General features: G+C 38.7%; 11 protein-coding genes and 1 pseudogene across 19 annotated transcripts; 4 read left to right on the top strand and 8 right to left on the bottom strand.

Annotated features, from left to right (window-relative positions):
* Nucleotides 1-5865: 5865 nt before the first annotated feature.
* LOC116264128 (pre-mRNA-processing factor 39-1) lies at nt 5866-22988 on the bottom strand. 4 transcript variants are annotated; one of them, XM_050080536.1, is made up of 14 exons: nt 22967-22988; nt 22364-22606; nt 21678-21778; nt 19455-19684; nt 19135-19302; nt 17656-18007; nt 17429-17572; nt 16982-17134; nt 16785-16901; nt 9311-9391; nt 8368-8517; nt 6674-8032; nt 6467-6538; nt 5866-6171 (listed from the first exon to the last, which is right to left on the bottom strand). In XM_050080536.1, exons 2-14 carry the CDS (start codon nt 22401-22403, stop codon nt 6088-6090), a joined length of 3051 nt encoding a protein of 1016 aa, XP_049936493.1. In that variant the 5' UTR covers nt 22404-22606; nt 22967-22988; the 3' UTR covers nt 5866-6087. The 4 variants fall into 4 exon arrangements, with proteins under 4 accessions (XP_049936493.1, XP_049936492.1, XP_049936494.1 ...); XM_050080535.1 differs by lacking the exon at nt 22967-22988 and adding an exon at nt 22690-22784; XM_050080537.1 differs by lacking the exon at nt 22967-22988 and having other exon boundaries at nt 22443-22682.
* A 2205-nt stretch (nt 22989-25193) lies between these two features.
* Nucleotides 25194-34758, top strand: LOC116264138 (glutamate--glyoxylate aminotransferase 2). Of its 4 annotated transcripts, XM_050080493.1 has the most exons (16): nt 25194-25455; nt 25606-25734; nt 25816-25947; nt 26568-26685; nt 27832-27897; nt 28291-28408; nt 28528-28609; nt 29366-29453; nt 30047-30205; nt 32038-32211; nt 32298-32429; nt 32667-32732; nt 32967-33031; nt 33578-33669; nt 33743-33899; nt 34426-34758. In XM_050080493.1, the coding sequence occupies exons 4-16, from the start codon at nt 26569-26571 to the stop codon at nt 34553-34555; spliced, it is 1446 nt and encodes a 481-aa protein (XP_049936450.1). In that variant the 5' UTR covers nt 25194-25455; nt 25606-25734; nt 25816-25947; nt 26568; the 3' UTR covers nt 34556-34758. The 4 variants fall into 4 exon arrangements, with proteins under 4 accessions (XP_049936450.1, XP_031500023.1, XP_031500024.1 ...); XM_031644163.2 differs by lacking the exon at nt 25816-25947 and having other exon boundaries at nt 25196-25455; XM_031644164.2 differs by lacking the exon at nt 25816-25947 and having other exon boundaries at nt 25196-25509.
* A 539-nt stretch (nt 34759-35297) lies between these two features.
* LOC116265075 (uncharacterized) lies at nt 35298-37005 on the bottom strand. Its single transcript, XM_031645612.2, has one exon. It carries the CDS (start codon nt 36862-36864, stop codon nt 35854-35856), a length of 1011 nt encoding a protein of 336 aa, XP_031501472.1. The 5' UTR covers nt 36865-37005; the 3' UTR covers nt 35298-35853.
* Nucleotides 36732-40713, bottom strand: LOC116265074 (pyrophosphate-energized vacuolar membrane proton pump 1-like; annotated as a pseudogene).
* Nucleotides 40714-50900: 10187 nt separating this feature from the next.
* Nucleotides 50901-55373, top strand: LOC116263769 (pyrophosphate-energized vacuolar membrane proton pump 1-like). The gene is made up of 8 exons (XM_031643550.2): nt 50901-51161; nt 51454-52028; nt 52446-52825; nt 52944-53030; nt 53349-53679; nt 53870-54280; nt 54446-54505; nt 54918-55373. The coding sequence occupies exons 1-8, from the start codon at nt 50921-50923 to the stop codon at nt 55122-55124; spliced, it is 2292 nt and encodes a 763-aa protein (XP_031499410.1). The 5' UTR covers nt 50901-50920; the 3' UTR covers nt 55125-55373.
* Nucleotides 55374-55889: 516 nt separating this feature from the next.
* LOC116264824 (histone deacetylase 6) lies at nt 55890-62266 on the bottom strand. The gene is made up of 6 exons (XM_031645234.2): nt 61560-62266; nt 60821-61261; nt 60568-60710; nt 59262-59352; nt 59049-59188; nt 55890-56346 (listed from the first exon to the last, which is right to left on the bottom strand). The coding sequence occupies exons 1-6, from the start codon at nt 62109-62111 to the stop codon at nt 56289-56291; spliced, it is 1425 nt and encodes a 474-aa protein (XP_031501094.1). The 5' UTR covers nt 62112-62266; the 3' UTR covers nt 55890-56288.
* A 3947-nt stretch (nt 62267-66213) lies between these two features.
* LOC116264868 (uncharacterized) lies at nt 66214-67389 on the top strand. Its single transcript, XM_031645306.1, has 4 exons — nt 66214-66337; nt 66412-66530; nt 66759-66886; nt 67014-67389. Exons 1-4 carry the CDS (start codon nt 66289-66291, stop codon nt 67159-67161), a joined length of 444 nt encoding a protein of 147 aa, XP_031501166.1. The 5' UTR covers nt 66214-66288; the 3' UTR covers nt 67162-67389.
* Nucleotides 67390-69000: 1611 nt separating this feature from the next.
* On the bottom strand, nt 69001-74354 carry LOC116264582 (DNA-3-methyladenine glycosylase 1-like). 2 transcript variants are annotated; one of them, XM_031644885.2, is made up of 3 exons: nt 73724-74354; nt 73120-73611; nt 69001-69268 (listed from the first exon to the last, which is right to left on the bottom strand). In XM_031644885.2, the coding sequence occupies exons 1-2, from the start codon at nt 74165-74167 to the stop codon at nt 73162-73164; spliced, it is 894 nt and encodes a 297-aa protein (XP_031500745.1). In that variant the 5' UTR covers nt 74168-74354; the 3' UTR covers nt 69001-69268; nt 73120-73161. The 2 variants fall into 2 exon arrangements, with proteins under 2 accessions (XP_031500745.1, XP_031500746.1); XM_031644886.2 differs by having other exon boundaries at nt 73157-73611; nt 73724-74353.
* Nucleotides 74355-76016: 1662 nt separating this feature from the next.
* LOC116263881 (uncharacterized) lies at nt 76017-78891 on the bottom strand. The gene is made up of 4 exons (XM_031643694.2): nt 77489-78891; nt 77093-77182; nt 76702-76769; nt 76017-76348 (listed from the first exon to the last, which is right to left on the bottom strand). The coding sequence occupies exons 1-4, from the start codon at nt 78110-78112 to the stop codon at nt 76231-76233; spliced, it is 900 nt and encodes a 299-aa protein (XP_031499554.1). The 5' UTR covers nt 78113-78891; the 3' UTR covers nt 76017-76230.
* A 1015-nt stretch (nt 78892-79906) lies between these two features.
* On the bottom strand, nt 79907-87824 carry LOC116264874 (general transcription and DNA repair factor IIH helicase subunit XPD). Its single transcript, XM_031645313.2, has 11 exons — nt 86866-87824; nt 85911-85993; nt 85406-85809; nt 85107-85300; nt 84734-84914; nt 84391-84515; nt 83522-83611; nt 83215-83293; nt 82958-83034; nt 81185-81293; nt 79907-80319 (listed from the first exon to the last, which is right to left on the bottom strand). Exons 1-11 carry the CDS (start codon nt 87675-87677, stop codon nt 80206-80208), a joined length of 2268 nt encoding a protein of 755 aa, XP_031501173.1. The 5' UTR covers nt 87678-87824; the 3' UTR covers nt 79907-80205.
* Nucleotides 87825-88825: 1001 nt separating this feature from the next.
* LOC116264784 (uncharacterized) lies at nt 88826-100416 on the top strand. Of its 2 annotated transcripts, none has more exons than XM_031645171.2 (8): nt 88826-89166; nt 90337-90429; nt 91729-91825; nt 91930-92011; nt 98950-98989; nt 99082-99216; nt 99579-99716; nt 99831-100416. In XM_031645171.2, exons 1-8 carry the CDS (start codon nt 88949-88951, stop codon nt 100099-100101), a joined length of 1074 nt encoding a protein of 357 aa, XP_031501031.1. In that variant the 5' UTR covers nt 88826-88948; the 3' UTR covers nt 100102-100416. The 2 variants fall into 2 exon arrangements, with proteins under 2 accessions (XP_031501031.1, XP_031501029.1); XM_031645169.2 differs by having other exon boundaries at nt 91729-91843.
* A 1335-nt stretch (nt 100417-101751) lies between these two features.
* On the bottom strand, nt 101752-108103 carry LOC116264634 (toMV resistance protein Tm-1(GCR237)). Its single transcript, XM_031644960.2, has 9 exons — nt 107672-108103; nt 106197-106850; nt 105315-105521; nt 104950-105165; nt 104598-104814; nt 103497-103744; nt 103118-103296; nt 102737-102990; nt 101752-102331 (listed from the first exon to the last, which is right to left on the bottom strand). The coding sequence occupies exons 1-9, from the start codon at nt 107801-107803 to the stop codon at nt 102180-102182; spliced, it is 2259 nt and encodes a 752-aa protein (XP_031500820.1). The 5' UTR covers nt 107804-108103; the 3' UTR covers nt 101752-102179.
* Between the last annotated feature and the right edge of the window lie 233 nt (nt 108104-108336).

The following is a 108336-nucleotide window of genomic DNA, read 5'->3' as shown; positions in this document are numbered from 1 at the left end:
CCGGGCGGAACAGATAACTCGATAACTTATCGGGTGAGCTTCATTAAGCCCAATTCGATTGATAAGAAGTTTTTAATATTATTTTTATTCATTTATATATATAATTATATTATTTTATTAAAATAATTTATATTTATATATTTGAGTGTCAGGCGGGCTGGAGGGGGGCTGATCGATAGTAACGTGAAACGGTGGAAGCCCTTTTAGTCGGGGCCTACCCCAAGGTAATCCTTTCGCTCCCCCGGACTAAAAGGGCCTCCCCCGTTTCACGATACCATCGATCAGGCCCCACTTGCCCCACCGATTGATTGGCCTGACACTCAAATATATATATATATAAATGTAAATTATTTTAATAAAATATTATAATTATATATAAAAATGAATAAAAATAATAATTAAAAAGCTTCTTATTGGGCGCTCATCCGATAAGTTATCGAGTTATCTGTTCTGCCCGGTGAAGAAGGAAACCGGCTTTCAACACAAGCATGGAATGATCCAATGGAATTCACTTATTCAGTGAAAATTTTTGAATGGAAGAAAGGTCACAAAGAAAAAACTAAGGAACTAAAAACCATGTCAAAACAAAATGTCATTGCTAATTCATCTTTTGCCACCGTTTCTCATGGCACAAAATTCAACAAAAAGAAATCCAGCCTCAGAGGTAATATACGTACATACTCTTTCATATGAAAGAAAGGTCATACAGCATTTCTTTCATACGAAATTGGCTATTTCATATGAAATGAGCCATCTTCATATATATAGGTAATGCTCAGTCATGCATGACCAAACAAATCCAGATATATATATATATATCAATTATAAAGATTGCTGACATAGTCAATAAATCTAATAAATTAATATTACCGCCAACTTAGATGGAAATACAATCCTGAAAAGTTATAGAAGGTTAGCCAATATTTTCATTTTCTCTGGCAATAAGATTTACTTGCTCCATCTACATTGGAAACAATTCGTCGCCCCATTAAAGACAAATAAATGTACACCAATTATAAAGGTCGCCGGGATAGATATTAAATCTAACAAATGACTATTATTGCCAAAATAGATACCAAACTAAGCCAGGTTGCTGGCACCACTGGATCACTTCGATCGTTAATCATTTACATTGTTTTCGTAAGACTTTATTCACCCACCTATTTTGAACCCAATGGATTATGACAAAAAGCTTCTCCTACTCAAAAGGAGAGTTCCTATATATATATATATATATATATATATATATATATATATATATATATATATATATATATATATATATATATATATATATATATATATATATATATATATATATAAAATCATATATAAAAGGAATACACATTATATACATAAAGTACAGTAAACCACTGATCTAAAATGCCTTTAATCTATACCTAGAATGTGCTGAAAATCAACATAAAACAGAAAATAAAAAGAGGAAAGCAGAGGCTTTGTGCATAGGAGGAAGAAGAAAAGAAACAGACAAGATATATTTTTAATTATATCTGTTTTTTCAGATGTTCATATACTTGGATTCAAATACAAATGAAGAAAAGCCGTATATGAATGTGAATTTAAAATCCAAATCCGATTTCATAATCTGAATCCGATTTTTACGTTCATATATGATTCCAAATTTTGGACCAAATGCTGCCAATGTTTAAAATGTAAGAGCATTGAATATATGATATTTATTTAAAAATAAATCTTATAGGATGTTTATGTATATCTGAACGATCAAATATCATTTCTTAAGTCCAAATTTGATCTGATTTCTTACTCGCATATTAAATTTTTTTTTTCCATATCCTACTAATTCAGTCAGAATGTCCAATTCAAATTGAATATATTAGCATCCCTACACTTGGCCCGTGATTCCACCTTGAACCTTTTTGCAAAACTTACAAAAAACAGCATCCCAAGTGACAAAAATAGAAGAACAGATGAAAACAAAATGATTTTGGGTGAGCATCCCTGACTGAGGATCCCCTTTGGCCTGGAGAAGAAGGTTGACGTCCTCTCCATTTTGTTCATTTGCTCCAAAAAAGAAAATTTCAAAAACACTCCATGATTTCAGCAAAAATTTTCAAACCTACTTAAGCTATTCTAAAATGTGCTAGCACAAGGCGCTTCCCATTTTTTGGTCGCATTATTTTGAAGTTTTATCTCATATATGGATCTTGAATTTTTGAATGTAGATTTGAGGTTTAGCTCCCTGGTTTAATCTAATTGAGCCTCTGGATTTGGATATGGATCTCTGTTATATTGGAAACCTGCTCCAAAACACCAAAAAATATCTTCACCTTGCTTTGCACCAAATTTGAACCATAAGCTCTTAACAAAATATATATATATATATATATGCATATATATATATTAATTCATGGGATTTAAACTCTAAATTATGGATGAATGCATAATTAAGCTAAAGTACGATGCATTTGATGCATCATCAATAGACTTGGATTAGGCATATGGATGGTGATATGATTTGCTTATTCAGATCTAGAAAGAGATGGCAGATTCAAATTCAAGGTCTGGACCATAGATTTAGTATCATATTTGATCTGAAACGGTGTCTTTCCAGCCGTCAGTCTCGCTGAACCGGTTTTCGGGAGTCGATGAAGGTGCCTGCCCCTTTTCCACTCCAGAGAAGCACGGCATCAATGGGATCCCGACCGGGGATCTTTCCGGCGCGACATCGACTCCACGGTTCCAAGATCCTCTCACGCCTTCAGTGCCTCCAGCAACATAACCAGGGATGGCACTCCCCTCTTCCTGGTTCAGTGTCTGATCAACATATGGTTGGACGGTCGTTCACAACAGCAAGTCCATGAAAGTTTTGTGTGTTCTGCAAAACTGAGCAGAACATCTCTCTGAATTCGTCGAGCCTTTGTGCGATGAAATCTACTTCCTTTCTTCCTTTTTTTTGGTGGCAGCAAAATTCTGCCTGATATTCTTCATATCAGACGCTTGCCTTGCTAATGTTTGCTGCACCTGTTCCTCCATGCCATTTTCTCCTGGACCCATCACCATTAATGGCGAAACAGTAATGCCAATAAGGCTTCACTCTGATACCAATTAATGTAAGACAGAGTAAGATTAACCATTCGTAACCCGTCTGCATTCACAACTAAATTTAAGAAAAAAAAAAAAAAACTGCGTTTAAAAGTAACTAAAACTCAAGCAAATGACTAGATGAAAAAAAATAACAGGAGAAAACTAACAAGAAAGCTTGTATTTCTTTTCAACTTCTTCAATTCTTTCAAAATGATCCCACCTCCCCTTTTATATAAAGAAAGAGATGGATTGTGGATGTGGATCCATTTACAAACAGTTAAAGTTGTTTAGATCCAATTACAAGATTTGAAACTGATTTCGCTCTGCAACACGCCAAGATGAAGCCACGACTGCAGGACAAACAACCATGGATGCCCTTTTGCAAAGTCCCACGCTCATAGTATGATACAGTGTCATAGTACGTAGGGGGACTTTTATTAAAGTGTGGCCTAACCTATGATGCTTCATAGGTTCTTTGTATTAGTTCATTTATCCTATTCTTGCCCCTTAAGTAGGTGATTTAAAAAAAAAACGAGAGGAGCGCCATGGGTCCAGCCAAATAGAATAGGTTAACCGTACTGCTATCTAGGAGAGTTTACACCATATTTATTGATTGAGTTACCATTATACTTTAGCGTCACATTTTAGATTGAGAAATGAACAATGTCTATCATGAGGAGATGATGAAAAAGATAGAATGAAAAATATACCATATGTTTTAGCAATAAGGAGTCACATGTATGTTACGGTTTGCACACACCTAGACTTAGATTATGTAGAGTAAATCGGTACTTGTTGAATCTAGGCAAGGAGCACTATGTGGCAATGAAGTAGATCATAAGGTGTCTTAAAAATACCTTTAATTATTATTTATGTTTTGGTGAATCTAACCCAAAAACACAAGGATTTGTTGATGTTGATATGACAAGTGACTTGTATTCTAGAAAATCTTTGTTTGGTTATGCGTTTATTTTGTAAAGAAAGTTGTATCATGGCAGTTCAGGTCGTAGAAACGTCTTTCTCTTGCAACTATAGAGACAATTCATATTGTAGCATCTGAAGCTCACAAGGAGTCGTTGTGGATGAAAAGTTCTCTTCAAGGTATAAGTTTTAGTCAAAAGAGTTATTTGTTGCACTGTGACAACCAAAATGCTATTTACTTGCCGAAAAATTCAGCTTTCCACTCAATGACTATGTATATCGATGTTGGAGACCATTGGATTAGTGATGTGCTTGAACAAAAATTAGTGCATTTATAGAAGATACATATAAAAAAGAATCATGCATATATGATGGCGAAGTCTCTACCTAAAGAGAAACACGATAAGTGTAGAAACCTAGTTTGAATGACTGCCTTTAAGGTAGTGCACTAAGTTTGTTCATTTTGTAGGTGTGCTTTCTCTCTTGAGGCTGAAGAGAGAGCTTTTTGGGTTGGGTTTAGCCTCAAAATAGGACTTGACCCTCACTCATGAGTGAGGCTTGTAAAAAAGATGAGAGTACCATCACATGCCTTGTCTCTCATGTCATTTCAAAATTAAAAGAGGACAGCTCTCTCGCGAAAAAATAAAAAGGGGTAGTAGCTATCATTGCCAAGGTGAAGATAAGTGGGCAGCAAGGATGAGAAAAACACAGCAAGGCTGCGTTGAGTTGATCAACAGGTCAAGAAGAAGAGCTTGAAAGAGATAATAAAGAAAGAGGGAATGAGCCTTACTGAGGGATCTCTTTCTAGTTTCTCTTGGGGTTTTTTCTTTCATTCGTATAAGTGAGTGTTATTCATCTCTTGTAGATACTATTTTCTTAAAACAGTTGAGATATTGCTTTTGGTATATTTGGTTTCCTTTCACATATATAAAGTATCAATGCCGGTGGTTTTTTATCTTATTATTGGAGTTTTTCCTTGTTCCTTATTTTCTGCTTTATCTACCATATTTGGTCTCACCGCACTGGTGTTGGAGACCCAAACTTGGTTACTAGTAGCTGGGTGTTTTTTTTTTTATTTTCAGCAGTTCCTTGAAGTGTGCGGTCTCTAAATCAGTCCATTAATGTGATTTGGTTTAAGGCTCTTGCTATTATAGTCATATAACTAATGTTTATATGTATGAATGACTACATAGTAGTATTGTGCAACAGCAAGTATTGAAATCACACTGGTTTTGGTCTCTTTAAGTTTGCATATGTGATGGTCAATCTATTTGACAAGAATATATTTATTTTGAGTTTTTTTAGAGATTGTCTAGTAGCATGAGGGTTGGAATCCGTCCTAAACCGTTGTAATAAAGCACACAGTTGGCTTTCTTCAATTAGTTGGGAAATTTGACTGGAGGGCAGTCTATCACTTGGGCTAGAAGCACAAATAGATCAGAATATATCAAAGGCTACCAAATAAAACACCCTCACTTTTTCAGTGATGAAATATTCTCTGTTTATCCACATAAAAGAGATTTCAGATCAGCCTTGGATCTCAGATCCTATGCTATCAAACAGAGTGAAAATGTTGTGAACAATTTGGGAGAGTTCATTCAAACTTCAGTAATTTTTTTCACAAATTCTGGTGTCTTTGAAACACCAAATGACTCTTTAAGTCCAAATAAATCTTGCGACAGCACCTTATAAATAGCAGAAGCTTTGCATTCAGGTAAGGTGATGGTTTCCTGCAGTGGTGAAACAGGATTTCTAATGTACGAAGTTGCAAACACCAGAAGATATTTGGGAACTCTCTTTGACTTTCAGGTACCCCTGTTCTCATGTTCAAAAAAGGAACCCGATTACCAGTTCTACTCGCATGTTTGAAGCCAAAGAAGACATACCAAAGCATTTTGTTACCAATGACCAACTATTCAGAATGCATACAAATGTGGCTGAAGATAGATTTGCAAGAATGGCTTCAAATATAGTGTAATATTTTGGCAACACTAGCGGTCCCAAACATTGGCACCGTGGAAGAACGAGAAAAATGTTGCACTTCATCATACTGTCTCCATCACTTCATATTCTCAAACCACTGAGACCTCTTAAGAGTCTTTACTGACTTGAGGGAGTTTGCACTTGCAAAATGGAATGAACAGGTGCCACTGGACCACCCTTTGGGCAGTTAGCTTCCTCAACCTGGAACAAAGAAGGGGGAAAAAACAAGGTTTATTTTATAATCCCAGACAATGATAGAACCAATTTGATCCATGCAACGTTGTTCAAGGAGTCATAGTAGATGCATGACATTAACTAATCCATGATCAAGTTTGACACTTGATTAAATTGCAAGCTGTAACCTGAGTAGAAGTGTGGGCATCTTGTTGGAATTCAAATCTACCGAGACATTGTTAATGATTTTTTCCAAAGCATGGAAGGTTGTTAAAAGAGTGCAGAAGCTTCTTTCGTGCATTTGATATGGTAAGACCATCACCTGAGGTGTCCCAGCTTGCTCCTCATATTCTAGGCCATGAGACATATCTACATTGCTTCGCTCTGACACCCCCTGATGTTTCAGGAAACCTCAGAAAGTCAGGAAATTGTGACAACATTTTAAAACCAAGCTGCATCGTTGTGTACGTTAGAGTGAGGAAGGGGGGGCGGGGGAAGGAGGAGATAGAGAGACAGAGAGAGAGAGAACCTGCTGATAGTGACTACTATTCCATTCCTGATGTTGTTGTTGCAGCTGCGGTTGCTGATACTGTTGCTGGAGATGCCATGCAAACCCTTGCTGGGTCTGGGCATCACCATAGTATTCAGTCCCTGCTGCTGCATAATGAGAAGCCAGTCCTTGATGATAAAGAGAAGGAACTGCATCTGTATTTTGTTGACCTTGGGGGACTGGAACAACAGTTTGTTGCAAATTCTGCACTGGCCAAGCCTGTGTAGGACCATAATAAGCTGGAGGTGGCGCTTGATATTGGTAACCTGATGGATAAGGAGATCCTTGCCTTGGTTGCACTTGAGAACGTGCATCAACAGGAGGATATGATGCCATAGGTGGACCCGACTGCCACTGTTGGAGCTGTTGAGCATAGACCTGATAACCAAAATTAGGAGTGGCATAAGGTTGCCCCATGTATTGCATCTGTCGCCAGTATCCTGCAGCAGGGTCCTGATGACCTGGTGCAGTATTAACAGGAAGAACTTGGTGAGCTTGTAACTTCGTTGGATCTGAACTAAGTGTTCCTGTTGACTGCACTCTAGGATTCTCAACAGAATGCGACGTGTCCTGTACCTTTTGGTCTTGTTTTGTTTCTAACAAATCAGCTTGGCTTTGCACTTTATCATATCTGACGGTGAATCTGTTATTGTCTATTCCCTGTGCCAAGCTTCCATTTGACTGAGAGATCCATGATGGTGATTTGCCTTCATGAAATGATGTTGGGCATGATGGCCGGTTTCCATGCTGGGATGGGCTTATTGAAAGAGTTTCCAGTGGAGGAGGCTGCAAATCTATCTCTGATTTTTGGCCATGTAGCTCAAACCGTGGCTGGACTCCTCCACTTTCAGCTTCAGATATTGGCTTTTGATTCATGATTTCAATTTTAGACTGCTCCACGGCTTTATCCCGACGATCTAAACTTTCTTGGTCTTTGCTTCCCAAGTTACTAGACTCTACATATTCTGGGATATGCACAGTCATGTCTGGGAACGAGTGTGTCTCCGCTGCATGACAGCTCACTTCCTTTGGTCTCTCAACATTGACTCCTCCATTCCTATCTTCAGACTGGCAAACTTCTACCATATTCGACATTTTCCGCTCTGAAGATGTAGGTTTTTGGGTGAAATGCTGAGGATGATCATGCAACTTGTTGCCACATCCACCAGCTAATATTGAGGCAGGAAGCAAACGCCCTACTAGATTGGTCACAAGAAACTTGCATTCTGCTGTAGTATTTCCTTGTGAAGAATCTGGTCTAAGTGTATGTGGGAACAACTTGATATGAATGTCCCACGCCCTTTTGAGTTGATGAATATCCCCACACCAGTCAATGAACTGCACAACATATTTTGCCAAAAAATAAGATTGATGCTTGGGCTTATTATTTATCAACATAACTGACCTTCCATATTATTATGGATATGATATAAAAACACTTTAAAATCATACAACTTCTTGTCCCAAAGTGATTTGGTTAATAACTTAATATACTAGGAACGTTAAGACTACCAAATTTGAACAAGAATATTTTCCATTACGTGCTTCCAAAACAAGCAGCAGTAGACTGCCAACAAGATAATTATGAATTTCTTTACTTTCGATTTGATTCTTCTAGTAATGTTAGGCATTAAATGGACAAGTCAGCACTTAGAAGTTTAAGATGTAATTACTTCCAAGAACATATATGAGATCTGCTTGCGGTCACTGGTGCTTAGGGCATCAGATACGTCAGGTTCTGGAGCTACTGCCTTTTGTATAATGGACTCCAGTGGAGCTATTTGTTTTGATCCCCCATGAACAGTCTCGAAGTTTATAAGTGCCTGAAAAGAAAGAATTAGAATTAAAGCGCATCTCGAATGGTATCCAATCATGAAAAAATATGGATTTTAACCAAAATATACAACTCATTTCTCAGAATTGATTGTGCTAAATTTTTGTCATTCTGCAAGCCCAATTTATACCAGAATGAACAATAAATTAACGGCAAGCAAATTACTTATTTGCATCAGGCCCTCGGCCAGATGTAAAAATGCTGTCTAAATAGGAAGCAATCCCCATAAGGCTGTAACACCAGCGAAAGGCTCTCCTTGCACGTAATAAAAGCAAGGAGGAAACTTCGATTAAGCTATTTGACACTGCAAGAACTCTTGATGTAGGTTACTACAATATAAAATTAATGAACCTCTTATGACGGGGCATTCATAAGTTCTAAAAACATGCATAAGGTTCATTTATGTTGTTAACTAAGAGAAATAATCAAGAATGAAAGCAAATACAAAAAACAGACAATTTTCAACTGGCATTTTTTCATATTGTTCAATTACTAATGCTAGAAATGACAAGGTGCAGCAGCATGTTCATTAACCATGTTAATGAACAATCGCATCAGATGTATTGCCCGAGAATCAGCACTTTAGAACTGAAAAGAGGAAGAGCAAGGAGCATGATTTGCATGAATGAACTCCATTGGCCTGATTTGTTCATTTAACAAGCCAAACATGAACTCTACAACAATAAGTTGCCCCTTCATGGGTATCTGCTTGCTAATGTAGATAAAACTTGAAAACATGAAAAAACTGGATGGCACTACAACCCCTAAAAATGTTGATATACCTCATATAGCAATTTGCAGTGAGGCAACCGTTGAATGCCTTTGATAAGAATGTCTCTGGCTTCTTTTATACTACCAGCTGCCTGAGTAAAGAAGACAAAAGGAAAGAAAGGCATCACTTTCACTACATGGAAGTAAAAGAAAAATCAGGATTTATGTCCACCTGATAACGAGCAAAAAATAAATCTCACTAGCTTCTATAAATGCCTTTCAGCATATAGTTGCATTTGGTTATATTAATAGTCTATAATTTGAAATATTTTTACATGGGTATTTTAAACCTTGCAATGACTGAATGCAAGCTGGACATTAAGAGAGCAGACTTCAACAAATTGGACAACAGAGAGGTTACAAATGAAGCAAATAGGTTTGAAGCATACTTTTAGAGTTTTAGGTTCAAGCATGCTTTACCCCAGCATCAAAGGGTAACAAGTTCAAGAAACAAGAAAAATGATTATCAGAGAAGTTGAGAAGATTCTACAAGAAGAAAGGGAAACCATTAGAAAGTTTGGAGAAGTTTCAGCTGAAACATCAGTTCTTCAAGATCATTTTGGGCATAATGTTATCAATATATCTGGATCTATTATAGTCCCAAGATTCATAGTTGTTGGTTTGGATTTCAAGTTTCAATAAATGAAACAACAATATAAATAGACAATAATTTAAAAATATGGCAATGTCAAAGCTTTATGAAAGCTTTCATCAGCTTTGATATGGACAAAATTGCGAGGCATTGTATCTTCACTACTTTTATATTTCAAATGTGTTTCTTTCATTTATTTATTTTATAACGAGTATTTTCTAACTTTTTAGAATACTCTAACTTGCAAATTTTTCATATTTTAAGAATTTTGTAAATACTGAAATTTCCCCAACAATCAATATATATAAATAACTTGCACTATTACGAAACCTTGAAGTGCCAAGAGGTGATTTGAGTGTCAATCACTCACTACTTACTTGCCTATCACTGTCCTAATGCATATAGAAATTAAAGTAAGATCCTGGAACTACTTATCCTAAATGTATCACTAGACACTTGTCGAAATAACAATTTGTGCCAGTGGCCAGATTTGACGTGTAGTTTATCTCCATGAAAATCTCACATTTTCTCTTCAATCAAGGTCCTCGAATGATAGATAGTTACTTGATGAGTGCACCCTAAATGATTTGAAAATAGAAAAATTGATCCTTAACTATGAGGTCTGCAAACCAATTGCGGAAACTTAATCACAGGTGCTCTCCAAAGAAGCTCCCGGCTTTCAAGTCAAATGTCCACCAATAATATGTAATTGGGAAATGAATAAGCAAGGTGGCATAACTGCCATGGAGGAAAAAAAATTACTTATCCACAGTCTCTATCCAAAGCTATGCTACATGGGGACTTGCAAAACATGAAGTGTTTTTATTCGACAAACTTGGACATTGACAGTGACATTGACATGCATTGACACAGTCAGGGCACGGGGTTTTTGAAACCTAAAATGTCCAAGGATATGGTATAACTGCCATGGAGGAAAAAAAATTACTTATCCACAGTCTCTATCCAAAGCTATGCTACATGGGGACTTGCAAAACATGAAGTGTTTTTATTACACAAAGACATTGACAGTGACATTGACATGCATTGACACAGTCAGGGCATAGTTTTTGAAACCTAAAATGTCCAAGAATATGGAGACTCATGTTCCCTTTTAGGCATGCGTTGACAAGAAATCATTTAAAACTCCCTCTCATTCTCTTCCCCCTCTATTTAGAAAACCATGTCCGATGCTTTGTATCCATGTCCAACCTGACTATGTGTTATCTCCAAACTGTAACAGCCTTACGAGTCATAGAACAGGAATAAGGTGGATTGGGTCATAGGAATAGGCGATCCATAGTCGCGTCATAAAATAGGAAACAGGAATAAGGTGGATTGGGTCATAGGAATAGGCGATCCATAGTTCCCACATATAAAAGGAACTGATACTGTATTACGAGTTTATGATTTTAATGAAATGAGTTCTCTTTCATGCCGAGGGAGTTTTGGCCCTAATTCAGTGGTGAATTAGGTGAAGTGTGTGCGTGACTTTCTCATTATCGTAGTTGAGTTAGCTGGCGGCTAACATCTGGTATCAGAGCCGATGACCACCAAAGAAGCATTGGCTGCGGTGAAAGCTCTGCGCAGACAAGCAGAGGTCGATCGTCATGAGATCACTGGGAGATTGGAGGGAGTTGAAAAGAGCAGTGGAGAACTGGGACAACGACTGAGCGACATCAAGAAGGAGATGTGATCAAAAGACAAGACAACAGGAGCTGATGACACTCCTGCGGGAAGTTATTAACAGGACGATCAACGAAACTGGAGGATCACGCCGTGGACAACCTGAAGCTTCCACGCCTCCTCATGTGCCACCGAAAGCAGGCACGCAACCTCCAAATGGTGCGTCTGTAGGTTCTCCGAAACGATGGGATATATGAAGGTTCTTAGGATGGAATTTCCCAAATTCAATAGAGAGGACCCCGTCAGTTGGGTCTTTAGAGCGGAACAATATTTTGATTGCCAAAAAGTTGCGCCAGATCAGTGGGTTTCACGTGCAGTGGTTCACTTGGAAGGGCCAGCGATACACTGGTATAGATGGATCGTCACGCAGCAGGGGAAGCCACCGTGGAGAGTTTTTGTAGAGGTGCTCAAGGTAAGATTCGGACCTTCCACCTACTTAGATTATAACATTGAATTGTCCAAGATAAAACAGAAAGGAAAAGTGATGGAATATCAAGCGGAATTTGAGGAGCTAAGCAATATGGTGAGTGGATGGCCTGTCGAGGCCTTGATTGGCACCTTCGTCGGTGGAGTGAAGGATGAGTATCGCATTGAAGTGCAGGCGGCCAGACCCCAAAGCCTTTTAGAAGCCTTTGAAATGGCAAGAATTGCAGAAGAAAAATCGAACAGACTCTTCAACGGGTGGAAGGAGAGTAGGATCAGCAGACTGATGCCGAATAGAAACTCTGCAGTCACAAGAGAATTGTGTGAGGTCCCCCTACAACATGCGAAACTCAGCCAGCACAAAGAGAAAGCGCAGAGAGCAGACAGGTTCTGGTAAAGCAACTCAGCCCAAAACAAATTAGGGTATGACGCAAGAAGGGACTGTGTTTTCAATGCGACGAGAAATGGGGCCCAGGACACGCTTGTAAAAAACTGCATATGTATTTAGTAAACGAGTATGAGGAAAATTTTCTGGAGAAGGAAGAAGAGAGTTTAGAACAAGGAATTGAAGACAGCATAGGGGAATTAATCAAGAAACATCTCTTCATACCTTATAAGCTATGTCACAGTGGTACGCCACTTTTGGTGGAGTACCAGTACCAGTACGCTGTTACGCCGGTACCGATACAGCCCGGTACGTTTGGATCTGGTTCTGGGTTGGAACTAGATCCAAACTATATTATAACATAAAAAGTTTTGTTTTTGTTTTTTTTTTTTTTATTTATGAGATTATCTATGGATTTATAAAAGAAACATTGTCTTAATGTGATGATATCATTTTGTTTTTTAAATTTTTTGAACTAAAATTATATAATAATATATAATATTCATCATACCGCCGTACCAAGATTTACAAAAACGCCGTACCAGTACCCGTACCCACACCATTGTGACATAGCTTATAAGGAGATAACGTTCCCCACATGATGAGAGTAGAAGGTCGAGTCAAGGGGAGATCTGTTAGTGTATTGGTGGACACGGGGTCGACACATTACTTTATTGGAGAGAAAACTGCCAAGACATGTGGCTGTAAAATTATCGAACAATCAGAATTTAAAGTGGTGGTTGGCAACGGCAGTTCACTGTGGTGTAAAGGACGTTGTCCAAAGGAGGAGGTCGAGATCCAAGACCATCGTTTCGTGGTGGAATTGTTTCCCCTAGCAATGGGGGGGGCTGATTTAGTTTTAGGAATTCAATGGTTGAAGCGGCTGGGAAAGGTTTGGTGGGATTTCACCACCATGACAATGACCTTTAAGGAAGTAGATGGAGAAAAATGGATATAGGCCCAACCGACGGCAACCTCGATGGGCCAAGGGAACACACTAATGAAGAGGGTTGGAAAAGGAGAATGAGAGCTGCATCTGCATCTTCTCTTAATGTCTGCTGAACCTAGCAGTCCACAACAGCAGATTACTTCCTCGTTAGAAGCTCCCGCCTTCTTACATGTTGTTCTAGCTGAATATGCTAGTGTCTTTGAAAATCCAAAAGGGTTACACCCAAGTCGTGAAGTCGACCATCATATCGAGCTAGAACCCAGCTCGAGACCAATCAATTTGAAGCCATATAGATACAGCCACATTCAGAAAGGAGAGAGAAAAACTCATAAAAAGGTATGTTGTTGGAAGGAGTGGTCCAGCCCAGCCGAAGCCCTTACTCTTCTCCAGCCCTGTTAGTTAGAAAAAAGGATGGAACATGAAAATTTTGTGTAGATTACAGGGCACTTAATGCAGTCACCATCAAATCAAAAACCGATATCCTATACCAGTGATAGAGGAAATGCTAGACGAGCTACAAGGGGCAGAAGTATATTCCAAGCTAGACCTTCGGGCTGGGTATCATCAAATCAAGATGGCCAAGGAGGACGTTTCCAAGACTGCCTTCCAAACCCATGAAGGCCATTACGAGTTTAAGGTAATGTCATTCGGGTTAACGAACGCACCAGCCACTTTCCAAGCCCTAATGAACCACATTTTTCATTCCTTCCTAAGGAGATTCGTCATGGTATTTTTCGATGATATATTGATTTACAGCAAGAGTAAGGAAAAACGTCAAGAACATTTAAGGTTGGCGTTAAAATCATGAAAGGAGCACCAATTACATGCCAAGGCTTCAAAATGCGTATTTGGATGTGATCAGGTGACCTATTTAGGTCACATCATTTCTAAACGAGGAGTAGAGATGGAAGAAGAAAAGGTAGCAGCCATTCGTACTTGGAAATTACTGGCCGGAGTTAAAGGGTTGAAGGCCTTCTTAGGCCTGGCATGATATTACTGCAGGTTTGTTAAAAATTTTGGACTATACGCTGCCTCCCTAACCAGCATGTTGAAGAAAGATCAATTCAGATGGAGCCCTCAAAGTGACGCTGCCTTTAAGAAGTTAAAACAAGCTATCATCAGCTCACCAATGTTACAATGCCTGACTTCACCAAGGCCTTCAAGGTGGACACAGATGCATCTGAGAATGGGGTAGGGGCAGTCCGCACCCAAGGCAAACACCCCGTCGCTTTTTACACCAAGGCTATGGGAGTTAGATTCAAAATCAAATCTGCTTATGAAAGGGAACTCATAGCCATGGTTCTGGCCATCCAAAAGTGGCATCACTATTTAGTAGGACGAAGATTTCAGGTTTTCACTGACCACAGCAGTTTGAGGCACTGCATGCAGCAAAAATCAGTCAATGCTACTCAAGTAAAGTGGATCATGAAGTTCGCTGAATATGAATTTGATATTATATACAAGAAGGGCATTGAAAACGTAGTGGCTGATAGCTTGTCGCGGAAGTATGAGGAAGAAAATAGGGCTGAATTTGATGACTTCTGTCTACCTTTATTATGCAGGCTGATTGCAGACTTATGGGAGAAGATGAAACAAGAACACAGCTCAGTGGATGTGCAAAGGAAGAAAGAACAGCTCGAAAAGGATTCGATTCAGGTATATGGTTAATCGGTGGAAGGACCCTTACCTATACTATCAAAACAGAATACTTGTACCTCCCAATCCCACACTAATCAAGGAAGTAATTTCCTTCTTCCATGACGGCGTCGAAGGGGGACATCAAGGAGAGGAAGGCACTTACGAGAGGGCCCGACAGACCTTCTTTTGGCCAGGCATGAAGAGAGAAATCAGAGAATATATTAAGGCATGTGATACTTGCAGACGGCACAAATATGAGACACTGCGCCCCATTGGCCTTCTCCAACCTCTGCCCATTGCAGACAAAATATGGGAGGACTTATCCATGGATTTTATTGAAGGACTGCCTCGATCAAGAGGGAAATTGGTTATCTTAGTTGTAGTGGACAGGCTGTCGAAATACGCACATTTCATAGCGCTGTCATACCCCTTCACAGGCAAGGATGTGGCTAAGGCTTTCCAGGATCATGTAGGGAAGTTGCATGGTATGCCACAGACAGTGGTAAGTGATCGTGACCTCCTATTCCTAAGTAAAGTTTGGAAAACTTACTTCGAATTTACAAGGAACCCAGCTATATATGAGCACTGCGTATCATCCACAATCCGATGGTCAAACAGAGGTTATAAATCGGGTATTGGAAACATACATGAGGTGCTACGCGAAGTACTAGCCTCATAACTGGACAGAGTACCTCTCATGGGCTGAATATTCTTACAACACTGCCGTACATTCAGCCCTCTAGAAATCCGCTTTTGAAGTGGTGTATGGGCAACCACCCCCTGACTTATGTCGCTTCCATCCACAAGGGGCACAGCTTGACGAAGTAGCTATTCAGCTCCTAGCAAGGGACCAAGTGCTGGACATTATTAAAAGCAAGTTGGCAGCTGCTCAAAACATAATGGCAAAGCAGTATAATAGAAGGCATCGTTCCTAGGAGTATGAGGTAGTCCAGTGGGTTTACTTGAAGAATTTTCTTGCAGGGAAGGTCCAACATCGATCAACGGGAATCCATAAGTTGTCTGCACGTTATTCAAGCCCCTTTCAGGTGATAGAAAGGATTGGGAAATTGGCATATAGGCTACAACTTCCGGAGGGTTCCTCAATTCATCCTGTATTCCATGTCTCCCGCTTGAAGGCCTACTACTCTAGAGACGAACCAGAGGTTGCAGTCAAGGCACTGCCGAGTATTCCTTCAGGTGAACTGTTTCCATTCTGAGTGCTTCAGCAGAAAAATTACAGAAGGTCAAATCAAACTTGCACAGCTTGGCTGGTGGAATGGCAAGGTCCAGAAGCTCCTGACCCATCTTGGGAAGACGCCGCAGAGATCCAACAACGATTTCCTGAGTTCACACCTTGAGGACAAGGTGTTGGTTAAGGGGAGGGCAATGTCAGCCTCAAACTGTAACAGGCTTACGAGTCATAGAATAGGAAACAGGAACAAGGTGGATCGGGTCATAGGAATAGGTGATCCATAGTTCCCACATATAAAAGGGGACTGATACTGTATTACGAGTTTATGATTTTAATGAAATGAGTTCTCTCATGCTGAGGGAGTTTTGGCCCTAATTCAGTGGTGAATTAGGTTAAGTGCATGCGTGACTTTCTTATTATCGTAGCTGAGTTAGCCGGCATCTAACACTATGTCATTCACCACGAACACCATACAACATAGATCAAAATGAAGGTTAATAAGTTGTGTTATATTCAACGTCAGAGAACTTATCATAAAATATAAAGCTGGGGATCATTTGTAACTGCAAAAACCATCTTCTTGTTGGAACTAATTAGCAAAACAACAACCTGTAATGTCATACCATCAATTTGAACTGTGAATACTGCATATAGAGAAAAGGGAGAGCCTGCAATCTCTCTCCCTCCTTCACAAACTCAAGTTCTCTCTCATAGACCACACAAGCTGCTTCAACATTTCCCTACAAAAATACTTTAGAGGTAATCTAATGACACTTGCAGACCTAGAGCCAAGAAAATAAAATATAAGGTGATTACATACCAGACGCCTCTCCATGTTTGCCCTTCTAATGACATTTTCAATGTAATCAGCAGGTGAGTCTAAACTGTAATTAGAAAGCTCTGTGTGAGCACCAGAAACATCCCTTACTTGCTCCATGAATCTTGCAGCAAAAAGATGGATGGCAGGCACCCTCTGCACTCATAATGAAGAGTCAAGGACGTCTCAAAAACTTATCCAGGAGAAATAGCTTCTGGAGTTGTTTCAGAAAAATATTTTCAATGAGAAAATCAATGGAAAAGAGGTCTTATATGGTCCATGAGAAAACCATCCCTGAACATGGCTGTTCAATCAGCAAGATAGCAAACACAATTTTTTTTCTCAGCAGGTTCCTTTTATTACTTTCCCAAGGAGACATTCTTGTATTTTGTTAGTGTTCCAACAAGAGCATGGACATACTGAATATCACTGATAACTGATAAGGCATACCTTCAAGAAAATCTGAGTTGCTCGAAGAAGAGCTGCACTTGCAATCTCCCTTCCCCCCTTAGCTTCAATTGATTGTACATAGCGAATCCAGAACTCAGGGTAGCTCGCGCAAGGAATTAAACATCTTTCATAGAGCTTTATGACCTGTCAAGAATATTGCATACTTCATATGAGAAGACACAAGATTAGTGGGTACTTCCAAAGAATCAGTAAATCATAAACCATACCCAGTCAAAATCTGTTTTAGTCTCAATGAAGTCAAGGTACATATGCCAATTTTTAAGCTGACTACTGTCAAGAGGCTTGACATGAAAATATGGCCTTCGTATGCCAGCCTCAAACTGCTTGATCTCTCCATCCAAGCAGTTTGCCTCGTGATACAACTGCCCACCAGCAGATAAATATTTCTCAAGTGCCAAGGATTTGGTCATGTCCGACTTCAAATGCATGAGATCATCGTCTTGACTACATTCTGCCTTTGAAACTGTATCATTGACAGCATCTTTCAGATCATTTACTACTGAACCATCTTTCTCAGTTTCAAGCTCATCTCTCCAATTTGCAGATAGCTGTTTAAAACTGAACCATTAATGATAAGAAATATTTAGATATGTTCCATGAAACTTGTTGTTATCTCTTTGATAAATAAAAAAGTGTAAATTCCTTTCAAATCTTCCCTCCACCTGTATTATCAACAACAAACACCTGACACATGTCACATGCCCGGAAGGGCGCCACATCCATGTCCACACGGATGACACAGGTGCAGGAGTGGGGCATGGCAAAATGATATTTTGTATTGTTTGGAATGCTTTATTTAGTAATTCATATTTTATGCATATAAATAAGGAATATATATGTTCGTTTACTTACAATTCCAGTTTTGCTATAAATATATTATACATATATATAATATATGGTTTGTTTATTTAAGATCTTATTCTTGCTATATATATATACACACACGATACACACCTGGGGTGTAGGAACACCTCCCCCCCCCCCCCCCCAAATAACACACACACACATAATATATATATATATATATATATATATATATATATATATATATATATATATATATATATATATATATATATACTTGATATGCTCCGAACGAGCATCAACTCCCGCATGACATAGCAGCTGACTTATTTGCAGTTGATAAAAAAAAAAAACCCCTTTTTTCTATAACAATGTTGTTATGCCAACTCAACGGGAAAGACTTCCACCCATACATTTCGAAATTGCCACGAAATACTGGTTTTACAGAACTTTTGCTCATCGAAATGTGTTGCACTAGTGTTGGAAGGGCACAGTTGCAAGACCAGACTTGCTCCGTGTTACGGTGTAAGATGTGATAAGCTACCAGGTATACTATGCTTTTTCATCCAAAACCACAGAAGCAAATTTGGCCCCAGTCAATTTTATCCAGGTAAAAACCAAAATTGTCACACCATTTGAGCAAGCATTAGCTCAAAAAGAGGATGTTTGCCTTATTAAAAATTTAATAAAATAAGTGCACTTTATGCACATTGAGTGCGTGTTATTGAGGTTCTTGAAATGGACCCATATGCATGTGATACAGCTGAAAAAATAAGCTAAATGAAAGGAAAGGCAATCCATTTTTGCTGAGAAGACCCTTTCTTTTGTCATAATAAGGGAAGTATGGAAAATCCATGTAAAGAAAGAACTCCCAATATTACCTTCTAAAATACTTGTCTAGTTTCTTATTTGGAAACTTCAAAGAACGAAGATATATACGAGCTAGACGACCCCATTGCTCCTGTGCAAATTCAAATTCAGCATACTTATCCCAGAGAAGGTAATTCAAGTAGTCTTTTCCAACAAAACTCAGAGCTCGTTCAAATAATCTGTCAAAAGATCAAGTCATAAAAGATGACATATAAATCTAATTATCAAGACAGAAAAACAATTTTGCATAGAAAATAATGCACCTTCTACACATATACCACAAAGATATTCTATCTAATAGAGAAATCAATATGATAAAGAAAAGAGTTACCTTCGAACATCAGCTGGATCATCAAACCACATCACAGCAAAGGTACAATAGTTGACCCAATGGTCAACAGAGTATGCCAACGATTTTGTTGCTTCTTCATATACTTCAACAACCTTGTCAGCTGTTCCCAGACTCAACATGTGATCGGCATACCTCCTCCAGTATCCGTAACACAAAGGAAACTCACACAAAAATGAGTCATATACTTGGCAGATCTTTCCAAGGTCAGCCTGCAGGAGTTGATAAAGTCAGATTACCTTTCTACGACAAATCAAATCAATACATGATGAATGAGCATTCACATGTTTCATCTAATGGTATCTAGATTTTACATGACAGAAGCTAGTCTCAATCAACCTGGAGTCATGCTAGTAGAACAATAGGTACCGAACACTTTCCGAACAAGAAACTGTGGTGAACCTAAAATCATGTATGTCTGTGTGGGAATGAGAAAAAAGTTAGTACTGACAGTTTGACACATATAAAGCTTATGGCTCCTACAACGAAAAACGACAAATAAGCTAACTGAAAATGAGGTTCATGGATCAAACTGAAATAGGGTTGAATGCTGAGAAGAGGCAGCTAACTCCAGAAATACAAAATCACCAGCCAATCGCTGGTACTAATTGTCAAAAAGGTGATGCATATTAAGATGTCAAACAGACACAAAAGAAAAACATCTCATACATCCAATACATAACCATTGGATTAAATCTGATCCAATGGCTATATATATATATATAACCATTGGAACAGATTTAATCCAATGACCTGGACTGGATGTCGCTTAGAAACAATCATTATCCCTATTACAAATGCTTCTTTAAAAGCTAATTTAAGAGAGAGAGATTTAATGTAAATTGTAAACCAATTAAGAGACAAATAAGAGTGAGAGAGATTAAAATTTTGAATCTCTTTTATATTCTTCACGCATGAAGTGTGACCCCTCTCTCTCCATGTTGAGCCTGCCATTTAGAGAGGACCATCATTTAACTTTATCTAATGTTGTTAAATCTCTTTTTCTCTTTCTTTTCAGCAATCTATACTAGTGGATTTTGAGGGTCCATGCATGATTAAAATTAGAGTTGAGAACATTTTTTTTTTCTGACAAGGCTCCTTAAGTGAAGTCATGGCAATCTTGAAATCAAAAGCAAATGAACCACAAGAAAAAGGAAAATAAGGCAAATAAACAAACAATGTAAGAAAAAAAACATTAGTTTCTTCTTCTGCTCGAGAGCTTGAAAAAATACTTGTTTTTGTTTGTTCTATCTTCTAGGACATTGTTTGAGGTGGAGTAATTGAAATCCACTTTTCCCCTTTTCCATTTTCTTTTTGTCTTTCTTATTTCTCTTTCTCCTCGTGTTTTATGTCAAATAGGACTGACTAGGTGCCGCCCAGGAGCACCATAGACTTTTTTTGGGTTTGCCGCCAAGTCCTACCTAGCTTTGACTACAGATCTTCTGTCCCTTAGTAATTTCCTAATTAAGCCTTGATACTGGTTCGCAATGAGCAACTTTTCACCTTCAGTTGTTTAGTTTCATTAAGATATGCAGCAACATAGACATCAACTACAGGTGGAATGGGCTCACCAGGCCACTGCAAGGTGGCCAGATGTGCTCCACTGGGTTCACAGGGCCTAAATAGCTTGGGGTCAGACTGCTTATCTGAAGATTAAAACTGGTCACAATTGTACCAAGACACTAAGCCAGAAATATGGCATGCACAAGAACGGTGTCTCCACGAATTAACATCACAAATAATTGAACTCACATCCAGGCCCAAGAGCCGAGCTCAGACTCAAAACTATCACTCAAACCTGGTTCCAAACTCCATCAAGCCACTTAGTCCATGTTGACTCTGATGGAAATATACTGCATTTTCCAACCAGCTGTTAACAGAAGCAAAGCTCCAAATAGAGTGTTACACTGCCACCATTTGCAGTCCAGATGAATCACACCTACGAGAATCGAACTAACGACCGGGCACCAGCCTTCCAGCCCGACCAGCTATGCTAGGCCTCTTGGAGCTAGCAAATTAACAATTTACTTCTACTTTTTTTTCCCAATAAATGGCAAAAGGTCTCATGCATGTACTCCATTCACATCTCATATCTCAAAATGAATCAAAACATACTTAAAGATGCAAGTGGAAAATTAACCATACAGAAAGGCTTTATCACAACTAGAAGCCCTGCAAGAGATTCCGCTGAAAGCGATTACTTACAGCATACATCTTCTCAACAAATGCTATCAGGGACGTCCAAAGGCCAAAATGTGTCGGATTTTCATGTACCAAAGCCCAGTGCCTATCCTCGTCAACCGCATCTGCAAAACAATAAGAATAAGTTCAATGTACATGGCGTTAACCCTATAATTTAAATTATGTAGATAATATTAACTTGGAGATGATTCTAAAGCATCATATATAAAAGATTCCTAGATCGGTTTTCATCAAATTGATCCTAACTGTACTGGCTTGTCTCCAGCATATAACTTTTGGGTGTATTAGACCATGATAATAAAAAAAATTTCTGCTACTAAAACCACGTTCGAAAACGAAGTTGAAGTACTGGATTCAATATGAAATCCACCAAACAGTGCTCTTGAACATTTTCGAAAAGCATCAGGCCACTAATAGAACTCAAGAACGGCCATATGAAATCAGTTTGGCAGCTCGTGAAACTCAGGAAGCTCCGAAGGGAATCAAATGAGCAAGTCCTAATATGATGGTACCACCAAAAAACGAAAGTGGGTATCGCCAGAAGTTGTTCAAATTCTTCAACAAGTATGTGACGACCATTTCAATAACGTTTTTCTGTCGAACAACGACGCTACTTTCTCTTGTGATGATCTTTGGAAGGGTGAGGAACTTAAAGAACAACGGAGAATAGGTGCACAGAGAAACCAAACTTGGGTGTTCATTCGGGGGGGTGAGATTCTCGGCCATCATCTTCCAGTTTCATTTCTTTCATGCTACGCGAAGGAATACCTGGGGAAGCAACAAAGGTGGGCATTGCAAGCCCTCACTGTCAGATTTTCGAGTCGGAGGACCAGGAGCCTGGGATATTACAGCCAATTTACGGCGACCCTAAGCACCGGGCACGTCCGGGAAACTCCGACCCATTCCTGGCTCGCTTTGCAGGACGCCGATCCCTGTTATCCAACCCAATTCCAAACGCAGATAAGTTTTGGGTACGAAATATGAATGACCAGATCACTAAAAATGTTTGCACCACCTCAGACACCAAGCAGTTCGCTCGGGAAAGAATTTACGGGAAGTTCACGTCAAAAGATCTTGAGTTCAATATAATTTACTTCTTGTTTGGGTGACGGGGTTGAAGGGACCTCTACAAGACTATGCTTCATAAGGCAGATTTATAAGAACTTTTATACATCTTTGAAATTTTAACTTGCCAACCCACAATAAGTTTATAGAGCACATCTAGGATATCGAACTCTTAGATTCAACAGGATTTTTACCCAAAAAAATAGGAGGAGAAAAAGGGATCTGACCAATAAGCGAATTGGATAAGTTATCCTGTTGATGTTGAGGAGAATGGCTGACTTTACTCAAGATGATCTTCCGTAATAAAACTCTAAAGTGAATACTATTTGAACCTCAGTAGCTATCATTTGGGCGGGCACGGTGAGGTTCGACCTTCTAAAAGGACGCTATAAGGTCTGAAAACGTCATCGATTGCCTGAACCTTTGCCCACTTCAAGTTCCTTTCGATTTTAAAGGTCCTTTGTTTTTTACCCGTAATTGGTTTCCTTAACATGTGTGATGCTGATGTCCATTGTTTATTTATACCATATATACATTGCCATCATCACTGTAAAGTGTTTGAGACATTTTTGACAAAATAAGTCGGATAAATATGCATCCGTCAATAGTATGACGACTAGTATTGACTCCTTCCTTCAACTTTGAGAGAGCGTTTGATGAGAATAATATTGTGTCCCCGGAACATATGTAGATATTTATAATATACATATCCGAAGGACGGGTATAGTTGTTATGTGGAACACAATGTGATTAAGTCAAGCATTTGATTATTGAAAGGACAACGGTTGTTTCACATAACAAGGACATGGAGATATGAAACATGTGCCCTATGTACATACGTGAAATAATATAATGTTCTTCTTTTTAGTTGCGCTTGAATGCAGGGCGGAGGCTGGTATGGGGCAATTGCCACACGGAACAAAAAAAAAAAAAGTACTTAGTTTTATATTCACATCTTGATGCAATTTTTTTCATTTACATGCTGCTGCTTTTTAAAAATTTTAAAGTTATCACCAGCACCTCTTAATCAAAATTTTCCAGCTCTGCCCCTGCTTGAAAGGTGTTAATTCTCGCAAATTAGCTATGTGAGCATAGAATAACGCATTGAAAACCTTGAATCGTGTCCAATATTTGTTCTTTAAAGGTCTGTGATTGCTACAAAGCAAATAAACAAAGAAAGCATGCATACTTAGCTTTATGCATGCTTCCTACGAGCCAATCTTCATCCTAAACTAGTTCGAAATCAGAACAAGATCCATAATAATTGGGAGTAAACATGGACTTCTAGATAAACTTTAGTACACCATAATATAAGAACAAAAGAGTTGCACAAACCCTTTTGTTAGGTGCAATACAACTTTTGATAAGTATAGTCAGAAAAATCTGCTGCAGCCTTCGTCGTCAACGCTCGGCCAGGCGGACCGAGCCTTGCAGTGCCAGTCCCCGCCAGTCTTGCCTCCGGCCATAATTGCTTTCCCTTGGCGTCGGCACCTTGCTCGCGCCTCCAGCAGCCCTCCTCTCGGCTAGGCAGGCCAGTCGCCTTCTCCTGCCATCTTCGGCATAGCTCGACCAAGCGGGTCGAGTCTTGTCACCTCTCGGCCAGGCTGGCCGAGACCTCTCTTTGCTTCCGTGCCTCTCATCCTCTCGGCTAGGTGGACCGAGGCCTCTATCATCTCAACTCATCTTCTCCAATTGGTCAGGCGGACCGAGCCTTATCATCCCCTGTATCTCCGAAGCTGAGATACTTCAGGGAGCGGATTGTCACTGGTTTTCTCCTGGGGTCACTTGTAGATTGTCGAAATCTCCTCGGTCGGTAACCCTCTTGCTCCCCTTATAGTTTTCGGGGCGGTAGTATTTGTTTTATTGCTTTAGCTTGGTACAAGCCATCGCTACCCCACGCGGTTTCTCTGAGGTCCAAGGCCAAGGACACAACCATAGGGCAGCCAACCATCTGCCCTCTTGCTCCCTTTATAGTTTTCGGGGCGGTAGTATTTGTTTTATTGCTTTAGCTTGGTACAAGCCATCGCTACCCCACGCGGTTTCTCTGAGGCCCAAGGCCAAGGACACAACCATAGGGCAGCCAACCATCTGCTGGGTATCTGGGTGTGGTTTGTGACGTTAGCTCTGGTGTGCATGGTTTGTGGATGCATGTTGAGTGAGTTATGAGTGTCTTAGTTATATCGTTCGTGTGCGTATCTCTTAGTTGTTGTAGTAGATTATATTTTTGAAATTTGGAAAAACGAACTTGTACCACTGTTCTAAGAGTTTTGCACCGGAGTGTCTGTCCGGTTAGAACTGATCTTGGCCTATAAGTCGGGATAACTCGTAACAGATGTTCAAACGCGGACCCCTTTCCCGTCTGGTCGCCGTTTCATTTTAATGGAGGTTGACCGCCACTAGATGGCCGTGTTTTCTAAAACATTCTCAGTTCAAGGGAAAACTAAACTTCGTAGTGCCACGCGGCAAACCCAAGCTCAAGCTCCGACCGTCCGTGGCGGAGAGAGCGAGAGAAAGAGACACAGAGAGAGAGAGAGAGAAAGAGAGAGAGAGAGTTTTCGTTTTCATTCTCGGAGCAAGCACGAACCTCAGTGTGAGTGACCAAGAGCAACAGAGAGCTGCGTTATCCAGGAAAGGAGATGATGTCCACACGAGCTTCTGGGGCCCTCCCCTTGAAGGGCAATCTTATCTCCAAAATTTGAGGGGCGGGGCTTTGTTGGTGGGTTCTTTTTGCGCCATTTGTTTGCTTTCTCCGCTTGTTTCAGTGGTTCTGGTGATGCTATACCCTTTATCTATTCCTCATGTGAAAAATAATGCACGGCTGGACCCTTATTAATTTTGGTTCTTATTCCCTTTTCCTTTGGGGCAGGTGAACTTGGATCTTCTTTCTTTCTTCCGTCTTGTTATGATGGCATCTTCTTAAGAAGGTTTTATTTTAAGTTCATTTCTGGGTCCATCATCCCCGCATACGACTCTGCTCGCCTGCTTCTAAAACGAGGTTCGTATTTCCATCACAATGATGTACAATTCTCTATTGGATTGTCTGCGTCAGTTAATTGCTTGTTCCTGATCCTGCCAGATACATGTAGTGTGCAATTGTGGTCAAATTCATAAATAGTGTGTGGTTTTTCTACTTGAATTCAGCACTGTGCATTTTGGTAATCAGCGCTGTTGCTGAATTTATCCAGAAAATACATTCGGTTTGCGAAAGGTGATCATTTCCAAGCAATTAATTCTTTTTAGTCTATTTCTGCTGTTAGCTTTTCTTGGGGAGGATTTGCTTTTGACTTCCAATTGCTCTACGGGTACACTTTTATTGTTCGATTTATCGACTGCTATCGTTCTTCTTGCTTGATATATGCGCTATTTGTGGTTGGATTCCTGGGTTCACGCTTTTTTTAGTTGAAAGCATTTGCTACACATATTTTTTTTTGTTGCCCCCCGTCAGATTCAATTGTCATGCGAAAGTTATCGATTATAGGTAAGTTATGTTTATCTTCCTTATGGTTGCTGGTTTTCACATCTTCTTTTCGCTCGCAGTTGAAACTGGCAAACCTTTTTTCTTCAGAAATTTGTGTATCAGGTGGTCCAAATAACAGACTTCATGAACTACAATTTTTTATCAGATCTAAATTTGGGGTGGACGTTTTTCAGATTTATCAGTGCTAGTTAAGATGGTAACACTTATGTTTTGCTTCATTGCTGTTGAGGTCTAGTGGTTTCGTTCGCCTTATCTACTGGACGTTCCTTCATCAGCTAGCATTTAGCTGTTGGTCGCAGCTTTGAAACAAAATGCACATTGTGATGATTTTCTTTGATAACTTTTGCCAGGATGTCATTGAAGGCCTTGGATTACGATTCTATAAATGAGAATGTGAAAAAAGTAGCATATGCTGTCAGGGGAGAGCTATATCTACGAGCCTCTGAGCTTCAGAAAGAAGGGAAGAAGGTGTGTGCTGCGTATATGTATTTGCAGATGTTGTCTTCCTTGGTTCATATTAACAGGGATTTGCATTTTTTGATGTTCTACTGTCTATTGATGCACACTGCGTTGCTTGCACTGACTGGATGTATCCATATTTATCCAGCTCATTGAGTTTTTTCATAATGCTTGACTTTACCAAAATAACCTTTACCATTAGCTGGTTATTCTTTAGCCATTTTATACACTTCAAATATTAAACTTTGTGGTTGTTCCTAAATATTTTGTGATCTAGAACATGTGACGAAGAATGTTGTTCCACACATTATGTTTTTTGTGTAGTTTAGTTAACATGGAAAAGCTTGGGTTGAACTATTATGTTGGGTACATATTCAAGATTTTAACTGTTCCTTTCCTCTATACTCTACCTATATCCGTTTTTAGGAACCCATGCTGTTCTATAACGGCTCTTCTGGAACATGGTTTTAACTTTTAAGATATATGAACTTTTGTAGCTTTGAATTGGACATATAATCGGAACTTATGCTTTGTATTTGAAATAAATTTTATATTCTTGTTATTTCACATTCTCAAGTTCTGGTTGATTGATGAAGCTGTACAATTGCAAATGTAATATTAATCTAGGAGATTGGTATCTGTCGCAGTTAATGCACTTCGCATGCTCAAACAAGTACAGTCTCTTTATTAACAATGGAAAGGGAGGGAGAAAACTAATAATATGTTCAAGAAGCATAATTGTATATGTTCAGACAGGTAAGATAATACTTAATTTCTAGATTCAGGGTGCATAGATGTCCTATGGGAAGGCTGTTACCGCAATTGCAAATCTAAGCTTATTCTGTGTAGCATAGATACTGGAAGCTTAAATTTCTTGTGAACTCACTGAAGGTGATTTATTTGCAGCAGAAGTTAATATTTATTATTCTTGTGGCTGAAAGAGCATCTTATTTATGAACAAATATAATCACTTAAGGACTTTTAAACTAAATTTATGCCCCACTCCTCAAAAATCTCTGTATTTTTGTTTTCTTTTTCCCTTTCTGCTACTGTATCTGCCTTTTGTATATGAAAGTATTTCTCTAGATCTTGTATGAAACGTATTCTGTGAATGAAACTTTTTCTATCCTGATGATTCCATATATATTTTTTCAGATTATTTTTACAAATGTTGGAAACCCACATGCTCTTGGCCAGAAGCCACTTACATTCCCTCGGCAGGTCCGTCAGTATGGCATTTCTCCTGTACAGTTTGGTTATGCATTATTGAATTTTCTTATTTTTCCTTTATTTTTTTTGAAACTTGGTCATTATGTGGATCTTGTCTCTAAGAAACTATTCTGTTCTTTAAGAAGCTTTTAATACATGCAAAGTTATTCTCATTCCTCCTTATTTTCTTCTTTTCAATATTTTATATTCTAAATAATTACTAAAAAACGTATTTCAATATTTAAGATCTCAGTGAACTTTGTTTTGGAGGAAGGAAAAAAGCCATGTTTTGTGCTGCTTTATTTTCATTCAGGTTGAAATCCATAGAAGTGTCCGTACTTGTTCTCATACAAATCCAACTAGGGAAAGATATGCTTTAGTTCATTTAGTATGTGTCACTTTCAGGTGATCGCATTATGTCAAGCCCCATTTTTGATGGATGATCCCAATGTGGGACTTATATTCCCTGTGGATGCTATTGCAAGAGCAAAACATTATCTTTCACTGACATCAGGCGGTCTAGGTAAGAGATGTACATACTGTCTTATTTTTCAGTTTGAGACAGAACATTGTTGAGATCGCTAAACAGTAAACTTTGTCAAATTATAGTTGGCTTATTCTTATGCTTCTTGAAATGAATAGGTGCTTACAGTGACTCAAGGGGTCTACCAGGAATACGGAAAGAAGTGGCTGATTTTATTCAAAAGCGTGATGGTTATCCAAGGTCTTCTGATGCCTTGACAAAACATTTCTTCGTTCATTTCATGTCTTCTCCTGTCATTTAGTATTAAGGCTCTTCCTTGATTGGATTCTATGTGAATTTTGTGTTTTTGGATTGTACATATACGTAGATATGTAATGCATGTTCTGCACTATCTATTATTCTCAATTTAGATAAAGTTGGCCATGTCTGAGATGCTGAAAGGCAACAGAGTGCCGTTTATGAGAAGGCCTTTCTTTTTTGTGTATTTTTTTCTCCATTAACCTTCTTTCCTGATGTTGATCATCTGAAGAAATTTTCATGTAACCTTGTGTTTTTCATGTTAGGTGTATTGAATCTACTCTTCTAATTCTTCATTTAGTTATCCTTGATCTTGATAAAGCTTTGCTGTTAAAGAAGCTTGCAGAGTTTCAGTGACATTTTTGGAACATTAGTACCGTAAGATGGTGTTGTATATCATAGTTTTCGACCATTTAATTTCTAAGTCTTAGAATGTGGTTCAAATTGGATGATGTTTTAAATATGTGCAATGGTGTAAGAGTTCAGGTCTCCAGTATAACAAATTAATCTTCTTTCCCAAAACAATTACCAGATTTAATTTGTGCAGCATCTCTCATAACTTGTTGCCTTGTTAGCTTCTTTATTAGTATTGAATTCTGCTTTCTAATAGATGCACTTTTTACACAGAGGTCTGGTGCCATCAGCCCATTAGTTTTGCATGAGTTGCAGGGAAATAATTATTTGTTTTACTTTTGGCAGTGATCCAGAGCTCATATATCTCACAGATGGTGCTAGCAAAGGAGTAATGCAGATGCTGAACACTATCATTCGCAATGATAAAGATGGGGTAAAAATTTATGTTAACAGGATATTATTTTAAGGCACATAAGTCACAAATTTGAGAAATGTCACATGCATATTATCCATAATCCAATCCATTATCTGCACTGCACAATAGAAATTCCAAAACATGTTTAGTAGCTGAAACTTACTATGCGCTGCAGTCACATCAACAGTATTATTGGATCTCATTGTTAGTCAGGAAAGCAATTAAGGATTGCAGAGCTACTCTCTCCCCAATTTTCTCTCCTAATGAAAGCTTCTGACTTGCAAACTTGGTTCTCTGTGAACTTGAAACTGTTGGAGCTGTCTTCTTTTCAGTTCATATGGCGCAGGTGGTCAAGATGTGTAATCATGAATGAGTTCACATAAGACATGGAATATATTTAGATTGTGTGCTACATAAAATATAGTTAGATATATATTTTTTTGAACAATGCTTTAATTAACTGCTGAGGTAGGGCTGCACAGAGTACTATATGAATGATCTTCATTATATGCCTGTACATTCACCATTCTTATGATAACCAAAGTCATGCATCATGCATTTTGTTACACACTTCCCCCTTATATGCTGAGATTTTTTTTTAATGTCTGCAGATCCTTGTTCCGGTTCCCCAGTATCCTCTTTATTCAGCTGCCATATCATTATTTGGTGGGTCGCTTGTCCCATATTATCTAGAAGAGTCAGCAAACTGGAGCCTTGATATAAAAAACCTATATCAGTCAATAACAGAAGCGCGACGGAGAGGAGTAACTGTAAGTTCATCTTCTTTCATAACCTACATATTTGTACCCACGGAACACGGGTTCAACAGAAAGGAGTAACCCTAGGGTTGGCTTCTTTGTATGGACTTTCTGAATTCCCATTCATGCAGACACATAATTGTACTCCTGGCCCCCTGGGTTTAAAAGAATCAAAATTAGGATGCAGATGAAGTGATGAACTGGGTCCAGTTCCGTTGCTTTTAATCGAATCTAAATGTAACTTCACTTTCCTAATTTCCTTGCATCTTTTACAATATGGTTTGGACCACACATGAATAAGTCTGGGCATCGGGCCTGGGTACCTAACGGGTACCCATCTTGATCAGAAGCCTGCCCAGCTCCCCGAAAACAACGTTCGACTTGCATGTGTTAAGCATATAGCTAGCGTTCGTTCTGAGGCAAGATCAAACTCTTCTTTTGCGGTGGATTGGACCTGCTAAAGGTAGAACCTGGTGAACCGGCCGTACTCCTGAACATCTCTTCTCTCTCCTGACCTCTCCTTTTCTTAGTCTGAAGTCAGATGCGATGGCAATGACTCTGACGATTCCACCTTTTGCTTTCCATAGATCCGCAATAGACCCTTCTTTACTAGAAAGTAGTTTGTCGCTCACCCGTCATCAAAAAAGAAAGACAACCCTTCTGGTGTGTAGTCCGATAGCAAGCCTGCATTTTATCTATTAATGATATGGTCATATGGATATACAGAGTGAGTGGCCAAGGCTTAGCCAACACCAGGATGGAAGTTTTTCCATTTACCTATGCAAATGCATAAAAAAAAAAGCCCAATGATCCGGTTGTCTGTCGGGCCAATCCCAATTTTTGAATGTACCAGTTGTGTCCGAAATGGTGCCAATAAGAAGAAACCGGGCATTTCCAGATATCTTACTCAAAATCATCGAGATTGGTCGATTGGAATGACCTTTTACAAACCTCAGGACTCGTTGCAATGAAATGCCATTAGTACTCACTTGACAACAAAATGCCATTAGTACTCACTGTACAACAAAATGCCATTATCCTTAGAGAAAGGTCAGGACTCATTGCAATGAAATGCCATTAGTACTCACTGTATAACAAAATGCCATTACCGATCAGCTCAATTAATTTTTTATAGTACTTTTATTTAATAATAATATATATTTTATTATTAAAAATATATTTTATATTCAAAATTTTTATTTTATATCTAAAATAAATATTTTTTTATTTTAATCGGGCCGGGCCGGCCCGATGCGCAGGCTTACACATGAAATGACTGAATGTTGGACTAGAAACCTTTTTTAGGTTCATTATATTCTGTATGTCAGCATTAACTTTAACATGATACACCAGAGAATGATGAGTCCCAAAGGTGCTATAAATTATCATCCTAAAGTTGTGGTAATATTATGAGTTCTACATACATGAGACACATGTTAAACAGCTAGTTGGGTTGTTCAAGCTGAAGGGTGTGAATGATTGGAATACACTTCACAGGGCCGCAACGCTTATGCAATAGGGAAACTTCTTTGTAGAAGAAAAGGTCTACTCAGATGTCTTGTATTTCTGAGGCCGGCTGGCGATGAGCTGAAAATTTATTCCTGATAGGCCTGCACTTTTGGCTTCCTGCAAGACTGCTACTTGGCAGTTATTTTCTTAGATTCTGTGCATTTCATTAGTTATGTTATAGGGGATTTCTTTTGTTCTTAAGTGGAGGATGGAATATATTAATGGTTAATCTCCTTCTAAAACTATTAGTCTTGTGCCTGGTCCCTGATTATGTTTATTTTTACCCGTTTATGTTTTATATTTAAGGCTTACAATAAATGTGGTTGATGTTTTAGGTTCGAGCTATGGTCATTATAAATCCTGGAAATCCAACTGGACAGTGCCTAAGTGAATCTAACCTGAGGGAAATATTGGAATTTTGCATAAATGAACATCTAGTCTTACTTGCTGATGAAGTTTACCAACAGAACATTTATCAGGATGAGCGCCCATTTATAAGTGCAAGGAAGGTATGCCTGTCAGAAATCCTCTGATCATCAATCTGTGCTGCATGTGTTCACCCAAGCAACTACCTAAGATTCTTTGGTGCTATCAGGTACTATTTGACATGGGCCCACCATGGAGCAAAGAACTTCAACTTGTGTCTTTCCACACTGTCTCGAAAGGATATTGGGGTGAATGTGGACAGCGTGGAGGATACTTCGAGATGACAAACATCCCTCCAAAGGTTTTCTATTTACAGAAATTTTCATCTTTAACTTTCTAATAAGTTTGTGTTTCTCCCACAATTTCTCGTAAACCATTTTATTGGCTTGGTCCTTTTTAATTTAATTAAATGTTGGCTACCTATCGATTGCATTTTTGTATCTCACACGGAATAAATTTCTTTCTCTCTCCGGGAAGTTTGTAACTCTTTGCTTGTCTAATCCATTCCTTGGTTTTTTATTTTGTTCCTGTTGTGCAGACGGTTGATGAAATTTACAAAGTTGCATCAATATCTCTCAGTCCCAATGTTCCTGGCCAGATATTTGTAAGAATATCCATTTTCAATAGTTGTTGTTAATGTTGGTGCACATTAATTGCCACTGTATTACTTTTTGTGTGATATTTGTGCATCAGTTCTTATTTGAAGAGCTACTCGTACTGTGTTGTGTGTTAATCTATATATGATAACAGTATTCTAATGATGCATTTACTATATGAAATGTGCTCAGCCATTTAGTACTCAGGGTTCTCACATAGCGAATGAAATTCTGCGTTTCAGCTGGGTCTGATGGTTAATCCCCCTAAACCAGGAGATATCTCATACCTGAAATACGAGCAAGAGAGGTGCATACCCCACTTCTCTCTCTCTCTCTCTCTCTCTGATATGGACACACAAACATGAATGGACTTGGATCTGAGATAGCTTTGGGAATTTGTATGTTTCTTACAAGAGATGTGCTTTCGATACATGCATTGCAAAGAGGTTTAACTAGAGTGACCTGATGCATCTGTTTCTGGCACTCCTTTCATCGTTTACGATAAATACTAGAAATTAAGGTTCAGCAAGTCCGTTGGCAGCAGGCATGGGCCTAACCTAGCTCTGCTTGACAGCCAGTTGCAGGTGATCTTTATCTGTATATGAAAATGAGGTAAGGTCGACAAAAATATGCAGCACACGTGAAAAATGACGTTGGTCATAATAGTGAAAGAAATTGGGTACAGTATTTCCCATTGTAGAGCATATAATATTTAAAAGGCATTTTGCATCTGTTGCCTATGCGGTTAAACCATGATAAATGCACATAAGTACTAGCAGCTCTATGCATTCTTGAAAAATGCTTTTGACATTGATTCTCATGATAATGTTGTGAATTATGGTGAAACATGCAGCAAGGCAGTCCTTGAGTCTCTAAGGAGAAGAGCACACATAATGACTGATGGTTTCAACAGCTGTAGAAACGTAGTATGTAATTTCACAGAAGGTGGGTACTAAAGGTTGGCCCAGAGAGAGAGAGAGAGAGAGCATGTACTAACCTAGTACAATCTTCATTGCAGGGGCTATGTATTCGTTTCCACAGATACGCCTACCACCTAGGGCAATTGAAGCAGCAAAAAAGGCTGGAAAAGTTCCTGATGTCTTTTATTGCCTCAAACTTTTGGAAGCAACTGGCATTTCAACTGTTCCAGGCTCTGGCTTTGGTCAGAAAGAAGGGTAACCAACTTTCCAGAAACTTTTGAAGACAAATTTTACACAATTTTAAATTAATCACCAGGAAAAAGATGAAAAATAACAGCGATTGATAAATATACTTCGGTTTTCCTTATATTCTGTTGGGTCCTTGGCTAGGCTACTGCTCTAACCATGCTAGCATGCCAAAACATGGGACAGAACCCTGGTAAACCGTCAAAGTCCGCAGCTTTTGTTTAAAGCATAAGGGATGTTTTAATGTGGAAACAAATCTCTGATGGAGATCAATCTAAAAATGTCCGGTGGTGGAAATATTAATTTGCCTGTCCAGATTCTGGGCATATCTCCATGAGAATGAATTGTTTGGGAAGAGTGTTTCATTTTAGAACTCTCTCATGATCTTTTACCGTTCATGAAGGATGTTTCAAGGAGTTTTGGACTTTCTTGTCTGTAGATCACAATGAGAATAAAGGTTTAGTTCATCCCCATGCGTAAAGCAGTTAATGAGATCGTACAATTTGACGTACACTTTGAACTACTCTGGATGCAGGGTCTTCCACTTGAGAACCACCATATTGCCAGCTGAAGAAGACATGCCACAAATTATGGTTAGTTTCAAGAAGTTCAATGATGAATTTATGGAGCAATACGAAGACTATCGAGGCTATTCAAGAATGTGAAGGAGAGATTTTAGTCGGTCTTTTCAGTTTGTTGATCTTCACTCTCTGAAGTTCACTTGTTTATCCAATGATTGAGTGGAAGCTTTTCCATTGCAAATATTAGTGTGGTTCATCATTCCCGGGTGGTGGAATGCATGAAATGAAGCTTACTGGTTGCATGTTGACATAAATCACATAAAATCAGAAACTGTGTTGCTTCTGCATTTGATCTTTTGCTTTCATACGCAAGTAGGTTTGTGTAGTTTGGATGAACGTTCATTCTTCCACAAATTCGACCCAACCTTCCATCCTCCCTCATCTGCCTTCAATATAGTTGTTACAATTCTGAAGACAATGTAAAAACGGTATTTGTATTGGATGCTCGGTGAAGTTTAAAATAGAAGCCGAACACCATGAACTTTCTGAGACAAAAATGAGATCACAATTTCATTTAGTTTTTCTCCCCCTTAAGTCATTTCTGTTGTTTTATGTTCATCTGCGTGCGCGTATCAAAAATTCATGATTTGTCTCATCTTGGTTTTTGCTGTGATGTGGGTTTATTCATTAGAACGTAAAGGCGACAATTTTCTTTAGGTCATGATTAAGGTCATAAATTGGGGGGATTTTGGGCTGTTGAACAAAATGGATAACAAATTAGGATGTCCTGAACTTCATCTTCCATGATTTGCCAGAAATCAATCCCAAAGCTTCAGTCTCCTTAAGATGAATTCATATACTTGAAAGGCTCCCAGATGAAGCAGGATTCATAGAAGTTTTTTTCCGTTAATTATGGTGAGCAAGTGTTCTAGGTACAGACAATGCCAGAAGTAAGACGATTTCACGCAAGTTTAGCGCTACCATCCTTCCATGTCGACATTTGCATGGTTTTTTCCAGCCAAGTAGGAGCCAATGTTCCTGATGTCTGTCTCGTAAAGCAGACTTCTTTAGATTACCAATGAAGCCATCGTTAGAGAATCCGACCAACTTGCGAAACGCAAGAGGGTGAAATACCAACTTTAGAATCCCAGGCCCAGTAACTAACATCCATTTCATACACTGTCAACACTTCCACTAACAGCGGATCATCCACACCAATGAACATCAACTTCCATTTCATACACTGTCAACACTTCCACTAACAGCGATCATCCACATCAATGAACATCAACTTCCATTTCATACACTGTCAATACTTCCACCAACAGCGATAACAGCGACCATTCACATCAATGAATAACCAATCATGAGGTTTGAAGTAAAACCAACCAAGATCAGATTTTAGAATTGAGAACTTGGAAAAAGGAGCCGTATAGATAAATCTATCTTCGATAAGGCCTCCACATATCAACATGATGCCTCAATGAAGATTGCAATGCCTGCTTCCAAGCAACAGGGTCTGGCATTGGGCCCGTCAACGCCAGGCAGCTATCTTCTTTCCGGTCCCCAAGTTTCAGCACGCTCACTTGACCATGAAAGGCCTCATCCATGGCCTTCAGAGTCTCCTCCATGATTGACGCCCCATCTCTGGCCGCGTCCTCTGGCTCCACGCAGCTTCCCCCACAGTTCACCATAACCCTACCACCTTTTCTCAGATTGCTTCTCAGCCTGACCCAAGTCTCCGGTTTCTGAAGCTCAGGAATCACAACCCCCTTGGAAAACAGATCAACTATCATCCCCGAGAAGCCTTCTCTCACGCTAGCCCTGAGAGCGTCGCCGACGTAGATGAAGATCCTCCCTCTGTGCTGCTTCTCGATCTTCGACAGCCCGAAATACTCTCTTCCAACCGAAACCACACAGGGGTCGATCTCGTAGCCATGGATCTCGGCTTGGGGGTACAGCTGCAGTATCATGGAGGCAGCTGTTCCGGCGCCCAAGCCTAGAATGGCCAACGGCCCATCTGAGAGAATGGCCGGAAAAGTGGCGAAGACGTCGAAGTAGGTGCCGGTTAGGAGCTTGAAGAGGAAGGCAATGCTGTGGATGTTGCCCGGCCGGTCAAGGAGGAGAAGCCTGGAGCCGGCGAATGGGTGGTCGAGCCTTCTAGATATTTCCAGGACCCTGATGTGGTTGTGCCGGCTCTTGAACTTGGCAAGGGTCTTCACGTAGTCCATGGGGATGCCATCATCGGTCCGCCGGGCTTGCTGGTTCAAGGATTTGGGGGGAGGCGTGGAGGCAACGACCCTGAGCTGGGGGAGGCGGTCTCGGAAGGGTTTTAAGGGGGAGAAGAAGAGGGTTGCTCTCTGAAGTGACGTGGGAGGATTCCACGTAGAGGTTTCATGGCGGACGAGGGGGCGGCTGGTGAAGAAGCACCGCAACTCCATGCTTGCCAACATGCTAGAAAGAAAGGAAGAACAGAGGTGAGAGGAGATAGTGGGGAGAGAGAGAATCGAAACGTGTGGCGAGGCGCGTGCGTCAGAGCAAGAGGCGCATAGACGGTCCGGACGGATATAATAAAAAGCTTATCTGTAAGAAAAGAGTGTATACATACATGCAGGTAGCCCTCGTAAGTTGTTTCTCCTGAAAACAATGTAGGAAGACGATGCATATGGTTTTCTTTTCCGTTGAAACTGCATATTTCATTAATATTCATGTTCTTTTAACAGATACTTCAGGTGACTACCCCACCACTTGAAGGCCACCCATTTATCTGCTTTCCAAGTTTTGAGCAAGGAATGTTCTTTAATTTGCACGTCGTGATCTTTATCTTTTATGATTTAGAAGAGTAACATTCACGAGAATCAACCACTTGTGCTACACCTCTTGAGACATTATTTAAATTTCAAAGAAGTGCTTTTTCTATAACAAATAAATTGCAATGGAGTGATTTTTTTTTCATCAAAAGAAATTTATTTACTTTTTAGGGGGCTAAAATTCTTAAAATATGTCATTAAAACATTTGTTATAGGAGAATTAACGACAATTTATGGTTTATCGTACTTTTAGCAACGGTTTATAATCCATTCAACAACATATTTATAGGTTTTAGCATGCGGTAGCAGTGGGCTTGCAGTAAATTTTATTGAAAAGAGTGTAGTCACTTTTTGTCATTGTTCAACTTGAAGGGTCTTAAGTCCATCTTTCTAGACAAGTGAATGGCTGGAAACTCCAGAAAATTTGCATTAAAAATAATACTGAAGAAGTCAAAGTAAAGTACTCACCTTTCCAATGGCAGCAGTGGTGTTCCCTGCTGCATCAAGTGCATCAGTACGTTGGCGAATTTCCCGGCTCATTCAAGCCATTTCCGCTATCCCACCAGCATTGTCACTTATTGGACCATATGCATCTACTGTCAGCCCAATAGCTATGGTGCTTAGCATTCCTAAAGCAGCCATAGCAACTCCATACATTGCAGCCAAGGAGAAGCTAACATAAATAGCAATTGCAAGTGCAAAAAGTGGAATTATCACTGATTTGTAACCCAGAGCCAGCCCAAATATCACATTTGTTGCAGCACCAGTATGGCAGGAGTCGGCAACATCACGCTCTGGCCTGAAAATTTTTGTTCTCATTGGTTAGATGGCAAATCTAGTACCATTGAAAGTTATCTAGAATGAGCGATGGACCCATAAATCCTACTTAGTGGTCTCTTAACATTTTTCTAGATGTTGTAGTTCACAGCATATAAGTATGATGTATAACTTACATGGAAATCAACAAAGATTAGTTTAGATTTACTCATGTTTAGATGGCTCATGCTGCAGGATAATGAAAAGCTAGGTTCTTCATTGAACTAGCTACAGCTTAGCTGAGCCAGCATTTCGAATCACAATCTAAATAGAGAAGAAAATATTTGCAAACTTGTCTTACCCATAAGCATTGCTTGTGAAATACTCTGTAATGTACCCAATGATAAGGCCCATCCAGAGACCAATTGAAACAGAGAAGAAGAGATGCCTGTAACCACAAAATCCAGACATTGTTAAACCATAAAAGGGGTTAGAACTATATTAGACAGCTTTTGTAAAGCCCTCCTCTTAAAAGAGAACGATAAATGAATTTCCAAAAGGTTTACCAGTTCTTCACAGTCTTCTTTGATCCAAGATCAAATAATTCAAAGCTTGATGGCAAAGCAATAAAACTAACAATGGCAATGCCAATAGTCATCAATACAGTGGAGATAATGAGCTGGCGCTTCAGCATGGGTTCAATTTCTTTCTCAGACTTTATCTCAAAGATCTCCGTGGTGAGCAATGTGGTGATCATGCAAACCAGGATACCCATGGAACTGATGATTAAAGGATAAGACATGGCCATGAAGTCATGTTCAACACCAAATGATGAGATTGAAGCAACAAAAAGAGCAGCGCAAACTTAGCATAAAAGCCAAACAGATCTGAACCCATTCCTGCGATATCTCCCACATTGTCACCAACATTATCTGCAATAACCTGCACTTGCAAGGTAAAGATGGAAATTCAATATGCAGTCATGCCCTAAAGCAGATGGTAATGCAATGGAAGTGTTGAAAAATATGCTAGATCATGAACATGTATCTTCCAAATTAATTTGATGTATAATGAACAAATCAAAAAAGAGATGGAAGAATCTTTCAACAACAATTCCATCAAAAATTCCCAAATCCCATACTGACAAAAACTTTATTTTTGCCAATGTCTTGAATAGCCATGCTCTGGTAAGCAGAAGACTGCAAAACTACTAAAGTAACTTTTTCTCGCACAAGATTAGGAAAACTTGCCATGATCATAACAACAACAGAAAGGATATATCCATGGACTAGTATCAACACAGAGGGTGTTGCTAAATTACAGGGAAAAAAGGCCATAGGAGGCAGGAGTCCACGGAAACTTACAGCTGGATTTCGTGGGTCATCTTCAGGAATGTTTTTCTCCACCTTCCCAACAAGATCAGCACCAACATCTGCAGCTTTAGTATATATTCCTCCCCCAACTCTTCCAAACAGAGCCATTGAAGAACCACCAAGGCCATAGCCAGTAATTGATTCATAAAGCCCCTCCCAATCATCTCCATAGTACCATTTGAAGACACAAATTGCAATATAGAGTACTAACAGCCAATTGGCAGCAAGCAAGAATCCCATGACAGAACCAGACCTGAAAGCTGCCACGAAATCCTTGTTGACCCCCTTTCTTGCCTCTAAAGTTGTCCTTGCGTTTGCATATATTGCAATTTTCGCGCCAAGAAAACCAGAAAGTGCAGAGGTCAATGCACCCAGAAGGAAGGCAATGGTGCTGAAAATGGCATTTGCAAGGGCAGGTTTACAGAGCTTTGTTTCATCGTAGGCACACGGTTCTGATTTCGTACTGAAACCTTTGACTGAACCAAGGAACAGGAATATAATTTCACCAAAGACAACCATAAAAACTCCAAGATACTTGTACTGGGTAAACAAAAAGGAGGTTGCTCCTGCACATTGAAAAAACAACGGTTTGAGAAACTTACAGGGTATGTAGCTGAGAAATCAAACATTTCATATTCAGTCTGCTGCCAGCCTGCCAAGATGACAGGTCAAATAAATTGTCATTCAGCAAAAATCTAGCTTCTATGAGAACAAAATCAAGCTTCATGGTAAAAGTGGATAGAGCAATAGGAATATGCCCTTCAGAAAAAATTCAGCTAAGAAGACATGGAAAGTCGGTATTTGAAAATTTTTCATGGCTCATCCACAAAAAAAAGTTTTGATGAAATTGAAAAGCCATAGAAACATAAGTTTCGTCCGAGACTAATCACGTAATGTGTTTAACGACATTTTCTGCTCCAAACTCCAAGTCAAACAAACCATCAAAAATATGATCCACGCTGAAAATACTGGAAGATAAAGATGAGAAGGCATAAAAAGCTTCCAAGTCTACAGTGCCCTGTGACAGTAAATTTCAATTTTCACGGAATGCTTACTGTAGCTAGAACCAATTTTGATTTACCCATTTCACTTAAATAAATATAGGAATCAAAAAGTTATCATGAGATGAACATCAAAGAGAAGTTGTACCACCTTCAATTTGTGACATTTGAAAAGGGAGAGTGCTGACCATTGAAGAAAGGATACACTTTAAAAACTAAATTGAATTAATCATACCTACAGAAATGGCGTTCTGAATCTCACAACACTTAGATACAGCTGTATTTCCATCCACACCTTCCTCTGCTTCATTTTCCAACAGACCCTCCAAAGGCCCGCCATTCAATGCACGTGAACTGGGAGAAACCGTGATTCGGGATACCAGAAACCATTGGTACAGTGCAAAGCCGATTCCGATGATGGCAGTCGCCGGAATGAAGACATATGCGAACAGTTCTCCCACTAGAGCAAAACTCATTTCCCAGACCCCAAGAGCCGATTCATCCAGTCGCAGAACGCAGTACCCGCACCATAGAATTTATAAAATTTATAGAACTTGCAGAGGAATGTCAAACTGGATGTGAAAAATGGACTACGCAAACGATATCAATTCAAAATAAAGAACCAACGATGTGATCAATGGCGAAATCATAGGACGCGGAGAGAAAAACCAGGAAGGATTTCTCCAAATAACAGAAATTTATTGAAGTTCTTATTTGACAGTTTTCATGAAAACGAATTCTAGTTTCGACCTTTAGTTTGCTCCATCACACAGATCAACAGAACCCATTAATCTAAAATTTGCCTCTGAAACTTACTTGCAAACCTTGATTGGAGAACAGTATTTTGCCTGAAAGTTGGACGCATATATATATATATCAGACTCAACTAGAGAGAGCAAGGATTTCATGTCGGGGAAACCGAACAGTCCTACCACCCTTAAAATAATATTTTTGAAAATCTTTAGCAAGGGTCAAGCCCCAATTTTTCAAAACTTTTACAGAACCAAACTAAATTTTTTGAAAATTTTTAGTAGGTAAATTTAAATGATCAGAACTTGAGGGAAGCCATGGCCCCTACAGGCCCCCTTCTCTGCACCTATGGGTTCAGTGGGTGCAAAGGAATCTTTGCAAGAAGGAGAAACAGAGAAGTGAAGCTATGAACGTGAGAAGAACAGTAAAGAAGGCAATATGTTGCAGGGTGTCGTGGGGAGCCCATAAACCAAAGACATTATTCACTTGAATCCACCTTTCAACTAATTAACAAGTTAGCAGAAGTTCTTCCTTTACTAAACTAATGAAGGTGATGAAATCAGGCTATCAGCAAAGGTTGTTAATGGTGCAAAAACTATCAAACGTGATCACGAATTGAAGTAAGACTCGAGGGAGTCAGCGGTTTCAATGCCTTCTTAACGTTGAGAAAAATGATTTTTGTGCCACCAGTTTTGCAGATTCCAACTGCAGACATTGTATGAATATAATAAGTATCTTGGAAGTAAACGCAAGAGGTGCGGTTTGAGTTCGCATATTCGAAACAAGAAAAGTCTCAAACAATTAGAAGTTGTGGGTGGGCATTTTGGTTTATATATTGGCAAAAGCTTTTATTTTAAGATGTTTGCTGATTATAGCGTGAAAGTTTTAGTATATTTCGATATTTTTCTTGTTGTAGCATGAATATAATATTTGTTCACAGGGCTTGGCCGTTTTACCTCCAGAAAGTCACTCTAGGCATGTGCAGGTGACTATCAAAACGGAGCGTATAAAAACCCTCAATTTTGATAAAATAGTTTTGGCCCTCCCAGTTTTTCACAAAAAACCTAAGTTTGGGTCTCAAATTTACAAATCAAATTTCAGAAATTGATAAAAAAAAAAACAAGTTTTGACAACACCCAATCTTTATGAAACCTCTTGTTTTAAGGTTGTCATTCAAATGCTACTGCAGATTTCAAATAACTAGGACGTTTTTCATTTTTGCTTTATCTAGATGGATCTGAAAAATGAAGAAAAAGTTAAAAGATCACCACTTAATTTAAGACATCGCAAAAAACTGCATAGAGTTTGCAAAATTCAAAGAGCTGCTCCAGTTTACTAAACAATTCGCAGTGTTCTCTTCAATTTAAAAAGGCCACTTGTTTTTTAATATAAAAGAAGTGCTTTTAGATGTCGGGTTCTTCATAATCCATATTCTTTTTGGAAGTCTCTTCCCGATTTTACTATCTTTTATGCGTGATTTGAATGACAAAATAGAGAAAGAGAAAGTATGTGAGATATCGATATATTTGTAAACATTTTTTTAAATAAATTATCTTTTTTAGGGGTAGAAAAGTATATTGGATATAGCTTAACGTTTTCAGTAGAGCATGTGTTTATTTCATAAATTAAAGTTGTTTCTCAATCATTAGACTGTTATTATAAATAGATTAAGCATTGATCAGTTATTTTTAAATTTTTACGTCGGAAGTATTTCTTTTCCCTATTCATATAAGACCATTGAGATTTCTCATTTTCAGGTACTCTTTGTCCACATTATCGTTTTCTGCATGCAGCATCCCTTGTACTGTTCCTTTTTTTTTTTTATAAAAGCTACTAATAACAAAAGCATATTTAAGTTTTTTTTTTAATTTTTTTCAAGTTGGTTAGTTTTTTTCAAAAGATTAAAGTACATATCACATCAAATAGATGTCTGATTTTTTGTTTTTTGTTTTTTTAAGTGAGTCTCATGGTATTAATATGGGAAGGATCTCAAGCGTCCTATTCAGACTAACATATAAGTGATAATATGGAATTATAGGTTTAATATCAACTTTGAAATACAAGAAAACAGACAGGATGGTAAAATACAAGAAATAAATGGTTAAACAAACTGGCTGCCTATAAAATAGAAAAAAGACATATTGGAGATAAATACTAATAATAAGAGAATATTAATACCACGAGACTTAGATGAATAACATGATAAGTGCTAAGGAATTTACTAATGAATGTAAAAGCGAATTCTAAAGAAGGATTATGATAGAAAACGATTTGAAAACCTATATACTACTACATAAATTCATAGAGAAACTGAAAGAAATGGTTAGGATAGGATGTGAATTAGATACAGAAATAATGGAAGGATCTGAAGCGTCCTATTTCGACTAGAAGAATATTTACAATGTGAGTGGTACGGAAAGGATAAATTTATCTACATACTAATAAAAATAATAGTCAACGGATATCACAATAGATATTACACACCTTATATAGGTACTAAAGCACAAATATATATATGCAAGAAAAATTGTCTACCTGAAAAATGTTGGGAAAAACTCAAAATAGAGATAGAAGTGAAAGGGTTTAACAGAAGAAAAAATAACATTAGATATAAGGCTAGCAATATCACAATACAAATATGGAAGAAAATTATCAAGATCGATAGAAGCTATGCCTTTGAATTAGAAGGAAAAAACATGATTTTAGGAAGACCATTCTTGAAGAATTAATTATCAATACAAATAACAAACAAAGCTTTGATCCTAACTACACCTTGCAAATAAAAAATAGAAGCCTTAATAGTAAAAAAAAATAGCAAGGAAAGATACAGATTGGATAAAAGGCAAAAGTAATGAAACCCAAAAGATATTAAGAAAATGAATAAACACGTATGTATGAAATTAATGAATTAGCAAATATAGAAAAAAAATTAAAAGCACTATACTCAGAGGGTTTTAGAACATTGGAATAAACATAAAACATATGTCAAAATAGAAAGAACTTGAAAAACACTCAGAAGAATTAAGAAAAGAAAGGTACAAGTCAAACTCAAAACATGGTAGTCTAGCTTTTATAGTAAATAAACATGGCGAACAAAAAAGAAGAAAGACAAGAATGGTGATAGATTACAAAGATCTTAATGCTGAAATAAAAACTTATAACTACCTAATACCTAACAAAATCTTAAAATTAAAATAAATTTCAAGATATAATTATTTCAGCAAATTTGATTGTAAAAGTGGCTTTTACCATTTAAAAATAGATGACAGAAGTAAAGGTTTAACAATATTTACTGTCCCTAATGAAATTTATGAATAGAATGTATTACCATTTTGATACAAAAATGCACCAAGAAGATTCCAGACGTTTATAGATAAAAAGTTTAAAGGGTTGACAAATTGTGTTATATATATCGATTATATATTACTATATACATATACGCTAGAAGATCACTATGAATTGTTAAAAAAAATCATAAAATATGCAATTGAAGAAGGAATAACTACCAATAAAAACAAAGCAATAATTTGCAAAAGACAAATAAAATTTTTAGGAATTGAGACAGCAGGAATAAAAATGCAAAACTACATAGTACAAAAAATAGCTTTATTTGAAAATCTAGACATAAAAACCAAACTATAATTTTTTTTAGGATAAGTAAACCAAGTAAGAGAATACATACCATCAGAACACTGCATACACTTACAAAAAAAATTGAAAAAAGATATAAAATATTATTGGGATAACAAAGATAAAAACTACATATAGAAAATTCAAGAAATATGTAAAAAATTACCAAAGTTAGAATTCCCCAATGGAAACAAAAAGTTCATTTGGATTATTGAATCAGATGTATCAGAATAAAGTTATGGCTCAGTACTGAAATATCGATATAAGGATGAAACAAAAAAATATTTATGTAGATACCATTCTAGAAGCTCAAATGGAAAATAAATAGAAAAGAATTAGTAGCTATCTATTATGCTCTTGTACATTTTGAAATATATGTTGTCTTCACCAAATTCATTGTTAGGATTGCTAACACCCAAGTTAAACATTTAATCAATGCTAAGTTAGAAAATTCCATTGTTAAAAAGGAGATTAGAAGATTAGTCAATGAAGTTAGATTATTGGACTTCTCCATTGAACTACTAAAATCTATCAAGAACAATTTTGAAGATGTGTTATCTAGTAATCCAGAGTTAAATGAAGAAAAGCAACAGAAACAAGGACAATGCAATGGAAAAATCCAGAGCATATCCAAAAATTATTTAAGGAATCGTGAGGAGTTGTGGAATTAAGTCAAGTCTCTCCGAAATGAATATCCAAAAACAGATATACACATCGACACACACAAACACAGAATTGCAGGATAAAACCCAAGTCTCTCTGTAAACACAATAAAGCCAAGACTCAAAACAAACCTAGACAAATAATGTCCAGATCCAAGATCCAAAACCAAAGACCAAGAACCTGAAGGCAAAGGTATTTTACAGATTGAACCCGAAAAGAAACCAAACTTCTTCAAAAACCGAAACCTAAACGAGAAATTTCAAAAACCTATTTCCAACAAACCAAAATTAGTTCAATTCATTCCACCACAAGTCCAGACTTACACGAAAACAATACAAAGCCAAAAAAGAGAAAGCCAAGCCCATATTATAAATACCTATGTTTGAAACTTAAAACAAATTATAGATTTCTTAAACAAAAGCCCTAGAGAAGAAACAAAACAAGGAGAACAGTCCCATTGCCAGGATTCAACAAATTGGTAGCTTACTCCAAGACCAATCCAAATGTAATCAAGACAGCATATAGTTATGGACTCCTCCACATAGTATATACCACAAATGCAAAGGAGCTTGAAGAAATATCAGAGTTATGTCGAATGGCAAAGAGATATTTAGAAATCACCAAAGCTGAGTTAATATATGTAAGATTCTACTCAGCACAAGCTGAGATATTAGAGGACAAAATTATAGTGCCACTTCATTGTATCAAATTAGGACGTACTAAGGCAATGATAGATCCAGAAGTACAAATACAAGAAGAAATATTATTACCAGAAATTAAAAAATATTTGCCAGAAAAAGAGCCAAAAGCATTCAGTTAATTTTTGAAGAATTACTCAAACAATATCAACACCAAAATATATGGTTATATGAATCCAAAGGCCATCGGATCATATTTTCACAATCACGAAAGACAAAAGAAGGATCCTTAGAAGAGGTAGCCAGATGGCTAGAAATACTAGCAAAACCAGAATCACAACCAAAAGATATCAAAGTAGGATTTATGTCAGAAACCAATTTAAAGAATTATTGTAGAATGATGCAGAAAATACCAGAGCATGAATGTTCGGAGTGTTCAAAAAATTTCAGAATTATGTGATGTCAAACTACAAAGATGCAAACTTGACAAAGAAGATGTGACTTAAAGGAAGATGCAAAGAAGAAGTGACAAATAATTACTTTACATCATTTTTCCAGTTTTTTCCCCCTTCACTGTAATTTGGTATCTCTTACATCCCTCCTGTTTTTTCCGCCTTCACATGAAACACCATGTTACAAGATCCTGTGAATATGCCTTAATTTTTTAGCGGTTTCATTGGATTTAGTAACAATTTGTCATTTTGTCTAAGGGACTATGGCAGAAACAAGAAAGGTCTGCCTTTTAGTGTCTATGTAAGAGAGGGAGGGCTCCAACAATGATGAAGAGGGGAATGGGGGTATAGGAGAGAGGGGAGAGTGGCAAATTAAATTAGAAAGAAAAAGGGTTTAAGTGATCAGATGGCAACATTTCAATTTGGGTTCCCTCATTGTGATGAATGTTGGGGAGAAAAGTAAGAACAAAAAGATGATAGACACTTTCATCATTTAGTATTACTTCATATTTTTTCTTTTTGTTTTTCTCTTCACCATCCAACATGACTCCTATGAGTGGGTTGGGTGGCTCTGAATTAGTATATTTAACCTAAATCAAATTTCTTGGGACCCTATTAAGTATGTTTAACTTAAATCCTTTGAGTTAAAGAAAGTTTAAGATTTAATAAATCGCACACACATGATTATACCTTTTTTTTTTTTTTCTCATTTGGGCCAAAAGAAAACCAGATTAGAGTTGGTGGCTCAGCCACGACGACAGCATAAAACATCAAAGCTAGTAGCTCCACTCCCAAGGCCTATGTAAAGAGTTAATACCCATGAAAATCGAACTAACAACTGGCCTTATACCAGCAGCTGGCCTTCTCGGATAGACCAAACTCGTCGAAGCTATAGCATATAGTTTCAAGATTTAAACATATAATATAATACGACTAAAGCAAAACAATTTGCACCCCAATTAAAGTTAACGATAGAGACTCAAAATCTTGCAATCTTTTCCACTAGTAGGCCAACCAGGGGCAGAGGGAGGGGGGGGGGGGCGCCTAGGCCATGGCCCCACCCCAATCAAATTTTTTTAAAAAAATCTAGTGTAAAAATTGATTTTTTTTTTGTCTCAATATATTTTTTGAATATGAGTTGCGCTACCCAAATCCAATCTACAAAACTCAGTCCCCATTTGCCCGCCCTTGCGAAAAATCCTGGCTCCACCCCTAAGGCCAACGACCGGCACTCAATCTAGAGAAATGAAACCATAGATTCTATGATCAATTTACTGTTGGGCAAGGTAGGCTTGAAGAGGATTCATGAATCGTGACAGATTTTTCTTCTTCCTTCTCGTTCTTCTACTTGATCATCTTGAGGTGAGGTGGTAGCATCCCTCAATGTCAAACACGGGCCTCTCTAGAAGAGAAGAAGGTTGACCACATTTTTTTAATTAAAAGAATCATTGCTTGCAAATTGAGATAAATTAACTCGTTAAGGATATTGGCAGTCCTCCCACTTTTTTCTTGTTTCTAATTGACCAGGCAAGTTGGGGTTGGGCAGACCTTTAATTATATATAAAAAAAAACCAGACACATATGTTTAAGAAAAATAGTTGATATGTTATGTGACATGCGCTTTAATCTTTTGAAAAAACTAACAAACTTTTTTAAAAAATAAAAAAAACTTAAATATGCTTCTGTTATTAGTAGCTTTTATAAAAAGAGAAAAAGGAACGATACAAGGGATGCTGTGTGGACAAAGAGTACCTGCAAATGAGAAATCTCAATGGTCATATATGAATAGGGAAAAGAAATGCTTTCGACATAGAAATTTAAAAATAACTGATCAATGCCTAATCTATTTATAATAACAGTCTAATGAGTGAGAAATTACAAATAACAACTTTAATTTATGAAATAAAGACGTGCTCTACTGAAAATGTTAAGCTATATCTAATATACTTTTCTACCCCTAAAAAGGATAATTCATTTAAAAAAATGTTTACAAATATATCTGATATTATCTCACATACCATCTCTTTCTCTGTTTTGTCATTCCAATCACGCATAAAAGAAAGTAAAATCTGGAAGAGACTTCCAAAAAGAATATGGATTATGAAGAACCCAATACCTAAAAGCACTTCTTTTCTATTAAAAATCATATGGTCTTTTTAAATTGAAGAGAAGGGTGCGAATTATTTAGTAAACTGAAGCAGCTCTTTGAACTTTGCAAAGTCTAGGCAGTTTTTCGCGAATGTATTAAAAATTAAGTGGTAATCTAACTTTTTCTTTATTTTTTAGATTTATCTAGATAAAGCAAAAATGAAAAACATCCTACTTATTTGAAATCTATAGTAGCATTTGAATGACAAAGGTTTCATAAAGTTTAGGTGTTGTTAAAACTTGTTTTTTTTTATCAATTTCTGAAATTTGGTTTGTAAATCTGAGACACAAATTTAGGTTTTTGTGAAAAACTGGGAGGGCCAAACTATTTTGTCAAAGTTGGGGTTTTTCATAAACTCCGTTTCGATAGTCACCCGCACATGCCTATAGTGACTTTTTGGAGGTAAAATAAAACGGCCATTTTAGGGTGTCATCCATGCACGCCCTGTGAACAAATATTATATTCATGCTACAACAAGAAAAATACCAAAATATACTAAAAATTTCACGCTACAATCAGCAACATCTTAAAATAAAAGTTTTTGCCAATAGATAAACCAAAATGCCCACCAATAACCTCTAATTGTTTGAAACTTTTCTTGTTTCGAATATGCGAACTCAAACCGCACCTCTTGCGTTTACTTCCAAGATACTTATTATATTCATACAATGTCTGCGGTTGGAATCTTCAAAACTGGTGGCACAAAAATCATTTTTCTCAACGTTAAGAAGGCATTGAAACCGCTGACTCCCTCGAGTCTTACTTCAATTCGTGATCACATTTGATAGTTTTTTGCACCATTAACAACCTTTGCTGATTTCATCACCTTCATTAGTTTACTGAAGGAAGAACTTCTGCTAACTTGTTAATTAGTTGAAAGGTGGATTCAAGTGAATAATGTCTTTGGTTTATGGGCTCCCCACGATATCCTTCAACATATTGCCTTCTTTACTGTTTGTTCTTCTCACTCTGTTTCTCCTTCTTGCAAAGATTAATTTACACCCACTGAGCCCATGGGTGCAGAGAAAGGGGCCTGCAGGGGCCATGGCTCCCCTCAAGTTCTGAAAATTTAAATTTTACCTAATAAAAATTTTCAAAAAAATTTAGTTATGTAAAAGTTTTGAAAAATTGGAGCTTGACCCTCGCTAAAAATCTTCAAAAATATTATATAAGGGTGGTAGAACTGTTCGGGTTCCTAAACATGAAATTCTTGCTCTCTCTAATTGAGTCTGATATATTATGCGTCCAACTTTCAGGCAAAATACTGTTCTCCAATCAAGGTTTGCAAGTAAGTTTCAGAGGCAAATTTTAGATTAATGGTTTCTGTTGATCTGTGTGATGGTGCAAACTAAAGGTTCAAACTAGAATTGGTTTTCATGAAGACTGTCAAATAAGAACTTCAATAAATTTCTGCTATTTGGAGAAATAAAAAAAGGTAGTTGGAAGTTTTTTCCAATATTACTTTCTATCATTAAAAAATACATGGATGCTGTTTTAACGAAGTTTTTTTTTTTTTTTGGTTGCTTCTCAAGTTAAAGAAAGTTTGCTTCAAACTCTTGTTTGAAGTTTTTTCTGAACTGCAGCCTTATTAAAAAAACTTCGAACAGTTATAATTTATAAACAAAAGGTAGGTCCGAAGCACTTCTATTCCAATCGCATCTCTTTTTCTGAAATGTTTATCAAGAGAAAGAACATTTTATTCTTTCACTTTCATCTATGCAGAATCTTCTGTCCATGGGTTTATAATAGGATTCGTATTTCTTAGCTTTCCGTTACCAACCACATTTTTTTCAGCTGACAGCTTTTAGATTACCGTTCTCTTTTTCCGTCTCATAAGAGGAAATATGAGCATTTTCCAACTTGGAACAACTTAGAGAATTGCAAAACTTTGAGCTACTCCAAAACTAATGGCTTTAACTTAACGTCTTAGCTTCGATCCAGGAATTCAAAAACATAATGCGCATTGTTGAAATTAAGTTCGAACAGTTGACTCCTACGAAGATTTACTTTGTTTTACTAATGATGTTGTATCATCCACGTCAAGATTCAAATTCCATCTGATACAGAAGTCATGGCACACAGATTGCAATACTTCCTGGTTTTTCTCTCCGGGTCCTATGATTTCGTCATTGATCACATCGTTGGTTCTTTATTTTGAATTGATATCATCGTTTGCGTAGTCCATTTTTCACATCCTGTTTGACATTTCCTCTGCAAGTTCTATAAATTCTGTGGTGCGAGTACTGCGTTCTGCGACTGGATGAATTGGCTCTTGGTGTCTGAGAAAATGAGTTACGCTCTAGTGGGAGAACTGTTCGCATATGTCTTCATTCCGGCGACTGCCATCGTCGGAATCGGCTTTGCTCTGTACCAATGGTTTCTGGTATCCCGAATTACGGTTTCTCCAACTTCACGTGCATTGAATGGCGGGCCTTTGGAGGGTCTGTTGGAAAATGAAGCAGAGGAAGGTGTGGATGGAAATACAGCTGTATCTAAGTGTTGTGAGATTCAGAACGCCATTTCTGTAGGTATGAATAATTCAATTTAGTTTTTAAAGTGTATCCTTTCTTCAACGGTTAGCACTCTCCCTTTTCAAATGTCACAAATTGAAGCTTGATTTTGTCAACTGAAGGGCATATTCCTATTTCTCTATCCATTTATACCATGAAGCTTGATTTTGTTTTCAGAGGAAGCTAGATTTTTGCTGAACGACAATTTATTTGACCTTTCATCTTGGCAGCAGACTGAATATGAAATGTTTGATTCCTCTTAGCTACATATTCAGTAAGTTTCTCAAACTGTTGTTTTTTCAATGTGCAGGAGCAACCTCCTTTTTGTTTACTCAGTACAAGTATCTTGGAGTTTTTATGATTGTCTTTGGTGGAATTATATTCCTGTTCCTTGGTTCAGTTAAAGGGTTCAGTACGAAATCAGAACCGTGTGCCTATGATGAAACAAAGCTCTGTAAACCTGCCCTTGCAAATGCCATTTTCAGCACCATTGCTTTCCTTCTGGGTGCATTAACCTCTGTACTTTCTGGTTTTCTTGGCATGAAAATTGCAACATATGCAAACGCAAGGACAACTTTAGAGGCAAGAAAGGGGGTCAACAAGGCTTTCGTGGCAGCTTTCAGGTCTGGTTCTGTCATGGGATTCTTGCTTGCTGCCAATGGGCTGTTAGTACTCTATATTGCAATTTGTGTCTTCAAATGGTACTATGGAGATGATTGGGAGGGGCTTTATGAATCAATTACTGGCTATGGCCTTGGTGGTTCGTCAATGGCTCTTTTTGGAAGAGTTGGGGGAGGAATATATACTAAAGCTGCAGATGTTGGTGCTGATCTTGTTGGGAAGGTGGAGAAAAACATTCCTGAAGATGACCCACGAAATCCAGCTGTAAGTTTCCATGGACTTCTGCCTCCTATGGCTTTTTTCCCCTGTAATTTAGCAACACCCTCTGTGCTGATACTAGTCCATAGATATATCCTTTCTGTTGTTGTTATGATCATGGCAATCCTACTCTTGTGCGATAAAAAGTTTCTTACTTTCGTAGTTTTGGAGCCTTCTGCTTACCAGAACATGGCTATTCAATACATTGGCAAAAATAAAGTTTTTGTCAGTATGGGATTTGGGAATTTGTGATGGAATTGTTGTTGAAAGATTCTTCCATCTCTTTTTTGATTTGATCATTATACATCAAATTAATCCGGAAGATGCATGTTCACGATCTGGCACATTTTTCAACACTTGCATTACCATCTGCTTTAGGGCATGACTGCATATTGAATTTCCATCTTTACCTTGCAAGTGCAGGTTATTGCAGATAATGTTGGTGACAATGTAGGAGATATCGCAGGGATGGGATCAGATCTGTTTGGCTCTTATGCTGAGTCCTCCTGTGCTGCTCTTTTTGTTGCTTCAATCTCATCATTTGGTGTTGAACATGACTTCATGGCCATGTCTTATCCTTTAATCATCAGTTCCATGGGTATCCTGGTTTGCATGATCACCACATTGCTCACCACGGAGATCTTTGAGATAAAGTCTGAGAAAGAAATTGAGCCCATGCTGAAGCGCCAGCTCATTATCTCCACTGTATTGATGACTATTGGCATTGCCATTGTTAGTTTTATTGCTTTGCCATCAAGCTTTGAATTATTTGATCTTGGATCAAAGAAGACTGTGAAGAACTGGTAAACCTTTTGGAAATTCATTTCTTGTTCTCTTGTACAAGGAGGGCTTTACAAAAGCTGTCTAATATAGTTCTAACCCCTTTTATGGTTTAACAATGTCTGGGTCTTGTGGTTACAGGCATCTCTTCTTCTCTGTTTCAATTGGTCTCTGGATGGGCCTTATCATTGGGTACATTACAGAGTATTTCACAAGCAATGCTTATGGGTATGACAAGTTTGCAAGTATTTTCTTCTCTATGTAGATTGTGATTCAAAATGCTGGCTCAGCTCAGCTGTAGCCATTTCAATGAAGAACCTAGCTTTTCATTATCCTGCAGCATGAGCCATCTAAACATGAATAAATCTAAACTAATCTTCGTTGATTTCCATATAAGTTATACATCATACTTATATGCTGTGAACAAAAACATGTAGAAAATGTTAAGAGACCACTAAGTAGGATTTATCGGCCCATTGCTTATTCTAGATAGCTTTGAATGGTACTAGATTTGCCATCTAACCAATTGGGAACAAAAATTTTCAGGCCAGTGCGTGATGTTGCTGACTCCTGCCGTACTGGTGCCGCAACAAATGTGATATTTGGGCTCGCTCTGGGTTACAAATCAGTGATAATTCCAATTTTTGCAATTGCAATTGCGATTTATGTAAGTTTCTCCTTGGCTGCAATGTATGGAGTTGCTATGGCTGCTTTAGGAATGCTAAGCACCATAGCTATTGGGCTGACAATAGATGCATATGGTCCAATAAGTGACAATGCTGGTGGGATAGCGGAAATGGCTGGAATGAGCCGGGAAATCCGCCAACGTACTGATGCACTTGATGCAGCTGGGAACACCACTGCTGCCATTGGAAAGGTGAGTACTTTACTTCGGCTTCTTCAGTATTATTTTTAATGTAAACTTTCTGGAATTTCTAGCCATTCATTATGAGTTCAATCATATCTATGGTACAAAACTATGAGTTTACTTACCGCTCATTTTTCTGCAATTTGATCTAGCTGATTCTTCACCAAGTGATGTAATCGAGTTCACTTTCTGGTTTCAGGGTTTCGCTATTGGATCAGCTGCACTTGTGTCCCTTGCTTTGTTTGGAGCCTTTGTAAGTCGAGCCAGTTTAAAGACGGTTGATTTACTATCTGCTAAGGTCTTTATCGGCTTGATTGTGGGCGCTATGCTTCCCTACTGGTTCTCATCGATGACCATGAAAAGTGTTGGAAGTGCTGCTCTGAAAATGGTTGAAGAAGTCCGCAGACAGTTTAATACCACACCAGGATTAATGGAGGGCCGTGTCAAGCCTGATTATGCAAACTGTGTGAAGATCTCTACTGATGCTTCACTCAGAGAAATGTTGCCACCAGGTGCACTCGTTTTACTCTCACCACTGATTGCTGGCACTTTCTTTGGAGTGCAAACTCTTTCTGGGCTATTGGCTGGTGCCCTTGTTTCCGGTGTCCAGGTACAGATTCACTCCATAAAGTTGTTTCTTAGTTCGTATATTGCTCAAAAAGAATATGTGGTAGTTCAGAATGCTGTTGTCTTTCCTTCAGCACATCTACTTTATGCATGTATATTTTCTTATAAATGTTATTATAATAATACTCTATTTTGCTTGTCTATGCAGGTTGCCATCTCAGCTTCAAACACTGGCGGTGCCTGGGATAATGCAAAGAAATACATAGAGGTAGCCTATCAGTTTCTCTTTATCTTCATTCTGATATCGTAAATCACATAGATCTTATCTGCTTTCCCTGTGAAAGATGCTAGGATTGCCCAGAGGTTGTCTTGCACTTTTGCTTTCAATAAAGTTCCGGTTCGCAACCTCTCAGGCGTGGTTTTCATTTGTCAACAATTTAAATGTTGGGTCATCATGTTCACCTGTATCTGTCTGGTTTTATGTTTCTTCAATTTTATGCTTGGATCCTACTCTGCAACAAGATCATTCGTGGATAACTTATGACTAATGCTTAGTTGAGTCGTGCTTCAATGCCCTGCATATCTGAAATGCCGGTACTTGCATATTGGCATCCAGCGTTCCATTTCACTTTCTGCATGCTGAGATACACAATCACTAATACATGTTCTTTTCTGTGTAGGCTGGCTCGACCGAGCATGCTAGATCTTTAGGCCCAAAGGGTTCCGATCCACACAAAGCTGCAGTTATTGGTGACACGGTTGGTGATCCTTTAAAGGATACCTCTGGTCCATCTCTCAATATCTTGATCAAGCTCATGGCAGTTGAATCATTGGTGTTTGCACCATTCTTTGCTGCACACGGAGGACTGCTCTTCAAGTACCTCTAAGTTTTTGGACATTTGGATTGTGCATCAAATAGCAGAATTCTGTCCGTCTTCCTTTCTTAGAAAACAGGAGTCTTGCTTTGTAATGTATGCTACTGACAAAGAGCACAGAAGGTGTTTGCGGCATTGCCAACAGTTCATAAATTTTACCTTTTTTCCCTTGTGAAATGTATCATTTTGGTCCTAGAAAGGGCGAAAATAATCACTGTCATCCAGTGTTAGTTCATAATAAAATCGCCCATTTTGAGTGTATGCTACAATATCAAGTAAAATTTCAAATTGTGTCTCCATTTCAAGCTCATCCAATTATTCGGTTTCCTTAGTTACTGGTTCTTTCAGGACTTAAACGGGATACACAGATGCATGACTAACTATAGTAGTTGAGAGGTCTATAGGGAAACAACAAACTGGATCTGTACAAACCTCTGAGTCGATGGGATCATTCTGCTCTTAATTATGTCTCCGTGAAGATGGGGATTGAGCAAGATGTCTTATTCACAGAAACAACATCCCTTTTCACTACGGAAGAGTAATCTCCAGAAATAAAGTTGAAATCAAGAGAAAAGGAAAAAAGAAGTTTCACATGAAAACCACAACAGAAAAAATGCAAAAAGTCCCATCATCATGCAACTTGACGCCTGAGAGAGGTGAAGACACATGAAGTAATCAGACATTACCAATGTGACCGGTGACCCCACAAAGATTTGTATTCATTCCTATGGGCATATCTCCAATATATTTTCTTTTGAAAGAGAGAAACAACAAAAAGGGAATTTGAAGGAGCTTTTATATTTCTATAGATGAGATCAAAAGTAACTCTACAAGCCTCACTGGCATATTTTAAGTCTACACGTGTTACCCAGTCTCAATAGATCACTGAAACCAGGCTCAAGTTCAGTCAATCTCCCACCCTGTCTGCATCTTCGATGTGCATTGACGAGTTTCCTCTTCCCAGGTCCAGTATGCTGCTGGCAATGGTCCATTCTACACTTCCCCATGGTTCTTCAGAATAAGAGAGAGAAACAGGCGTCAACTGCCTTCGGAAGATTTGGTAAACAGGAAGATACCACCGAATTCTACCAAGTCCTGGATTTTCAACGTTTACAGCAAGACAAGGATTCATGACAATTCTAACTGAATCAAGGGCTACTCCAATCAACTCTCCTTCTAAGGTTCTTCATTTTTTACTGGATTTGCCGGTGCTATATCATCTGTTGCAAGTGCTCTACACAAAAAGGATAAATGGTGATGACAATACTTAGCAAAATCATAAGAAAGATAATATTAATTTTTTAAGACAACGCATGAATAACAGCATAAAAATAAGGGACCCATTGTTTCCATACCTAATAACTGCAATCTTTAATAAGAATTTCTATTGTACGAAAAGCAAATTGAAACTTCTACATCTTATGTTTTGCAAAAAACACTCTTTTCTGTCCTAATTTTACATCCAAATCTGAAAGAAACAACCTAAGTTAGTTTTTGTTAAAATGCAAGTTGCTGAACATTGATAACTCCATGCTACACGTTTAGGACCAAAATTCTCATAGCTGAAAACATTGTCAAAATGAAGGGATTCAGTTAGCATTTTGAAACGCTATATATGTTTACTAGACACCATAATTTTCCAGTTCACACGGAAAAGAGCTAGAGTTTTTCTTTAGAAGCTCCAACTGTTGTTTGTACTTTGTACTTTGTAACTTACATCAGGAATATAGTATGAAGCTTCGAGCCACAGACCAAATCATCCCACACTAGCTAGTACATTGTCAAGAATTAAAAAAAACTGCAAAAAAAAAAAAAACTCATCCACCGTCATGACTATTTCATCCTTACCAGATATCTGAGCATAACATTATGTGTTAACAATATGAATTGAATCAATACAATTAAATAATGACTTCCAAAATCATATATAGACATGAATTTCACCTAACAGAGAAGGAAGTGAAAACTGAAAAGGATCGTGCCAATGAACTTGGTGAATAAAATTAAGTGTTCTACAAAAATAAATATGCTTTTGTATGCGATATACGTAAATAATTTTTTTGTATCATGTTGGAGCTTAGCAAATTGAAGTGACTGAACCACTGAATCAATCACAAAACTTGATTGACTCAAGTTGTTCTTCATTACTTGGCTAAGTTTGTCAGTAAGTCATCTTCAAATATTAACTCGCTAGTGGCCTATATGGATCAGCTTGGGAGACTTGATGTTAGAGTTCACTAACGATTTCAAGATGCACATCAACAAGTATTACTGTAAACATAAAACATACTAATGTCCAAAAATGTAAAGTCAAGACAAGATGGTAGTAAGAATGAGAGAAACACTAAGCTAGATAAAATTACTAAGAACAAGGTCCCCATCACAGGACATGAGTTTCCCATTCACAAACAACAAAGATCCCGAAGATGCTCACCCCTAGGACAAGCATAGAGCTTATGATGCAGTGGGGTAGAGGACTGCTCCTCTAGCCCATAATCAGCGTCTAAATTAAACTAGGAAAATCAAAGGGAATATAAGACAAAACGGAAATAACTGGAAGAAGGGCAAACTAAACAACGATTAGGGTATTCATTAAACTCCAAACTAATTACAAATGAGGCTTTAAACATATTTATATAGCCTAAAATGAATCCTTGGTCTGGATCCAAAAAAAGTAACAATAAATCAATCGCTAAAATACTAGAACAAGATCCAAATAAAAGAAAATAATAAATAAAAGTCAAATTGAAACTAAATCTGGGTTTTCATGCTTTGCTCCTGCATCAGCTTCACACAGAAGATGAGTTCCCTGTTCAAGAATAAAAAACTTGTGAAGATGCTCCCCCTCCTCTAGGAGGAGCCTGGATCTTCACAAATTTGAAGCAAGCTTCAAAGAAAAGAAGCTGTGCTTTTGATAGAGTAGATTTGTTAGAGTGCCTCAGTTGTCCAACTGTCAAAAGAGGCAACTCCTTTTCTCCAATACTTTCACTTGTTTCATAGTAATAACAAGAGGACAGGTAATCAACCTTGCCTCTGGCAATCTTTTAGAAGCAACTCTAATTTAAAGCAGTGCCAGTCATCAAAATCAGCAAACTAGGGAGTCACGATACCAGTTCATTCCAGTACATTAATTAAGACCAAGGTCTTTTAAGACTCAATGACTTATGACTCATCAAGTCAAGTCAATAATTCAGCACGGTTTTGATGGCTTCATTTTTCACATAAAGTATATTTATGTATGTACCATAGTCACAAAAAACGCGGAAAATTAATTAGCAGTATAAAACTTTAAACAAACACCCTTTTTTTGAAAAGAACATTACAAATGAAAAAAATGGGGAAAAAAGCATTTTTTGCATTTTTTTTTTGCTTTTTTCATTGTTTTCACTTTTTTAATGCCAAAATGTTTTTTTATTTTCTAATTTTTATCTGTTTCATATCTACTTATTTTTTATGTTTTCCGTTATTAGTTTCTCACTTATTTTATTTTTTCCACATTTTAGTTTTCTTAATTTTTTAAAAATGTACCATATTTTTCTCTTTTTTCCCCATTTTTTTCAAGCTCGCCATATTATACCCGAGTAAAACCTTGCCGTTTAAAACCCGAGAAAGCTTTTTGTGACTATGATATATATATGTACATAACACTATTTTCTAAAGCACACACACATAAACATACATAGGCATAGAAGTTACTACAATCTAGATATCAAGTCTACGATATATATACATTATTCACATGAGTGACTCAGTTAAACCAATTTTGTTACTTGGTGTGGTAGTACCATTACTCTGCTGAGTCTGGTCAATTCCTGGATTTCCCATATTCTTGACCAGATTGAGGACTGAGTAGAGTTTTAAATGCTGATTAAGACAGAGCATTGTTGATACTCTAATAGTATACAAGAATTGCAATATGATAAGATAAATTTCTACCTTTCATCAGGCTTTCCTACAGACTGTTCAACTGCAGCGGAATTATGGTTTTTAGAGTGTTGCTCTTCTTCAGATTCTGATGCATAATATTCTCCATCCCATATACGGGCTTTAGTTTTTTCTTCCATCTCCTCATCCTCCTAAAATTTTAACAAATCATATCAAGAACAACTTATTATCTGAATAGATGTAATTCAGTCATAGTTTCCCTACCTCCTCTGGAGGATTTGTCTCAGGAGCTGTATGATGGAATGGCACACTAGGTACATGTTCAATTTTTGATAGATGTTCCAGCAACACATTCCTGAAAAAACAAGTGTGCTTATTATGATAGAAAATACATGCATGAGAGATTCCCAAGAAAGAGTAGGAAAAAAGCTCCTTTGGAGAAGCCAGCAGAAGAAGAAGATAAAGCCAGAGATAGATGCAAATACTAACAATCCATGAATCTTTAGTTTCCTATTATACTGGTGTGTTTGCACAACCACTTCCTCATAGCAACATTGGAGATAGGAAAGTGTTGGAAGTAGAAATAAGAAATTTCTCAAGAAAATTGATCCAATTTATTCTTCTGATATGACAAACTGAATATACAAAATGAACAACAAGAGCTCAAGAATAAATTTGTTATGATATCAAGTTTTTAGTTCTAATCAATACTTCCAACAAATATTTGCATTCTTTCATCCATCAACTTTTTGTTTGACTAACCACTCGTTCTTTTATAACAAATATATCTGACTATAATTCCTTGTCATATTTTTTGAAACTCATTTTCTGCTGTCATTATAAGAAAAAGAATCATAAGAAAACATAAACTTTCTCCTACACCCATGAACTCCCCACGTTGTGAGCAGTGATTTAAATTGTTCAAGATCGAAAATGAGAAATTGTTTCAATTCACACACCGAAAAATTTTCCATAGCATTCCATTTAGATTTACCTATTTATGTTCAAAACAATAACTTACTAGATGAATGCGGGAGATTGTTATCATTTTCCACAATTAGCTTGCACTTGCAGTTAATTTTTGGTTTGTGCAATTGAAGTATGGAATTGTTTGTTCTAGGAAAGAGAACCTTTTGATTTACCCATTTATGTTCAAAACAATAACTTACTAAATGAATGCTGGGGATTGTTATTTCGTTTTCCAGTCGAGAAGTCAAGGAACAGATTATCTTCATGAATGTCCAGGTAAAAGAAGTTGTCTACATTATGTTGCTTCCAAGGACTTCTTTTCACAAGAGTGTACACTTGGCCAGGTGATTCCTGCCCCGCGTATTTATGTATATGAGCACATGCACACACCGACATGGACAAGTAAAAGGCCTTCCAAGGGTTTCTAGCTACTCAAAAATCTTGACCAGATTCATGAATAAGGTGAGAATAGAACTATGGAAACTTAAATAAAGCAAATTTATTGCACCAAATACAAAAACAATAGCAAATCACAAACCTCTTCAAGTACTTCGGTTACAGAGAAAAAAAAAAAACTTGTGTATCTGAAGTCTGAAGTTACCTCATTCTCTCCAGATCTCTTGGTGAGTTTTGGTTTTCCATGTTGCTAGGTGCAATATGAAGAGTATAGTCTGGACCAAAGTATTCATAATATTCATTGTATGGCAGTCTATTTTCAGGTTCTACTCCTACAGCAACTGCAGTCTGCATAAAAAATTTTTCAAAAAGACTTAGACAGAAAAACTCAATGACCATCATAACTTTTTCTAAAAACAAACGAAGAAGAAACGAAAAATACATTCGAGTCAACGGACCTCATAGCACCAACAGCGGGCAACGTTGCGGATGGTATACCCACCGCCTCCCAAAACCATCAATGGGACATTGAAAGATCTAAGAAAACGAAGACAATCGGCATGTCCTTTCACTGACAAGTTAAAGCATCCTAACCTGTCTCCAGACAGTGAATCAGCTCCACATTGGAGAACAACTGCCTCTGGTTGATAAACCTCCATAACTTTTTGAATGATAGGCCTAAACAGACCTTTAAAGCTCTCATCATCCATCCCATCATTCAAAGGGACATTCATTGCATAGTATTGTCCTTTTCCATATCCTGTGTCCTTTATATGCCCTGTCCCAGGAAAATAGTCACCAAATTTATGGAAAGATACGGTCATCACTCTGTCAGTAGTGTAAAATGCTTCTTCAACCCCATCTCCGTGATGAATGTCTATATCCACATACAATACACGCTGCACAGTAAAAGTTGACGAATTAAATACACAACGGGAAAAGCAAAGAGAGCCTTCGAAGTGATTGAAATATAGAATGAGGAAAACAAATTAATAAGAAACGGGAGTCGAACGATGGAGATGCCGGCTCGATGTGTTATCTTCTTGACATGTAAAGTAAAAGAGAATTTTGATGACGACGGAAAAGAACAAGAACCGAGTAACTCTAACATAAAAAAAAAAGAACAGAACAACCAAATTCGTCCAGAGAAAAGTCAAAAGGGGAAGGGAAAGGAGACGGGTAGTCGATCACACTCACCCTGTGCACCTTGAGCAGCTCAAGGATACCGAGGACGATATCGTTGACGTAGCAGAAGCCGGATGCCTCGCTCTTCTTCGCATGGTGGAGGCCGCCGGCCCAGTTGATGGTGATATCGGCAAGGCCACGGTTGAGTTTCACGGCGGCGCCGATGGAACCGCCGGCCGAGGCCTGACAGAAGGAGAAGAGGCCGTCGAAGACAGGACAGTCCTCACCGACATTGAAACGCTTGAGATAGCGGGAGTGCTCGTGGTGCTGCGTCTCCGGGGTGGCGGATGAAAGGAAGGAAACATAGTCGGGGTCGTGGAAGCGAAGAATGTCATCGGCGGTGGCCATGAAAGGGCGGTTGATCTCCATGCGGCGGTGCAGCCCGTAGTGCACCACCAGGTTGTGGGCCATGCGGATGCGATGGGGCTTCATCGGGTGCCCCTGCCCGTAGTAGTAGTCCCCAATCCCCGGCTCGTAGAAGTACGACACCCTCCGCTTCCTGGCGTCCGGGCACGCCGCGCTCGGTAGCGACGCCCCACTCCGGTCATCCTCCGCCGCCACCATCTCTCTCTCTCTCTCACGCTCGCTACACCCTCTTCTTCCGACAAGAACGAAAATGAGCAAAGGGATCTGAGAAGCGCCCACTGAAAGAGCTTTCTCGGGGAACGCGCTTTCGAAATGACGTCTCCCCGCAAAATAAAATGGGCGCCTCTAAAACCTCTCCTCCTTTTCTCAGAAGCAAATTTTTGATATGTCTTCTTCCTTCCTCCTCGATTTTATCCATTTGGCTTCCAATTTCTTATATTAATCTTATATTATTGGTGATTTTAGGATATTCTTACCTCAAAAATGATATGAAGTCGAAGATATTAACAAAATAATAATCAAGTAAATACAATTTAGATAACTTACAACTAATAATTAATAAATAACATGCATTAGATTAGTTGGCTTTTGATAAAATAATTATAGCTTTTTTTGAATAATAGTTAGAACCAATGTTGAATGAAATAATTTAGAACTGGGCAATATTGAGCCCATTCAAGATCGAGCCCAGTTGCATTTGGGTCAGCAGTTGACTTATGACCAGTCCCTAGTTGAATCATCTCACCAAGTTTGCTAACTATGATATTTTTGTTAAAAAAAAAAGTATTTATTAAAAAATATAAAAAATAGGTATCCACAATCCATGTTCTTTTATTTGAATTGGGTAAAAAAAAATGAGACTGTTTTTAGCAAGAATGTCTGGTGACTTTTGCGTTTTAATTGTTCTTCTTTTCTCCTAAATATTTGTTACGAGTATTTACTTTATTTTCCATACATTTTATAAGTGCTTCCTACTTTTCGAAGATGTTCTTCCTTATTTTGCCTTGAGCACGGCTTTTAATACCCATTTGGCTTCTTGGAAATTTGTGCTTGCCTAGGTAAAATATTTTAAAATTTTCTTCAAAGTTTTCGTTATGAAACAGGTGAACATGGATGGTTTATCAATTCTTAAAAAAAAAAAAGAAAGTAAAAAGTAACTTTTTATGAAAAAATTGCTAGTGGGTATGGGGATAAGGAACTAGCACATGGATCTAACGTACAATACTAGTCCAATTTCATCGAACTAGGTAGGTCTGGAACAAACTCCAAAAATACATATTATAGTGTCATTCTCATGTTTCTTATGGGCTTTTTACGGAATATTTATATTATAGTGTCATTCTCATGTTTCTTATGGGCTTTTTACGGAATATTTTCTCACAGTATGAGCTACAACATAAAATGTCTCTAGGGTTACATTTCTTATGAAATTATATTTCAAGTTAATTGCTCATGAAAACCATTAAAAATAGTAACGATAATAATAATAATAATAGGATTCTTGTATCAATTTGTCTCTAACTCCACAAAGAAGAGGATCTCATTGCATGAACGTCAAGACTTGCAAGTTCCAGTTGTCATTTGTCAAATTTTCAAATAAAGAATTTAAACTCTTGAAATTCGTAAATTAGACATTTTGGAATCTTACATATCTAAAATTGGAAGCATCCAAACGCGGCAAGGCTCAAATATCCACAACTAGTAAAATTGTTAATTAAGTTCTCAGATTTTAGCAGTGGAAGGTGTGAAGTTAAGGGGTCATTTAGCAATTAAAATATTTTATAAGTATTGATGAATCTATCACAAAGACACGGGGTAGATTTATGAAATACTAAAACTAAGTGTTCATGAATATGCTCTAATCTTTAGGGTAAATTCATGGAACACTCATAAAGTATTTTATTTGTCAAACGTCCCTTAAAGACCTTAGTTCAAACATATTATTCTATGTTTGAGCTTTTTAGGACGGTGAAACTCTATTTTTCTATGTTTTAAAAACATCATTTTAAGAGACATATTATAATTATGTCTAGTATCTCGTTATTAAATCTAGGAGCAATATTCACATTAAGCTGGGCTTTATAAACAAGAACAAAAGGGATATGGTAAAAAATTAAACTTAACCTTTCCAGCTTCCCCACTTAAAGTAAGAAGCGTATAATAATCAGCATAATGATATCATGCCAAATTCAGCGATATTTGCAACATTTTGTTCATGTATGTATGCATCAAACCAAGTATACGATTTTTTTTTTAAGATATGGACTATGTCGCATCAATATTTACCGCATCAAGCGTAGAGTACCTGCTCGGAATGGGTAGTTTACAAGAGTGAAAACATCATATATTCATGGATGATAAAAGAAAAACAACTTTCTAAAATGCAAAAAACATTAGTTCTGCTGGCAGTTAAGTGTACTATAAACACTTAATTTGGATAATTAGCAAAATTTAAAGAACTCCTGTTGTATGAATTGAAAATCATATGCATTGAGTGATCTTCACCATCCATTTTCATCTTGAAGGTACGGCTATTATCTTCAAGATGAATTGTTCAAAGTGCATGCCACCTTCTGCACTCTCTACCATTAGAGATGTCAAACCTTCAATTTAACTCAATTTAACTCGGACATTATTGTTTCTATCAGATTCAAATTAATTAAATTGAGTTGGGACTTTGAATTTGAGCCAAACTGGTTTTAATGCAAACCACATGAATCTTGCCTGGAGCGAGGCCCAAAGTCCCTCCCCTAGTTCATCCTACCTTTGGGTCCTGGGCTGCATCGGTATCAGCGATAGCAGTGGTGCACCCTTTAATTTGGATGTCGCACCCTAACACCTTAAGACGCAGGAACGTAAGGAATAGAACTAGAGACCTACCTTTTTACAAACCCTTAACCCGACCAGCTATACTATGCCCTTAGAGGCAACAAACCACGTGAATCGGCTATGGTTTGTACAACGAGGTTTAATATTTTATTACTCCGTTCACTCATAACATCTCAAGCATACAAAGGGCTTGACAATAGTCTTGCGTATTTCAAGTTAAAGCACTTGGAAATCTTACCACCTAGTATCGATGTAACTCTGAACCTTAGGGGGCAAGTGGAGGGGGGGAGCTTCAGCTCTTGCATGGGCAGTGAAATAATATTCTCGCTCAGTCGAAAATGTTTTGACATCTTCAAAAGTTTATATATACCTATGTCCTATAACAGTTGTCATAGCTTTTAAATTACATGGTAGGTCAGGATCCGCTAAACCAGATACTTGAGTCTATTTTTGGCTGAGTTATTACGTTTAGAAATTCAGAGGCGAATTGAAATCCAGTTGGCTAAACATATATAGACAATTCTTATTAGTTTTAGAAACCTTAATCTTGAATAGTTGGTCTGGACCTTTGAATCAACCCAATTGGATAAGATCATGTCAAGTATCAAGTATTAAGCGGAACATATTGAAAACGTTCAGATTGGACTTGTAGCCAACTGATTTACAGCGAGACCGGATATAATACTTTGATCGAGTTCTTTCATCTATATAGAGAGAAATTACTTGGTATGTCACTGTAATTTTGACAAGAGAGAGTGTTCCTAATGGGAGGAAGATTGTTCTGTAACTTGCCATTTACATCCCTGCAAGCATTATGAATTGTTAAAATGTCTGATGGGGTTGAAATGATACGGCCTAATGTCCCCTCTTGATTAATAGTTTATTTTGATGTGCAGGCATATATGAGTATGCAAGTATCCATGACTCAACTACCCAATTTTTTTCTGCAAATTTTAAGATGCTAACAAGTCTGCATCTAAAAGAAGCGGTTGAAACCTGATTCTGCCATCGAAATCTTGAAAAATAAACTTATCTTGCTGCTACTAATTCAAACTCAGAACACAGTAGCGAAGATCAACTTATGAAATGCAAATATTGAACAAAAAATTTACATTGACGTTAAAAAGGATCTCGTATCAAGATTTTCAGACCGCTTATCATGCTTCAGAAACCATTTGCTACGAACATACCAACTTCCAGCCACAATCTTCCTGGTGGCGTTCTTGTCCGGAGCACGAAGTTGGTGACACGTGAGGATGCTGTCTTAGAGCTCGAAGAGGAGCCACCTCGCCTGTAAGAAACAACTCTCCGCATTCCATTGTTCGACACCTTGCCTGCGGCCATAAGGGAAAAGCGATGAACTCGGTCACTGCAACGGACATCGAAGCTGCTGCCTCTTCCTTCGGATAAGGACTACCACCAAAAACATTCCTTATCGAGAGATCAGTATATATATAAATGGCCCAGCGCTTCCAGTCACCAGTAAAGAACTTGGCTTCCTTTTCAAGCTTGTAGTTCCAGGAAAGAGAAGGTGTTGGAGCTCATCATGGGGTCTCTTATGGCTGGCTGGGATTCTTATGTTGATCCTAAAGCAGGTAAAGGCCATAACTTCGGGAGTTTGGAGAAACGTTGCTTTGTTTTTCTAGTAATTTGTTTCGCCTTGGTGTAGCTGTATATCAGAGGAACAGGTCCTTCACCAAAGGGGAGATCGAGGCTTACTGGAGATCAAAGAAGAAGACAGAAGAAGACCACCTTCGAGGCATTTCCCCCTCGCCACCGACGACACCGGTTAAGTCTCGCTCTGCCATGAACGCCGCTTCTGTTTTTTAGTGTAACATCTCATATGTGGGGAGTGGGTAGGTTGAGGAAAAAGGATGATGGCCTTGTATCTTTGATTCTGTGGCCAAAAAGAGACTGGCTATCAAGGAGCAGATTGAGATCCTTTAAATGCCGAATCAGTTTGATTCCAGATTATCACGTAAAGTCTCTGACGATAGTTGGTTTTTCTAATGGCAGGAGAATTCACCAAGAAAGGCTGCAGAGATCACCTTTCAAAGATCCCATACTTTTCCTGTGACGGGAAAAGTCAGGGTACAGATGGACAGTGAAAGGCTCGTGGAGGACCAGAAGAAGAACAACTGTTGGTAAGCAATTCAGCATTCGTCATCAGTTGCAGATCAAGGCATCATTTTTCCTGATTCTGTAAACCAAACTCTATTAGTTTTCAACTGCTCTTTTCCACTTTCTTCTCTTTTTGATGCATGATAACAGGTGGACCAGCAGCGGCTCCGCGTTTCTGAATGAGCCTCCGGTCATTCCTGCGGATGAAACCATGACGGGCAACTGTCGTCAGGGAATCAAGGCGCGGATGTCTCTGCATAAAATGGATAGCCATATGCCAGACAACAGAGCTTGTTAGAAGATCTTCCTTCCATCTTCATGTTTTGGACATGTCTTGGTTCTTGTTCCTTTTTGTACGTATGTTTGTAGACTTGCGTGGTATAAGTACGTCCTTTCTTCGTGTTCGGAGACATAAAAGAGTCTATGGGAAGCAGTATAAAATAAAGTTCAGGAAGAGTCTGCATGTAAAGTTTTCATTGCTTTCTCCTGTATTAATAAGCAAGCCTTGCAGTGTTTTCTGGATTCAACCTGTCAATTTGTGCGTGTGTGGGAGTGAGAGACAGAGAGCTGCGGACAGTAGATCAGTTAAGAGAGTTCCATGAGCATTAGGCAACCCTGACTCCCCGTCATTATATTATCTACATTTCCAACTCCTGGTAAACATGAAACAGAAGCCATTTAAGTACATAATTACGGTTGGAACAAGCATTTCGTGCTTAATGCATCCATGAATTTGTTAAACGCATACCATGCTTAGTGACGCCCGCATGAATGCAAGCAAAAAGCTTGTATCGAAACTTCGGTATCATTGTTCAAATTCCTTTCGGATTCCCATGCATATTTCTGAAGCAAGAGATGCACTTAACAATTATGGGGCTCTTGGATACTAAAACACCATTTTAGAACGATGACAATGAAGCAAAGGATTACTTTACAAAATTGCTACATCAAAGGAGATGCTGACTTCCAGCCATGAAGATGGCTTCTTTATGATTTATATGAAAGTAAAGTGAAAGCACCGAGCCCAAAATTTCATCGTCGTTCATCGCCCCACTCCTCTTCTCTCTGCATCTTGTGCACGAGCGACACATGGTATCTCCGACATAGATGGTGACGTTGAGGCCTGTTCGTTGCTTCCTATCCAAATGATGAATGGTCAGCACAGGATCAGGACAGCAACAATGGGAATGACAGTCGTCGGGCACTTATCCCACAAAGTGAGCTAAACAGTAAGAACAAAGACCCTGGAGTGACTTCTTTTTTTAGCATGGTCGCTTGTTGCTTGCTTGCTTGCTTCGCCAAACTTTCAGGAAAAGCTAACTCGTTTAGCCGACCTATTAAAACAAGCGACAGCACTGGACACACTATAAGTTGGGCGTAATGTTCCTCTTAGGGTAACTGGTCGAGTCAGTGGGCTAGTAAAAGTTTGGACATCAGTTCAATTTCTCACGAGTGACTCAATAAAAGTTTGGTCATTAGTTCAATTTTTATAAGCACTATTTCTCTAAACTTCTAAACTGCAAATGGTAGCAAGTGTTACACTCAAATTGAAAAAAGTAACCATAACTTCACCCAAATCCCACAGCAAACCATAAACCCCAGAAAATTCTGCTTTTTCGGGTATCTCCCTCCCATGTATATCAACATAACCTGGCTACGTTCCAAATCAATAGTCTTACTACTGTCAGTTCGTGCAATCCCAATCTACAGATCAAATTTTCATGTTCTTTTTTCGCATTTTTGAACCTTGCATCTGCTTATGCAGTTGAGGCTTTTTCAAGAAGGCCAAAGCGTACCAAATAGCCCAGAAAATGACACATATAAAACAAGACAAATAGTTTACCATTGCTTGCAGACAAACATAAGTGAGCACGAGCCAAATCAAACCGGGCCATGAGTTAACGCTGCACCAACAGAAAAAGGGGGCTGGCAGTCAGCCATTGGCTCAGCTGGTTAACGTTCAGTTTATCAACTCAATGTGTTCATGAGAACTGATCTAAAATCTGATTTCAAATTTCATGGCACAAACTCTTGTTCTATGCTTGTCTATGAATGGGGAACAATAGCAACCGTATGCTTTAACTAGACGTTCGTATCGAGAGAGAGAGAGAGAGAGAGAGAGAGAGAGGCATCAACCTAAATAAAATGGCTGACAAGACCATGAGGGGCCTAAAATAGTTCCAACTTCCAAGAACACCTCAGACTCCTGATGAACAGTGAGTCATTGGGCTCACGCTACAGAAGCACACATAATCAAGGAACAAATAACAACAGTTTGTGGAAAAATACATATCCAAGCACCAGATCCTCCTTGATCACGCTCACACACGTAGAGATCCTTTTAGTTGGCAAAGTTGAAGCATTCCACAACAGTAATCCTTTGCTTCAGTAGCTCTCCCAATTTTCTGCAGAAAAAGTCAAAACGTTCATGAAACACAGATCGAAAAACACTTGTACAGCAATAAACGCCAACAGACTAGCGAAGGAACACATAGTTGATCCAAACGTCAGAAGTTGAAAAACATATCCAAAGCAGAATCGATGTATGAGAATTTAGCTTTCTGAAAGATAAGAACAGCATAAAGAGAATAATGAGAAAATGCATGAGAAGCTTTCTGTAAGTTGTGAAAGAGAACAGCATAAAGAGAATAATGAGAAAATGCATGAGAAGCTTTCTGTAAGTTGTGAAAGAGAACAGCATAAAGAGAATAATGAGATGCATTCAGCAGAGGATCCTCCAGTGATGAACCACAATCAACAAATGCATGAGTTAGAGATGGATCGTGTGAGATGTTCTTTTATCGCTATGGGAACCATGATAAATGAGCAAAATATGTGACGAACTGAAGAACCAACAGTGCTTCCATCCTTTCTAAGACTCAATGACTCCAAAGAACAATATCTACTTAGCAAAATTCAGATGAAAGCTTTATTGGCTCTGACAGATATGGCTGCAACAAAGGAACGAAGCTTCTGTCAAGGCTTGAGTGCACATACAACTTCCCAATTCCATCTCTTATAGGGCATATTTGTTTGTTTGGATGGAGTGCCTTTGGACATGGGTTTTCCAGCACCCCATCTCATTTTGAACAGGTAAAAAATGAAAACACCCTCGCTGGTCCATGGACACATAATCGACATTTGCATGAATTGCCTCACAAACATGTCAGACTCCTGGCGGCATGTGGAAAGTGGCCGGAGTATCCACTAAGAAAGGCCAAGCATTTCCACTGTTGCCCTAAAAAGTCCCTAGATGAAATGGAGAAGGGCTTCCTCTTTATGCTCCCTTGAGCAACACAGCTACGTGGAATCTCCTTGCCACTGCCATTGCAGATAGGTTCCTCTCTCTCTCACACAAGTATTGAGCCAAAGTGGGACTTCCATGGTCATGCCCAATCAGCAATGAAATACATTAGACATCTGCTATAGCTTGAAAGTCAAAATGAAAAATAAAATAAAATAGTTAAAATGTAAATTAATAAGATAAATAAGTTTAAATATAAAACAATTCAAAACCTTAGATAATTAAAACAATTAATATAAAGTACAATAAAATGTTATTGAAGCACCATGAATGCATGCCCAAACATGGAATTATCACCCTTGTTCCCTTCCTTTTACCAACCACAAAAAAAAAGACAGAACAAACAGTTTCAAATCTCATGTACACTCCAAACAAAAGTGGTGGTTATGGACAAATGGTATGTGAGAAGGGCTCCTGTTGACTGCTTGTCTCAAACTATGTGTGCATGAATACTCTGCCCAAACAAGAACACATGCCTCTAATGATTCTCCGAGTACTGAAAGAACCAATACAATAATTTACTGAGACACCATAAATTTTCATGCAAGTATCAATAAAAAATCCCACCTAAAGTTGCCATAAGAAACATAATTTTCAAGCCAGGAGGACCTTCCATGTAAAACAAAAAATATCATCTCTAATCACTATAAAGCATACCAGGGACACTTTACTTCACATGGCACATTAATAGATAAGGCATCCATAGATGGTTCAGGTTACCAACTTCACTCAGATCTCCTTTTTTATGAAGTGTCATCCTTTAACAGCAAAACTACAGGCAACAACAGCTTCATTAACGCTGTTTGTTCTACCACCATCAGAACTTTTGGAGAATTCGTTCTGATACCACAATATCCTATCAATCATGACAATTCTCCAGCTGAGTTTACAACCAACATAAGGATTTTGATTCGCTGTAATAGCAACGCATGCTGCATGTTGCTGTAATTCCCATGACAAGCAAAATTACAATTTCATTCATGACCATGGCCTCTAAAGTGGTTAAAGAATTTGCCCTCTTTTCCCCTTAAAACCAGGCAGCATTAGTGCTTAACACAAAGATCTAACATTGTCATCCAATAAAACATTGATCACATGCTTATGAAAAATGGCCCATTTGCAATAACAAGCAATGCAACTTACAGATGGAGGCCTCACATATACTGGCTAACAAAACATTAATATCCATCAATTACTATTGAAAATGCATAACAAAACTCATCAGAATTTATGTCGTTAAAAGTGCTAGGTGGTACTACATGCTGGACCCACAATGCCTAGATGGTGCATATGCGAGGCCTAGGCAGGGATCTAGCCGGTCATACTTGACAGGAAGAATGGGAAAAGAAGAGAGAAAAGGAAAAGGGAAAAAGGGGAAAGTGAGGTTTGGAATTTCCTCGACTTCAAATAATAAAATACTAGAAGTTAGAAAAACACAAAAAATTAGCTTTCTCGTTTTAATATTTTGAAAAATAATCTTCCGTTTGAGACACCTAGGTGCCTCAGCCTAGGCATTTAGGCTGTCACCCTGCACCAGGCATGTACATGCATCTGTGACTACATGGGTCAGACATTTGAAAATGCCTACCTATGAAGAGTCGGATATGTGACAGGAAATCATTTTTCTTTCTTTCATTTTATACTTTTAGTCTTCATCACTCAGTAAGAGATCTATACAATGCGCAGAGATATTTTTCAAAACTCTGTTTTCTTCTTGACTTCTTCAAGAGCTTCAATAAAAATCATTGATTTCCAGCCACTATTCAAGTTCCTTTCATTGTATTTTCATGACTCCAGCGCTACGTCAGTTTTTGCTGCGAAGGGTGCATTTGAAAGTTGTTACTAGCCCAGTTCATATTCTTCCAATAATCACCTCCACACTATGTGGGTCTAATCCAAATATTGAAGTAACTCATGTCTTCGTCAGAGAAGACTTGAACAGTTACAGATAATATAATCTTGAATTGTAGCTTGAACCCAATAAATATAGGTATAGCTAGCTTTATTTGGTATCCATAATATTTTTTAACACAATAGGCCCAGGACCACATATATATTAATAACTACAATAGAGATAAGCGTGTGAGAAACAAATTTATAAAATTCATAGGGTAAATGAATCAAGCTTCCCAGGCTGTCAAGTTGACACAGGTAAGCTTCTTGAACAGTTAAGTCACCAAGTATAAACTATAAACTTTCTGGTGCACTAGATTCCTGTCATCAAATGGTTTTTGTGTTTTTCCTGTTTTTGACCTTGCTGAAGATAAATTTCCCAGTGATTGTATAGTCTGAGATTTATTAACACATACTAACTACATCTCTATCAATCAACCGCTTCCAAAAAATAAAAATGTAATGCCACTAAAACGTAATAAAATTGAGACTGCATATGAAGATGGATTGCACTGTCATATCCTTGCAAGCAAGATCAAATTGTCAGAAAGCATAAGAAAATGAATAAAACAATCCTAACCCATGATCAGCAATCAAATTCTGTGAAATTGAACAATTAGTACCCAGCAGTGCAAACTTCCATCCAAGGTTAAATGTGCTAAAGGACAGCCAAATTTCAACTCGCCAACCAACATCAACATCATTAAAATAATGCATATCAATCAGCACATTAAACAGTGGCACCACCGTAGACAGAAAAGAAGTGCGCCGCCCATCTACTTGTGCATAATAGCAAAGTATCAGCAGAACATTGTGGCAAGGTGTCACCAACATCAACAACCTTAGCATGCCTAGGAATCTCACAAGAAACTTAGAGGCTAAAGCAGTAAAAATAAACAAATTCAACAGGACATTGGAGAATCCAGCACATTTAATGTGGATGAAGTATTTGGCATAGAAAGCTTTAAAACGTTTCCTTGTACTATCTCCGAAACCAAATATGATCAATAGAATAGAAATCAGATTCTACACATTCAAATGAGCAAAGCGAAAACGTACTAGTGATTATGTGAAGCAGTGGAAGAGAAATCCTCACATAGTTTATACAAGCCTTGGAAGTTGATCCAAAGGCATGGGTGTTCCTTTAGCTTCTACCAATCTCCACATATACCAAGAACCAACAGACCTGTACGGTCTCCACCTATCACAAAACTTGTCCATCTGAGAAGGTTGGGGCAATTGGCTGAGCCCATAAAGAATCTGCACGCCTTTGCGCACGCCCATATCACCCACCGGCAATACATCAGGGCGGTGCAGAGAAAATATCATGAACATATGAACGGACCAGAGGCCAATTCCCTTCACCATGGTTAACATAGACACAAGAGATTGATCATCCATTTCCAATATTGTCGCATCCGAGAGAAGACCACCAGAGAACTTCGCCGCAAGATCATGAAGATAACCGGCCTTTCTCGCCGACACCCCAATCTGCCGAAGTTGGAGAGGGCTGAGCCTCAACACTGTTTCAGGAACGACACCATTCTCACCCTGATCAAATCGAATCAATATCTCAGAGGCAACGCATACAGGACTACTATTTTTGCTTCTGAAACTCAAAATCCACGCAAGAAGATGGGGAACAAGATCACGGTAGGCTTACACCACAGAGAGCAATGAACCGGGAGTAGATGGAAGAAGCGGCTTTGATGGCCAGCTGCTGATAGAGGATGCTGCGAGAGAGAGAGTGGAAGGGCGTGTGCTGCTTGTGGAAGATGGGAGGATGGTGGACGTCGATAAGCCGACCCAGAAGGGGATCGCAGGCCTTGAGGTGCTGGATTGCGAGCGCGATGGCTCCTTCTTCAGAGAGGGTCTTCAAAGGGGGCACGATGATCGCATCAGCCTTGGCCTTCCTGTTCTCTCTCTTCTGCCCAGATGAGTTCAGGAGCTTCCGTGCCTTGCGCTGCGGGAAGGTGATGGCGGGAGAGCTGGATGAGGAAAGCGATGCCTCAACCGTACCACCACCGCCATCAGCGGCGCAGCCGCCTTGTTCGACAGTTGGGCACTCGTCTACAAGGTCGGTGGTCGTCTGCTTCAGATCCCCCATGGATGATCGCCTTCACCGATGGTACCTGGCAATGGCATCTCCCAAACTCCTCTCCCCCCCTTCCCCACCACCCAACCTGGTCTTCGTCACCAACACCTCCTGGTTCTCGTTTACAACTTTCCTTCACAGGCTATGCAGGAAAAGGAGAAAAAGATTGAGAAGGGAGCATAACAAGCAAACACAGCCAGCAATTCCTTCTTTCACACAAATTTATATTAAAGAGAAACCCATCTTAAACTTACTTGTTTTTCTTTATTTCTTCCACACAATCTTAAGATGTTCCAAGTAAAACTAAAAGTTAATGCTTGAATGAAACAAAGTATAGTATAAAAGAAACTGTTTTCGGATGAAAAGTAAGTGTGATGATTGAGAGAGAAACAGTGTCTCTCCTATATTGGAAGAAAGGGAACACTCACGAATAAAAAAGGATGACCTTAAATTAATAGAGAATAACTAAAATTTCTTTGGCAAGTATGTGAACGACAATTATTACTGCTTTGTTTCTCATAAATTAATCATTTATCCTAACTGATTGAGAGAGAGAGAGAGACTATTTTTAAATTTTACCATCTTTTAGATAACTCTGTAAAATTGGTCTAATAAATGGTAAAAGATTAAGTATTATTTAGAAATTTACCAGTAAGTAACAATAAAAGCAATTTTGTATTTTTCATAAAGATGTGTCAATATGACATTGTGGTATAGGTATGTCATTTGACTTTATAATATTTAAGACTAAGAAGTGGATGCAGGTTGATCTTGGTAGTGTTCAATTGTTTATTTAGTGGCATACATGCACAATCTTTCATGTTTGTAAAAGAGAGATTACGGGTTTGGAAGATGAAATCCTTCGGCCCTCTTGTAGTATACCACCCTGAAGCAAATACTTCGGGTGATATGATTAATCATAGTCACTCAATGCAATGCATGAGGCAGTCTTGATTACAGCTGTAGATTTCAGCTCTTATATTTCTACATATAAAATTATGTGAAGTTGGTGAAAAGTTTTTTCGAGTTTGCTTTACCTTATATTTGGGCTTTTGTTGGTAGAATGTTTTGGGTTGTATGTTATATTGTATAGTTAAACAGTAGCCTCAACAAGAAAACTTGCCGACCAAAAAAAAAAAAAAAAATTTTTTTACTCTCTAAGTCCAAATTCTGAGCTATTAAATAAATGAGCAATCAATGCAGAAATATGTACATTCTACGTCTCTCTCTCTCTCTCTCTCGAAATTTCTGGAAGTTAGTAGTAATAATTCACACTAACCAGGTAGATGAGAGTTTTCTGCGTGTCTTTGTGGATTAACTCTACAATCTTCTAGTTGAAGCAAGTCAAAAGCTGATCATAACTAGAGCACGTTTCTGTTGGCATAATACTTTGAGCTTAAATTATATTTGCCTATTCCAAAGATTGAAATCATTGCTTAAAGTTATCATATATATATATATATATATATATAGTCACATTGTTAGCAATTAACATTTGGAAATTGAGTGAGGAAAAAAATTATTAACAATGAAGAACTTGAAAAGAAAAAGAAAAGAAAATCTACCCAGGAATTCATCATTGGCGGGTGCCGACACACAAGAAAACAACAAAAAATGATAGTAAGCTGTATAGATCTTGTGTAGGCTATGTTGCTGAAAGTTTCTTGGTTAGGTTAGCTATGTTCATCCCCAGCAGACATGTGGTTCAGTCAAAATGTGACAAGAGGCCGGTGCATTAGCGAGTCCAAATCATTAGCGTATGACGTGTAAATAAGTTGATTGATCAGCGAAATCAAGAACTGCACCACCTTACATGAATCTCCAACAAGAATTGAAACATTTGATTAAAAACAAAATGCAGTTAATAAATAAACCACTCTTGTGCATTATTTTATTCATCATCAACCTTGATAAAATCTTTCTGTATGGGAGTTTTGCAGATGAACTGTTACAACAACAATATTGTAGAGCATCAGAGGTTGCTGTAAGAACACGATGACAGCTGATCCAAGCAGTCGGCCATTAATGGCGGAGGGGGAGGAACCAAGCAAACATGGAAGGAAGGAGCAAGCTGATCATAGGTGCTCGATGAGGAACTGCTTGAGCTTTCTGTTGTATTTGCAGGGCCGTTCGAGCTGCACCAGATGCCCTGCTTTCTTGATGCCTTGGAACGACGCCTTATCCCCAAGTTTCCTGAAACATCAATTGATATGTTATATATATAGATATATATATAAAGAGAGAGAAGGAGAAGGAGATTGAATATTTGCGAAGTGTCAAGCAAATTTAATGGCCATCTTTTTTCTTCACTTCAAAAAAAAGAAGAGGTCAAACACAAAGTTAATGCACCATATATATATATATATATAGGCTGACTCTAAACAAGATGTACACTAAGAAACATAAGTTTAGGACATTTGATCCAGAAAAAAAACAAAGAGAAAATTATGTTTGATGTGTATTTTCTCTTTGTTTCCATCACAATACATCGGATGAATCTTATCAGTGAGTTCATGATATACAAGATAGGTGACGGAGAAACTTACTCGGTGATGGACTTGGCCAGTTCCATCTTGAAAATCTGGTCATCTTCACCCCAAAGCAGCAGCACATTCTACAATTTATCATGGTAGATGTCAGAACTTTACGTACCAGATTTATCAAAAATGATCTTAGCCATTTGATAATTTGTCTCTTTTGAAAAAACCGAAGCCTTCTTTTATATATATATATATATATATACATATACATATATATATATATATACATAGAGAGAGAGAGAGAGAGAGAGAGAGAGAGAGAGGCTGAGAACTATATGGTATGGGCTGATACGTAAGAAATTTTTAATAATCGAATCACCATAGGCTCATAGCTAAGAAATTTTTTTAATAGCTGAGAAGTAAGAATAGTTTCTGTAACAGGCAGGGTGTGGATCACCTGTGAGAACTTGATGCTGTCAGCCTCCTTCTTTCCCTTCACGAGCGCTTCCAGCAGCTCTTCCCTCTCTTTCCTGTTGGTAAACATCGCCTGCAATACATTTTTTTATTTTAAAGGACAAAAGATCTTGAAGCTTCGTTTTTGAAAAATAAAATAAAATTAAGTTGTTAAGATTTTTCTGTAATCTGGAGGTGACATTTAACCTGCTCTGCGTTTCAATAGTCAAGGAGCATTTTTTAATTATAATCTAATAAAAAAAAATTAAGTGAAAGACCCTGATCATTCATATCCGAGCCCTTTAATTATCTTTAAGTGCCCGATTAATTAAAGACAGCGTTTTTTTTTCAAATTTATCTTTAAGTTCCCGATTAATCTTCTGTTACAAATTTTAAGTACCTCAAGATAATCACGGTAAAGGCGGTCTGGAAACCAGAGCTTCCTATGGACGGCGACGGAGAGCAGAGCCTTGAGGCCCTTGATGTGGTTGGGGAGGAGGAGCTCCGACGAGGAGGTGAAGCCCAGGCGCTGGAGCGTGGCGTCGCTCAAGGAGTCGGTCATGGCCGGAACGGAGCCGGAGAGGACGAGGGCTCCGACGAGGTCCGGGTGGGAGGCGGCTATCCTGGAGGCCACCATCCCGCCGTAGCTGAAGCCCACCATGCCGCACCTCTCCACGCCCAGCAGCTTCAGCGCCTTGACGAGGCACTCCGCCTGGAACTCGGGCCCGCGTTCCGGCCGGCGGCTGACGGAGTGCTCCCCAAAGAAGATGAGGTCCGGTATGTAGACGTCGAACTTCTTCGACAGCGAACTCGCCTGGAACTGCCACGTCGCCGTCCCCTCCGCTGCAAACCCGTGTACTAGAACCACCGCCGGCTTCGCCGCCTTCTTGTTGCTCTTCCTTTTCTTCGGCAGCCAGAAGTGCATCACCGTTCCCTCCTCGATCTCCACCACCTGTGATTTCAACCCTGCCAACTTCAAGAACCCCGCCACCAACGGCTTCTGCGCCGTCACCAGGTTCACCATCTCTGCTTCTCCTCTGTTCCCTAACTCACAAGGAGCGGGAGAGGGGGGACAGAGGGAGGAAAGAAAAGATCAGCGCAGAGGTACTGATATAGTTGAAGAGAGAAAGGAGTGAAGGTTTATCTTCCCATGAAATCTGAGCTGCTGCTTGAAATCATATATAACAACTAATCTGCATTAGAAGCATGCAGGGATTCAGCGAGAAGACTGAATACTTAATGGAAAGTGGACTTCGCCACGGCTGACTGGGAAGGCTTGATTTCTAAGAAAATGAGAATTTCAAAGCTCTTTCTTGGGGGTTAGCCACTTTAAAAACGATCGTGACGAAGGTGGGTTGCCCAAAAAGTTTCTTTTTTTTTCTGCAGAAATAAAGAATTATGCAAGTGTGGAGCCGCCGAGCTGGTTTTGGAAGTTGAAGATTCAATGCCCATAAGAAGAAGGATTGAAAGAGACGATCTCCTTAATTGCTCGGAGGGAGGTTGGTTAGGTTGGAGATCTGCATCCAACTAAAGTTGTGGGGTCTCGTCCTCTTCCCGCCACCTAATCTGCAACAAACCGACTTACTTCGATGGCACGCTATGATCATGGATGGCGCAGCTCACGGAGTTCATGGCTTACGTCGATAATGGTAGCCCGCCTACTCTGTTCAATGGATCCAGTTATTCTGAATTCTGGTTTGAATGCAAAGTTGCATACTGGAAAATTCGAGTAGTTGAACTATAGAATCGGCTGATGCATGTTTGTCAAAAGAAGAAAAGGAGAATTTATTTCCGTGGTGATGAACTCTTCCATATATGAAGAAAAAAGATGTTCTATTGAATTCCAAGTGTTTAGTTTTACAACTAAGATAGAGACTTGCTTCACATTTGCAATACTATTTATCGCAAAGGAGGTGTGTGGAAAATTATGGGGAAAAAATCATGTTGGTACTAAATCATACTACTATATCATGAATATTAATGTATGATATATCAAAACAACTCATCATGAAGATGGGAAACATGTTTTCTTGGATAAACATGTTTTCTTGGATAGAGATACTATTTCAACAATCAAGTCACAAGAATTTGACATAGATTGCTGGGAAGTAGGCTCCCCACCTAGGAATTTGACACATTCAAACCTAGTTTTTTTCCACGTAATTGTGACAAAACATACAACTTGTATAAATCAAAGTCTCTTTAGCCTATTGTCACGCTTGATCTAGACAAATCCCTCTCATTTATATGAACGCTAATACCGTTCATAATATTTAAGTTTTTAATACGTTAAATTTTATTTTGAATTAGAAAAATAAATGGTTCATTACGCGCCTACGAGTATCCGCTGACAAAACCCGGTTCACCATCACAGTCAGCAAACTGCATTGGGTTACTGATAACATTCCTTAAAACGCATCCTAAAGACTAAACCGAGGCATTGAGCCCGATACTTGGTTTTAAGCAATGTTATCAGTGCATGGGGTGAAAAAGTAAAGAAGACTTTTTCAAGCTTACAGTGATTTAAAAAAGGAAAAAGGGAAGCGTCCGGATGTCGGTTGGTGACAAAAAAGAAGTTTGAAAACCGTACGATCTCATAATAGAAAAGAAAATACGAATCTTTTTTCACGGTTGGTGCATGAGTGTACCATGAATACAAGTTTCTACACTTTGAAATATTTTTCTCTCTTCAAGCAAACCCCTTAGATGTCGATGCCTCAGATCTAATTAAATTCAACTCCACCTGATGCTCTGTGAAACAGATCCAGCCTTAAATGAATTCATCGTGGTCCAATTACTTTGATACGGGTGGCCCATGTGAAAAATAAATGCTCCTGAAATGTCCAATTGAAAGAGATCACTTTTCGTTGAAAATACATCCCATGCACAGTGACAGAGAGCTAGTTCTTTCTCAGCTGACACAGATGGGCAAAGTTAGGACTCAACAGGTAAATTTTTTTCGAACACAACTCCCATCTGTACATTAAACACAAAATTGGTGATCTGAGATCAGGTCACCTGGTACAAGGTACGACACCATGTGACCTGATCCGCACAGAAAAATAAGGCGCCTATGTAACTTTTTGGTGGCAATCAACAGTAGCTGGAGAGACAGGATCAGAAAAACAAACTGCCATTCTGTGCTATTTTGATTAAATCTTCTTGTGAAAGAAGAGTCTTATTGCCACCTTCTCCGGATTTCTCATAAGGCTGGGCCATCTTCCGCAAAAACTGCTTAGGGACAAAAAGAATAGAAGCTAAGCGACTGATAAGAAAAGTAAATGAACAGATGCAATGAGTAATAGTAAATAATTTACCCGTCCATTAACTTGCTTCTTCAGAAGAGATCAAAAATATTATAAAAATTGAACGATCAAAAGTAAACAACTTTGGTCAAGAGATGCTAACAGCTAAGACATTAATACGACCAACATTAAGGACAAGACATGCCGCGTTTTAAATTTAGCAACACCCATTAAGCAAGCACGTATACCCATCCATACAGATTAGGCCATCTTCGTTCTATCATTACTAAAACATCACTTTTTTTATTATTTTGTCCAGTTATTTTTATGTTTTCTTATTAGCCATTTATTTATTTTACTTTTTCCTCATTTTTAGATTTTTTTTTCTTAAAAATTGCAAAAGATTTTATGAGATTTTCCCAGGATATTTTTTGCAGCAAAATACTTAAAAAAAAAAAAAAAAGCTTCGCCGTTTAAAACCTTTTAACGGTATTAGTAACTAGGGAATAGACCAAATTCATTTCCAGAAATTGAATATAGTGAACAAAGAACCACAAATGAAATATACTCGCTCAACTTTTTTGTTGTTGGGAATTAAAAATATCTTATTAGGACTAAAGAAATAACAATAGTTCTGGACAATTTAGGTACACCACATCTTCATCTCAAAATCAGCTGTTTATTCAACAGAAAGTTTCTCAAAAATTGAAGCAGCATAACTATCATAGCATATTAAAAAAATGCAAAAACATGTTTTTCTCGCATACAATGAAACCAAATGGTACAAGCTTGTTCAACTTATTTCACATACTCTTTAACAGAAGACACGGATTGCCACAACGAAGGCATACCTGTTGAGCTATGCGTAAAGCCATGTCAGTACTCAAATCAATATGTGCCTCACGCAAATGAGACAAGATCCATCCAGGTAGTTTAGATCGCTTATCATGACGATTATATCTGCAAACAAGAAAGTCAGAACACATGGAATTGAAGGATGAAGGAAAACATATTGAACTTGCATGATAGAAAGATATCCCATAACACATAAAAAAATATATATATTGCCATTATATTAAAGAATAAGATGATAGAAAACTACTAGGTTTATTAAACTTGAAACTATAACCTTTCATCAGTCAACCAAGCAATTTTAGACAGGTAAAATTTCATTTTCATCCTCAATAAACCAGTCATAAAACTATAGAAGTAAATCACTTGCATGCTCCCCAATAAGAACAAGGGCTTGTTATAGAAATGACGAACACAACATCATGTAGGTAACCGTGAATTGAAGCAACATGCATACTTCCACCATGCCAGATGAGGAATCGCTGGAGAATTTATTTCCATATTGCCAGCGTGTAATAGATGGTGCACAGTTATGCTTGTACGTAAACAATTACTATATGGTACCATACCTGTAGAGTTTAGAAACCACATTTTTGTTGCAAGAAATAGACTATATTTTAAGCTTTTAACCTCACTGAGAAAAAAAAAATTGTTTCTCCCAATTTTCTGAGAAAAAGGATTGTTTCTCTCACGGCCAACACAGATGTCGAGCAAGATGGAGAAGGAGAGAGGTATGTTTCAGTTAAGAGGAAAAGCAGCCCTGAAACCATTAAAAGGATGGAATACAGCAATGATCAACTACATATAATAAACACCAAGCGGTCCAATCCATCAGCCAATTATATGCTTCATAACAGGGTCCTAGACCCACACCCTTTTATCTTGCAGTGCACATATGTGGCCACTCTTGGCTTGCATACATAGACCTTTTATGACACACCTTGCCCTCAAGCTGTGATCCATGCACACAAACCTAAGAGAGTAAGAGTAACTATAATTAGGCATATAGTGGAGCAGTCAATTTTCCATGAGTCCCCTTCAACAATGTGGCCCGACCCAACCTTTTTGACAACTTTGCCAATGAGGATGACCACTCACTAGGTATGGTCACTGTTTGCATTGTTTCCAGCAAACTCAACAAAAAAGTGTGGCTCACCATGCAACACAAACTCCTTAAGGAGGTCACCGCACCAGTGTGAAAACACACATGGTCATAGCACAGTGCAGGTGCAGGACTCACCAAATTCAACAGCCAGTGTTCTCCACATCTGGGTGCTCATCAGACTCAGCATTGACTAATGATGAAAGTATAACAGTTTGCACCAAGACAAATATTACCATGAGAAATCTCCAGCAACACTATAGTTCTCGCCTTCTCGGTGTTTACTTATTTGATCAGATAATGTTCACTATTTGCTTAATTTTTGCCTTATGTGTCAATTATCTAACATGTTCAACAAGTTCATGTTCAAGCATGTTCAGGCCTCTGGTACTTTCAGAACTTAAACAAACAAAAATGTTTTGCATACATATGTTTGTGTATTTGGACGTATATTTGTCCATGGCGTGAACTTTTTGAATTGTAAGTTTTTCTTGGTATTCCATTTTTTTGCTTTTATTTTTTGTTTTAAATTCTGTTTACAACTGATATAATGCAGTGGAATGTGCCGTTTGATGCCCTACTGACTCCTATCCTAATGTCCTCTTAACAAACATGTTAAACATAATAATCTGTTCATGAGATGCAAAATAGATGAAGTCAATAAAGTCACCTCTTGTCTGCAAAAATCATCATTCCGTAATCTGACTTTGAACGGATAACGCGACCAACACATTGTGCTGCCTGCCTCTGATAAAAGATATTTTTTCTTATAAGATACATATTCAGTAAAAAGATTCAGTACAAAAAAAGCTTCAGTCTTCAAGCCAAATGAAACTAACACAATGGAAAGATCAACTAGTCATAGAGAATTTGAACTAAAAACAGTGAGAAAATAACCACAAGGATGGTGAAGGAAAAAGAATGTACCAATGCATCAAAAGTCAAGAAATCGCTTTCTTTTATCTGAAATGTCTCCCTCAGATAATCCAACCGAGCAAGCAGAATCCTGAAAATACAGATGCAAAAAACGCCTTTAACATGGAATGCAACAATCTTGAGTCTTAACCCCTACTACTCCACTTAGACCAAAATACCACAGAGAAAAACAAAGAACCAATATTAGTCATTTTCACATTAGCATAGTGAGCTTAAAACTTAAGAATGTTGAATACATGATGATGATAGCCTTTGATTTCCTATTACGCTCTATGAGAACAACACTTTACAGACCAACCTGCTTTGTGTATTCTGAAATGGAATCCCAAACATGATTACAAGCCTCCCATAGTGCCTATCGAAATCGATACCTTCAGCTACTTTTCCCCTGAAAAGAAACAAATATTTTAGTTGCTTTCAAACAGATGAATTCCTTATACATATGCTTAAAATAGCATAAAGTACACATTGAGAGTTTAAGGAAAGATCGTGTGCAATCAGCAGGAACATCTTGCTATCATCAAATTGTCCAGATGAACAACATGACATGATATCCCTTGTCATTGTAGTCAGATCTTTTTTCATAATAGAAAACATTATACCTCTCATGTATGTTCAAGAAAGAAAAGAGAGAAAGGGGGGGAGGAGTCCATGTGTAAATTCAACACTATCACAGGGAGTAAGTTGACTTTGCAATAGTTTGCATTATGCACCTCCTCAAAGAGATTGACGTGAACGCCAGACATTCCTCTCAGGAAAGGATAGACTACTAAAGTAAAAGAATTGTAGATTAGACTTGCTTATTCTGGAACTAATTCAGATTTTGCACCAGGTATCTTCATTCATAACCCCAGAAAAGTAGGTCACACAAATTACCAATTGTAATCCAAACAACAACCAGGTTCTAGGCTAGGTCTCCCAGAGTTCCAAAAATGAGATTCACAGAATCAGGTGTTCAGAAAAACAGGTTTTTTTGTCTATCATCCATGTGACCCCTAAATGAAGACATGATAGATATGTAAAGCAAGTTAACGGATCACAATCTGACAAGCCTAAGAAAAGACATGGAAATGCCTTGAAAATTTAGATATGGATCAGACTTCAGAGAGAACCTTATTTGGCATATCCTAATCCAGAAACCACACTGTTTCTGGAAGTAATGAATACCTTGCAATAGAGAAGAAAACTGCTCCCCTTCCACAGTCACATGCCCGACGATAGTTATCCAGCGCTAGTGTAGTTTCCACCACATCCTGGGTTTCAATAAAAACAAGTTTGTGCTGCATAACCTCCTGCAGCGAAACGAGACGGCGTGATTAACCAAAAGAAATATTCATTACCACTGACTTAACCATTTAGGCTGATGATGTCATTGAATTCTCTTAAATTGCTTTACATTAAGAAACATATTCATTTCTGTGACTGCATGTTTTATGCATGCTTGCACATGACTAGTTGAAGGAAAATACATTCTCCTTCAAACTATTGAGAAATTAGAGTGCCACAATACCTGCAAAATGCCCATCTCATTCCAACTATTGACAATTGCATCCATGTATGAGTAACTCACGAAGAAACAAACAATGCCATCTGGAACAGAAGAAACCATCTCCAACAGGAGTCGTCCATAATTTCTTACGATACCAGGATCGGAGCGCATATCAAATTTTGTGGTGATTGGAAGCTGATCACTGTCACAACCAATGGAAAAGGGAAGGAAAACAGAGTAAACAAACCAATTGCAGGAACATGGAAAAAAACCTGTTAGATATAATGAAAATGATAAATGGAAAACCTAAAATGACTATATGTAAACATACAAAGCTGTATCGTAGGCATGAGATGCACAAACAAATAGATATAACACAAAGTTAAACTGATACCTGCCACGTGTAAGCACCATTGGGCATATGCAATCTCGTGTCAAGGACATTGTAAGACTTTGACTGACAACTGGGTTAAAATTTAGAAGGCGCGGATACAAGTCAATTGGGCTTAAAGTTCCAGATGTGATTATAACAGACTGGAACCGCTGCAATACAGGCTTTATGGCAAGTGATGCATCAAGGCAGCAGAGCTGAAAGACCATTTGAAAAGAATAAGTCGTGCATTTATTTAAGTTGAACATATGTATAAAAACAAGGTTAAAAGTGAAGATGGAGATTGGAAATAAAACCATTACCTGCAAAACAGGATCTGGTATGTTTGGCATCCGCTCATCATATGGTTCAATTATAATCGAGAAACCATGAGTATATGTCCCCACCAGTGTTGCAAAGTCGCAAACAGTCTGAATATGTAGGAACTCATCAGTATCAGTTATTTCAAGTGTCAACAACAGAGAGTGAAGGCGATCATAGCAAAACTTGAGCATTTTCTGATCAATCCCAGCCTGACTACTAATTGAAGCAACGAATGAAACAGGCCCTTCAGTCTCAACATATTCAACTTGTAATCTTCCTCTCAGATACTGAACCAGTCTTCTCAAAACAGATATAAAATGTTCAGCTTTGCGAATATTGCCAGGTACCGCCTCCTTCAAAATATCGTCAGGAAGTACTGGATTCGAAAGCCATGCATCCGATACTGTAAATTATCACAAAAAATGGAAAAAATCACGATTAAGTTAAGAACCAGTAGGAACCCAGCAATAATGAAAAATTGTAGTCTCTCATATTACCACATACCAGGCAGGTTGCCTCTCTGTGCTAAGCCCTCAACGAGTCTGTTGTATTCAGCACGCAACCTGCTGGCATCTGTAGCCTTGAACCTTCCTACCAATTCAAGTATTATGGAGAATCAGTTATCATACACTCACAATAAACTAAACACATGCACTCATTCAGCTAATAATTTTATGTTCGAATTTTGAAATATAAGAGAAGCAGCAATTAGTTGATAACTTGATAAAAAATTAACTAAAGCGCTTCAATCTTCCCTCAAAAGAGCAACGCTATTGTCATGAAAAGATCTTCCTTCAGAAATATTGTCATGAAAATAATTCTGATTTTGAGGAGATCGACCTGTTGAACTAGCCACTCAAGGGTAACAAAAACAAACATTGATGATCATCTAGTAGCGACTACTTGGGCCAAGCTGGATCTCCTCCCCGATTGAGAGGAAGGACCTCAACCAGCCAATGTGCAGTGGGATTATCTAGGACTCCTTCTCTCAGTAAGAGAGACAGTCGCTTATGGGAAGTATGGCCCCTTTTCAGCTCAATTCTGGATATCATCATTTATTCGTCCTGTTCTAGATATCATCATTTGTTATCCTGTTCAGCTGAACTATAGATATCATCCTTCCATTTACCTTCTTTAGCTAAATTCTGGACACCAGAATTCAATTATCCTATTCAGCTAAATTCTAGATGATCAATTCATTACTATAAGACTAGCCTTCATAACTGTGTTGCGCAAGAATCTCTTTCCCTCATTCAGACCCACCACTCCCTAAACCTTAAAAAAAAAAAAACATTTTTGTCGCAGTAACAGAACAAAGCATTTTTCTCATTAAGCAGGTTGAGAACCTATAGAAGAAGAAAATTCTACAGTAAGAAAATTAATTCTTCTGAACTAATAAATGAGCAAGCAGGTCAGAACAAGAAAAATAGAAGATAGAGAAGAAACGAGGGCTGCTTACTTCTCGACGATCTGCGACATCTTGCTGATATTCCTGCTAGCGCCGTCTAGAGTTTGCTGCCTCACGTTAACGCTGAGCGCCTCAATGCAGACATTATCGATGTTGTGGGCCTCATCGAAGACAACAACGCACTCTCTCTGCATTTCCTTCGAGATAATTCCCGCCACCTTCGGGTCCAGAAGATACTGATAATTGTACACGACCACATTAGCGAATTGGATCATGTGGCGAGCGAGGAAGTATGGGCACCACCCTTTCTGCCTTCCGACGCTCCGGAGCTCCTGTAGCGTGTACACACCGGCCGGGAGGAGGGCGTCGGAGTTCCTCTCGTACTCCTCGAAGAACGGGCAGGTGGGGATATTGGGGTTCTCGGAGGCTAGGGCGCGGACCCAAGACGCCGTCAGCTTCCGGCAGCCAGCGTCGACGCTGTCTCGGGAGCCGGCGGTGTTGACGGCCTCGTTGATGCAGAGGTTCTTGCGGGAACTGAGGCCGACGGCGAGGAAGGGCTGCTGGCGGTCGCTCTCCACGAAGAGACGGTGGAGTACGCGGAGTTCGGAGAGCACCTTCTCCATCTCGTGGACGGTGCGAGTGCAGTAGATGAGCTTGGAGGGTGCGGAAGGACGGCCGGACAGGATGTAACTGACGATTAGGGCGAGAAGGGCGATGGTCTTGCCGGTGCCGGTGGGCATCTCGAGGAGGCAGTGTCCCTTGGCGTCCATGGCGCGCTTCAACTCCAGCATGTACTGGTATTGCTCCGGGTATATATGCTCGTAAGGGAAGTAGACCGTCAGATCCTCAACCTGAAACTTCATCTTCGCAATCGTCGCTGCCCCGCCCTGCCCTCCGTCCACGTCCTACCCTTCTCCTCCCTTCTGTCTCTTCCTCCCACCCCGTTCTCCTTCTCACTCTGAGACTGCCGCCGTCGCCGCCTCCATGTTTAGAGAGAGAGGGGGCGCTTGCCCAACCCGGCTGAGGAACTATCTAGCCGCCCAATGACATTCTTAAAAAGATGCATGATCGTCGCCCTTCGTTTTAATGATAAACGGCCATTAGTAATAACCGTAGTATCTGAAGTGGGAGTGACCTGGTTAGACGGAAGATGAAGACTTAAGATTTGGAAAATGACGATAATTCACTTATATTTGAAATTGATTTACAATGACTAACAATTGATATAAGAAATCAAAACCAGGAACCCAATTTTTTTGGGAAATGATTAGATCTTTGAGTCTTTGATGACAATAACTCACTTGTGTTTGTGATAAGTTTCAAATTCAATTGAAATTATTAACGGAAATGAGAAGGGAACCCAATTTTCGGGAAATGTAAATGAATTGAGAAGGGAACCCAATTCTATCTTAAAGATTGCACCATATTCATTAAGCATTGTATTACAGTGTTTCATAAATATATATTTGAATAAAGTATTAGTGTTTATATTACCAAATGTCTCAAAGTCTTCAAAACTATAACTACATTTTCTTTTGGATTGTTATATAATTTTGGATCGGATCATGGTGTAGCACTTTATTATTGCCTGCTAAGTCACATATACTTCAATTTCATTAAGAGTTATCGTATCCGTGTCGTGGTACTGATATTTACATTTGGGTATTTTTTAATCTAAACGGATTAAGGGGCTTACTTTTATTTAATTTGTTTTCGATTCAGGGTTGGACACCAGGTCAGGCCGTCGATGGGTACGTATCTGGCCCCGCTCTGGGCTTGATATTTTTTAATATTTATTTTATTAATTTATATATATAAATATAATATTTTATTATAATAAATTACATATATATATTATTTTATATTAAAAATATATATAATGTATTTTAAAATATATATATATATATATATATATAAAATGCATGTCTGTTTGTACTGCTTTTTGATTCTCGTATTCGAATTCGTACTCAAATATTATATTGGTCTTCGTATCCATACCCGTGACCTTACCCGATAAGGGCGCGCCCTCGCGCGCAGGAAGGAGGAGGAAGGTGCCTGTCGCCAGCACTCGCTCGATGTCTCCCTCTACCTCGTTGCGCGGTGAAGAGAAAATGTCTTGATTTAGTTCCCCCGAATGTCAAGCCTCGTCGTCTTCTCCGTGCCCAAGACCGGAGCCGGTCGAGTTCTTCCTCTCCGGGAGTCTAATGACTTTCAGTCTCGCTCCTGGCTGCGTCCGGCGACCGTACGATGCGGGCTCCGGTTGGAAGTGCAGGAGAGCGGGAATCACGCGTTCATGCTGGGGATGGGGTTCGTTGGCCAATTCTTGGGTCACCAATTGAAGGAGGAAGGATGGTGGGCTTTTCATTTCTCTCGATGTCTCGACCTGTGTATTCCAGGACACGTTATGGTTTGCAACTAGGTTTTAGTTCGTTGCACTTATTCCTTTAAATTAATGTCAAGAGTATGCGTGAACCTTTGCTGTATTTAGGGTTCTTGGGGAGAAAGACTGAAACAGATTTAGCTATTATTTTTTTCCGCTGAATGGAGATCCTACAGCGATTATGATTGTAGCATTTGATGACCCTTATTGCGCGGTTCTTTGTCTTCCGCGAGATTAGGATTAAGTTAATTAACTATTTATTGATGAAATCACAGATTTTGTTCCCGTTGCTTCTATTTCTGTTTCTTTATTTTTGTGATTGGACTCTGTTTTCATGGGCATCCTCGTTGGATGATAGCTATGAACCCGAACTATAAAGATGTTAATTTTTTTTAGTGAAACTAATGGAGTAGATGATGGAATTCAATGACTATATATGATGTGAAATGTACAAAATCACACCCTATACGTTTAGGTTTTTCTTTTTCAAAAAACATTATTCAGAATCTCAGTTGTATCCGTATGTTTAAAGACATATGCATAAAACTCATATCCTTTAGACGTGTAAGATGAGTTTTAGAAGCCAAAAAAGTTTCAGAGAGTCGATGTTAGAATCTTATATAATTATACCTGCACATGAATATCATGTTTTTATAGACTCAACAATATTTTGAATGTAAAGATCACATCCATAAGATGAGTTGTAGAAAGAAAGAAACAAAATGGTTAAAATGATGGTTGTTGTAACGCTAATCCTGGCAGGGGATGGTTTGAAGATTCCCCCACTCTCTCTCTATGTGTGTATATGACCGGCAGCACTAAATGGGCAGAGGAGATCCAAATAATATTTTGTTGTAAGAAACGTTACATAGCATAGACAATGCCTACTAGGTTGCCTGCTAAAATCATGTCATCTAATATTTTGTTTCTGGGAATTTTTTCTAATCGCTAAAGCCGAGGAGAAAGGTTTTTGAGCACATTAGTTTTGGTTGTGGTTTACTCTTGACTCTTCAATTAGTTAACGAGTCACTAGACACTAGCACAACCATAAAGTACTATCATATGGTTACTGCATTATAAATTGATAGTTCATATTTTACTTTTCCTGGCAATGAAGATTGATTCTTAGTTTCAAAATACAGGAAAGTTTCAGGGACATGTTTAAGTGAGATAAAAAAGAAAAAGCTGGAGGGAAGTGGATTCGAGATTTTCATTTACAGTTTAGAAGATTATGAGTAAGTGTACATCACGTGAATGCATTTTTTGCTTTTGCTGATGGATCCTGATACACATTTTGTTCCTTATTTAAGGCCCTTATGAATGTTATTTAATCCAAAATAAATTACATTTATGTTTTTGGGCTTTCTTTGAATGTAAACATTGATTATTTATGCCAAGTTTGCAACAAATAAACACTAATTTTTTGTGATGATTCCTTTTAGTAGTTCATTTGGTGTAACTTGTTTACAATAGGAATTGTTTGGTTGGCCTTTTAGCCTTCTGATCTTGGTCAGAGCCTCCAGGTCATTGGAAGTTTGTTGGAGATTCTTCCATCTCAATGACCTCAAGTACCAGTTCCTCTTTATTACGTGCAACTTCATCTGCTTCCACCATCTACAATTCCATGGGGACTGCTCTTAAATAAGAACTTATCCTCTGTCAGCACCATGTGATGTTAAGAACATCCATGGCGATTTTAAACCAGATATTTTTTAGCATGACCTCTGGCCTATTTGCTGAGTGTATGATAAAGTCATCTCCTTACTAACATCTTGTAGTTGATTTCCTCAATGCATAATCTGATGCCTTGGCATCATTAAAAAACATGGTCACATAGGTCCTTCCTGTGAAAATGGAATCAGTAAAAAGTTATTTATTTCCTTGTTTTCCTTAAGTTATTCAAGTACTCACATTTATTATTTGTAGTTAATAATACAATTAGTAAATTATCTAGGAAAATGAAAAATCCTTTCTCATTTGGATCACCAGTGACCAGCCTCTTCGAATAGAAGACTGGGTCAGCCGAGTTGGTTGCAAAGTCATGGTAAATTGGAGTTGGTTAACTGGCTCTAAACAAAAACATTGGATCATGGTATTTAGCTATTTTTGTTGAGTTTGTTCCTCAGGCTGAGGGCTTGAATGAAATGATGACAAAACCTGAGAAGATGGTTTGTTGTTCGGAAGATTCTGGTGGTGAGAATGTTACAGCCCTAATGTGTGGAACTGAGGTAGATGATGAAAATGTCATAATAGTTTTGGAGGCGAAAGTGGATTAATGTGAGAGTGATTCTGATAGTTGATGTAAGATCGATGGTGCAAGTGTTGGGATGCATTTCCAGTGGCAAGAAAACGATCACGAGGTTGCTTGGTTTAAGTAATCACAAATACGACATTCAACTGAATGGTCTATGCATTCTGAACTTCTGAATAAATGTATATTTTAAATTTTTAATTAACAGGAAAAAAGTTATTTCGTTTATGAGGCTTCTGTGTTACCATTTGCTTATTTTCTTTAACTCCTTTGTCATTTGTAGTTCTTCACGTATATCAACATCATATGGTTTTCATCATCAAGAGAGCTTGTTCACTTTGCAGGATGCAACACACCTTCTGATCTCGATCCCTCCTTCTGTGAGCCTCGGTGATCCTGTGAGCTAATAAAATTTTGTAATGTCCTCCTTTTAGAATTGTAGCTTATGGATTCTCTTATTTATCATTTTTTTTTTCTGTTGAAGGTTTTGCACTTTCATCGTGACCTCATATGGAACAGGTTAAAGAATGGCAGGGTTCATTGGTTATGCTACCTATCCTCAACCAGTACGTATCTGCATATCTCCTTGTCTCAGCTGCATTGTGCTTTCAATTTCTCTTTTAGTAAATCTCTCCTTTATTGGATCTTGTAAACTTTTATGTAAACATTAACAAGTAACAACATATATTATATACTGCCAAATGATGTGCCAAAGAGATTCATTTGTGAAACGCTAGTTTAGTTTCTTGACTTGATCAGTTGTTCAGTATTAGGAAGAGAGGCTTTATGGTTTATATAGGCCCAGGTCGTGGGTGTTTCTCACATCCTGTGCTGGTCTATTTCAATTTTCGGCTTGGTATGTGATATTTAATTGTTGCAAAAATGTTCCCATTTGTATGATCTTGCTTTGCATCCCACAGGAAATCTAATGTTGATTGCTAATTGTATTTTTATTTTTGACATTGCTTGAACTTGGAATTAGCAATTAGTAATATGTTAGGATCACAATCATTAAGATATTCAGTACACATTCATCATTCACCACAGGACTTTCTTCGCTGTCAAGTCCCAGTTTCAATCAAATGTAGTTTCATAGGCTATCCATATAATGCAAAAGTTGGCTTGTCATCAAACCAAGTTTAGCAAAATTAACCCTTGAGAAAAGAAAAAATCATTTTTACTTTTGATTCCAGTTTATCAGTCTGTGGTGGACTGAGATTAGTAGGGGATCATGGGTGTCAAGTGTCAACTATATTGCACGGAAAGTGACATGAGTGTAGGTATGAAACACTTGATGTGAGTGATCTTATATATATATATATATATATATATATATGTGAAAGTTGTTTTTTGTTACTCTTTGCTGAAGCCATTAAATGTAGACAAAAAAATGAATAGCGTGCATATATCTAAATATGAGAAGGAGATAAAGTACTGCAATAGAAAAACTAAATATGAATTCTGGTGTAAATAACTGTATATCCTGTTATGAATTGAAATCCATTTTATATAGGACCTTGTAGACTATTTCATTCGAATCATTTCGAACAAAGTTCATATCAAATAAGTACATATAATATACATTGCATATAATAAGTAAAGCATCTTGGAGCACTCAAAAGACTCAGAAAAGCACACCCTTTTCTTCACATATAAATTCTGCAGCTTAACTGCTCATTGAGGGAGAACTCCAGTAGCTAGTTTGGCCTCTCCCTCAACTAGCTGTTAGGTACATGCAGTGGCTACTTTGTCGTTTACGGAGTAACCAAAATCCAAAAGAAATATGGCAAGCATTGTCGCTATACATAATCTGAAACATGCTTTAATTTTTGTTCACTTAATATTGATCAAGATCTTTTAGTTCGTTCATTGTCAGATAATAGGATTTTGGCTATTTTGTAATGCTGGTGACAAATAACTTTCTGCTATGTGATTCTTTATCTTCTGTTAGAATATGTTGTTATGGGAACCGGGTCCATATCTGGACCCGGTTCTATGGGGCACGGGTACCGAGGTGGGCTCGGTACCCTAGGCAGCTTCTCCTCTCTCCCTCTTTATATTGTCACTTGTGTTTAGTGTTGAATTAAGTGAAATATTATTTTCTCTCTCCTAGGGTTGCGGTGTGCCCCTAGGTCAGAGCCTCCCCGTGGTTTTTCACCTCTCTCTGAGGTTTTCCACGTAGATTGTGTGTTTGTTCTCCACTCTCTCTCTCTGTGGTTCGTGTTTCTACATGGTATCAGAGCCAGCGGAGTTGGAGAAGCGTTTTTTCCGAGGATCGTCAAGTTTTTTCGTCGCCCGACGCCGTTGAAGTTCCGGCGCCGCTGCTGCCCGTTTGACGTCGCCCTGCTCTGCCGCCGCTGTCCTTTGTTCCGCCGCCGCCGTCCTCTGTTCCGGCGCCGCTGCTGCACTTGTGACGTCGCCCTGCTCTGCCGCCGCCGTCCTTTTGTTCCGCCGCCGCCGTCCTCTGTTCCGCCGTCCTCTGTTGCGCCTCCGCGGTCCTCCGTTCGGCCCGTTCTTTGTTTCTGCCACCGTGGGTGGCCTCTGTGTTGCGCCGTCGCCTGCTTTCCGTTGCCGCTGCCTCCTTCCCGTCGCCGTTGCCTCATTCCCGCTGCTGTGCCTCTTGTTGCTGTGTCTTGTTTGTGATGGCAGAAGCGATGGGGACTCAAAAAGATGCCGTTCTTGACACGGACAGCGCCTCCAAGACTGAGAACGTGCCGCTCCAGGTCACCTCCATCCGTCTGACCAAGGACAATTACCTATCTTGGTCTGCCGCTCTCGAGATTGGGATTACTAGCCGTGGGCGTCTCTCTTACATCACTGGCGACAAACCTGCGCCCATCAAATCTGATCCTCAATGGGCAACGTGGGCGTTGGAGGACAGCCAAGTGAAGGTGTGGATTATCAGCTCCGTGTCATCCGATATCCAGCCCCTCATTCTGCGGAAGCCGACCTCTTTTGATATGTGGACTGTGCTTGCAAAGATGTATGGTCGCAAGAAGAGACATCTGCGTACCTATCAGATTAAACGCAGTATTTACTCTCTGACACAGGGTGATTTGTCTGTTGCTGCCTTCTATGCTGCCCTGAAGACCAAATGGGAGGAGCTAGATTATCATGTGACTGATGAGTGGACGTGCGGTTCAGATCATTCCCTCTACTGGGAAAAGGAATGGATGGACCGTACGTTTCTGTTTTTGGGAGGCCTGCGGGATGAATTTGAGTCTATTCGTAGCCAGATTCTTAATGGTGATGAGATTCCGGGGATAGAGGAAGTATATGCTCGTGTTGAGTCTGAAGAACAACGTCGCCAGGTGATGCATCTTGACACCGGTCATGGCCCTTCTGCCTTTGTCAGCCGTGCCTCAGGGACTGGGCAGCGTCCTGCCCGACATTGCACTCATTGCCACAAGTTGGGGCATTCGGTGGATTTCTGTTGGGATCTTCATCCCGAGAAGAGACTGGTCAGAGGTCGTCCTCCCTCTGGCAAGCGTAGCCCTACTGTGTCTGATTCCAGTCAGAGCAATTCTTCTAGTGGTGCAAAGTCCAAGTTGTCTCCTGCTCAACTCAAGGAGCTACAGGCGTACATTAGCCGTCTATCTACTACCCCTGAGGAGTCCTCCACGTCTGAAGGGGCTCAGCTAGCCCAAGCCCTCGTTGCCTCGACTGATCAAGGTAACCCTTCTCTTGGTGATTGGATTGTTGATAGTGGAGCCACTCACCACATGACAGGGGACTCTAAACTCTTTCAAGAATATCAACTTTCCTCTGGCAAGCAACGCGTGTCTATGGCAGATGGGTCTTCTATCTCTGTGGCTGGGAAAGGGAGCTTGTCCCTGCTGAACAAATACCATCTCCACAATGCCCTGCATGTTCCAAATATTCCTGTGAACTTACTCTCTGTCAGCAGTATTACTAAAGAATTAAACTGTAATCTAATTTTCTCTGCTGATCATTGTTCCCTGCAGGACTTGGTGACGGGGAAGAAGATTGGGATTGGTTCGGTTACTGATGGGCTCTACAGGCTGCCGGTACAAGTTGCTTCAGCGTTGATTTCTGCCACGAGTGGTCACTTGTCTGGTGTGAATGATAGATCTACTGTTCTGCGATGGCACGAGCGTCTTGGACATCTCCCCTTCCAGTTAATAAAGAAGTTGTTTCCTCATTTGTTTGCTTCTGTCTCCATTGACTCCTTCGCTTGTGAAGTGTGTCAATTGGCTAAACATGTCAGGGCTTCATACCCTATTTCTTTGAATAAATCCACTCATCCGTTTGCCTTAGTTCATTCCGATGTTTGGGGTCCTTCTGGAGTACCCACGTGTGGTGGTTGTCACTATTTTTTGACGCTTATTGATGATTGCTCTAGATGTACGTTCGTGTACTTGTTGCGAGAACGTAGTGAGGTTCCAGCAGTTGTGAAAAACTTTGTTGCCTTTGTTGAGACTCAATTCCATACTACTGTTCAAGCTTTCCGTACGGATAATGCAAGAGAATATGTCTCCCAATCCCTTGATGACTTCTTGAAAGGAAAGGGTATTGTTCATGAAACCTCTTGTAGTTATACCCCTCCTCAGAATGGTATAGCTGAACGTAAAAATCGTCATCTATTGAATGTTACCCGGGCCATTATGTTCCAACGTCATGTCCCGAAGCGGTATTGGGGTGATGCACTTCTCACTAGTGCACATCTCATTAACCGTATGCCTACTAGAGTGCTGGATGGTCAGTCTCCTTATTCTAGCCTGTGGCCTACTCAGAATCCGTGGCCTCTTACTCCTCGTGTCTTTGGGTGCAGTTGTTTTGTGCATAATCATAGCCCTACTCTCAAAAAACTTGATCCCCGGTCTATTAAAGGAGTTTTCTTGGGGTACTCTCCCACTCAGAAGGGGTATAAATGTGTGGATCCCACTACTTCCAAAGTATATGTTTCGAGGGATGTCACATTTCATGAACATGAGTCGTATTTTCCGGTGAATCCTCTTCAGGGGGAGTGTCTTGGGAACAAAGGGGAAGAGTATTCCTCTAATCAGCTGATTCAGTTTATGGAGTTTTTGGATTACAAGGTTAGTCCCAGTGTGATTGACACGGTCACGGTCAGTAATGAGAAGGGCAGTCATATGGAAGGGGTCACGGTGGATGCTCAGCCCACTGTTGCCCGGGATCACTTGTTTGGCAAGGTTTATGTCAGAAAGGAGAAAGCTACTGTGGAAGATGTTGGTGATGAGGATAGAACCAATCCCAATCTTGTGATCTCCCCGGATGACCCAAGTCCATCGAATGAAGAGCTCCCTATTGCTTTGCGCAAAGGCACCAGGTCATGTACTTCTCACCCTATTCAGAGATTTGTTTCTTATGCTAAGCTCAGTACAAATTACAAATGTTTTATCACAACCTTATCCAAAGTTGTTATTCCCAGGTCGGTGGATGATGCTAAGGATGATCCCAAGTGGTTACATGCTATGACAGAGGAGATGGGTGCGTTAGCTAAGAACAAAACATGGGAAGTTGTTGATATCCCTAAAGGGACACACTTAGTTGGCTCTAAGTGGGTTTACAACGTGAAGTACAAACCTGATGGCACTGTAGATCGATATAAAGCTCGTCTGGTTGCAAAGGGGTTCAGCCAGAAGTATGGGATCGACTATCTTGAGACCTTTGCCCCTGTTGCAAAGTTGAAGACTGTGAGGGTTATTCTTGCTCTTGCTGTGCACAAGAAGTGGCGCATGGACCAGCTTGATGTTAAAAATGCGTTCTTGAACGGCCATCTGGAGGAAGAAGTCTATATGAGCATGCCTCCCGGGTATGTTCAAGAGGGAAAATGTTGTCACCTCAAGAAAGCTTTGTATGGCTTGAAGCAGTCGCCTAGAGCTTGGTTTGAGAGACTAAGGATCGTTATGAAGTCCACTGGGTACAAGCAAGGAAATGGAGATCATACCCTATTCATAAAGCAGAGAGATGGTCTGGTGAGTCTTCTCCTTATCTACGTTGATGATATGATTGTCACGGGCAGTGATGAAGAAGAAAACAGAAAGATGAAAGAGAGATTAGCTAAAGAATTCGACCTCAAGGATCTGGGTAAGCTGAGATACTTTTTGGGGATAGAAATTGCTCGATCAGAGACAGGGCTGGTTATGAATCAAAGGAAGTACACTCTTGACTTACTAAAGGAGACAGGTAAACTTGGTTGTAGGCCCTATCTTACTCCTATGGAGTCGGGAACTAAGATGAGTATCAAGACGGGCACCACTCTGGATGAGGAAGGAAAAGGGCGATATCAGAGGCTAGTCGGTAAGCTTATCTATCTTACTCTAACTCGCCCTGATATCACGTATGCGGTAAATGTGCTAAGTCAATTTATGCATGCTCCCACGGATTGTCATTGGAAGAGTGCAGAACGAGTGTTGGGGTATCTAAAGAATGACCCAGGAAAAGGGCTGCTGTATACTCGACAAGACAAACTTACTATTGAGGGCTACTCAGATGCAGATTGGGCAGGGTGTACTGACACAAGGAGGTCTACTACAGGGTATTGTATCTTTCTTGGAGGTAACCTAGTTGTTTGGAGAAGTAAGAGGCAAGAAGTATGTTCGAGATCTAGTGCTGAAGCTGAGTACAGGGCTGTTGCAATGGGGGTTACAGAGATGCTGTGGCTGAAGATTCTTTTGACTGATATTGGTGTGGAACTGGGAGATAAAATGAAGATGTACTGTGACAACAAGTCTGCGATTAATCTTGCCAATAATCCAGTTCTACATGACAGGACCAAACATGTGGAGATTGACCGTCATTTTATCCGGGAACGCATTGACTCAAAGGAGCTGATTCTGCCATATATGAAGTCTGAAGATCAAGTTGCAGACGTCCTAACTAAAGGGCTTTGTACTTCTTCATTTGAAAAGAATGTTAGCAAGCTTGGCATGTTTGACATGTATGCCAAGCTTGAGGGGGAGTGTTAGAATATGTTGTTATGGGAACCGGGTCCATATCTGGACCCGGTTCTATGGGGCACGGGTACCGAGGTGGGCTCGGTACCCTAGGCAGCTTCTCCTCTCTCCCTCTTTATATTGTCACTTGTGTTTAGTGTTGAATTAAGTGAAATATTATTTTCTCTCTCCTAGGGTTGCGGTGTGCCCCTAGGTCAGAGCCTCCCCGTGGTTTTTCACCTCTCTCTGAGGTTTTCCACGTAGATTGTGTGTTTGTTCTCCACTCTCTCTCTCTGTGGTTCGTGTTTCTACATCTTCTAACCAGGTTTAACTTTAAATTACTTGATCATAATGATGATGTGACTACATTATTAAGGTGACTCCTTTGCAGACTGTTTTGTGTCTTGAAGATTTCCTTGTTGCAGTAGTATGTATCTGTTATATCTGTTTCACTCTTACATCTGATTCCTGAAGTCTCTATTCATAACATGTTTGCATTTGTTACAGAAAAAAAATGCTTACCATTTGTTACAGAAAAGAATGCTTATTGAAAATTCCATTGACGAATGTATTGCATGTGTTAGGTGTATATGGAGATCATGGTGGTTATTGGGTTGACGAGGAGTGAGTCTTATTTACATTAAGACGTGCTTCTCTTTCTCTGTCATAAGCGGACCATACATGACTCTCTTGTTTCTATGCACAATTTTGTTCAGTACCCCTCCAAAGCCTGAGAATGAGCTGGCTGTGGCAAGATTAGAAGCAGAGAATGCATGGATCAATTTAGGTTGTGATCTTGGTGTGCATGTGTATGTGTTAAGGCTTGGAGGCATCTATGGCCCTGGGAGAAGGTTTAGTACCTATCTTGTTTCTTATTTTGGGATTTAATCATGTTCAGTAATAAGATGTGAATGAACTATGTCCAAGAATCTTTCTTTGTCTCAAGGCCCTGCAGTGTCGCTATGTTATTTATTTAACTAACCCCTTGCAAATCATGAATAATTTTTTCTGTTCACAAAGGTAACAGTTAACTGTCAAATATTTATCATCACTCTAACATTCTCGGGCAATAATATTTGTTCCATTCCCACTGGCCTTTTTTGTATATTTGAAGACAAACTACGATTCTTTTAGTTTGTATAGCTTTCTCTTGGAGTGCTTTCTTTGTTAATTCAAATTTCAAAGTCTGTTTTAATAAATCCTTTCTTTTCAGTGCTTTGGATACCATAATCAAACAAGGACCTTTGTCAAAAGATCAACAAAGGCGACAACACAGGCGTTATCCACCACGTATTCATGTTGCTGATGTGTGTCAGGCAATCAGAGCCAGTATGAACAAGTCATCAACTTGGTACTTGTTTACTCTGGAGTAACTTTTTCATTCATTGACCGCTTCCTTCTGCTTCTGGTTTTGTTTCTCAAGAACTGTGGAGCTCATGCCAACCATTCTTTTGGCGAACTGCAGGAATGTTTTCAATATTATTGATGATGACCCGGCCCCACGATCGGAGGTTTTCTCCTATGCACGTTCCCTGGTCATGCAACGATGGCCAGACAAGCTGGACGGTATTTCCGTAGATCAGGAGACACTGAATCAACATGCCCAGACAGGCGAGCTTATTGAAGAGAAGAGGGTGTCCAACAATCGGATGAAGAGTGAGTTGGGAGTGGAACTTTTGCATCCAAATTACAGGTCTGGTCTGGAAAGTATTGCTAGAGGTTATCAACTTCGGTAATTGGATGTACATTGCATTCATGACTGCACTCCCCTCTACGGGTCAGGCCTGCAAAGCATCGCTTGAGATTGTCAACTTAGACAAACGGCTTTGCATGGTATACATTCACCTTGATGAGTGCACTTTGCTCTGTTTACATGGGTGAGCGTGTGAGCTTACCTATTGGATCCATTTATTTCACTTGTATGATATGGCAGCAAAATGGGGGGTTCTGTATGTACGACCACTTATGAGTTTTCTTAGGACTTGTGGCTAGATGTGTTGTGAATTTAATGTTCATGGAGGTTGAAAAATCTACAGATCATCTTGGAGATCTTCTTGGTGTGTTGGCGATTTTTGTATTTCGAGGATTGGTTTTAAGCTTTCAAAATAATACGAGTTTGTAGCATAATTTTTTAATGGTGAGGTGGAATTTTGGACCTACATAAGATAAAATTGGTTTTTGAATCGAATCGGCACTAGGAAGGTATTAGAGGAAGATTGCGTTGTAGAATTAAATTGGAACTGTTTTTAACTACTAGCTTGGAATTTTTTTTTTTAAGTAGCACACTAAACAAAAGAATCAGCAAATAGAAACTAGAACGCAAGATGGGCCTGACTCATGCTGAATTCGAGCCCGAACCGGTGACTGATTCCTGTTGATTCGGCACTTGCTGGAAATGAAGTGCACGAAATTTGGTCAATCCTCCAGATTTGAGGTTTCTATATGCTCTTGTTGTCAGCTTCAGTTCGTGTCTAGGAAGAAAATCCAAAGTTGTCAGTATATAGGAATAGTAGCATACTGTTTCACATACATGTCTTAAAGACTGAGGCAGATACATGAAATTTTTATATTGTTTTATTTTATACACAGAATCACAGGTGGAGCTAGGGCCCTGCAGAGGCCATGGGGCCGCTTCAAATTTCCAAAAAAAAAAAAAAAATCACATGTAAAAAGGAAAATAGCCCTTATGTAAAATTTTTGAAAAATTATATTTTGGCTCCTAACAAACTTTTGAAACGATAATTCGATTCTCTTAATGACAAATTTTTAGCTTCGTCCTTGCATAGAATAAGATATTACTATTTCCCTTGCCAAAGCCCCTTAGGGTTCTTTGGCTTTGTGAAACTGGGGATGTAGTACCAAGAGTTAAATTTCTGTATTGATTATCATCTTCATTATCAGCCAATTCTTTGCTTTCGATCCTTTCACCGTTTCACGTGACTCTCTCTCTCTCATCTCTCTCTCACACATAGAATAAGGAAAATAAGAAAAAGGATGGTTTCTTGAGTCCTAACGACCAATGAAAATAGTACATGGAACATGCCAAACGTGACACAAGATAGTCATGCCATTCAGAATTGAATCCTTACCACTGTTCTCAGTATCAGAGACATACCAAGTGCATACCAGCCTAAATGCCTTGTCGGTCAGCAAAGTGTTATGGTGCCAATACAAATACTGCCGGCCCTACAGAGCGAAAATTTGCCCCATACAAATATAGTGGTTTAGCAGGAGCGTTCACAGCCATCAAATATTTACCCTAGCATAACGAGGTATGCACGTGTATAAAAGTCAACCTCTCACCTCCATTGGTTTCAGTTTTATGAAATCTAACTTGGGTCAAAGAAGAAACGCGAATCTACCATCAGGTTTCAGCCGGGATAGATAAAAAAAGAGGTTAACATACATCATATTTTGGATACAGACAAAAAAATGTTATTAATGAAAATAGATATAGCAGTCCAACGTAACTTTTGTTTCTTTTTAATGTTGAACTGTTTGAAGTTCAAGTACTTTTTAAAGGATGACAAGAAGCATGCAGAGCTTCAATGGACCGCGCTAATACAGATAGCTGCAGTGAACCTTATCTGATAACTTCAACTATTCAGGTTTCCAAGATATGGAGAAAGCCAACTAAAGGCTATGCGTTGGGATCCCTGACTTATTTCACAGTTTCTTGGCAGTTTTCCTCACCTTCTGCATTGCAATTCCTTTTCTTCTTTCCTTCAATTATTGGTCCTAATTAAACTCGACTTGCCATCCTTTATCCGTCCAGGTATGTTATTCACTGCTGGTGCTCTGAAAAAAAAAAAAATTATTCCAAGGAAATAGATTTGTATTGCTTGATCGTCCTTGTAATAGCTTGTTCAACAGGCAGTCTCTCCATGCTCGATGCACCATAAAATCCATGGACCCCCTTGGTATTCTTTAACACAAATTCTGCTTCTGCTGGGCCAGAGATTGGGCCTGCATAAAATGATTCAGAAATAAGAAAATAAAACAAGCATATTTGGCACACAAACATGATAATTTCACTAAACAATGATTCTTTCAGTGTTGACAAGACAACTGCATACGATTCAAACAACCAAAATTTCACAAAACGTGTTAAGAAAATGTCACCCCTTTTCACATTTTCACTCATTGTCTGAGATAATTATTTTACTCATCTAAATAATATGGTAAAGCTACTAGACTGCCAAAATATATTTACCCATTTCTTCTTGGGTAAAGAAAAGAAAATCCATGTGGTAAACCTTTAGAATGCAACTTCAAAGATGATGAAACACTTTCAGTTGTATGAACCCCTTTCTTTTGTGTCATGCATGTCATCTCGTGGAGAAAGAAAACATGATGCCAAGAAAAGGTTACCTCCATGGCACAGAATGATAACATGTGGGTTGATCTGTTTGGCAGCATCTGCAATTTCCTGCACAAGGGCCACACTTTCCTCTAAGCTAACAGCAGTTTTGGCACCTATAGATCCTGATGTAGTGAGTCCCATATGTGCAACAATAATGTCAGCTCCAGCTTTTGCCATGGCTACTGCTTCTTCAGGTTTGAAAGCATATGGGGTTGTCAAGAGTCCAAAGTTATGTGCCTTTCTGATCATTTCCACTTCCAAGCTAAGTAAATAGTATGACAACATTAGTACCATAAAGCATGAAGAAATAACTTAAAGTTTTTATCATCAGCAATTCAGGCAAACAATTTTAAAAGAAAATTAAGAATACAACAGTTTCCATAACTAACCCATAACCCATTCCCGTTTCTTCAATATTTTGACGAAAGTTGCCATCGAAGAGGCCAACAGTTGGAAAATTTTGAACTCCACAGAACCCTACTGTTTCTAATTGCCGCAAGAAGTAGTCCATTCGACGAAAAGGATCTGTCCCACATACTCCAGCAAGAACAGGCACCTTTTTCACCACCTAGCAATCACCATAAGACAAAATTATGGTTTGACATAATTGCATGTACGCATCCTAGACTATTTATGTCCATACATACATGTCCACAAACAACCAACTCTAGATTTACTATAAATTCAAAGTACAGAAACCATCAATGGTCATTGCGTGAGATTGTTGCAGTTTTTCTCTCAAGTAAACTTGACTTAAATGAAACTTACTGGCAAAACTTCGTTAGCCATATCAAGCACCACAGCATTAGCATCTGCAAAGGGTAACAGGCCTGCCAAGGAACCCCGTCCTGCCATTCGAAACCGTCCTGAATTATATATTACTATTAGATCTACTCCCCCTACTTCTTCAAACTTTGCAGATATTCCGGTCCCAGCTCCTGCACCTATTATTGGCAGCCCTTTGCTGATCTGCATCTTCAATTGTTGCAACATCATTTGTGTCTTTCGCAGAGTTTCTGCACAAATGTACAAGCAACAATTACACTAAATATTTAAGGTACAAGGATATAGGTACATAAAGAATACATACGTATAACCTATATAATATGCACATAACATGTATATGTGTGCACTCATATGTATATAATATATATATATGCAAATATATATCATGCATACAGACATGGACACACACATAAATTTGCATATTTATGTGTATGCGTACATCATAGACTTGAAGATTGGTGGTGTACAAAAATAATGCCCTTCCATTTCCAAAATGCTTCAGATGATTTTGGCTAAAAGTTCTCCTATATATGGACCAGATTTTATAAGGATGTAAAAGTCAAAAAAGAGAAAATCTGACCTCTGGCTTATGGAGCCCAACCTGTATGCTGGAAAAAACATGACTTTGAATATCTACTAGGTTTTTGGACCCCACAGGTCACATCTGTGCAATTACGTTTGCAGAGAAACCTCACAGATACAAGTCTGATGTAGAATGCATGGTTCATTCATGTCAAATACAGATGTAAATACAAAACGGCAGAACCTCCATTACCTTAAAAAAGTACAAAATTTTAATAGTGACTATCATCTCCTAGTAGTTTCTTAGTTTCATATTTTCCATGAGTCAAAGAACAACAAAAAAGAGACGGACACATAAAAAGAGATGCATAGCCACTTATATATTCTGCACATATTTAACTATGCATGACAAGTTTCGCATCCAACTTTAAAAGAAGAAACATATAATTTATGGTACTGAAAAAGCACCAAAAAACAATTTCTTTCCTACTACTTTACGCCAAATTAGATGAAAACAGAACAAGGAAGGAAGATACATATCCAAGCAGGATTCATTCGAACCTGGTTTTGCATCAGGAAAGTCAACTGGACTGTATGTAAAAGTTGAATGTTTTGGCTTGTATTCACGTGTATCAACCTCTTTGTCAAGGATCTCATCAGAAATTTGAGCAGAACAGGAACGTGCATTACTTTGAATTTCAGGACTGATCTCCAAGAAGCAATTTACAAGTGCATCTGCAAACTCAGGTTCATTTATATGATAAGGTAATACCTTTACCTGTAAAAGCAAATGGAGTATATGATTTTATGCAAGTTTTGCCAATCAATAATGTCTAAATCACCACATGATAAGAAAGTCCAAGGGGAAACATTTGCAAGTTATTGGCTACCTATTTATGCCGCACATACTAACCTGGCGATGTTCAGTTTTTTCAATGAGCCTCTCTAACTCGTGTATAAGAGCGCTAGTGGCATCTGGGTCATAAAAAGGCTTTCCAGGAGCATCCAATGCAGATACACCCTTCCAGGGAAGCACAACACGGACATTTGATGTTGCTTTATTTAGTTTATCAGCAATAAATCTAGCAAACCTTTTATTCTCTTCTGGGGTGGTTCTCATGAGTGAGACCTGCAATAGATTATTGCCCTTGAGTTGGAGCATGAGATATGTTCACTAGTTTTGAACGTTAAGACAATCCAAGTCGTGCAAGAGCTCAATCACACTCTGGAACCACAAGCAGTTATTGAGTAAACAAGTGAGGAGACTAGAAAAGACACCTGATCATTGTGCATGTGTATTTTTCTTTTATCAAAGCATGCAGGAATTGTCACTTTTGGGCCAAAATTCACCATATCCAGTGCTCCTATGCTGAGGACCAATGGTATTTTCTTCTCTATGATGGCATCAAACCTTGAGCTATCACAGGCCATCACACCACCCACGATGTGATCAGCAACTTCAGTTGTTGTAATGTCCAGAACAGCCTGTATGAACAGCCTGTATATATTAGTTTACTGTGATCTTCAGAAGGACAATGAAGACGAGCATTGCTCAAAGTGCAGACACAACCATCAATAAGACAAATACGTTTAACTTTAACCAAGTATACTATATAAGAGGACCACAAGCACCAAATTGACTCATAATTCAAAATATTGCCATGTTATTTTCATTTAGTGCTGATCACATTATCTTCAGAATATAGTCATTAACATATGATGCCAAAATAGTGCCATAACATTACTGTCATAATATGTGAGGTTTTGAAAATTTTTAATTCAATTGCTTCATTATTTTATATTGATAAGAACTTTCATAACAATTTCGTTTTTCATTTTTCAAGCAAAAATACTCTAAAACCTATTGCTTCATATGTTTTCTTTCATAAAAATTTCCATTCTCAGAATATGTGAGATTTCCAAGATGTTTCTGTGGACAACCACATTTTTGAGAAAACTCTGTACAGAGTACAGACCTTGCAGCTATTCTTCAGGACACAGTCATTTGCAACATGAGAACATCTCAACTGACCTAAGAATAGTCATGTTCTTTGTTAATATTGGTTCTCCACATGAACAATAGCATGTTATCCTATTTGAGCAGAAAATGGATAAGTTTCATGAGTGCATGGATAAATAAAATACTGGAAGCTTCAAAACCTGTATGAAACCACCTCTGATAAGCTCTTCCATGGCCTTACCACCAACCCCAGTAGCATGAAACACAAGCGGCTCATAACCATCTCTCACCAACCTCTCTTTCACTGCACTTACACATGGAGTTGTAACTCCAAACATGGTCATAGCAACTGTTTTCTTTACACTTGTATAGTCAGAAACTCCTATCTGTGATAACCTTCCAACAATCATCCCAGCAGCAGCAGCCCCCGCATTAGATAGAACAACCCTGCTTACATGATTAAGCCCACAAATGTCGACAACTGATGGCAACAATACTAAGTCAGAAGTGCCAATATAAGGTTCCGTATGACCACTAGCAACAGTTGACACAAGGAGCTTTGGCACCCCCAGGGGAAGTGTTTGCAGAGGAGGAGCAAGCAGGGATGTCCCACCACTTCCACCAAGACCGATAACTCCAGCAAGAACTCCATCATCATAAGCCCTTTTAAGGAAGCACTGAACTGCCCTGCTCATCAAGCAAATTGCTTTAGCTCTGTCACTAGGAAGTTGAGTCGATGAGTTTTCAGTGCCAGTAGAACAGAGAAGAACATCCCTTCTCCGCACAAAGGAGAAGTTTTCCATGCTTGTAAGTTCTTCGTTATTGGTGGAGACATCAACAACAGTTACTTCCACCTGTAATGTTGATGCAGAAACGCATAGTAAACATGCAAAAACAAGAAATCAAGACAATGCTTGTATTTGATGATATAGAACTATGAAAAGAACTTAACCTGCTTCAGCAGAAAATGCACAAGAGAGAAAGATGAAAAATATATCTGAATAAAATTTTCATTAAAAACTATAGGAGCTTATGTACGAATAACACATAGGACAAGCGAAGAAGACCAAGGAACAGTAAAGATAGCAAACAAAAACAATTCCCACGCTAGTTTATAATATATGTTTCCGCAGGTTAGCTCCAAGTGTCATGAGCTTTCACAGCCATGAAATTGTGGATAACCAGTCCTAATGAGAATGTCCCATGAACAAGCTCCACAAAATGAGTCTCCAGAATCAGCAACCAGAAAAATTCAGAGCCATTAGGCCATTAAGGATCAATATATAGTGTTGGACCGATGGTGCTTTAGGCCAAGTATTGCAGTAAGTCAGAGAGACATCAAGTATGAGAATGCCAATTAGAATGGTTCACTAATTGACCAAGAATTCCATTTATCCTAAATGTTCAGTAGAATGCCCATTGGTAGAACCAAACTGTGGCATCTCCCAGAATCTTGGCGATCTCGCGTGCACAATGCATTCTGAAACAAAAGCATAATTTTGGAGGAGGAAGCACGAACAGTCAACCTCAACTCTGTCTAAAATAAACCGTCTGAACCAATAAATAGATCTTGAACTCATGTCCAAGCAACTAACCAAAAGAAGAGCTACCAGCAACCACGATACAATTCAAAGAGAAAATGCATCGGGATATCGATGAACATGCTGAAAGGTACCTGTAACGAAGAGCCAAGAACGAACTTCTGCAAGCAGGACTGGACACAATTTGCAAGGAATTGGAGCTCGTCCAACTTGGTGTCTGCGGTTCCGACACAGAAGACCTGTTGGACTTTTTCCACCATCGCCATCGCCTCGAGCAACGAGAGGCGGAGAGTTATCTTTCCGCCCGAAGAAGGAAATGTTGTAGGACGGACTTTGGTAAAGAAGAGGAAGAGGGTTAATGGGGAGCCATTCTCTCAGACAAGAAGAAGATGAAGAAGAAGGAAGCGCACTTGGATGAGGGCCGTCTTGGAGAACGAATTGCAGGGGACTGCAAGTCCAAAGCAGAGATCGCACCTCACAAAAGCAGAAATAACAAGATGTCCAAACCAAATCCAAATACTAAAATATCCCCAACTTCAGTATGATATCTGGGATAGGCGAAGCCTCCCTATAAATCTTCTACTTCGAAAATTTACACTCTTAGAAGGACAACTATAACTCTTGCTAATCATACTAATCGGCTTCATTTCTCAATGGTTTCTCTGTTACTGGGACAATATTTTTGCAATAATTGGCAGATTATATAATGAAAATTTTATAAAACACGTTCAATTTTTAATGGAATAACAAATAAATGCTTAAATTTTAGTTTTTATTTAAACGTCTAGATTATATTGGA

The sequence above is a fragment of the Nymphaea colorata genome, chromosome 11 (assembly GCF_008831285.2).
Source record: "Nymphaea colorata isolate Beijing-Zhang1983 chromosome 11, ASM883128v2, whole genome shotgun sequence".
Classification (NCBI taxonomy): domain Eukaryota; kingdom Viridiplantae; phylum Streptophyta; class Magnoliopsida; order Nymphaeales; family Nymphaeaceae; genus Nymphaea; species Nymphaea colorata.
Note: the sequence above shows the minus strand (reverse complement) of the source record. Positions and strands in the feature narration are given on the sequence as shown.

Bases quoted from the DNA above. Each gene is read 5' to 3' on its own strand.
- LOC116264128 (XM_050080536.1), bottom strand. From the start codon at position 22,403: ATGATGGCCGAGAATCTCACCCCCCCGAATGAACACCCAA. The intron at 17,135-17,428 runs GTATGCCTTATC...TTATGAGTGCAG, and splicing joins CAACTCAGATTTTCTTGAAG to AGGGTGCCTGCCATCCATCT. The intron at 8,518-9,310 runs GTATATCAACAT...CTTTCTTTTCAG, and splicing joins ACTGCAAATTGCTATATGAG to GCACTTATAAACTTCGAGAC.
- LOC116264138 (XM_050080493.1), top strand. From the start codon at position 26,569: ATGTCATTGAAGGCCTTGGATTACGATTCTATAAATGAGAATGTGAAA. The intron at 28,610-29,365 runs GTCTTCTGATGC...TACTTTTGGCAG, and splicing joins AAGCGTGATGGTTATCCAAG to TGATCCAGAGCTCATATATC. The intron at 30,206-32,037 runs GTAAGTTCATCT...TTGATGTTTTAG, and splicing joins CGCGACGGAGAGGAGTAACT to GTTCGAGCTATGGTCATTAT.
- LOC116265075 (XM_031645612.2), bottom strand. From the start codon at position 36,864: ATGTTGGCAAGCATGGAGTTGCGGTGCTTCTTCACCAGCCGCCCCCTC.
- LOC116263769 (XM_031643550.2), top strand. From the start codon at position 50,921: ATGAGTTACGCTCTAGTGGGAGAACTGTTCGCATATGTCTTCATTCCG. The intron at 53,680-53,869 runs GTGAGTACTTTA...TTCTGGTTTCAG, and splicing joins CCACTGCTGCCATTGGAAAG to GGTTTCGCTATTGGATCAGC. The intron at 54,506-54,917 runs GTAGCCTATCAG...TTTTCTGTGTAG, and splicing joins ATGCAAAGAAATACATAGAG to GCTGGCTCGACCGAGCATGC.
- LOC116264824 (XM_031645234.2), bottom strand. From the start codon at position 62,111: ATGGTGGCGGCGGAGGATGACCGGAGTGGGGCGTCGCTACCGAGCGCG. The intron at 60,711-60,820 runs GTCCGTTGACTC...TTTTTTATGCAG, and splicing joins CCCGCTGTTGGTGCTATGAG to ACTGCAGTTGCTGTAGGAGT. The intron at 56,347-59,048 runs GTAGAAATTTAT...CTTTTTGTGTAG, and splicing joins GTAGGAAAGCCTGATGAAAG to AGCACTTGCAACAGATGATA.
- LOC116264868 (XM_031645306.1), top strand. From the start codon at position 66,289: ATGGGGTCTCTTATGGCTGGCTGGGATTCTTATGTTGATCCTAAAGCA. The intron at 66,531-66,758 runs GTTAAGTCTCGC...TTCTAATGGCAG, and splicing joins CCTCGCCACCGACGACACCG to GAGAATTCACCAAGAAAGGC. The intron at 66,887-67,013 runs GTAAGCAATTCA...GCATGATAACAG, and splicing joins CAGAAGAAGAACAACTGTTG to GTGGACCAGCAGCGGCTCCG.
- LOC116264582 (XM_031644885.2), bottom strand. From the start codon at position 74,167: ATGGGGGATCTGAAGCAGACGACCACCGACCTTGTAGACGAGTGCCCA. The intron at 73,612-73,723 runs GTAAGCCTACCG...CGATTTGATCAG, and splicing joins GGTTCATTGCTCTCTGTGGT to GGTGAGAATGGTGTCGTTCC.
- LOC116263881 (XM_031643694.2), bottom strand. From the start codon at position 78,112: ATGGTGAACCTGGTGACGGCGCAGAAGCCGTTGGTGGCGGGGTTCTTG. The intron at 76,770-77,092 runs GTGATCCACACC...GATAAATTGTAG, and splicing joins ACAGCATCAAGTTCTCACAG to AATGTGCTGCTGCTTTGGGG. The intron at 76,349-76,701 runs GTAAGTTTCTCC...TTGATGTTTCAG, and splicing joins CTGGCCAAGTCCATCACCGA to GAAACTTGGGGATAAGGCGT.
- LOC116264874 (XM_031645313.2), bottom strand. From the start codon at position 87,677: ATGAAGTTTCAGGTTGAGGATCTGACGGTCTACTTCCCTTACGAGCAT. The intron at 85,301-85,405 runs GTAATGGTTTTA...ATGGTCTTTCAG, and splicing joins TACCAGATCCTGTTTTGCAG to CTCTGCTGCCTTGATGCATC. The intron at 80,320-81,184 runs GTATGCCTTCGT...GTCCCTAAGCAG, and splicing joins CTTTACGCATAGCTCAACAG to TTTTTGCGGAAGATGGCCCA.
- LOC116264784 (XM_031645169.2), top strand. From the start codon at position 88,949: ATGTCAAGCCTCGTCGTCTTCTCCGTGCCCAAGACCGGAGCCGGTCGA. The intron at 91,844-91,929 runs GTGAGCTAATAA...TTTCTGTTGAAG, and splicing joins CTGTGAGCCTCGGTGATCCT to GTTTTGCACTTTCATCGTGA. The intron at 92,012-98,949 runs GTACGTATCTGC...TGCATGTGTTAG, and splicing joins ATGCTACCTATCCTCAACCA to GTGTATATGGAGATCATGGT.
- LOC116264634 (XM_031644960.2), bottom strand. From the start codon at position 107,803: ATGGCGATGGTGGAAAAAGTCCAACAGGTCTTCTGTGTCGGAACCGCA. The intron at 105,166-105,314 runs GTGTCTTTTCTA...AATCTATTGCAG, and splicing joins TACACATGCACAATGATCAG to GTCTCACTCATGAGAACCAC. The intron at 103,745-104,597 runs GTTCGAATGAAT...ACATTTGTGCAG, and splicing joins CTTTCCTGATGCAAAACCAG to AAACTCTGCGAAAGACACAA.